The 111791-nt window shown below is 36.5% G+C and overlaps 21 protein-coding genes and 1 non-coding gene across 25 annotated transcripts in view; 8 read left to right on the top strand and 14 right to left on the bottom strand.

Moving 5' to 3' along the window:
- Positions 1-20603: 20603 nt before the first annotated feature.
- On the bottom strand, positions 20604-21295 carry LOC110759894 (stress-induced protein KIN2). The gene is made up of 2 exons (XM_021962038.2): positions 21135-21295; positions 20604-21022 (listed from the first exon to the last, which is right to left on the bottom strand). Exons 1-2 carry the CDS (start codon positions 21192-21194, stop codon positions 20876-20878), a joined length of 207 nt encoding a protein of 68 aa, XP_021817730.1. The 5' UTR covers positions 21195-21295; the 3' UTR covers positions 20604-20875.
- A 1034-nt stretch (positions 21296-22329) lies between these two features.
- Positions 22330-22941, bottom strand: LOC110759905 (uncharacterized). The gene is made up of 2 exons (XM_021962047.2): positions 22821-22941; positions 22330-22683 (listed from the first exon to the last, which is right to left on the bottom strand). The coding sequence occupies exons 1-2, from the start codon at positions 22878-22880 to the stop codon at positions 22540-22542; spliced, it is 204 nt and encodes a 67-aa protein (XP_021817739.1). The 5' UTR covers positions 22881-22941; the 3' UTR covers positions 22330-22539.
- A 1281-nt stretch (positions 22942-24222) lies between these two features.
- LOC110759914 (uncharacterized) lies at positions 24223-24746 on the bottom strand. Its single transcript, XM_021962058.2, has 2 exons — positions 24629-24746; positions 24223-24524 (listed from the first exon to the last, which is right to left on the bottom strand). The coding sequence occupies exons 1-2, from the start codon at positions 24686-24688 to the stop codon at positions 24381-24383; spliced, it is 204 nt and encodes a 67-aa protein (XP_021817750.1). The 5' UTR covers positions 24689-24746; the 3' UTR covers positions 24223-24380.
- A 1179-nt stretch (positions 24747-25925) lies between these two features.
- Positions 25926-26513, bottom strand: LOC110759923 (uncharacterized). The gene is made up of 2 exons (XM_021962070.2): positions 26392-26513; positions 25926-26287 (listed from the first exon to the last, which is right to left on the bottom strand). The coding sequence occupies exons 1-2, from the start codon at positions 26449-26451 to the stop codon at positions 26144-26146; spliced, it is 204 nt and encodes a 67-aa protein (XP_021817762.1). The 5' UTR covers positions 26452-26513; the 3' UTR covers positions 25926-26143.
- Positions 26514-27688: 1175 nt separating this feature from the next.
- LOC110759932 (uncharacterized) lies at positions 27689-28304 on the bottom strand. Its single transcript, XM_021962082.2, has 2 exons — positions 28185-28304; positions 27689-28080 (listed from the first exon to the last, which is right to left on the bottom strand). The coding sequence occupies exons 1-2, from the start codon at positions 28242-28244 to the stop codon at positions 27937-27939; spliced, it is 204 nt and encodes a 67-aa protein (XP_021817774.2). The 5' UTR covers positions 28245-28304; the 3' UTR covers positions 27689-27936.
- A 1073-nt stretch (positions 28305-29377) lies between these two features.
- Positions 29378-29999, bottom strand: LOC110759942 (uncharacterized). Its single transcript, XM_021962092.2, has 2 exons — positions 29879-29999; positions 29378-29774 (listed from the first exon to the last, which is right to left on the bottom strand). Exons 1-2 carry the CDS (start codon positions 29936-29938, stop codon positions 29631-29633), a joined length of 204 nt encoding a protein of 67 aa, XP_021817784.1. The 5' UTR covers positions 29939-29999; the 3' UTR covers positions 29378-29630.
- A 1487-nt stretch (positions 30000-31486) lies between these two features.
- On the bottom strand, positions 31487-32126 carry LOC110759952 (uncharacterized). Its single transcript, XM_021962102.2, has 2 exons — positions 32007-32126; positions 31487-31902 (listed from the first exon to the last, which is right to left on the bottom strand). Exons 1-2 carry the CDS (start codon positions 32064-32066, stop codon positions 31759-31761), a joined length of 204 nt encoding a protein of 67 aa, XP_021817794.2. The 5' UTR covers positions 32067-32126; the 3' UTR covers positions 31487-31758.
- A 1810-nt stretch (positions 32127-33936) lies between these two features.
- Positions 33937-34542, bottom strand: LOC110760108 (uncharacterized). Its single transcript, XM_021962296.2, has 2 exons — positions 34416-34542; positions 33937-34278 (listed from the first exon to the last, which is right to left on the bottom strand). The coding sequence occupies exons 1-2, from the start codon at positions 34473-34475 to the stop codon at positions 34135-34137; spliced, it is 204 nt and encodes a 67-aa protein (XP_021817988.1). The 5' UTR covers positions 34476-34542; the 3' UTR covers positions 33937-34134.
- Positions 34543-37366: 2824 nt separating this feature from the next.
- LOC110760097 (stress-induced protein KIN2-like) lies at positions 37367-38093 on the bottom strand. The gene is made up of 2 exons (XM_021962286.2): positions 37966-38093; positions 37367-37828 (listed from the first exon to the last, which is right to left on the bottom strand). The coding sequence occupies exons 1-2, from the start codon at positions 38023-38025 to the stop codon at positions 37685-37687; spliced, it is 204 nt and encodes a 67-aa protein (XP_021817978.1). The 5' UTR covers positions 38026-38093; the 3' UTR covers positions 37367-37684.
- Positions 38094-40835: 2742 nt separating this feature from the next.
- LOC110759838 (ribosomal RNA-processing 7 protein) lies at positions 40836-44602 on the top strand. Its single transcript, XM_021961981.2, has 9 exons — positions 40836-41283; positions 41603-41692; positions 41789-41935; positions 42278-42352; positions 42489-42605; positions 42709-42855; positions 43073-43170; positions 43697-43907; positions 44235-44602. Exons 1-9 carry the CDS (start codon positions 41208-41210, stop codon positions 44318-44320), a joined length of 1047 nt encoding a protein of 348 aa, XP_021817673.1. The 5' UTR covers positions 40836-41207; the 3' UTR covers positions 44321-44602.
- An 823-nt stretch (positions 44603-45425) lies between these two features.
- Positions 45426-46970, bottom strand: LOC148296065 (S-adenosylmethionine decarboxylase proenzyme-like). Its single transcript, XM_088250123.1, has one exon. It carries the CDS (start codon positions 46798-46800, stop codon positions 45676-45678), a length of 1125 nt encoding a protein of 374 aa, XP_088106249.1. The 5' UTR covers positions 46801-46970; the 3' UTR covers positions 45426-45675.
- A 118-nt stretch (positions 46971-47088) lies between these two features.
- Positions 47089-48079, bottom strand: LOC110759819 (uncharacterized). The gene is made up of 3 exons (XR_015834423.1): positions 47909-48079; positions 47740-47814; positions 47089-47233 (listed from the first exon to the last, which is right to left on the bottom strand). It is a non-coding gene; the product is annotated as an uncharacterized LOC110759819 (transcript).
- Positions 48080-50709: 2630 nt separating this feature from the next.
- On the bottom strand, positions 50710-55053 carry LOC110759850 (uncharacterized). Of its 2 annotated transcripts, none has more exons than XM_021961997.2 (9): positions 54696-55053; positions 53753-53978; positions 53407-53602; positions 52230-52400; positions 52032-52148; positions 51488-51685; positions 51336-51395; positions 51152-51250; positions 50710-51037 (listed from the first exon to the last, which is right to left on the bottom strand). In XM_021961997.2, the coding sequence occupies exons 2-9, from the start codon at positions 53887-53889 to the stop codon at positions 51008-51010; spliced, it is 1008 nt and encodes a 335-aa protein (XP_021817689.1). In that variant the 5' UTR covers positions 53890-53978; positions 54696-55053; the 3' UTR covers positions 50710-51007. The 2 variants fall into 2 exon arrangements, with proteins under 2 accessions (XP_021817689.1, XP_021817682.1); XM_021961990.2 differs by having other exon boundaries at positions 50710-51045; positions 54696-55048.
- Positions 55054-55528: 475 nt separating this feature from the next.
- LOC110759866 (cell division protein ftsH) lies at positions 55529-60089 on the top strand. Its single transcript, XM_021962006.2, has 4 exons — positions 55529-57014; positions 58268-58591; positions 59124-59424; positions 59806-60089. Exons 1-4 carry the CDS (start codon positions 55899-55901, stop codon positions 60003-60005), a joined length of 1941 nt encoding a protein of 646 aa, XP_021817698.2. The 5' UTR covers positions 55529-55898; the 3' UTR covers positions 60006-60089.
- A 1919-nt stretch (positions 60090-62008) lies between these two features.
- On the bottom strand, positions 62009-64929 carry LOC110759875 (proline dehydrogenase 2, mitochondrial). The gene is made up of 4 exons (XM_021962016.2): positions 64236-64929; positions 62759-63404; positions 62421-62661; positions 62009-62330 (listed from the first exon to the last, which is right to left on the bottom strand). The coding sequence occupies exons 1-4, from the start codon at positions 64791-64793 to the stop codon at positions 62291-62293; spliced, it is 1485 nt and encodes a 494-aa protein (XP_021817708.1). The 5' UTR covers positions 64794-64929; the 3' UTR covers positions 62009-62290.
- Positions 64930-66325: 1396 nt separating this feature from the next.
- On the top strand, positions 66326-67058 carry LOC110759884 (uncharacterized). The gene is made up of 3 exons (XM_021962028.2): positions 66326-66555; positions 66666-66734; positions 66840-67058. The coding sequence occupies exons 1-3, from the start codon at positions 66499-66501 to the stop codon at positions 66915-66917; spliced, it is 204 nt and encodes a 67-aa protein (XP_021817720.1). The 5' UTR covers positions 66326-66498; the 3' UTR covers positions 66918-67058.
- Positions 67059-78886: 11828 nt separating this feature from the next.
- Positions 78887-82407, top strand: LOC110759633 (uncharacterized). The gene is made up of 5 exons (XM_021961719.2): positions 78887-79634; positions 79941-80086; positions 80284-80560; positions 81155-81427; positions 81726-82407. The coding sequence occupies exons 1-5, from the start codon at positions 79326-79328 to the stop codon at positions 82203-82205; spliced, it is 1485 nt and encodes a 494-aa protein (XP_021817411.2). The 5' UTR covers positions 78887-79325; the 3' UTR covers positions 82206-82407.
- A 295-nt stretch (positions 82408-82702) lies between these two features.
- LOC110759641 (DUF1262 family protein (DUF1262)) lies at positions 82703-84130 on the top strand. Of its 2 annotated transcripts, XM_021961732.2 has the most exons (3): positions 82703-83118; positions 83219-83271; positions 83368-84130. In XM_021961732.2, the coding sequence occupies exons 1-3, from the start codon at positions 82802-82804 to the stop codon at positions 84072-84074; spliced, it is 1077 nt and encodes a 358-aa protein (XP_021817424.2). In that variant the 5' UTR covers positions 82703-82801; the 3' UTR covers positions 84075-84130. The 2 variants fall into 2 exon arrangements, with proteins under 2 accessions (XP_021817424.2, XP_021817419.2); XM_021961727.2 differs by having other exon boundaries at positions 83219-84130.
- A 73-nt stretch (positions 84131-84203) lies between these two features.
- Positions 84204-86288, bottom strand: LOC110759654 (protein translation factor SUI1 homolog 2-like). Its single transcript, XM_021961745.2, has 5 exons — positions 86116-86288; positions 85558-85642; positions 84764-84969; positions 84620-84673; positions 84204-84470 (listed from the first exon to the last, which is right to left on the bottom strand). Exons 2-5 carry the CDS (start codon positions 85592-85594, stop codon positions 84426-84428), a joined length of 342 nt encoding a protein of 113 aa, XP_021817437.1. The 5' UTR covers positions 85595-85642; positions 86116-86288; the 3' UTR covers positions 84204-84425.
- Positions 86289-86690: 402 nt separating this feature from the next.
- On the top strand, positions 86691-89620 carry TSBTYPE2 (tryptophan synthase beta type 2). Of its 2 annotated transcripts, XM_088249823.1 has the most exons (7): positions 86691-86955; positions 87092-87205; positions 87490-87817; positions 87909-88125; positions 88311-88848; positions 88930-89028; positions 89125-89620. In XM_088249823.1, the coding sequence occupies exons 1-7, from the start codon at positions 86886-86888 to the stop codon at positions 89379-89381; spliced, it is 1623 nt and encodes a 540-aa protein (XP_088105949.1). In that variant the 5' UTR covers positions 86691-86885; the 3' UTR covers positions 89382-89620. The 2 variants fall into 2 exon arrangements, with proteins under 2 accessions (XP_088105949.1, XP_021804398.2); XM_021948706.2 differs by lacking the exon at positions 87092-87205 and having other exon boundaries at positions 86693-86955.
- A 17973-nt stretch (positions 89621-107593) lies between these two features.
- On the top strand, positions 107594-109526 carry LOC110760061 (protein trichome birefringence-like 19). Its single transcript, XM_021962248.2, has 2 exons — positions 107594-108280; positions 108360-109526. The coding sequence occupies exons 1-2, from the start codon at positions 107807-107809 to the stop codon at positions 109140-109142; spliced, it is 1257 nt and encodes a 418-aa protein (XP_021817940.2). The 5' UTR covers positions 107594-107806; the 3' UTR covers positions 109143-109526.
- A 653-nt stretch (positions 109527-110179) lies between these two features.
- LOC110759723 (sarcolemmal membrane-associated protein) overlaps positions 110180-111791 on the top strand; it is a 3005-nt gene continuing 1393 nt past the window's right edge. The window contains exons 1-4 of the mRNA XM_021961834.2: positions 110180-110478; positions 110798-111386; positions 111514-111659; positions 111755-111791. The exon at positions 111755-111791 is cut by the window's right edge and continues 61 nt beyond it. Of these exons, the coding sequence (XP_021817526.1) occupies positions 110842-111386; positions 111514-111659; positions 111755-111791 (728 nt within the window). The 5' untranslated portion in view covers positions 110180-110478; positions 110798-110841. The remainder of the gene's footprint in view (positions 110479-110797; positions 111387-111513; positions 111660-111754) is intronic.

The raw sequence follows: 111791 nt of genomic DNA, 5'->3' as shown, positions 1-111791 counted from the left end.
CTTCATTAGATTCGTGCACTTGCGGGTATTTTTAATTGGTTGTTTGCACATAAATTTGTGTCCTTTTAGGAATGCAACACTAATCCATATAAGCTTCCTAGGTATGGCATCCCTTTAAAATGTGGCAATTGCGGTGAAGAAGGGCATAATCGAATTGGTTGTAAGGTATGTGTCATTATCCAAAATTGCTTTGCATTTAAATATATTTGATTTGGTTTCTGACTTGATGACTTTGCTTATTAGGAACCTAGAAATCCCAACATAAAGCCTACTAGGAAGAGGAATGTTGCCAAGGAAAAACTCATAGTAAGTGCCACGGTTTCAACTATGTTTTCACCATTCAAATTTTCATATCATGCCTACCTAATTATTATTTGTTTTAGGTAAGAAGGAGAGATGGTGGAGACCAAAGTAGCGGACAAAAAAGTATGCAACTAAGGCAAAGGAGACAAGCAAGTGCTTCCCAAGGGCCTTCTCAATATGAGGCATCTGAAGTAGTCGAGGCTTCTCAATCCCAACAATCTCAACCACCGCAGGCTTCTCAATCCCAACCATCACAAGCAGCTCATGCTTCTCAATCCCAACCATCTCAAGCAGCTCAAGCTTCTCAAATAAGTGATTCATCTCAATCTGAAAAACTATCTCGAGTACAACAACGTAGGAGGAGGATGAAAGATCAACATAGGAGCCATTTTGTCAAAGATCCTTTTTTTCATCCTTAGATGTGATGATGTTCAACTTTTGCAACCTGTTTTGGAATTAGGATAAACTCTTTTTGAATGGTTTGAATGGTTTGAATGTTGTGGAATTATAGATTCTGCAATTAGTTAGTTTTATAAGACTTTAATGGTTTGATTATGGTTGCAATTGAGTTGTTGGTTTGTGGGATTATTGATGTCTGTGATGGTTGGTTTTATTAGGCTTTCATGTCTGTCAAGGTTTTTGAGTCAGGTACATGGCATGTAATTGACCATTTGATATGTAATGTGATGGTTGAAACCTATTTTGGTGTTGTGCTTATATTGATATGACATTGAACAAAAAATGCTTATATTGATATGATGTTTTAATGTAACCATTTCATATGGCATTGAACAAAAAATGCTTATGAGTAACTTGTTTTTGTAACCTGTTTTTGGTATCCCATGAACAAGATATGCTTCTGAGTAACTTGTTTTTGTATCCAGAGGACTTTTTGGTATCCAATAAACAACATATGGTTGTAACCTAGTTTTGGTATGATGCTTATCAATATGTCACCATTTCTAACCTCTAAACAAGTTTCCATTCATATCATAGATCAAATAAAACTCTAAACTCTAAACAAATATTACAATGAACTAATGCTTACTCATAAAACTCAAAACAGATTACATTGTTTTCCCACCAAAATACATTATATTACACAAACTGAACTACTGCTACATTACATTAGCATTTGTTCTCAAATTACAGCCCACTGAACTACTGCTTCTCAATCACATTACACCCACCAAATTACAACACATATTACTCTTAATTCCTCCAAATTCATCCTAATTCATCACCATGGCAAACACCACCACCCAGGAAAGCAACATAGCAGCCCACAATATTTTTGACTTTGCTCGAATATTTGCATTTTCCTACTCCACCCTATCAATCTTCCTCAGCAAACCAGGTATCAAAGACTTTGAACGCTCACACATTTCTGCATCAAACCACTGAAAAAACCTACATCCTTTTTCACGACTTCCCTGTATCAACCAAGAACAATAACTGAAAATTTGATCCATTTGATCAATGACTGAATATTTCATCAATTTCATCAATGACTGAATATTTCATCAATAACAACTCTATCAATTTGTGATGCCCAAAACAATAACTGAAAATTTGACCTAAAACATTCTTACCTTTGACTTTGGGTAGACTAGAAATCTCAGCCCTGGGTTTGAACTGGTCCACGAAGTCTGCATCCGTGCTAACTTCCCACAATGACACCATTGGGCATGCCTTGCTTCTCCTGTTTCCATCTATTCTTCAATTCAGTGTGTATTCACAGAGAGAACAACCAGCTGAACCTCCAAAATCGTGCGACCCAGTTCTCCCTTTTCTCCCAAATTGTGCGACCCCCTTCCCCCTTTCCCAAATCCGAACTCCACTCAAAGATTCATAAACCCTAATCTTCTACTCCAAAATCTCCCAATTTCGAACTCCACCTCAGAGTTTTATCAACCCGTGATTTCTTCTCTACATTCTCCCAAATTTCGAACCCCACCACAGATTTTGGTAAGCCCTAGCCTCCTTCTCCAAATTCTCCCTTTTCACCCAAATACCCTATTTCCTCTCTTCATCTAAAAGTGAAAAAGTCCTTATTCGCAGAGGTTAAAGATTAAAACGAAGTGGGGCCCAAAGCTTGTAACGGAACGTCAATAATCCTGATGGAAAGGGTAACGTGAGACCATTTTTAAAAGGTTGGGGGGGTACTTTGAGACGTTTTAAAACCCGGATGGTAATCTGAGACAAGTTGCAAAGCACAGGGGGCATGTAGCTAAATAAGCCAAATAAAAAAGACAATCAGCCCCAAGTCCTTTGATACAGATTGTAAACTAAGGAGGGTGTATTCAATTAGGATTTTAATAGATTGTTTTGAAGCTTAAAAGTCCAGTGGTATTCAATTCAGATTTTTAAGTAATGAATAAGAGTCTGGTGGTATTCAATTAAGATTTTAAAATAGATTGTTTTGAAGTTTAAAAATCTAGTGGTATTCCATTAGGATTTTTAAGTACTAAGTACAAGTCTGGTGGTATTGAAAAGCTTATTGATTTTGAAGTATTTCATTAAATGGTGTATTCTATGAGACTTTTGAGTAGGTGATATAAATACCAAGCCTCATAAAAAATCTCATCATTCTATGCCTGATTCTCACTTCTTTCTATTTTTCTATTTTTCTATCTCTTCTCTGTTTTTCTTTTATGTGTGACCTTGCTACCTTTGCGTGGCTGCCACCCCCCAGCAATCCACTGCCAAACCCCATGAGAACCTTGATTACATTACTTGAATGAAAACAACAATAAGAAATAAGAATAATTATTGAATTACTTTGTGGAGCATAGAGAAAAAAGTGAACCTCCTATGGAAGGAGACGAAGAGGGTGATGTGGGTATCTGAGACAGTGGGGTATCATGCCCACCAAGTGTTCGACTTGAGGTGGTGGCTGAAGCTGTGTGGTGGGTACTTTGGCTTGGACTGGGTTGTTTTTTTTTTCTTCTTTGATTTTGCAGATTTGGGTGTTCCTTAGTTCTATCCTGGATCCATACATTTCCAGGGACAGTCAATTGGTTTGGTCGACTTGGGTGGTCTTGCTGGAACTTTTGTGGTTCTTGGAGTCGACAAGCTAGCTGTGCAGATTTGTTTTTCATTGTAGTTGCAGTTTCTTGTTGTATTATTTTGCTTGTGAGAGTTAATGGTAGTTTTGCATTTGTAGTTGAGTGCTCAGGTGATGTGTGGTGTTCTTGCATGTTATGTATAGGCTCTCAGTATCTTTAATGTATTCATTCTGACCATGTGTTCAAGCTTGTATAGAAATATAAGTAAAATCATGTAATTGTAATCTATTAAAATCATAAGTAAAATCCTAAGTGAATTAAAATCATAAGTAAAATCATGTAATTGCAATCTAGTAAAATCACGAGTAAAATCATATAATTACAAATCCGGCTGAAATCCATTACATTAAAATCATGTAATTATAATCTATTAAAATCTCAATTGAATACACCCCCCCTAAATTTCTAAATTAAAAGCATTTCTGAAGGTGTTTGAAAAAGAGTTTTAATTATGGGTTTTAAAAGCATTTTCAGCTAAGAGTTTCTTAATGAAGCACTTTAAGAACTTGGATCTTTAATAAACATTTCAACATGCTTATAATTTGAAAGCACTTATCATCTTGCAAAAATAAAAATAAAAGCGTTTATGAGCATAAATGATTCTCTATAAACAGTCCCAAAGCTGAGTGTCATTTTCCTTGTATAGGAAACTAGTTTTAAGCTTCTATGCTTCCTTAAACTACAAGGCATGCTATGAGTGCTTTTGGTTATTGTTTATATCTCAAGATTAATTGAGATCGACTTGAGTTGTATGTTGCAATAGATTAAGAAATTTATATTTTTATGATAACAATCTTTGTAAATATCACGTTTATCTTCATGTAATGATACATGAACAACAGGTGCTTGGGAGCATGTCATATTTAAAAAATAAGGGCTTCTTAGATCTAGGTCCAAAACGATTAGCTATTTTTGGGTTTAGTCCTCGCGGTTTTAGTTCTAGATGTAGGTCCTTTGACATTTATTACTTTTGTTGTTGTGTCAATTTTACCCTTTGAAGTAAATAAGGAAAACACATTGAAAATCTAAATTTAATACATTATTTCCTTGTAATTGAATTCCATAATTTAAATTTTGAATTCTTTCCTTGATAATATTCCTAATATATGGATAAAATACAATTTAATCAATACAAAGTAAAGACCCACAAATTATACCAATCGATCAGACAAGCACCCACATTAAATTATATAACTGACATACAGGTAAATAGTGTTATTATTAGTAACGAAAAATACTTAGTGATAAATCATGTTACCTATAAGTTAGGGACATAAATTAGAAGACTACCTATAAGTCAGATAAAAAAAATAGACAAAATTAAATTGTATGTTACCTAAAAGAAAGGTAGATAAAATACTATTACACATTGTCGAAAATATGAAAAAACATATATATACCTATGCAATAGGCAATAGATAATATGACATATTATACCTATGCAATGGACAATAGGACAATATATCTACATCGTAGGCTGAACAAACCACAAAACATCTTACCTATATGTAAGGTGGAAAAATAAACAAGGAGAATATTAAATTACCTATAACTTAGGTGCATAAAAACATAAGTTGGACAATATATGCTACCTATATCTCCGGTACATAAAAAAGATAAGTGGTAAATCGTATGTTACCTATAACTTAGATTCATAAACAAAAGGCAAAAAAGTGTGGTACCTATATCTCATGTATGTCAAAACACAAGTCAATTAATAACTTTTTATTTGTTAAAGGAATATATTACCTATAATATATATATATCAAAAAATGTATTACCTATGTCTCTGGTATACTATACATAAAAGAACAACTATAAAGAACAAAACTGAACCTGATTAAAAGTTGAGCATATATTCAACATAAAATAATAATAATAATAAAAGAAGAAGCTGAAGAAGAAGAAGAAGAAGTCGATACTATGACTGCATAGCAAATGGATATTAGACCATGCTTCAGCGAGTTATTTGTGCCTTGGGATGAACCCCAAGTTTGAATCTCCATTATTTTCTCATCTATTTTAACGAGTGTTTGGCTTCCTTTGAGCACTAAACTCACTCCATTATTTCTTTCTTATATATATGTCAATGTCCAACATTTAAAAAAGAAAAAAAAAAAAAGTCTTCCTAATTAGGTGCTTTACTTACCATAAATTTAGTAATTTATTATAAAACCACCATAAAATTTGTTGCAATTAATAACTTCATTATTCCTTACGTTTTATGTGCTCAAGGGTAAATTGGATAAGGAAAAAAATATAATATTGGCTAATTATCTCATTAAGGTAAGTAATCTAAGATAATGGGCAATATTGGAACAAAAAATGATTTTAAATATATAAAATAAAAAGATTGCATCAGACAATATTAAAAAAGGAATGTAATCCTATGTGGCACAAAAGTCAAAGGACTTGCATCAAAGTCACCAAATCCGAGGATTAAACCCAACTTCTAGATGAGAATTTGGATCTATATCAAATTTTCTAAAAAAATAATCGATATTCGATTGAAGCATAAGCAAGTCAGAGAAATTTCTTTTTACTAACTTCTCTTAGTTGTAAGCTTGAGTTAAATTTATTTTATTTTTTCGAATCTTTGGTTCAAAGTCTTCTTTGAATTCCTTGTCATAAGATTTGCGAAAGAGCAAGGTTGAGAAATTAGATGAATGATGTGGAACCGACTATGCAAAGTAAAGGTAGGAAATTAAGATCATCTTTGGCAACTTTTGTTTCCTCATATCATAAATTTACAGAGATGTGCTTATTTCGAAGTAGATCAACTATATATAGAACCAGGTCACAATGATAAAGTTTATGAATTATGAGAGCTACAAGTGGCAGAGCCCTCCTCCCTGGGGAGTATATATCATGATATGTTTACACGTCTGCCACACTGGTTAAAATCTCCTCCTTATGTGCTCTACACCTCTGCCACAAAATCAAGAAGCAGTGAAAACTCTTATAGGAAAAACCAACCACTTTAATGTAGCTGCCTTGTGGCCATCTTCATAGAGCATGAAGATAAAGAGCACAAATAAAAATCATGCATGAACATTCAAATTTCTGAAACGCCACCAATCAAAAGAGAACTACAGAGACTTAGGGTTCGATCAGTGCTCAGAATTGAATTGGATTGGATAAGTCACTAAGGTATACCATAAGCGAGCTGTAGAGTTAGAAGAATGAAAAGGTTTGCACTCCTATTTTACTGTTGATGCACAAATTAAAATAAGAGAATATTACTTGAAAAATACAATATGTAGCTTGGAAACGATTCTTGGGATAAGTCATGTACTAAGTCGCTTTTTTTAAGACGTTTCACGGCTCTACCCAATTTGTACAAACAATTCAAAAAAGGCCATTACGTCCCTAGGTTGCTCATAAATCTCAATACATAAAGTAAAAGAAAGAGAGAATTTCATAAGGATGAAGAGGAAGAAGGTGGTGGCTTTTCTATCTCTTTTCTTTTTCAAGCTATAGCTAATATATATACATAATATATATACCACCAAGAAAGACGTTAATGGACTTAAAACCAGCATAAAGCAGTAGAGAAAAATCTATCTATTAATGGAAATTTCACTCCCACTAATAAAGGTAATTTAATGTAATTATTGATTAATTTATTTTAAAATAAACATACCTAAGTTCATTGAGCAACATATCATAAGATTGTGCATAAGTAAAGGTGTTTTTCAACTTGAACCTCTACGTAGTGACAGAATCTCTAGAATATACAAGAATAACATGTAGTTTTGAACTTTTTCTCTTACAACACCACACAGCCCTACTAGGGTGAAGTTCAAAAGCAAGCATATTACGGTCATGTGCTTATATCTCGGTATAGTGAATGTTCTTAAAAATTTCCCCCAAATTTTCATAGAAAGTGGCCTCACTTCCACATTCACAGAGGTGATCATCAAGGATATTCCTGTAGCTAATTATCCCACTTAATATATAGCATAGATCTCATTAAGAGTTAAACTCAACCTTGTATCACTACATGACTTGTTATTACTCATTGAACCTTTTTCTTGGGATTTCCAGTCTATAGGTTGGTTACCATCACAAGTGACTTAACTTTCCCGGTGTTTTAGTTTCATTCCTTTTGAGGTTTTCCAAACCTTTTCTCATGCTAGTCATTTTGTCAAAGGATTAGCTAAATTCTCATCACATCGTACATAATCCACTATTACAGTGGATAAGAACAGCTAGTATTGATCTCTCCCACAAGGGGTAATTGTCAGTAAGTTTCTAAACCAACTTGCTTTCACTATCCATTGCTAGAGCTATCATCTCCGACTCCATTGTTGATTGAGCTAGAATAGTATATTTCTAAGACTTCTGGTAGCCTTTGAATCTTCTGACAGGGTATTCCAATGAGCATCGCTATATCCTTCTGGGATAGCGGCAAACTTCTCATAGAGTAATTCAAGGTTCATCATATTTTTAAGGTACCGCATGACCCTCAATAGCATACCAATGCTCCAAACTAGATCCACTTGTAAATTTGCATGTCCATCAAAAATATTTGCAAGAACATTGCATACAAATGATCAGTAAATTTCATTATCATTATAGATCACATGTGCATCACTATACATTAAAGTATAATAGAAATCTGATATATATCAATTCATATATATAATCAAAAATATATACCGGTACCTCTCAAATATCAGTACTCATTAAAATATATCAATTCTTTGAGTGCACCTGCTGAAGCTTCCTTTATTGCGCACTTCAAGTGGCTACATGGCATATCCAAATTGTCATTGTATCTTCTCAATTCTCAAAGAAATCTTGTAATACCAAAAATGCCATTAGTCACACTCACTTTCATATCAAAATAAAAGACAAATTAGGCTCAAAATAATGTTGCATGATATAAGCAAATTTCACATAGATATATTGGCGTCTTTGCCAAAATAAAGTACTGACTTATTAATTAGATAGGTCATTAATGAACCCTCACATTTTCAAGTATGTCAGATCAAACGTAACAGTCTCCATTTGGGTTTCTGGAGTGGCAAAGTAAACGGATCTTAAAACAATAACCCCCGAATCCTCAACCCGCACTAGTTAAGGAAATTCTCAACCTTTACAAAATAAGAAATGTATCGAAGTATATTAAAATGGTACTCACAAAGTTATTTTAAATTTCATAGGATATGCACAATCAAAAATCATCTTGATAACCATAACAAATATAATAATGAAATCATCACCTGACAGGCTAATCATGCCTCAAAGGATTTAAGGGTCGAAACCCTTACACCAAAATTCAAAATTAAATGTCATTTACAGTGATATAATTTATCATTTTATTTGGGATCCTGCTCTAAGTTATATAAACATGAAAATTAGGTCCAAAATCCTTGGCAATTCGTTCTTTCTACATTCCTGATCATCGATTGGTTTTGCATGACGAAGAGGGTTAGGTTGAAAGTGGGGTCATAGTCTTCAGTTTTGCATACTGCTGAGGGTTGGGAACCTTTTAATGATCACTACGAACTCAAAAAGGCTCTGTGATGGGTTCCATTGATTATTGTGTCTGTCATTGTTGGAAGGGAAGAACATGAAAAATTTTGCATCTTTTTTAGGCTTGATAAACAATTCCCTCGTGTATATTTGTATTGAGTCTGTGACATACATGAAAGAAAGCTTCCAGATATAGTTTCTCAAAAGAATGAAAGCATCAATTTCAAAAGATGGAGAAGGAGCAGTCAATTTAAGAAGTTTGGTTATTGAGTTTCAGACCAAATTGTACACTGAAGAAACTATAAAGAATTGGAGGGAGAGGTGTCGAACCTATTGCAAGAGATACTGGATGAACACTGTACTTCCCTGCAATATCAATGTATCCTGTGAATGGGAATACAACAGATTAGTAAATCAACATGGGACGGGAGACCAAATGCTGGAACTAGAGATAATTTTCAAAATAATTTTCCTTTTAGAACAAGGAGTACTGCAGACATTCATGAACTGCTATGGCACAGATGCAGAAGCCCAGGCTTGTATATACCCCCACACCCAAGAATGCATGCATACACTTAATCAAAAGTAATATATTGACTTTTAAAAAAATATTAATAACCACTGGGCATCATACCAATAAGACGTAAACATGACATTGAAACAAAACCAGTGAAAAGGTGTGACTATCATTTTCTCACCCAGAAGGGCAGATTCATGTCAATCTGCAAATTTGGAGTAATGTGAAAGCAAAATCCGAAAACACTTATCTACATACAAACCGATCAGGCCAATGATCAATGTACTCTGTCTGCAATCCGAAAACACTTAAGCTGCATCTAAACATTACATAACTCATCACTCAGCACAGCATAACACGAAGCGTTTAAACAGAAGCAAAATTACAAACTGTTTGCGCTGTACCAAACCTGCCGTCAATGGCCTCGGTGATATTCTTAGCATTCAAACACTTGGGGCCATCTCGTATCCAAGTCATCTTCCCAGACGGTACCTGTAATATCAGAACAAATTTTTACACATCAGAAGTGAAAACCAAGGCACACCATTGTTAGCATGAACTGATACTCACAGAGCTACTTTACAACCTTGGTGGCCAAAACGATGCTCCTCGCTCCTCGCCTAACCCTGAGTCTGGGCTCGCTGAACCACCGGATACATTTCTGTAGAGTCGAAGAAATTGATGCCGAACAGGAAAGCTTGGTCGAGGAGGCCGGCCTCCTCCAGAAACGTGTTTTGCTTGCCGAAAGTCATCGTCCCTGCGCGAAGAATGAATTTGTATTTGAGGATGAGAGGGAGGGCCAAAAAATCAGACTCAGAGTCGTTAAGATTGGGTGCGAGGTTGAAGAGAGGCACCGCCATTGCTTCGCCTGAAAAATCGTCCAACAAATATAAAAAATAAAAAAAATCCTCCTAGGCGGGCTAGGCGGGTTGGGTCCTTTTTTTTTTTTTTTTTTTTTTTTTTCCTGACTTTAAATAAAATCTAGTCTTGGAGGGATATGGAGAGGAGGAGGAAGAGTTAGATTTAGAGGCCTAGCTTTGAATCAATGCCTTTTGAAGCAGATGCATCAGTGTGGAGAGCCTTGCTCAATGCTTGTCGACTTCATTCTGCCACGAAGTTAGCTGGAACCATATTTGAAAAACTTGTTGAATTTCAACCGATGAATGCGGGGAATTATGTTCTGATATCTAATATATATGCTGCAGCAGGTCTATGGATGGAGGTCAGGCAGATAAGAACACGGCTCGGGGAAAAGGGTTAGAAAAGCCTTCTGGAGTAAGTTGGATTGTTGTTAAAAGCCAGGTCCATTGTTTCATTGCCGGAGACACATCACACCTTCAATCAGACATAATTTATGCAAAATTATCACTCCGCAAAGATAATTACTAAACCAAAATTATCATTACGATTCTATATTCAGCCAAAATTCTCAAAGTTTGTGTTTACAACGGTTCGTCCCCAAATTTCAATGAGCAACTCTAAAATTCTTGTGACGCAGATCAATTGTCTCCTTTCCCTTTACCAATCTTCTTCGGCAACAGGGTGACGAATGTTTCGCAAAACACCGCCATTACCAATAGTAACAGTCCCCAATTCAAGACTTGGATTTAGGGTTTGGAGGCTAAAATCCATTTTTAGAATACAAAAATAATTTTCTAGGATTTTTAAATAATTGAAACTAGTTTAATATTTCACAAAATTATTTAAGATAATTAAATATAATTAATTACTATTTATGAAGTAAATTAAATATTTAAATACTAATTATTCACTAAATAAATAATAATTAAAACATAATATATTAAAAGCGTATAGCCATACGGCTATACTCGAATATTTAAGTATTCCCACTGGCTGTACTCTTTAAATATATACAAATATATTAAACGTATAGCCGCGCGGCTACTCTTTAAATATATTGGAACATTTAAACGGTATTACCGAGCGGCTATACTCTTGAAATATATTGGAATATTTAAACGGTATAGCCGCGGCTATATTCTTTAAATATATTCAAATATTTAAAAGGTATAGCGGGCGGCTATACGCTTTAAATATATGGATGAACACTGTACTTCCCTGCAATATCAATGTATCCTGTGAATGGAAATACAAGCAGATTAGTAAATCAACATGGGACGGGAGACCAAATGCTGGAACTAGAGATAATTTCAAAATAATTTTCCTTTTAGAACATGGAGTACTGCAGACATTCATGAACTGCTACGGCACAGATGCAGAAACCCAAGCTTGTATATACCCACACACCCAAGCATGCATGCATACACTTAATCAAAAGTAATATATTGACTTTAAAAAAAAACATTAATAACCACTGGGCATCATACCAATAAGACGTAAACATGACATTGAAACAAAACCAGTGAAAAGGTATGACCATCATTTTCTCACCCAGTGGGGCAGATTCATGGCAATCTGCAAATTTAGAGAAATGTGAAAGCAAAATCCGAAAACACTTATCTAGATACAAACCAATCACACCAATGATCAATATAATGTAACCTGTCTGCAATCCGAAAACACTTAATCTGCATTTTGACATTACATAACTCATCACTCAGCACCAATGTTTTCAAAGGCGAGGCGTATAGGCGAGGCGTTTTTAGTAGTGCTACGTGAGGTGTAAGCCTTGAAGCATTGAGGCGTAAGCCTTTTGAACATTAATTTATTTTAGTAAGAAAAATTTATGAATAATACAATACAATTAAATTGTACAACTAATTCTTATTGAACCATAACAATCTTTTAAATATAATTAAATATAAGTACTAAATGTGCATCTCAAGTATTTTTTTCCCCCCTCTATTTCTTTTGCATACTTCCACGCAGGATTTTTTCGATTCATAGCTATAAAACAATTAATATTTCTAAGATACAAGTATGATGCATATACGTCAAATTTCTACTATATCATATAAACGAATAAGATAACTAATATATTTTTTAAAAATTGAAAAAAAATAATACGGAACTTCAAATTACAGTTGCGAAGAATTAGAGAGAAAAATAAATGACTTACTTGCAGTCGAAAAACGAAGAGAATTCTTGAAATTAATGGAGATTATCTAGTAAGGGTAGAAATTAGGGTTGTACTATATATATGTGTGTGTGTGTTAATATATTAATTTAGGGGAAAAAAAAAAAAAAAGTTAAGTAGAAAAGCTACAGTCGGCTGGAGATAGAAAAGGCAAGAAGATATTAATTTTCTTGCTTTAAGTTTATTACAAATTAAGGGAAGTTAAAAAAAAAACAGAAACTTGCGTGTTTTCTTTTTTTCAAAACACTCCAAGTGAAACGACGTCGTTTCACTTGGAGTTTTTTTTTTAACACTTCAATCGAAACGACGTCGTTTCATTACAATTAACCTAAAAAAAAAAACCACGCGAGTCGTCTTCCTCGCAGAGAGGCAGCCAATTTGCAGACTCCCAAAATTTCTTCCAGTTCTGAGTGTCCAGATTTGCTGGCGCCTTGCTCCGCCTCGTTGCGCCTTGCTCCGCCTCGCTGCGCCTTGAAACGCCTCCTCACGCCTTCCCAGCGCTAAACGTGCAACTCGCGAAACAACGACGCCTTTGTTGAGAGTATTTGTCCCACATTGAAATGTTAAGGGACCTAGCCTGGGTTTATAAGGAGTTGGGCTACTCCCTCCATTGCCAATTGGTTTTGGGGTGGAACCTCAACTTACTTCATGGTATCAGAGCAAGGCTTCACGTGTTGGGCCCAACGGCCACACGTGCTCTCACGTCACCCAATATGTGTTGTCCACGTGTTAGGCTTGAAAGTTCGCCACACGTGCGGGGGCGTGTTGAGAGTATTTGTCCCACATTGAAATGTTAAGGGACCTAGCCTGGGTTTATAAGGAGTTGGGCTACTCCCTCCATTGCCAATTGGTTTTGGGGTGGAACCTCAACTTCCTTCAGCCTTGAGGCGATTTGCTGCCGCCTCGCTCCGACGCGCGCGAAGGCATGCCTTTGAAAACACTGCTCAGCACAGCATAACATGATCAGCACAGCATAACACGAAGCATTTAAACAGAAGAAAAATTACAAACTGTTTGCTTTAGCAAACCTGCCGTCAATGGCCTCGGTGATATTCTTAGCATTCAAACACTTGGGGCCATCTAGTAACCAAGTCATCTGCCCAGACGGTACCTGTAACATCAGAACAAATTTTCACACATCAGAAGTGAAAACCAAGCTGGCACACCATTGTATTGGAAGAAGATCTAGTCTATGTTATCTATCATTTATCTAGCTGGTAAGTAGCATGGGTGTGTGCATGGGGTGCTGTCTAACAACTTGAGTACGACTGTCATTCTCACTAATTCAAGGGATTGCTGACCTTGCTTTAGTTGTTAGTCTAGTTGCTGCCCTTGCTTTAGTTGTTAGGCGTAAATCAAGGAAGGAAGATTGTTTTTTTGTTCCTTGTTTTTCTCTTCTTCCCACGCTCATATATATGAGCTATCTTTGTACTTTGTTTCTTCATATAGAAAATACACCTTCAAATTTCAACATGGTATCAGAGCAGTGATCCTAATCGACCTGCTTCTGAATAGTTTCTTGAGAGATTTGTTTTTTATTTCTTTCTGATTCTGTATCATGGCTGAAGAGAGTTCAGTGCATGGCAAAGAAATTAGCTCACATGCTGCGCCATCTTCACTTCATTTAGATGTTGATGTCAACCCAAATCAACGTCTCAGTTCTGTCTTACTAAATGAATTCAATTATCTTCCCTGGGAAAGAGCAGTCACTCTTGCCTTGGGAGGACGATCGAAACTTGGTTATGTTAATGGTGTTATTCCAGCGCCTGATGTGTCCTCATCAGATTACAATGATTGGTTGTGCAAGGACCAGTTGGTCATGTCATGGTTACTCAATTCTATGGATCGAAAGATTGCAGAAATTTTCAGCTATGCTGAATCCTCCTGCATCCTTTGGAAAAATCTCAAAGAAATGTATGGGAATCATAATAATGCAGCTCGAGTGTTCCAGTTAAAAAAGGATATTGCTGGTCTACAACAGGAAGGAAACTCATTTGTGCAGCACCTTGGGAAGTTAACCACCATGTGGAACGAGTTGAATGTCTATCGGCCACACACCATTTCAGCTGCTGTGCTGACCAAGAGAGCTGAGGAAGACAAAATATTTCAACTTCTTGCGAGTTTAAGTCCTGAATACGAAGATCTCAGGAGTCATGTCCTCATGAATCCTGATCTTCCTTCCTTCTCAAGTGTGTGTGCCACGGTTCAAAGGGAAGAAACTCGCAGAAAAATCATGACTGTGGAATTAAAGGCAAATATACCAGAAGCTAGGGTATATCTCTCTAACCACAGAACTAGTGAAGAGAGGGGCTACAAAGGAAAGAAACCTATTGTGAAATGTAGCTACTGTGATACTAGTGGACATACACGTGATCATTGCTGGATTCTTCACCCTGAACTAAGGCCCAAGTTTTCTAGGGACAACAACAAGGGTTTCCCTAAGGGTTCACACAACTCATCCTACAAGGCAAATCATACCGCCACCACACATTCTGAGGGAGCACAAAAGTTCACCTCCAATCCAGCTACCCTGATAAATGAATTTGCTGCCTTCCTCCACAAGAAACAAGGTCATGAAAACAATGAAGGATCAACTAGTCAAGATGACAACAAACAAGCTGCTCTACTTGGACAATTTGCTGGTTTTTTGGCTGAAAATGAAGGTGTGACACAACAAGATATTCCAGGTATCTTACATTCTTTTTCAACTGCTCTCAAAGTAGGTAATGTGCATGATTATTGGATTATAGATTCAGGAGCTACTGATCATATGACTAACAAGTCTACAAATCTGCATAATTTTGAAAAACTCTCATGTCCATCTCAAGTGTCAGTTGCTAATGGCAAGGGTGCTATGGTTGTAGGGAGAGGGAAAACACATTTTATTTCTAGTAATGTCGAGTCTGAGGCTCTTTATGTTCCCTCATTCCCTTTTCAGCTCTTATCTGTTGGAAAAATCACAAACTCATTGAACTGTCTTGTCATTTTTTCCCCAAAAACTGTGGTTTTTCAGGATATCACCACCAAGAAGACGATTGGTGAAGGTTTTTTGTTAAATGGCCTCTACTATCTTTCCAAGCATGTCCAAATTCCCAAGGTCTTCCAAGTCGCTTCAAGCCTGGTTCAAGAACAACAACTTTGGCACCAAAGACTTGCACATCCTTCTGATAAAGTTCTGTCTTTTTTGTTTCCAAACCTGTGCAAAGTTACAAGTTCCTGTGATGTTTGTCACTTCTCTAAGTCCACTAGATTACCTTTCACTTCCTCCTTGTCTAGGGCTAGTAATCCTTTTGAAATCGTGCATTCCGATGTTTGGGGACCAGTCCTTGAGTCCTTTGACGGATACAAATATTTTGTAACTTTTGTGGATGATTTCACAAGGATCACTTGGTTGTATCTTTTGAAATTTAAAAGTGAAGTGCTGGAAGTTTTTCAAGATTTTCATAGACTTGTAAACACACAATTTGCTTCAAATATTCATGTCTTACGATCAGATAATGGCTCCGAATATATGTCACATAACATGTCTCACTATCTAAGCACACATGGTATATTACATCAAACTAGTTGTGTTGGAACACCTCAACAAAACGGGGTAGCAGAAAGGAAGAATAGAGATCTACTTGAAAAAACTAGAGCTCTTATGTTTCACTCGAATGTGCCTAAAAAGTTTTGGTCCCAAGGTGTTCTTACTGCTGCATATCTCATCAATAGATTGCCTAGTAAGATATTGAACTTTAAATCACCTTATGAGATCTTGAAAGATAGACAGATCAATTTATCCCATTTGAGAGTTTTTGGATGTACATGCTTCGTTCACATTCAAGCACCAAATCGTGACAAACTAGATCCAAGGGCTGCCAAATGTGTTTTCCTAGGCTATTCATCCACTCAAAAGGGTTACAAATGCTACAATCCAACAACTAGGAAAATAGTTGTTTCAAGAGATGTGAAGTTTGAAGAAACCATGCCGTACTTTACTCAACCTCTGGACTATTCTAGAGAGGGGGAGAATTTGCTTGATTTATTCCCAATACCATATCCAAGTGAAGAGGATACAACATATATTTCAAGGGACCAGATATTGAATGAGGTTGATTCTCGAAATCTGCAGAATTCTCCACCTGTGGTCCTTGAAGAACCTATCTCATCAGAACCCTCAAGTAGTCCTTCCAACCAAGAAACTGCTCAATTGCCAGCAACTCAATCTCCCACAGTTCGTCGAAATCCTCCCCGTGAGAGGAAACTTCCATCCAAGTTACATGATTATGTAACTTACAATGCCAGGTATCCCTTGACTTCTGCTATTAATTACAGCAAGGTTTCATCCTCCTTTGCTACATTCCTCTGTGCAATTACTAAAACTTATGAACCACAAAGCTTTCAAGAAGCTAATCTACACAGTGAGTGGAGAGCTGCTATGGCAGAAGAGCTTCAAGCTCTTCATGAAAACAACACCTGGACTATAGTGAAACTTCCCAAAGGAAAGAAGGCTGTGGGAAGTCGTTGGGTATACAAGACCAAGTTCCATTCAGATGGCACGATTGAAAGGAACAAGGCTCGTTTGGTTGCTCGAGGATTTACACAAACCTATGGCGTGGATTACAAAGAGACATTTGCTCCCGTGGCAAAGATGAACACTGTGAGGGTGCTGTTATCTGTTGCCATTAACAATGCATGGCCTCTTTTTCAAATGGATGTTAAAAATGCTTTTCTGCATGGTGAGCTTGAAGAAGAAGTTTTCATGAAATTGCCTCCAGGTCATCCTCAATCAAACAATCCAGAAATGGTGTGCAAACTTCATAAATCCATTTATGGTCTCAAGCAAAGTCCACGTGCATGGTATGCCAAGCTCAGTCATGTTCTAGAAAGAGTTGGTTTCTGTCGGAGCAATGCTGATTCTTCCTTATTTGTGCGTTCAAGCACATCGGGTAAACTTGTGGTGCTTATTTACGTTGATGATCTCATTGTGACAGGTGATAATATGTCAGAGATTAGTGCTCTGAAACAATATCTCAATCACAAGTTTGCTATCAAAGATCTCGGCATTCTTAAATATTTTCTAGGGATCGAAATGGCATACTCTCACAAGGGCTGTTTTCTAAATCAGCGCAAGTATGTTATTGATCTCCTTCGTGAGGCCAACATGACAGATTGTAAACCTGCTCGCACACCTTTGAATAGTAACTTGAAGCTGCAATCTCACGATGATCTCATTCCCAATATAGAGTACTATCAAAGATTGGTCGGCAAACTCATTTATCTCACTATCACTCGCCCTGATATAGCATATGCCGTGAGTCTTATTAGCCAGTTTATGCATGCTCCAAGCATGGACCACATGAAGATTGTTCATCGTGTGCTTCGATATCTGAAGGGCTCCATTGGTAGAGGAATTCTCATGCGCAACAATAATCACACTCATATCTCAGGATATACAGATGCAGATTGGGCGGGGAACGCTCTCGATCGCAAGTCTATCACTGGCTTCTGCACCTTCGTAGGAGGTAACCTAGTTACCTGAGAAGCTCTTTTGAGTTTGTCAACTGTGAGTGGAACGGGAAGGAGAAAAATCCAAGTATCTGCTATATCGGGGCAAGTTTGGTGGATTTTCAGGGGTTGGTTAAGATAAAAACAGAACCGAGTTACTATCTATGTGTTCAAAAAAGCGTCCAACAAATAAAAAATATAAAAAATCCTCCTAGGCGGTCTAGGCGGGCTAGGCGGGTTTGTTTGTTTTTTTTTTTTTTTTTTGGCTGACTTTAAATAAAACCTAGTCTTGAAGGGATATGGAGAGGAGGAGGAAGAGTTATATTTAGAGGCCTACCGTTTCTTTTCAAGTATTTTTCTTTGTAGTAACTTTTTCCCATGTTTTATATCAATTATGATTTTTTATATTTTATATCGTTTTATTTTGCATAATTTTGGTATAAATTTATAATTTATAATATAAAATAATTATTTTTGTAAAAAAACGCCTAGGCCCGATTACTCTTCTAGCCAGTAGGACCTGGCCTACCACCTAGCTATTTTTCGAACATTGCTATCTACATCTATAAAATTCCTCATTGCACCACATAATTGATACAAAATATTTATTTACTAAAAACCACCCTCAAATCAAATTATTTTTACATTGACAACTACTTCCTCCTGATAATTGATACAAATATTTGTTTACTAGCATTACCATTTCCCACTTTTTTTTAATCAAATAAACAATCTTTATTACTTCTTCAGAAACAATCAAAATAACATTCAAGAAACAACAAGAAAAACTGGAGAAATGAGGTGTACTTAGGGTGACCTCATAAAACCTAGCCTAGAAAACTCCCAGTGGAGGAAAATTCGGTCAAGGAAAAAGAGTACCATGCACCTCCCTAAAAAACACTAAGCATCTTCTCTATTCGCCACCAACGTAAACCAGCCCAAAATAATCACCGCCGTTCACGTAAGCCGATGTGAGCCAAAAGGTGCACCGCTTCATTCCCTTTGCGAGGTTGATAAAACACTTCATGCACTTGCAAATGCACCAATAGATTCATAAGTTTCATGAGTTCATTTTATTTTTCATTTTCTGAGTATGACATCCGTTTATTTGAAGGGTTAAAATAAGATAATCGATGTCATATATCTTTATATTTTTAGTTTGATTTCTCAACCGATAAATGATCTTGCATAACATTACATGTAGAAATCTTCAGAAAACTTATGGCACATTGTTGTTGTACTATCGTGTCTATAAGTGAGTCCTTTCAAATTGCAGCATCCCAACATGTCCATGTGTATGTATTAAATGTTGAGATACATGTTAACACACCAAAGCGCTCTCCAAACTCCATTCCCAATCCAGGATGCCAATTGAGTCCCCACAATTTCTCAATTTAAATGAAAATTTATCTTCTTTTTTTTATAAAAAAAAGTATCATTAGATTCAATTACAACATGGTTCTTTAAGTCATAGAATCTATAAGCCTTATTATTCACTTCAATGGTAGATAAAAAGGTCTTAAAATTGTTTATGCACAAATTAAAATAAGATAACAATATTACACGAAAAATACAATATGTAGTTTGGAACGATTCTTGGGATGAGCAATGTACTAAGTCGCTTTCTTTAAGACATTTCACGACTCTGCGCCCAATTTGTGCAGAAAATGGCATTACATCCTAATATAAAACAGCCCCAAAATCTTCTCCATTTAGGTTCTTCCTTGCACTGAGGAAGGACCCGAATGCAAACACCTTTTTGACTATATTGCTTAGAAATCTCAATACATCAAGTAAAATAAAGAGAGAATTTCATAGGGATGAAGAGGAAGAGGATGTGGCTTTTCTCTCTCTTTTCTTTTTCAAGCTATAGCTAATATATATACATAATATACCACCAAGAAAGACGTTAATGGACTTAAAACCAGCATAAAGCAGTTGAGAAAAATCTGTCATATTAATGGAAATTTCACTCCCGCTAATAAAGGTAATTTAATGTAATTATTCATTTACAGAATGACAGCGGCCGACATGCTCAAGCTCCACCCACTTGGGCTTGTTTTGTTCATAACCACATATTTTCAGCCGAGCTGCTGCTACATTCCTAACCACAACTTTGTGGTCTCCACTAGTTTTTGTCGTATTATCAATCTAATAGTACCATCTTGGATATTTCGTACGACTGTTCTGGCACATGTAGACTTTAACTTGGTCGGTGATCTTATCTAGATTTTTTTAGATATTTCTAGACAAAAGTGTGCTTTAATTTTCAACAAATTATGGTAATTTAATTTCACAGAAGAAGGTCACAGAAATTTCTTTGATGTGGGAAAGCTACTTAGCTCCACATAGTCACGATATTGATCTATAGTTAAGTAGCTTCTCTTATGGGTACGGGGGTGCTACATGGGTAATTTGACAATCGCTCCGCTTTTATGTGTAGAGATGCTCGTCTAATCCTTTAGGATATAGCTTGATTTTTTTTTATTTATTTTCATTTTGCATTAACAATAAAATTCTATCGCCTTCGGATGCAAAAGTAGCTTCTCTTAATTATGAGTTGTCGCATTTGCTTTAATTAATTTATATCTTTTTTTTTTTTTTGGTAATGTTTTTTATTTTCAGAATCTCTTAGGTTGGATTTTGCTCGTCTGCATAAACAAAAGACCAATCTTGAACATATAGATGGGATTAAAAAAAGCTTATGATTCAATTAGGTGAGAACTACAATAGGCAGAGCCCACTTTCCTTGTTCAAAGGAGATAAACATGAACAAAAGCAAAAAAAAACAAAAACAAAGTGCGAACGAAAGTACACACCCAGGTGATGAGAACACCAGAAGACTTCGAGCTCCCTTGTTTAGAAGACAGAAATCAAAAGCAACTACTAAAAAGCTCCCAAAAAAAGGAAAAAAAACACTGCAAATGCTCATATTGAGATCATGATGAGCAGCTAGCTTCATTTCTTGTTCATGCCAGTGGCATTCTTGACTGCATCAACAGCTCCTACAGCCGCGGCCTGCACATTCTGGCCTGCCGCTTCCAATGTTTCCTTGGTAGATTTGGCTGCATTGTTTGCCATATCCATCACCCCACTCGCCTTCTCCTGTTAAATCCAAAATTACATCAATCTCAATGCACATTCACATATAAATTATGTAATATTCAACAACAAAAAATGCAGGAACAAATGGAGAATAATAGGTGAAGAAAATTACCTGAGTTTGGCCCTTGGCCTCACCAGCGTGGAAGCTCACCTTCTCAGAGTTGCTAGCCATTTTCTTCTTGCTTTGTTTTCTTGGAAATTGGAGGAAAGCACTTGAAATTCAGATGTAGTTTTTATAACTCGAATTTGATTTGCTGATGATGAATATCTCACATTTGGGTAGTGTTTATATAGAGTTTTGAACCAGCTGAATGCTCGACACGTGTGATGCCACGCGGAAGCCATTCACGCATTTCATGGCTTTGGACCATAACACGTGTCGCCTTATAACTTGAGATGAGCCTTTGGACCAGGAAAAGGCTGTTGAGTCTTATCTTCATCGACAGTTGCTATTCTTTGGGTTTTGACAGTTTTGAATATGGTAATTACTTTTTTCAGCATTATGGCGTTCTTATAATATTGGATTATATTTCCTTAATTACTAGGCCTAAAAATACATTAACAATTAATTACAATTCGCAAGACTGTTCCACACGATATTGTTATTTGATAGAAAGACCAGAACATCTTATCAGTAAATGCTAATAAACTTGTTGGCTTATCCTCCACATGAGTTAAAAGCGATATTGTCTCTAAGTTTATGGACAAGTGTGCATTTTACCTTTAATCGCAAAAAATCTTACTTGTAATGAGTTTTATACATCATCATGCATGCTATATTCTTTCGCGTGCTTAGCTATATGACCACTTATTACGAGAAAAATAATGCATACACCAACTCTTTTATGCACGTTACATTCTTTCACGTGTTTAGTTATGTGAATACTTATTACGAGGAAAATACTTGATAGTTACCCCAAGTTCATTCACATTCTGTATTTTTGTGTTGGTTTGGTTCTCTTGTATCTCTGGTTTTCGGAGTTTTGTTTCTTGACCTGAGTGCATTTTAATGTGTTTAGTAAACTTGTGGATATTTGAAAAAGCACTAAGGCACCCAAGCCCAAAACGATGCCTTTAGAAATCAGAGATGAAAAAGTCTCAAACCCAACGAATTGGGCCTCAATCTCAAGAGTCATAATTGATATTCATCAATCTCTACATGAATAATTATTTTGGTTATATAGATCGCATGAGTTAATTCATCATGATCAAAAGATAATATTAGAATTCGTTTAACACTGAAATTTAATTCGTTTTTCCCTGAAATTTATGTCATTTGCAAAATTTGACATACATAAATTCGAAAACTGAAATTATTAATTACCATAAATTAAAATGATGGAGATCTAAATTCCATCATTTTAGAATTCTATGCAATTTTCAGTTCCTTCATCCAAAAAGAGAGTAAAAAGAAAAAAAAAAATTACATAAAAGTCTATGAAACTCAATCAAAGTTTGCCATCATCTTAACTCTATAAAGTGATTAAAAGTCATGAAAATGATCATCATGAGCAGCTTCATTTGTTCATGCCAGTGGCATTCTTGACTGCATCAGCAGCTCCTTGAGCCTTGGCCTGCACATTCTGACCAGCATCTTGCATTGTCTCCTTGGCAGATTGGGCTGCATTGTTAGCCTTATCCATCATCCCACTGGCCTTCTCCTATTAAATCCAAAATCATTCAATACAAAACACCCCACATCAATCTCAATGCACACTCACATGTAATAATGTAATATTGAAAAGAAAATAAAAGAAAGAAGCAAAAACAAATGGAGAATTACATATGAGCTAATTACCTGAGCTTGGCCCTTGGCCTCACCAGCATGGTAGCTCATCTTCTGAGAGTTGTCAGCCATTTTCTTCTTGCTTTGTTTTCTTGAAAACACTTGAAATTCAGATGATGTTTTTATAACTTAAATTTGGTTTGCGGATGATGAATATCTCACAATTGGGTATTGTTTATATACGATTTTGGACCAGCTGAATGCTCGACATGTGTGATGCCATGCACACATTTCATCCTGGTCATGGTTTTTGACCATAACACGTGTTGCCCTATAACTTAGGGTGAGCCTTTTGACCAGGAAGGCTGTTGAGTCTTAAAAGTTGCTATTTTGAGGGTTTCTTAGACAGTTTTGTGAATGGAAATTACTTTTTTCAGCATTATGGAATTCTTGTAATTTTGGATTATATTATCAATTAATTACAATTCTCAAGACTATTCCATAATCCACTAGATACTATTATTTGATCGAAAGGCCAGAACATCTTATGAGTAAATGCTAATAAACTTGTTGGGTTATCCTCCACATGAGTTAAAAGTGATATTGTCCTTCAGTTTTTGGATAAGTGTGCATTTTATCTTTAACCGCAAAAAATCTTACGTGTAACGAGTTTTATACATCATCATGCAAGCCATATTCTTTCACGTGCTTAGTTATGTGGCCACTTATTACGAGAAAAATAATGCATACACTAGCTCTTTCATGCACGCCACATTCTTTCATGTGCTTAGTTATGTGAGCACTTATTACGAGGAAAATAGTGTATATATACCAGCTCTATATCAGTTTTTCTACTTGATAGTTACCCCAAGTTCATTCACTTTCTGTATTTTTGTGTTGATTTGGTTCTCTTGTATCTCTTATTTCTGGAGTTTTGTTTCTTGACCTGAGTGCATTTTAATGTGTTTAGTCAACTTGTGGATATTTCAAAAAGCACTCAAGCCAAAAACGATGCCTTTAGAAATCATAAATGAAAAAGTCTCAAACCCAACGAATTGGGCCTCAATCTCAAGAGTCGTAATTGATATTCATAGTCCCGACCTCTTGGACCACATGAGTCCAAGAGATTATGGTCACTCATCGTTAGATATTAATCTAATGGTTCAAAAAAGTTTCTTAAAAGGAGTGCAAGAGTAAGTGAACCGTTGAATTTATATCCAACGGTGAGTGACCACAAATCTCTTGGATCCCTATAGTCTAAGAGATCAGGACTGTTGATATTCATCAATCTCTGCATGAATAATTATTTTGCTTCTATAGACCTGATGAGTTAATTCTTAATGATCAAAAGATAGTATTAGAATTCACTTTTCCTAAAATTTCTGTCATTTGCAAAACTAGACATACATAAATTCGAATACTGAAATTATTAATTAACATAAATTAAAACGATTGAGATCTAAATTCCGTCATTTTAAAATTTTATGCAATTTTCAATTCCTTCATCCAAAAGGAGAGTAAGAAAGAAAAAAAAAATAGTACATAAAAGTCTATAAAACTCAATGACAGTTTGCCATCATCTTAACTCTATCAAGTGATTAAAAGTCATGAAAATGATCATCATGAGCAGCTTCATTTGTTCATGCCAGTGGCATTCTTGACTGCATCAGCGGCTCCTTGAGCCTTAGCCTGCACATTCTGACCAGCATCCTGCATTGTCTCCTTGGTAGATTGGGCTGCATTGTTAGCCATATCCATCATCCCACTGGCCTTCTCCTGTTAAATTCAAAATTATCCAATACAAAACATCCCACATCAATTTAAAAGAAAACTAAAGAAAGAAGCAAAAACAAATGGAGAATTAAAGGTGAGCAAATTACCTGAGCTTGCCCCTTGGCCTCACCAGCGTGGTAGCTCATCTTCTGAGAGTTGTCAGCCATTTTCTTCTTGCTTTGTTTTTTGGAAAACACTTGAAATTTAGATGATGTTTTTATAACTCAAATTTGGGTTGCTGATGATGAATACAATTGGGTATGGTTTATATACGATTTTGGACCAGCTGAATGCTCGACAAGTGTGATGCGATGCACGCATTTCATCCTGGTCATGGTTTTGGACCATAACACGTGTCGCCCTATAACTTAGGGTGAGCCTTTTGACCAGGAAGGCTGTTGAGTCTTAAAAGTTGCTATTATGAGGGTTTCTTAGACAGTTTTGTTAATAAAAATTACTTTTCTCAGCATTATGGAATTCTTGTAATATTGGATTATATTATCAATTAATTACAATTCACAAGACTGTTCCATAATCCACAAGATATTGTTATTTGATTGAAGGGCCAGAACATGTTATGAGTAAATGCTAATAAACTTGTTGGGTTATCCTCCACATGAGTTAAAAGCAATGTTGCCCCTCAGTTTCTGGACAAGTGTGCATTTTATCTTTAATCGCAAAAAATCTTACGTGTAACGCGTTTTATACATCATCATGCATGCTATATTCTTTCACGTGCTTAGTTATGTGACCACTTATTACGAGAAAAATAATGCATACACCAGCTCTTTCATGTACGTTACATTCTTTCACGTGCTTAGCTATGTGAACATTTATTACGAAAAAAATAATGCATACACCAGCTCTATATAAATTTTTCTGCCTGATAGTTACCCCAAGTTCATTCACATTCTGCATTTTTGTGTTAGTTTGGTTATCTTGTATTTCTGATTTATGGAGTCTTGTTTCTTGACCTGAGTGCATTTTAATGTATTTGACCAACTGGTGGATATTTCAAAAAGCCCCAAAGCACCCAGGCCGAAAATGAGACCTTTAGAAATCAGAGAAAAAAAAGTCTCAAACCCAACGAATTCATAATTTATATTCATCAATCTCTACATGAATAATTATTTTGGTTATATAGATCTCATGAGTTAATTCATCATGATCAAAAGATAATATTAGAATTCGTTTTCTTTTAGTCATGCTATTATTTAGCTAAAAGTTGGGAATTGAAGAATAGAATTTGATATTTTCATTGTTTGGCTACTTTAGCACGGAAGTTAAGCACTCAAGATTTCTGAGTTTAATTTCAATCAAAAGAGACATCATTTCACAATTTCTATTGAGTGAAGGAATTCGTTTTACCCTGAAATTCCATTTGCAAAATTCGACATACATAAATTTTTAACACTGAAGTTATTAATTGCCATAACTTAAAACGATGGAGATCTAAATTCCATCATTTTAAAATTCTTTACAATTTTCAAATCCTTCATTCAAAGAAGGGTAAGAATGAAAAAAAAAATTACATAGAAGTCTATAAAACTCAATGAAAGTTTGCCATCATCTTAACTCTATAAAGTGATTAAAAGTCATGAAAATGATCATCATGCGCAGCTTCATTTGTTCATGCCGGTGGCATTCTTGACTGCATCAACAGCTCCTTGAGCCTTAGCCTGCACATTCTGACCAGCATCCTGCATTGTCTCCTTGGTAGATTGGGCTGCATTGTTAGCCATATCCATCATCCCACTGGCCTTCTCCTGTTAAATCCAAAATTATCCAATACAAAACATCCCACATCAATCTAAAAGAAAACTAAAGAAAGAAGCAAAAACAAATGGAGAATTAAAGGTGAGCTAATTACCTGAGCTTGCCCCTTGGCCTCACCAGCGTGGTAGCTCATCTTTTGAGAGTTGTCAGCCATTTTCTTCTTGCTTTGTTTTCTTGAAAACACTTGAAATTCAGATGATGTTTTTATGACTCAAATTTGGGTTGCTGATGATGAATATCTCACAATTGGGTATGGTTTATATAGGATTTTGGACCAGCTGAATGCTCGGCACGTGTGATTCCATGCACACATTTCATCCTGGTCATGATTTTGGACCATAACACGTGTCGCCCTATAACTTAGGGTGAGCCTTTTGACCAGGAAGGCTGTTGAATCTTAAAAGTTGCTAGTCTGAGGGTTTCTTAGACAGTTTTGTGAATGGAAATTACTTTTTTCAGCATTATGGAATTCTTGTAATATTGGATTATATTATCAATTAATTACAATTCACAAGACTGTTCCATAATCCACAAGATATTGTTATTTGATTGAAGGGCCAGAACATGTTATGAGTAAATGCTAATAAACTTGTTGGGTTATCCTCCACATAAGTTAAAAGCGATGTTGTCCCTTAGTTTCTGGACAAGTGTGCATTTTATCTTTAATCGCAAAAAATCTTACGTGTAACGCGTTTTATACATCATCATGCACGCTATATTCTTTCACGTGCTTAGTTATGTGACCACTCATTACGAGAAAAATAATACATACACCAGCTCTTTCATGTACGCTACATTCTTTCACGTGCTTAATTATGTGAACACTTATTACAAAGAAAATAATGCATACACGAGCTCTATATAAATATTTCTGCCTGATAGTTACCCCAAGTTCATTCACATTCTGCATTTTTGTTTTAGTTTGCTTCTCTTGTATTTCTGATTTATGGAGTCTTGTTTCTTGACCTGAGTGCATTTTAATGTATTTGACCAACTGGTGGATATTTCAAAAAGCCCTAAAGCACCCAGGCCCAAAATGTGGCCTTTAGAAATCAGACATGAAAAAATCTCAAACCCAACGAATTCGTAATTGATATTCATCAATCTCTACATGAATAATTATTTTGGTTATATAGATCTCATGAGTTAATTCATCATGATCAAAAGATAATATTAGAATTCGTTTTCTTTTGGTCATACTACATACTGCTATTACCCTACGTTAATTAATTAGCTAAAAGTTGGGAATTGAAGAGTAGAATTTCATATTTTCATTATTTGGCTACTTTAGCACGAAAGTTAAGCACTCGAGATTTCTGAGTTTAATTTCAATCAAAAGAGACATCATTTCACAATTTCTATTGAGTGAAGGAATTTGATTTTCCCGGAACTTTCATTTGCAAAATTCGACATACATAAATTTTTAACATTGAAATTATTAATTGCCATAACTTAAAACGATGGAGGTCTAAATTCCATCATTTTAGAATTCTATACAATTTTCAATTCCTTCATTCAAAAGAAGGATAAGAAAGAAAAAAAAAATTACATAGAAGTCTATAAAACTCAATGAAAGTTTGCCATCATCTTAACTCTATAAAGTGATTAAAAGTCATGAAAATGATCATCATGAACAGCCTCAATTGTTCATGCCAGTGGCTTTCTTGACTGCATCAGCAGCTCCTTGAGCCTTAGCCTGCACATTCTGACCAGCATCTTGCATTGTCTCCTTGGTAGATTGGGCTGCATTGTTAGCCATATCCATCATCCCACTGGCCTTCTCCTGTTAAATCCAGAATTATCCAATACAAAACATCCCACATCAATCGAAAAGAAAACATAAGAAAGAAGCAAAAACAAATGGAGAATTAAATTTGAGCTAATTACCTGAGCTTGGCCCTTGGCCTCACCAGCGTGGTAGCTCATCTTCTGAGAGTTGTCAGACATTTTCTTCTTGCTTTGTTTTCTTGAAAACACTTGAAATTCAGATGATGTTTTTATAACTCAAATTTGGGTTGTTGATGATGAATATCTCACAATTCGGTATTGTTTATATACGATTTTGGACCAGCTGAATGCTCGACATGTGTGATTCCATGCACACATTTCATCCTGGTCATGGTTTTGGACCACAACACGTGTCGCCCTTTAACTTAGGGTGAGCCTTTTGACCAGGAAGGCTTTTGAGTCTTAAAAGTTGCTATTTTGAGGGTTTCTTAGACAGTTTTGTGAATGGAAATTACTTTTTTAAGCATTATGGAATTCTTGTAATATTGGATTATATTATCAATTAATTACAATTCACAAGACTGTTCCATAATCCACAAGATATTGTTATTTGATTGAAGGGCCAGAACATCTTATGAGTAAATGCTAATAAACTTGTTGGGTTATCCTCCACATGAGTTAAAAGCGATGTTGTCTCTCAGTTTCTAGGCAAGTGGGCATTTTATCTTTAATCGCAAAAATCTTACGTGTAACGAGTTTTATACATCATCATGCATGTTATATTATTTCATGTGCTTGGTTATGTGACCACTTATTACAAGAAAAATAATGCATACACCATTTCTTTCATGTTACCCCAAGTTCATTCACATTCTGTATTTTTGTGTTAGTTTGGTTCTCTTGTATTTCTGATTTATGGAGTCTTGTTTCTTGACCTGAGTGCATTTTAATGTGTTTGACCAACTGGTGGATATTTCAAAAAGCCCCAAAGCACCCAGGCCCAAAATAGACCTTTAGAAATCAGACATGAAAAAGGCTCAAACCCAACGAATTCATAATTGATATTCATCAATCTCTACATGAATAATTATTTTGGTTATATAGATCTCACGAGTTAATTCATCATGATCAAAAGATAATATTAGAATTCGTTTTCTTTTGGTCATACTACATACTGCTATTACCCTACGTTAATTTTTTAGCTAAAAGTTTGGAATTGAAGAGTAGAATTTCATATTTTCATTGTTTGGCTACTTTAGCACGAAAGTTAAGCACTCAAGATTTCTTAGTTTAATTTCAATCAAAAGAGACATCATTTCACAATTTCTATTGAGTGAAGGAATTCATTTTTCCCTTAAATTTCATTTGCAAAATTCGACATACATAAATTTTTAACACTGAAATTGTTAATTGTCATAACTTAAAACGATGGAGATCTAAATTCCATCATTTTAAAATTCTATGCAATTTTCAATTCCTTCATTCAAAAGAAGGGTAAGAAAGAAAAAAAATTACATAGAAGTCTATAAAACTCAATGAAAGTTTGCCATCATCTTAACTCTATAAAGTGATTAAAAGTCATGAAAATGATCATCATGAGAAGCTTCATTTGTTCATGCCGGTGGCATTCTTGACTGCATCAGCAGCTCCTTGAGCCTTAGCCTGCACATTCTGACCAGCATCTTGCATTGTCTCCTTGGTGGATTGGGCTGCATTGTTAGCCATATCCATCATCCCACTGGCCTTCTCCTGTTAAATCCAAAATTATCCAATACAAAACTTCCCACATCAATCTAAAAGAAAACATAAGAAAGAAGCAAAAACAAATGGAGAATTAAAGGTGAGATAATTACCTGAGCTTGGCCCTTGGCCTCACCAGCGTGGTAGCTCATCTTCTGAGAGTTGTCAGCCATTTTCTTCTTGCTTTGTTTTCTTGAAAACACTTGAAATTCAGATGATGATTTTATAACTCAAATTTGGTTTGCTGATAATGAATATCTCACAATTGGGTATGGTTTATATAGGATTTTGGACCAGCTGAATGCTCGACACGTGTGATGCCATGCACACATTTCATTCTGGTCATGGTTTTGGAGCATAACACATGTCGCCCTATAACTTAGGGTGAGCCTTTTGACCAGGAAGGCTTTTGAGTCTGAAAAGTTGCTATTCTGAGGGTTTCTTAGACAGTTTTGTGAATGAAATTACTTTTTTCAACATTATGGAATTCTTGTAATATTTGATTATATTATCAATTAATTACAATTCGCAAGACTGTTCCACAAGATATTGTTATTTGATTGAAAGGCCAAAACATCTTATGAGTAAATACTAATAAAATTGTTGGGTTATCCTTCACATGAGTTAAAAGCGATGTTGTCCCTCAGTTTTTGGACAAGTGTGCATTTTATCTTTAAGAGCATCTCCAAGTGAGATGTCAATTACCAAACATCAAATTTAAATTTGAAGGCTGATGTGGTAATTTGACATCTTACACAGCTTTACACTTCACCCGATATGTCAAATTAAATTATTATTTTATTACATTTTAGTGTTGATTTATTTTTAAAAAACAAGAAAAGAAAAGAAAAAATAATAAAATATTCATTTGACATCTTGCTTTTGGGATGTCAAAAATAACATCTCAACCTCCAGCCTTCATTCCACATCAGCTTTGACATATCGGTTGGAGCGATGTGAGACATTATTTCTAGCCGTTAAATGTCTATGTGGCACTTTTGACACATTGGTCGGAGATGCTCTAATCGCAAAAAATCTTACGTGTAACGAGTTTTATACAACATCATGCATGCTATATTATTTCACGTGCTTAGTTATGTGACCACTTATTACGAGAAAAATAATGCATACACCAGCTCTTTCATGCACGCTACATTCTTTCATGTGCTTAGTTATGTGAACACTTATTACGAGGAAAATAATGCATACACTAGCTCTATATAAATTTTTCTACTTGATAGTTACCCCAAGTTCATTCACATTATGTATTTTTGTGTTAGTTTGGTTCTCTTGTATTTCTGATTTCTGGAGTCTTGTTTCTTGACCTGAGTGCGTTTTAATGTGTTTGATCAACTGGTGGATATTTCAAAAAGCCCTAAGGCACCCAGGCCAGAATGAGACCTTTAGAAATCATAGATGAAAAAGTCTCAAACCCAACGAATTCATAATTGATATTCAACAATCTCCACATGAATAATTATTTTGGTTATATAGATCTCATGAGTTAATTCATCATGATCAAAAGATAATATTAGAATTCGTTTTTTTTTTGTCATGCTACATACTGCTATTACCCTACGTTAATTATTTAGCTAAAAATTGGGAATTGAAGAGTAGAATTTGATATTTTCATTGTTTGGCTACTTTAGCACGAAAGTTAAGCACTCAAGATTTCTGATTTTAATTTCAATCAAAAGAGTCATCATTTCACAATTTCTATTGAGTGAAGGAATTCGTTTTTCCCTGAAATTTCATTTGCAAAATTCGACATACATAAATTTTTAACACTGAAATTATTAATTTCCATAACTTAAAACGATGGAGATCTAAATTCCATCATTTTAAAATTCTATGCAATTTTCAATTCCTTCATTCGAAAGAAGGGTAAGAAAAAAAAAATTACATAGAAGTCTATAAAACTCAATGAAAGTTTGCCATCATCTTAACTCTATAAAGTGATTAAAAGTCATGAAAATGATCATCATGAGCAGCTTCATTTGTTCATGCCAGTGGCATTCTTGACTGCATCAGCAGCTCCTTGAGCCTTAGCCTGCACATTCTGACCAGCATCTTGCATTGTCTCCTTGGTGGATTGGGCTGCATTGTTAGCCATATCCATCATCCCACTGGCCTTCTCCTGTTAAATCCAAAAGTATCCAATACAAAACATCCCACATCAATCTAAAAGAAAACAGAAGAAAGAAGCAAAAACAAATGGAGAATTAAAGGTGAGTTAATTACCTGAGCTTGGCCCTTGGCCTCACCAGCGTGGTAGCTCATCTTCTGAGAGTTGTCAGCCATTTTCTTCTTGCTTTGTCTTCTTGAAAACACTTGAAATTCAGATGAAGTTGTTATAACTCAAATTTGATTTGTTGATGATGAATACCTTACAATTGGGTAGGGTTTATATAGGATTTTTGACCAGCTGAATGCTCGACACGTGTGATGCCATGCACGCATTTCATCTTGGTCATGGTTTTGGACCATAACACGTGTCGCCCTATAACTTGGGGTGAGCCTTTTTTCCTGGAAGGCTGTTGAGTCTTATCTTCATGTCGACAATTGCTATTCTGAGGGTTTTTGAGACAGTTATGTTGAGTCTTGTAATATTGGATTATATTATCAACTAATTACAATTCACAAGACTGTTCCATAATCCATAAGATATTGTTATTTAATCAAAAGGCTAGAACATCTTATGAGTAAGTTCTATAAACTTGTTGGGTTATCCTCGATATGAGTTAAAAGCGATATTGTCCCTCAATTTCTTTGACAAGTGCATTTTATGTTTAACAAATTTTATACAGCATCGTGCACGTTATATTCTTTCACGTGCTTAGTTATGTGACCACTTATAACGATAAAAATAGTGCATATACCAGCTCTTTCATGCACTCTATTTTCTTTCACGTGTTTAGTTATGTGACCACTTATTATGAGAAAAATAGTGCATACACCAGTTTTAAATGAGTTTTTCTACTTGAAAGTTACCCCAAGTTCATTCACATTCTGTATTTTTTGTGTTGGTTTGATTATCTTGTATCTCTGAATTTTGGAGTCTTGTTTCTTGACGTGACTGCATTTTAATGTGTTTGGTCAACTGGTGGATATTTCAAAAATTTCGAAGGCACCCAGGCCCAGAACAAGGCCTTTAGAAATCAGAGATGAAAGAGTCTGAAATCCAACGAATTGGGTCTCAATCTCACGAGTAAATATATTCAATTGTAACTTTTAAAATGTCATTAATGTTTGGTTGTATTAAAAAAAGTTAATGACTTTTAACGACTTTTTTAAATGATAAATTTTTATAAACTTTTGTGGGTAAAAATGTCTGTTAACTCACTAAAGACTCATAATGACTTTATAATATTAACTCTGGGAAGCTATATAGGCTGTTGGCGAATGCTATTTGTGGTTCTGGCGTCCATATCGAACCAACATCCTTCTTCTTCATAACTTACCATTCCATTCATCTCTATCTTTTTGTACTCTTTTTTTTTTTTTTTTTTTGTGTGGTTAGATGTTTTTAATTTTTGGATGTTGGTCAGGCCATCTTTACATGTTTTAATTTAACCGCCTTTAAAGACCTTAATTAGGGCAAGGGTGATACTTGGATCTCAACACTTTTGGTTATAATAGATATGTTACCAGTTTGAATAAACACTGCCATGATTAGAATTTATTTATGAAGTCCACTAGAACAACAAAGAGACCATGTTAGAAGAAACCAATGCAATTACTTTGGCATTTTCATAATTGATATTCATCAATCTCTACATGAATAATTATTTTGGTTATATAGATCTCATGACTTAATTCATCATGATCAAACGATACTATTAGAAGTCGTTTTCTTTTGGTCATACTACATACCCTCTAGTCATATTAGATACTACTCTATTATCCTCCGTTTGGATGGACGAAAATAACTCGTGGTTTAGCTAAAAGTCAAGAGTTGAGAGTATGATTTGATATTTCCATTGTTTGACAACTTAAGTACGAAACTTAAACACTCAAGATTTCCGAGTTTAATTTCAACCAAAAGAGACGTTTCACAATTTCTATTGAGCGGATGGAATCCGTTTTTCCTTGAAATTTCTGTATTGCAAAATTCGACATACATAAATTCGAACACTGAAATTATTAATTGACATAAATTAAAACAATTGAAATCTAAATTCGGTTATTTTAGAATTCTATGAAATTTTCAATTCCTTCGTCCAAACGGAAGGTAAGAAAGAAAAACAAATTACATAAAAGTCTATAAAACTCAATCAAAGTTCGACCAAAAAAAAAACTCAATCAAAGTTTCATCATCTTAACTCTATAAAGTCATTAAAAGTCATGAAAATGATCATCATGAGCAGCTTCATTTGTTCATGCCAGTGGCATTCTTGACTGCATCAGCAGCACCCTGAGCCTTGGCCTGCACATTCTGACCAGCATCTTGCATTGTCTCCTTGGTAGATTGGGCTGCATTGTTAGCCATATCCATCATCCCACTGGCCTTCTCCTGTTAAATCCAAAATTTTCCAATACAAAACACCCCACATCAATTTCAATGCACATTCACATATAAATGTAATATATTTAATAGAAAACAAAAGAAAGAAGCAAAAACAAATGGAGAATAATAGGTGAGCTAATTACTTGAGCTTGGCCCTTGGCCTCTCCAGCGTGGTAGCTCATCTTCTGAGAGTTGTCAGCCATTTTCTTCTTGCTTTGTTTTCTTGAAAACACTTGAAATTCAGATGAAGTTTTTATAACTCGAATTTGGTTTGCTGATGATGAATATCTCACAATTGGATAGGGTTTTTTTTATAGTACTTTGGACTAGCTGAATGCTCAACACGTGTGGTGCCACGCGGAAGCCATGCACACATTTCATCCTGATCATGGTTTTGGGCCATAACACGTGTCGCCCTATAACTTGGGATGAGCCTTTTGACCAGGAAGGCTGTCAAGTCTTATCTTCATGTTGTTATTCTGAGAATGAAAATTCTACTTTTTCAGCATTATGGAATTCCTGTATTTATTTGGATTATATTTCCTCAGTTGTAGTAGGCCTAAAAATCTTTAATTACAATCATATTGTCCTCCCATATATATATATATTAGTAAATTGAGCTTGGACCTATAAAATTCATTTTAAATCACCTACAACCCTTCCCTTTATTTTTCTATTTAAAATACCCAATTTTTTCAAATAATACCCAATAACTAGGATCCAACTAAGCAAGTTACCTAATATAACTTAAAATCTGATTTATTGTATTTTTCGGACTCCAAAACTACCCCTATTTTTAAGTTAATTTGTAATGAAGTGGTGTAACTAATGACACACGTTCAATTTGGAAAGATCCCCAAATTGTTGTAATGGATGTAGGAATTAATTTAGAAACTTATTTGAAATTAAATATTAAATTCAACATTAACGTATTAGTAATCTATATGTGATTAACGTTTTGGTTTATTTAATAAAAAAATTATGTTGTTTTCCTTTTATGAATTATACGACTAGTAATCTATTTTATTATAATTTTATGAATAATAGTGTACATTCTAATTATGTTGAAAAATAATTTGATAATCTTTTTATTGTTTGTTTTATGAAAACAATTTTTTTTTATAAATGAACTTATTTTTTCTCTACAAATAATGTACCTATTTTTTTTTCTCTAATAATGTACCTAGTAAAAAAATTTACCTAGTATAATGAACCTATTTTTTAGCTAAATTTTGTATCTATTTTTTTTCTCTAAATAATGTACCTATTACTTGTTTTATGAAAAATAATTTGATAATCTATTTATTTTTTATTTTATGATTTTTTTTTAAATGAACCCATTTTTTTTTTCTCTAATAATGTATACCTAGTAAAACAATTTACCTAGTATAATGAACTTATTTTTCTCTTCTAAATAATGTACCTATTTTTAATTTATAAAAAAATGTACATAAATTTCAATTATACAACGTACCTATTTTCTATAAATTATTGTGTACCTATTTTTAATTTATGAAAAATGTACTGAAATTTCAATTACAAAGTAATTGACCTAGTTTTTTAAAAAAAATTTGGTAAATAATATACCTATATTTTTATACGTATATATTTCTATTTATATTTTTCATATGTACATTATTGGATATGTAATTTACATTTTTTTTTTTGGTTTGCAATTTTAGGGGGCAATATGTTAGAGGGAATGGCAACCAAAAGAAATAGGGTGATTGATATGCTATTAATAGGGAGTTTTAATTACAATTATGGCAATTAATGAAATGCTTGGAATAAATTATAAATAAAATATGAAGTCTGATGGCAACGATGTAAAAACATAGGAATACTATGACCTCTTATATCCTACTGGTCATTTAAGTTTGAAATTGAGTTTTACACATAAATTTATAGAATGATGAGTATATGTCTAGGAAATAGAAATTGTAGGGACCTATATATATAGAATCAACAATTATATGACATACGCTTTTGAGCATAGACATTGATAAGTTGGGTTGAAGTTATTATATGATCAAAAGATAAACTGTCACTAAGATGTTGTTATCTGATCAAAAGGCCACAACATCGTATGAATAAATGCCACAAACTTTTTTTTTTGTTTTGGTAACAAGGGGGACTAAAAGCCCAGCACAACAACACCTAAGCAACAACAAAACGATGCCCGGACACACCCAGGGCATCAGCACACAAAATATCCTTCAGGAAGTCAGGAATCGTCGTCTCTCATAGTGATGAGTCCCAGGACCAAAATCAATGATCCTAGCAAATAAAGCATCAGCAACAAAATTCTGCTCACGACAGATATGGTTTATAGAACAACGCCAATCCTTCTTGATCTTTGACTTGCAACAAACTATGATGCTGAAGAGGGGATGTGCTACAAACTTTTTGGGTTCTCGTCAACATGAGTCTAAAGCAACGTTGTCTCTCATTTAGTGGACAAGTGGATTTTACATTCAAGCGAGGAAAATTTATACATAACATGTTCATATATCGTCTTGTATATAATCTCTTTATGTGTGATTAGTAATGTGACTATTTATTTATTTATTTATTAATACAAGCGATAATCTACTTTAAATTAATCTAATTATGAAGGAGGGGATTCAAACCTGAGTGTGAGGAGTCGGGCTCAACGTCATGGCCAACTGTTCTGACTAGGCCTGATTTTCGGATGGAACAAATTGAAATTAGGGGATTCCAATTCCAATCCGAAAAATTTCAGAATGAAAGTTATCTTCAAATTCCGATCCAAAAAAGTTCAGAATTTAAACATCCTTTCCAATTCGGAATTTTCGAAAGTTTTGTAAAATTTCAAAAACAAATGCAAAATTTTAAACATGCTCAACAATTGGAAATGTTAAACTTGGCTCATAATTGAAAACTCACACAAAAATCTCGAAAAATTATTATACATTAGTATTTAGATGTTATTCATTAAAGAACAACTTGTCTATGTCTATTTGGCCAATAAATAATGTTTAATTCAACATGAAATTAGCCATTGGGTGTAGTCTAACCCGAATATATTTTGGAATGCGGAATTTTTGGCATCTTGAGATACATTCCAATCCAAATTTTTAAAGAATTTTTTGATTTTGGAACTTTCGGAATTGATTTGAACTTGCCAAAATCGGAAATTTTCGGATTTGAATAAGTCAGAATCGAAATTTTCAATCCAACTTGCACCCCTAGGTCTTCCGTTCTTTTAGAATTCAATGCAATTTTCAATTCCTTCATCCAAACGGAAGGTAAGAAAGAAAAACAAATTACATAAAAGTCTATAAAACTCAATCAAAGTTCGACAAAAAAAAAAACTCAATCAAAGTTTGTCATCATCTTATTAACTCTATAAAGTCATTAAAAGTCATGAAAATGATCATCATGAGCAACTTCATTTGTTCATGCCAGTGGCATTCTTGACTGCATCAACAGCTCCTTGAGCTTTGGCCTGCACATTCTGACCCGCATCTTGCATTGTCTCCTTGGTAGATTGGGCTGCATTGTTAGCCTTATCTATCATCCCACTGGCCTTCTCCTGTTAAATCCAAAATTATACAATACAAAACACCCCACATCAATCTCAATGCACATTCACATATAAATGTAATATATTTAATAGAAAACAGAAGAAAGAAGCAAAAACAAATGGAGAATAATAGGTGAGCTAATTGCCTGAGCTTGGCCCTTGGCCTCTCCAGCGTGGTAGCTCATCTTCTGAGAGTTGTCAGCCATTTTCTTTTTTGCTTTGTTTTCTTGAAAACACTTGAAATTCTGATGAAGTTTTTATAACTCGAATTTTGTTTGCTGATGATGAATATCTCACAATTGGGTAGGGTTTTTATAGGACTTTGGACCAGCTGAATGCTCGACACGTGTGATGCCACGCGGAAGCCATACACACATTTCATCCTGATCATGGTTTTGGGCCATAACACGTGTCGCCCTATAACTTGGGGTGAGCCTTTTGACCAGGAAGGCTATCGAGTCTTATCTTCATGTTGCTATTCTGACAATGGAAATTCTACTTTTTCAGCATTATGGAATTCCTGTATTTATTTGGATTATATTTCCTCAGTTGTAGTAGGCCTAAAAACCTTTAATTACAATCATATTGTCCTTATATATATATATATATATAGAATCAACAGTTATATGACATACGCTTTTAAGCATAGACATTTATAAGTTTGGTTGAAGTTATTATATGATCAAAAGATAAACTGTCACTAAGATGTTGTTATCTGATCAAAAGGCCACAACATCGTATGAGTAAATGCTACAAACTTTTTGGGTTCTTGTCAACATGATGAGTCTAAAGCAACGTTGTCTCTCATTTAGTGGACAAGTGGATTTTACATTCAAGCGAGGAAAATTTATATATAACATGTTCATATATCGTCTTGTATATAATCTCTTTATGTGATTAGTAATGTGACTACTTAATTTTTTTTTTATTTTTTAATACAAGCTATAATCTACTTTAAATTAGTCTAATTATGAACGAGGGGATTCGAACCTGAGTGATAGGGTTCAGGCTTAATGTCATGGCCAACTGGTCTAACTAGGCCTGATTTTCGGACGTAATGGATTGAAATTAGAGGATTCCAATTCCAATCCAAAAAATTTCAGAATGAAAGTTATCTTCAAATTCCATTCCAAAAAAGTTCAGAATTTAAACATCCATTCCAATTCGGAATTTTCGAAAGTTTTGTAAAAGAAACAAATGCAAAATGTTAAACATGCTCAACTATTGGAAATGTTAAACTTGGCTAATAATTGAAAACTCACACAAAAATCTCGAAAAATTATTATATTTTAGTAATTAGATGTTGTTATTCATTAAAGAACAACATGCCTATGTCTATTTGGCCAATAAATAATGTTTAATTCAACATGAAATTAGCCATTGGGTGTAGTCTAACCCAACATATTTTGTAATGCGGAAGTTTCGGCATCTTGAGATACATTTGAATCCAAATTTTTAAAGAATCTTTTGATTTTGGAACTTTCAGATGTCGGAATTGATTTGAACTTGCTAAAATCAGAAATTTTCGAATCTGAATCAGTCAAAATCAAAATTTCCAATCCAACTTGCACCCCTAGGTCTAACCCACATTTATATGTGACCACTTATTTGGAAAGAAATAGTGCATACACGAACTCAGTGCCAATTTTTCTACTTTAATGACAACCAAGTTCACGTTCTATCTTCTTACGTTGGTTTCCTTTTGCATCTCTGATTTTTTCAGTCCTGTATTTGGACTTCAGTGCCTTTCGTATGGTTTCGCAAGATCAAATAAGAGCATGTCCACCCCAAGCATCAAACTGGGCAGCAGGCCCCCCTAGCGAGCCCAAAAGCCCTCCAGCGCAAGAGAAGCAGCTCGGGCAAGCTGAGGGCCCCACCAACCTAGGCAAGCCCACGGGCAAATCCTGCCTAGGCTGAAGCTCGAAGGTGCTGACGTCATTGTGATGTCAGCGACCGTAAAATCAAATTTTTCAACGGAAATTTTTTTTTGACTTCCTGCCAACTGATGTCGTCATGATGTCAGCGCCTGACAGGGCCCAACAAAAAAATGCCACGTGGCGCTTCTTGGGCGCTGCGATGGCTTTTTTCCCAGAAATCTGACGGCCCTAATTTTTTTGGTACAAAATAATCCAAAAAAATACTGGATTTTTTCCCTATAAATACCTATAAATTTTATTCACTTCCACACCAAATCTTCGTACCAACTCTTCTCCTTCCAATATTTTTTACTTTCCACTCACATTTTTCTATTACAAAATTCCATTTGTGCAAAAATATAAATGGCCTCTTCAATCAAAGCCGGAGGGTCGTGGACAAACGTTCGAAGAGGTCAAAATCTTGGCGACGAGGTAAAAAAAAATAATTGCCATTTTTTAATAGATTATTCAAAGCAAAAAAAAAAAAGAAAAAAAAAGAGGGAAAACCATTACACATGGCTCCTCAAATGAGCAATGCCCGCAATCAGTTCCAGTGGTGCGTTCCATGTTGGAAATAATGGCACTATTACGTCCTCCGAAGAAAAATACTTCCACACGTCGTGATCCGGTGGAACCGCCTCCGCCAATGATTGAGTCGTCCTTGTACTTGATTATGTCAGACTATGAGGATTGAGAGTATTTCAATTGTATGATGAGTGAGTAGGTATTTCAATTGTATGATGAGTGAGATGTGAATTTTATAATAAAAATGGACACGTGGCAACCAAAAATTTTATCCGAAAATCTTATCTGAGAAAATGTTATCTCAAATTTTAGGTGAGAATTTTATAATAAATAGTGACACGTGGCAACCGAAAATATTATCTGAAAAATTTATCAAAATTAATAGTTTAAAGTATAAAAAAATTCAGACAAAAAAATAGAAAATAAAGTACAATAAATAGTATTTCCATTGCCTTAGCCTTTTGGGATGGACATGATGCTCTGGATATTTCAAAAAGCGAAGCCAGCCAAGCCCGAAAACTTCACCAGAGATTCTTAAACCCAATGAATTGGGCCTCAGTCTATGACTCAATGTTAAACCAAGCCATTCATATTATCAAATTTTGCCGGCGCCCCCTTCAACATACCCTAAGCTCAAGGACTCAAAACCCCTTTCTCCCCGCCGCAGCACCTCTTCTCCCTCTTCATTCCATTACAGCCATCATCGAAGTTCTAAAGTTTAGAACTTTTTATAATCTTTTGGGTCATTTTCTCAGCTTAAAAAACCCTTTACTTCTTCTCCTTCTTCTTCATCTTCTGGATTGGTTTCAATTAAATCTACAGATAAGAAGACAGGGCAGTCTGAGTAGTAGGAAATTCGGGTGCTTTAACTCATTGTAAGTCACGTACGGACGGTACAATCCGAAACGAGTCCAGCTATCTATCTCGATATTCAGAGTCACAGAAAGATGGGAATGAAGGACAAGAAGAAGACCAATAAGAATAAAAAGCTTGCCCAGACAAATTTGGAGCTTATTGAAAAGGGTAATTATATTCTTTCTTTTTTATCTGTTTTAGTTTGGCTGTAAATTTGTTTTCGAAATTTTTGTCTGCTTAAATTTATTTTGAAATTTCTGAGGTGGTCTTGTTTATCTCTCCAACCTTGTTGTTGAGCAAATCTATTTTAGATTATAAAAAATGAAATCAAACAGATGCTACATGCTTTAGAAAATTGTAGAACTTTTTGGACAAAAACCAATTGGATAATTGGAACTTGTCTTATAGAATTTTTGCTTTATCTGTTTATATAGTTATTGCGAAGAGTATAAACAAGTTGTTATTCTGTAATTTTATTTGTTTTCAGATAAAAGGTCACCTATAGAGATGAAAAAGAGAAAAAGGGAGAAGGAAGTCAATAGTGACTCTCGAAAGGTTGTTCATGTTTCCATTGAAGGTACATTAGGTTTCTGATTCGTATGTGTTAAATAAATTGTTAGAGCTTTAAATTTGAAATGAACTCTCTTTTCTCTGTTTGCTTTTCTTGTTTCAGATAATTCAGCCAAAGCAGCCAAAGATAAGAAAAAGACTAAATCACCAAAGAAAGTGAAGACAAAGAAAGTGAAGAACTATAAAGCTTTGGAAAGCAAGCATGATCACCCAAATACTGAGACTGATGATGATTTTGATGTAACGAATGGTAAGTTGCTACTATTTATGTAGCATTGTACTTTAAATGTTTGGTACTTGCTGAGGAACTTTAAGTTGATGTAATTTGTTATCGGTGTCCTAGTACATAAAATTACCTCTTTTGGGGGTGAATATTGAGAAATTTCGAATTGCTAATGCTCTTGCCTGTTTGTGCGTTATTTTGCTTTATACATATTGGAGTGTATTATTGTTTTCTTTTTCTCTAAGCTAAGGTCAGTGCTTTCCAATTTTTTTTATCAAGCTGTATGAATTTGTATTGATTCCATTGAAGTGTCCACAATAGAAACCTTTCCTGCTTTTGACTTGTTTAAGATAATCTTCTCTTTCTTAGATGATGGAGTTGCAGATCTGAGCCAATTTGAAACTCAGGAAGAGGATGAAAGTGCTGAAGTTTTCATTGAGGCTGGTATGGGAACTGAAATTCAAAAGTATGAATAAGTGACAAATTTTGTTTCATCCGAGCGAAGAGTCACCGGATGGAGCTTTTATTGCAGTTATACTTAAAAGGTCAGGTGCTCATTGAGGCTTTTATTTTATTGTAGGCAAGTCAAAGAAAACTAAGAAAAAGAAAAAGAGGGAACATGTTTCATCAGAGTGCGGGAAGTCACTTGAAGAGGGAGTAGAGGATCATCTGGTTAACTGCTCAAAAGGAATATCAAGTATGATTCTTGAATTTGAAACATTGCTCTTATCCAAGTTGACACAATTTCGTGGCAATTAGTACTTTTCTGCTTGTAATAATAATCAAAATTGTTGATGTAGGCATATCCAAGAAAGCTTCGAAAAAGAAAAAGAGGGATGTTGATTCATCAAAGTCTAAGAAGACACTGGAGAGGCAAGTAGAAGCTGATCAGGATGACGTTTACCTTATTTCTTCTGGGGATGAGGACTGTGAGAGAGGAATGAAAAGTATGAATTACTCATTTCAAAATATTTGTTGGTGTCTGCAACTGTTCATAATCTAAAGCCAACTATCACCTAGAACCTATGGATAATAACTATAATTTTTTTTATTAAAGACAACATGTGTAATATTAGTTTTCCATTCAAGGATTGTCTTCTTAAATTGAAGCAATAAGAATGCTTTATATTTTATTTTTCTTATTGAGAGTTTCTGAATCCACAGAATGGGTTACGGAATACCATCAAAGTAGACCTGGATTGAAGGTACTGCAGCAAAGAATTGATGACTTTATCACTGCACATGATGAAAAATTGGAACAGGTAATTTTCCTCTTCCATGCTACAACAACTCTGGAGTATCTTCATTCAAACCAGCTGTTTGAACCTTTGCTCTTAATAACTATTGTTCATACACTAACTTCAATTAGATGTATGTGTACATACTTGAAGATTTAGATATGAAAAAAAAAAACACTTTCATGTGTATTGACTTGTATATATACACTGAATGTATAGCTGCCATGTGTATGTCGCTGTGTTTACTTGTTTTGAATTTTGCCCCACATCTGTACTTCTTCATGGAAGTTTGTCTCATACTCCTGCCTATGATCTCTCTTCATATATGCTCATGTAGTCTGAAAATGTATTTCTATGTTTCATTGGCCAGTGGTGTATGTCCATCTGTTTAAATTCATTGGTATCTACATTGGAACTGTCCAATTGATCAAATGTGTATAAGTTCACGTATATGTGTATTACACGTTCTTAAACTAGTCAATCTTTTTTTGTTCCTGTGTCATTTGGCTACCTGTTTAATTCTCATTGACTTTTTTTGTGGCACATACAGGAAAGAAAAGAAAAAGAAGCCCGTGCTGCAGAAGGAGGATGGACAGTTGTAGTACATCATAAAGGAAGGAAGAAGACCACGGATGTTGAGAGTGGAATTACAGTAGGGTCTGTCGCCCAGGCTGTTGTGGAGGACAAGGTGGCCAAGAAGAAGCGCACAGAAGTCGGGCTAGATTTTTACCGGTTCCAAAGGAAAGAAGCTCAGAGGAATGGTATGTTAATCTTACGTATAAAGTTGATCTTTTGTTAACCTGAAAACCACACCAGTTTTGGTGCAAATGCTGCATAGTTCCCCACCTCCAAACTGAAAATGAAAGAAAAAAAAGATAGAAGTAGTTATATGAAGAAATAATATGATCCCATTATGAACATGCAGTGGCATTTTTCATGTGCTTCTGGTCTTAGTTTCCAATAAACTTTCTCGGCATAGTTTTCACAACAAAATTTTTTATATTCAAGAATCAGATATATTTATTCTTGTTGGTTAAAAGTAGTGCAAATACTGAAGCAAAGCACTAATTAATAATCTGTCCTTGCAGAAATTATGATGCTGCAGAGCAAATTTGAGCAAGATAAAAAACGGATACAGCAGTTAAGAGCGGCTAGGAAGTTTCGACCATACTGAATGCCTGATGGTTCGGATGAAGAAGAGCCAGGAATCAAATTGCTCTTTTCTGAATGCTAAGCCATGAATAGTATAATGCGTATTGCATAACAATTTTTCTCCCAATACTGTTTTCCCGCTTGGTTACAACAAGTGTAATTGATACATCCGTTATTCTTTTTGAGAGAACGCCCAACTTTCATACAGTGAGATACGAACTCATTGACTGGAAATGCAGAAACGATTGGCACCTCTTTAGGTCACTGTTTTCAATTTGAATGCCATCTTTCTTAATAGTCAAAATTGCCGCCAAAAGAAATTGACTGGAACGAGCACCCTTATTTTGGGGGAAGGCTGCTTCTCTGCAAAGACAATTAAGCACGTGCAATGAATTGACCCATTCCATCATCATAAGCTTGATGCTTTCTAGTTCAAACTTGGCAGGGTTGATCTTTCCTACTTCATTTGAAATTTCTTTTCTTTGGAATGGTTGACCTCTTCCATCATATGCCTAACAAATTTCTACAACCCCCCCAAAGAAAAAGCATAAGAGACCATCAGTAGCGAAATTACAGAGGCAAGAACATTGGACAGTGACATATGCTGACTACGAATCTGAGCAAAATGACAGAAATCCACACATGAAAGTGAGATATGCTGACTTAAGAGCATATTCGATCGGCCAGAAGGTTGTAGGCACCAGTCAATGCTAAGAATAAAACTTTCTTCATTTGTTGAATAAAATGAACTTCTTTCCTCATTTGTTGAATGAAACACTGCATTGTGACTGAAAGAAACCACAACATACTGCATATGATTCATATCATTAAGCTGCAGATTTTTTCTTTTGATAGCAAGAAATGAATATATGCTAAGGAGCCCTTGAATGTGTACGAGAGAGAGAGAGCATAAACGTATAACACAAGAAATTAGGGTTTGCGACTCAAATGGTCCCTCAACACGTACACGAGTTGCATTTTGATTTTCGTTCAAATGGTCCGCACTAACTTTCATCTCATAAAAGAACTTGAACAAGACTTCCTGGAGCAAGAAATGAATATATGCTAAGGAGCCCTTGAATGTACGAGAGAGAGAGAGAGAGAGAGAGAGAGAGTAAACGGACGGATAACACACGAAATTATATAGATTAACTTTCATCTCATAAAATTAGTACTTCAACAAGACTTCCTGCATCCAGGAAGTCAAGGATCAAGGATCTCTTTCACCAGAGATCCTCTTTATTCCAAATCGCAGAGACTAAAATGCAGCAACACAAATACTGCATAACATACTATTACCCTACTATATATATAGAGAAACATAACCCCACGTCACATTTTGTTTATTCATTACTACTAAACACAAACAATTGAACACTAGATCTTGTCCATAACTATCTCTTCAACTTCCTCGTCCTTCTCGTCCTCGCTCCAGCAACCTTTCAGAATTGACCTTGGAGACTGACAACCTGCATCCTTGACAAAGCTGTGGTAGACGACAGCACCACCCAAACCCAGCATCTCATAGTTGCTTTCTCCGCAACAGTATCCCCTCAAGTCGTCCAGGGGGAACTTAGCGTTGAGTTGTTCTCCCGCGGTACTGGTGGTATGCAAAGCTACAGAGAACTCAGCCGGTTTGAAACAATCCAAAACCCTGTCAATCAGCTGGGTCAAGTTCACATTTTTGAAGTCGTATCCCATTGTTTCAAAGCTCGCGTAGCTGAAACCGTCTTCTGGTGTCACATGGATGGTAGAAATTGCATTCTCTTCAATCGAATTCATGGAGTAACCACAAGGATCAAACTCAAAGTCACATATTTCGGACTGTGGGAGGATCTTCCTAATGCCAGATTCTTCAGTCATACCAGCAGCTGAACTTGCGTTTGATTTGTAAAACACAGATGCCTTCTTCCTGTCCAAACCAGTCATGCACATCTCCAATGTGTATGTGGGTCCTGATTGGCGTGCGCCCCAAAGTAAGCTTGCCAACTCTGCCGATGCAGAGTAAATATGCCATTTCTGTGTTTTGTCAGAGCTACCCATAACATATGCTCTGCTTGCCAAACCAAGCTTGCCAAAATGGCCATCAAGGACAGCTACTTCCTCTGAAAAGCTACGATGTGGAGAGGGCTGAGCACCAGGAAATATAAAGCTCCCACGTGAGTACCTCACTGATTTTACAGCCAAGGAGAGAGTCTCAGCCAACTTGAGGATGGCAGGGATTGATCGAAGCAATTTTGTTGTTCCACAGGTTTTGATGATCACTTTGTATGGGTACACAAAGAAGCTCGATTCCGAAAGGACATAAGAGTCCAGATCATCATTAGAGAGTGAGGAAACAATGGTGCACTCAGCTGGTTTCAGAATCTTATCCAATTGATCTTTAGACAGAGAACGGAGACCCATGCCGGCAGGGTCAGCAAACAGTCCAGGCTCGAAGAATGAGACCTCGAGCCTCTTTTCATAGCCTTCAAATCCAATTGCAGACACCGGTACAGCCATCTCGAATTAAGGAAGGAAATAACGTTGCAACAGCAGATAAAAGGAGAACTAGCGAGGGAACAAGTGCGAGAGAGAACGAGAGAAGTAGGAAAGAGAAACAGACTAGAGCTAAAGTAAAATTGCAGTATTAACGATCGCACGGGGTTATGTCTAGACTTAGCAGAACTCAGGATGGCTTGCGGACGCACTGCATAGAGAACAGTATAAGGTAATATTAGAAGGCCATTCATACAAAACAAACCAGAAATTACATGCACCCAGAAACAAACAGTAAAACTTACGTTAGAGTAAGCAGCTGATCTGAATTTCTTGATTCCACCGTGAGGCCTGACGTCTTCAATGCTGTAACCGAGGGGAGCTTCGTAAAATGACTTACTACTGCTAGACTTCTTTTTGCCACCCTTCGACTCCATTAGCTCATTCAGTTTTTTTCCTGGAAAAAACAAAAAAGGACCAAGGGCGTTAGCACCAAATAACCTTACAAATCCAGGTAAAGGAGACAGCTTTGCAAATGACATGAAAAGGTAGTTGCGATATAACAGCAAAGAATAGTAACCAGATACCTCAGAATCTAATTTCAACAAAACCAATACATCCAAGCATACAACTCTATAAATAATTTTATGGAATTATCCAGAAAAACAAAATCAGTGTTCAACAAGTTAGAAACAACCAAGCATTGTGATTTGTTGAACAGGGAAAAGGGGACCATGCATCAAAAGCGAAGAATTGCTTACAGTCCTAACAAAATCTTCATTCTTTCCTTACAATAATAAATTAAAAAGCCTCATTTCAGCATATTTCAATAACAAAAGCAAAACCTTGACATAAATCTTTTTCATGTAAATAAAAAAGAAACCTTCTTTCTTCCCGATAACATCAAACCAATAGGCAAAACTATCCACGAAATAATAACCAGGGCCAAGGAAGCACACTTACAAATTGTTTTGAAGTATCTGAATTGAACCTACAATCTCCTTCGAGAATCCCTTTTTAAATCTCTAAATCAATTACCTGAAACCGAAAGAAATCAAAGATCATAATTAGACAAAAACACAGAATGGAATGAACAAAATCCACAAAACTAAGAACCAGAGGAGAATCATACCACGACCTTCAGATTCGAAAACTTGGGACCAAGACGAAGATCTGAAGGAAGAGGCTGAAGAAACCCTAATTATACCTAGAGTCCGCACAAACACCTAAAAAAAACCTGAGGTTCACGAAAAAAATGGGAGAGCAAAATTCGGGGCTTCGTTGTTTTCGTGAAGGTTGAGAACCATAGGGAACGTTGTTTATATAGCATCCCTGAGCCGTGTTTGCCACGGGAATTGCGTTTAATTACGGTCATGTACATTCGTTTCCATCCGGATTTGCTCTACAACTCACAACCTCCTGTATTTGTTTTGTTCTGACGATACTACCCCTCCGTGTTTCCGCGGATGGGAAGTTCAGACTGCGCTTGGGGGCATCATAGACATTTCGTCATGGAATAAATGTTTCGAAAGACCTGAGAGAGAGAGAGAGAGAGAGACGACGTCGTACGGAAGACTCACCGGTTTTTAAGCTACGATTGGATGCGGACGATCATGGATTTAGCATCACACGTGGCGGTACGATAAGAAGGTGTGGCTGTGAATCAACTACACGTAGAGAGAGGGACGAGACTGATGCTGTGAGCTGGTTCTTTTTGTCATTTTCCTTTTCTCGATCCTTTTCACGCTTGTCTTACATGGCTGCGTGGGCCCACATGTCAATATTCTCCACTTTTATATCAAATTCAATTACTATTCTATACTATATGTACTTGGACCCCCCGAAAAGAATAATCATGAATTTGATTTTTTTTCTTTTCCTTTTCCTTTTTATCTTACTGGCCTATCCGCAAGCGCTTCCGCACCTGCAAGAGGTTTTTTTTATAAAAAATTTAAAAATATTTTAGAATTAAAAAAGATAATGGGTAGTTGTGTTCCATAAACATAGGATCCATTATCTGATTTTTCTTTTAATTTTAATTTTTTTAAATATAAAAAAGTGTGAATTTACCATATTATCCTCACTTAATTAATAATTTCAATTCTTAATATTTGCATTAACCAATGGCATTTTTTGGTATTTTGAATGTTTCACCGTTCTCTGCCTTTTGCTTTATATATATAGATTAATTATCTTCTCTAAAAGGGCATGATTCAAATCTATAAAGTTATTTTATTTCTTTTTAAAAAACATATATTATTTAGTTTGTGTTTATCACATACAATGCACCTGCCGTGTTATGGAAGTCAAAGCATAATATAGAAACTAAAAAGAGAGAAATAAAGAAATAATTAGGATTGAGATTCATCATATGCAAAAGGAAATAACATCATATGCCAACTCAAAAGTTGCGTTACCAGATATGGTTTGAACTTTGAATAGATAATAGGTGATACCTAACAATTGTTGTTTTGAGGGTCACTACCTTCTCTCAATAACCTAACTTAAGTTATGTGGTTCATCAACTTTTCATATTTTTTGGAATAAAAAAATTAGAACTCAAGTGGGAAAGGGAGGGTGGGGGCATTGACCCTAATGAAGTCAATTTATATTCCATTAATTATTAGTCTTGGGCTCGTTTAGAAGTGATTCTGAGTAAGTCAAAAATCACTTTTATGGTGAATCACTTATTCATATAATCACTTTAAGGGCCAGTTTGACATTGTTGTACTATGAAAATAATTGCTGTGAGAGAAAGCAGTTTGGCGTTTGGTAAACTTTTTGTTAAAAGTGTTGGTATTGATTCCCGCATAATCAGAAAATTATTACCCCATAATCATTAAACCCAACGCCTCTTCGAAATTGATTCATGCATAATCAGAAAATGAAAGCACCTCATTAGCTGTTTTCCCTTATAACTTTCTCTCACAACAATTTTTAACAATAAGTGATTTTCTAATAATTTACCAAACGAGCTGGGCTTCCCAAAATTTTAAAAAAATCACTTATCACCTCAAATAAGCAATGACAAATGAGAACTAAGTGGTAGTAAGTGATTTTATAGAGAAGCACATGAAAGATGTTTTTTTTTTTTTTTTCTATAATCACTTAAACTCACTTAAAGTAGAGAAGCACGTGGGTGAGAGGTGCTTTACCCCAAACGTAATTATGGTCTATTCAAAATCACTTTCAAACAAGTCATTGATCTCAAAAGAAAATCATACACGCAAAAAAGGGGCCTTTGTTCATTAAAAAAATGGGAAACTTAACAGCAAATTAAAGCCAAAAAATACCTACTCAATTACGTATCAAATTAGAGGTGGCTGCTTTGCATGCGAGACAGTTGTGTGAGTATTATTGATTGGTGCTGTTTTTGGGTTCGAAAATTGACCCCAACACTCCCCCACCACCTAAAACCATAACAAATCAAAAGCACCGAATGCATGTCAATCAATTGCCGTGGTCTTGTGGGTTTCTTTCTTGCTCATGACTATTTTGGTATCAACTTTTCTTATGGCCAAAAAGAAAAGCAAATTCCTGTTTTAGCATCTTGGAATTGGAATTGACAAGAGTTTTTATTTGGTGGAGAATATTTATGTTTGCTAGAGGGAAAAAACACTTATGCTATGGCAAATCACACGGGCATTAGTGATTTATGACTATAAATTTTAAAAAATGATTCAAAATCACCTACGCGTGACTTTAACAAAAATCCTCGCTAGAAAATATAAACAGGGCTTCCATTTGTTCTTATGGACGTGAATAGCAGCCCCCAAGTGACAGAGTCTAAGGGCCCGTTTGATGACATGGATTGGATTACATTGGACCACATTGGACTGGAGTATATTATACTAATCCAATCCTATGTTTGGTTTAGGCTCCCAAAAGAAGGTACCGGAACATAAATAGTAAATGAAGGACACCACAGCGAAATTCAACAGTTTAGGAGGATGTTAAGGGGCTCCTATTTCAGAATTTGGCAACTTTAGCAATATTAATATATATTCACATCTACGATTTTGGGTTTGTAACAGGGAATAGAGGAGTTCATAAACATCTAATATGATGACAAATGTTATTAGTGCTATTCTTTTGGTTATTGCTGCGATGTCCTAAAACTAAAGAATGACAAGTTAATCAGAATCTGCATAGCCTCCCATCAGATGAGCAGAACCTTCATTGCAACTGTTTCTCATTCTCTGTAGACTGATTGATCTTTCCATTCTTCTTCTCATACTCCTGCCTTGTTTCCTCCAAACCCCTGGATACCTTGAGATCAACCAAAAGACATACATACACATGAATGATGAGAAAATTACAACATTCGCACCTCAACCATCATCATTCATGAAAAATAATTATGCAGAAGAAAAACCTTGATTGAGTAAGCCATTGGAAGTAACGTATCAGGATTCATTGCATCATCAGGGAAGTTACGCAAAGCATGAATAAGTTTTTCAAAGGGTAATTTTATCTGTCGAAAAGAATAAAAATTTCTATGAGCAAATAATATTTTAGTTATCAAGATTTGGAGCAGAAAGGCATCCTGATATACTCACCAAGTCGTCATGACAATACTTTAATAGGGCTAAACCAACTTTGAAAACAATTCTAACACCCTGTAAAAATAAAAAATAATAGATCAAGTTTAAGTTAAAATCCAAACCATAGTACTTCCAAAGAGAGATATAACACATTAGAAATCGCTAACCTCATAGAGAAAGACATCCCAAATTCGAAGAGCCAAATGGAATGGGAAAGAATAGGAGAAAACGGTTATGAACCACTGGCTTGCATACATGCTAGGATTTATCATCTCTTGGGTAAAATGCTCTCCCATCTTTGGCAAGTGCTCCTTTACTAACTGGTCAAACTGAAAAAGGTATTGTTGTACTAGTGGTAGCCCTACCTACATGACAAGCATAAACTAACAATTATCAAAGCATGAAGCCATTTTCTCCATTTCTATTCCCCACTTTTAAAAAAAAAAAACAATAAATCAGGCTTTGAATATAATAAATGAACAAACTACGCATAACCTGAATAGATAAAAATGAATGTGAATGAACTCCTCAAGGCATTATCTGATGTCATTGGATTTTTTGTTTTCCTCTTGATTCTAGGAAATGTACCATATGACAAAAGTAGCGGACTACTTTCTTCTTTTTCGATAAATATGGCACACATGATTACACTTAATTAGTCTACAAACCCCAAAAGATAAGATCAAGACATTCATATAACGAAAGGGCTACCTGATATAAACCTTCCATTGGTGCATGGACTGCTCCTTTGAGTAATGCGACTAATAACCAAAATGCATCCTCTTCACTCATATAAAGAAGCAATAGACCAGCCAGAAACCCCATTCCCTGCATTCTTTTAACCATTTAAAATTATCCAGTGTATGGCATAAATTAAGTGCAACAGCGAACAAACAGAAAGTCTCAAACCTGAACATATCCAACTTCTGTGTCAAAGACAGAGTATGCCTTCAAAACATTGTAGAGGGACCTTTGACCAGGACCATGTCTCTGCTGGAAGAAAACATGCGAAGGGAAGGTACGGGATATATCTCGAATTATATCCAGCTCTGAAGCTGATGTCTCATAAATTACTAATTGCTGCAAAAACCATACCACTTCTTAGTTTAATACTATGAGTGTGCATGCACAAAGAAAGATGAACATTAGATGAAATATCAACTCATGATGTGAAATGAATAATATCACAAATAAGGAAGAGCAGTGTAATTAAATTTGTCCAGCCACCATCCAGCCGACCTAAAATAATCCCACACCACTTAGTTATCCACTTTCTCAACAAAAGACTCAAATTCAACTAACATGAACCTAGCTAAGGCATAAAGTACTCAAGATAGGAGGATATCTTAAGCTTATTGCTTGAATGTTGACTTTTGGCATTAATTTTCAGCTCTGATCAACCTAAGACCGTGTCAAAGATTGGCAGCACCAATTCGAACATCACAAGATTGGAAAGATAATTACGCTAATAAGGCAACTTGATTGAGTCTTTCTACAAGCCTTCCTAATGTTGACTAGATTAGGCATACATGCAGTTTCTAGTAACACCACCAGGTATGCACCGAGGCAACACAGTTTCATAATCTAAACCAACAAATTTTATTTCCAAAAAATGTGATTCTTCAACTGGAGCCCGCTTAGAAAAAGGTTTAACATAGGGTTGGGTTCAGAGCTCATTTTACGATGAATCTGCATAAGATATTTTTGTTAACCAAAATGGCTTGTAAAAAATCTGTAGATTTGCAAGGATTTTGGCAGGGGTAGTTCTCATGCCAATCTGCTAAAGTATTTAGGTTTTTCTTGAAAGGTCATCTCAATAGATTTTCCAGCCACACATTATTTATTTTGAGTTTCAAATGATTGACCATGTCATCCTTGTGAACCACCTGATTTGGTACCCAGTGCCCTCTTTCATTGATTAATAAATATTGAAGAGTATTAATCCTACTGTTCCAAAGAAATTGTTAACAAAGACAGGGGAACCTTCCCCTATGAACAACATCTAAAATCCTTAAATACAAACTCATAAAGCAATGGCATATAAGATGTAGCAAACTTCACATAAGAAACCAGGAATCATGTGTACCTCATAAACTCCAGGGTTCATCAGCAGAAGGTCTCGACTGCCAGAGATCAACTGCCACACCAGACCCCTTAAACAATCAGGGATTCCTTTCCTTATTCTCCTTTTAACAACATGAGGTTTTCTCCTAATATAGTGTTTCCAATCACTCCCTCCCACACCAATCATTTTCCTCCATTTTCTAACCCTTCTTTCCTCTCTGAAAAAGGTGATCAGATGTAGTAAATAATCATATAAATATCTGATTAGCATAGATAAAATATTCATTTGCTCAAGTCATATGCATTAAATCTTTTATGGCAAAATATTAAAGAATGTTAAAATGGTACATTAAAAAGGAAAGGCTTACCTCTCATATTCATAGGCTGACCTGCCCTTGGTTAAACCTTGAGGAGAAAGTTCCTGCTTTAAAAAACCAAATCTGTCCAATCTCAGTGCAGGAACTGGACCTGCCTCATGGTCATCTTCTTCCAGTTTCTTTTCCATTCTACTATCCTAAAGAATCTCTTGCACACCACATTGTAGAAGGACTTGTTTTCCTTCACCAATCTCGTGGATCAAATAGGCAGCAAAATCTAAAAGAGGTGAAAGAAAAGAAAAATGATACTGCTTGCAATCACAGATCAACAAAAATTACAAGAAAGCAAATAACCCCACTTCCAGAAACACTCAAAATCAGATCAATGACAACTTGTAGTAGCCATTAATATGACAACAACCTATTGCTGCCAAAATGATAATAAGACTTGCCAGTTACAATGCTAGGAAAGTATCGACTTAAAATAATCTATTGAAGCATATAGTAGACAACTTCCATTAGTCAATGAATATGGCACACGGATTTAAAAATGATTGATACAGCTACGAGATCAAACAATGAATATGGTCAACCAATGGTATGCATATCAGGAGAAACTACAAACACGGACATAAGAAGATGCTCTAGCAATGATACCGCAATACAACAAAAATAATATTACACCTTAAAGAATCACTACATAGCTTTGTTCCAAACCTATAATTCACATATAATCCAAAAACAGCCATTTCTGATTTGGACAAACAAACGGATATCCAGTAACAGGGCAATGAACCACAACATTCCATTCCAGATTTACAACCAAAAAAACATAATAATCAGATGGGCAAAGAGGAGCTTTGAAATGATAAGCAGAAAATTAACATCCACAACACAAATCCTAATGAAACCATGAATTACTTGATGTATTGAGGCAAAAATTGAAAAGCCAAATGGAAATCATGGTTAAGGAAAGGAAGAAATGAAAACCAACCTGGGTATTGGAGAATTTAAGCCAGTGAATGATGGGTTTTCCTCTGTTTCTTCCTCTGATGTGAGATATGATCGTTAAAGCTCATATCTCAATGGTTTCTGCTTCTATCAATAAGATTCAGACAGAGGAGGTCCTAAGAATGGTGGTTTCTATCCTCCACCAAACCAAAAGGAGCTTTACGCGTGTTTGTAGTGTCAAAGTAAAGTGCGTCCTCTCAGTAGGATCAAAATTTCATGGGATATGATTATTTCTGAAGTGCCTTAAATTCGGGAGATATTGGTGTCTCAACATCAACGGACTGTGACGCATAAACGGACCTTTAACGATGTCGTTTCACCGAGATGACGGAACGAATGGACAAAAGCCATTTCAGTTTTAGAGAGAGAGAGAGAGAGAGAGAGAGAGTAAAGGGAGGCAACGGGGTAAGGGGTTGGGTTTGGTGGGTGGCTTCTGGCGTCTTTTCTGTCCTTTTTGGTCTTTTTAATTTCTCTAGGGTTTAGTTTTATTCTGAATGTGAAAAATAGGTTTTAAATCCAGCTGTAAAGAAAAATATATTTGTTTTTATTAAAAATTAACACATGGCAAATTTTGAATGGAAGTATCACCAGCTGACGTGGTGCTACAGTACCATTCTATAATTTCTCCTCCCCGAGTACCTGAAGCTCCTGTTAGAGATGGCGTTCGAGTCGTTGCTCAATGGCAACTAACGACAACAATACGCGTGGTTTGTTGGGTAAAGACGACATCAAAGGTTACGTCGTTGATAGCTGCGTCGTCTCTCCACTTAAAAGGTCCGGGCTTTCCCCACGAAGAAGGGCTTGACACCTCTAACAAAAAAAAAAGGCGTAATCTTCTGCAACCACACCCATGACAGAGGAACAAAAGGACCAATCAGAGCTGAACATATGGATATCTGTTATTAAGGCTTGGAGATAATTTCTGAGTCCACAGGAACTGCTTTCTTCTTCCCAAACTCACTAGCTAACACTCTTCTTGCTCCCACAAGATGTTCCAGGTTTTATGGTTGTGCTTGTGAAACAGTTCTGACAGGTTTTTCTTCTTCTTCTTCTTCTTCTTCTGGTTTGTTGTTTTGCCAAATTCCACCTATTTATGAGGTTTCTGTATTAATGTTGCTATGGTCCTGTTACAGTTAGTAGGTTTTCTTCTTGTATTTCAATAGATAAGTATTGTTGTAGAGGTGGCATGGCTTGTTTTTCTGTTGTTTGCAATACTGGGTTCTTATCTATTCCAAACAAATTGGAAGTTCATGGCGGAAAGTCCAAGTCTTTGGGGAGATATAGAGGTTTTTGTTGTCGTTCATTTGCTTTTCGTTCGTTGGGATATCATAAATATTGCAACTTTCAACATGGGTTGCTCTGGAACAATGAGCTTAGGCCACTGAGTAATGGAAAAAGTGGAGTTTTCTTAAAGGGATTCAATAATCGTTGTAAATCTAAACAGGGGTTGTGTTGTTACAACAAAATTGAGCCACTGACAAATGCAAACAGTGCAAATAAGGAGATGCATTTGGGAAAAAAAGGAAACACCAAGTTAAGGTCTTTGAGGAAGAGATTTTCTTTAAGATTACGCCCAAGGTTGCGGTTATTAACTATAAGATTGAAAACAGTTACAATTCGATCAGTGTTAAATGGTATTGGGACCTTCTTGAGAAAGAATGTAAGAAGAGTGACTCTTTTTTCTTCAATTTCTGCAACATTGGGGCTGTGCTATCTGTTTTTGAAGTTAACAGCAGTGCCTTCTCCAAAAATGGTTCCATATTCAGAATTGATAACAAGCCTTCGAAATGAGTCTGTTACGAAAGTTCTACTTGAAGAGGGATCTCGTCGGATATATTATAACACAAACTCTCGCATTGCTGGGGATACTCATTTGTCTGATGAAGAATTGTCAAACGTACAAGGAGAGAAAATGGCCAATAAGGTCACAAGTGATGATGGTTCTCGATCTGATCAAGCACTGAATACGAATGTATTGAAAAAATTATCAGTCACTCAAGCTTCAACCCCTGACTGGCAGTATTCCACTAGAAAAATAGATCATGATGAGAAATTTTTACTTAGTTTGATGAGAGAGAAAGGAATTACCTATAGCTCGGCTCCTCAATCAGTGTTGATGTCAATGAGGACTACTTTGATAACTATAATATCTCTGTGGATTCCTTTGCTGCCATTGATGTGGCTTCTTTATCGTCAACTTACTGCTGGTAATAGCCCAGCCAAAAAGCGGAGACCTGATAATCAGTCAGTTGGATTTGATGATGTTGAGGGAGTTGATTCTGCCAAATTGGAGCTTATGGAGGTAAGCATCTCTTCTCTTGAATAAATTAAATATGCCGTGTATTATTCTTAATTTCTCTTTGTTGATACTTTATTGCATTGCTAAGTTGTCAATAGAGTTGAGAATGAGGTAATTTAGTTACTTTTCTTGTTATGGAACTGTGGATATCCTTCACTCTGTTTGTTATAGTTATGTACTCCAAGAAAGCTAGAAAGCTCTTGGTTTAAGCTCCTGAGGATACAAGTTAGGAAGACTAGGAAGATGAATCTATCTGTTCTTAGGTATAAACGTAGAACTTGAATCAAAGCCAAAAAAATGCATAGTTTGTTTGTTCTTGGAATCTGAATTTGGAGAGCTTCAAACACCAAAGGCGTGAATGAAATATATATATATATATATATATATATATATATATATATATATATATATATATATATATATATATATATATATAGGACGGCTGGAACTCATGGATATGATGATAAACAGCTAGATAAGTGATACTTAAATTTTCGAACTGTTGCAGAAATAAAGAAGCAAGAGCATCCTGTCATTTGTTTATGAAAGCTAGACAAAAAACAACTTCAGCCATTTGCATCTCACCTCTCCTCTTGAGGTTCATATTCAATGACTCCTCCACATCCAAAGACATTCTAAGTCTGGAATTCAGGAGTTTTCAATCAATCTATAATTTTCTTAGCTTTTAAACAAAACTCTGGCTGCTAGCTAGTGGTGTCAATGAGCTAAAATAAGATTGCTCCTTAGGGTAGTACAACAGTTTAACAACTGCTTCGCTATTGTATATAGTACCCTTTGCCCATGTCACACCGTTTTCCAACAATATCCTCATGAAACTAGGTGTGCAGTTCTTTTAATTACAAAATTTTGTCACATCATGAATCAAAAATTTTATCCAGCTCAGGTGCTGGGAAGATTTCCCAAGGCTTGCAGCAAGCCTCTTTACACGTGGTGCTGGCTCGTGCAGCTTGCATATCTGTTTATTTAGATATAATCTTGTGGATGTTTCTCATTTTTTGAAAATTGGTTGAAAAACAAATGAAATGAACAACATATGTCAGGTATCTGCGCATTTCTTTAAGTTGTATGTCGTTCTAAGTTTTGGTCCCACCTGTGTGTTTTTTTCAATTTTTTTTTCAAGAGCTATGATGTTTTTGCCTTAGTGAATTTTACTGCCTTCTTTGCATATGTGGTTATCTGCTGACTAGTTATACAATTTTCTTCATTCATTTAGTTGATATAGTTCTTTCTTGTAGATAGTTTTATGCTTGCAAGGAGCTATTAACTATAACAAACTGGGAGCAAAGTTACCTAGAGGTGTATTGCTGGTGGGTCCTCCAGGAACAGGGAAAACATTACTTGCCCGTGCAGTGGCTGGAGAAGCAGGTGTACCATTTTTCACCGTTTCTGCCAGTGAATTTGTGGAGATGTTTGTTGGAAGAGGGGCAGCTCGCATTAGAGACCTTTTTAATATGGCAAGGAAATATTCACCATCGATCATATTCATTGATGAGCTTGACGCGGTTGGAACAAAGCGTGGCAGAAGTTTCAATGATGAGCGTGACCAAACGCTGAATCAGGTAATCTGAGTTCAATTCTGGCCTGCATCCTGCATCCCTCGCACCCATCAATATCCAAATTCACTATATTGTGATCATTCCTAATGTCTTCTGGAATTGTTAATGTGTAATTTGATTCATAGACCATTATTTATATTTTCAAACAGTTTTAATAATTGTCAAAATCACTGCAGTACTTGGGAAATTCTTTTTGTTCTCATGTTTGATTTTATTTTGATTTCAGAGAATCAAATTGATCCCCTTAAAAGGCTTGTCAACGTTTTTTACTTATTTATTGTGAATTTATCATTTTTGCCTTATTTTTGTCTTCAGTTCTCAAGTCTAAATAGCAATCGACACTCTAAATTAGTTTACTGTTTCTATCCTTGCTGTTATGCAGAACAGTATAAGGCAGTAATAACCATATTATTGTGCTTTTTGGTATTCTTTTTTTAGATCTCAGATTTGGATTTCAGTGGAAAAATACGTTTTTACTTTCTATTACTTTCAATAAAGGTATTTTTCTCATAAAAAACTGTTCCTGTCCTTGTAGTTGCTGACAGAAATGGATGGATTTGAGTCAGACTCGAAGGTGATTGTTGTTGCTGCAACAAACAGGCCTGAAGTATTGGATTCTGCCCTCTGTAGGCCAGGCCGCTTCTCAAGGAAAATAGTTGTAGGAGAACCGGACGAAGAAGGAAGGAGAAAGATTTTGGCTGTACATTTGAGAGGAATTCCTTTGGAGGAAGACAGTAATCTTATTTGCAGCCTCATTGCTTCTCTGACACCAGGTTTTGTGGGTGCTGATCTTGCAAACATTGTCAATGAAGCTGCTTTACTTGCTGCTCGTAGAGGTAGGTTGAAGTATATTTCACATCCAAATTATCACTTGGTTTTTGCTATCTGAAAATTTTCATTTGTCTTGCTTGTAAGATCGGAGACTTTGCTTTTAAAAATGTGGCTGGGGTTTCCATTAAGTTTTTGTTTCATTTCTTTTCCTTTTTGGGTCCAATGATTAAATTTTGGTTACCATGAATAAGAGTCATTTTATCTGGCATCACCTTCTCTCCTACTCGCACCGGCTCTCCCAGAGCCTAGACCGGCCCTTCTTTCTTTCCTCTTTGTTCCCCTGCCATTTTATTTGTGCCTTTCTTACTGTATAATGCACTGTTTATGCTAAAGATACTTATAGAAGAGTACTGCGGTAACCAATAATTCCATATTAATCTTTCTAGGTGGTGAAACTGTGGCCAGAGAAGATGTCATGGAAGCAATTGAAAGAGCAAAGTTTGGAATCAATGATAAGCAACTTAGACCTAGTACTATTAGCAAGGAGCTTGGGAAAATGTTCCCATGGATGCCTTCTCTGATGGGAAAGAATAGCACAAGACAAGATGGATTGCCAGGGCCACTAGGATATCAAGCTCTGAGTTAAGTATGTGCATACGTTTTTGTAGTAGTTATATGGTACAATATGATTGAGATTAATAAATTTTTCATGAGTTAGAAATTTGATTTATACTTGTCATCATTTGCTGAGATATATCTGGTGAAATAATTGAGAATGATTAATTTTAGTATCCATATGAATGCTGGAATTAGCATCTAGATGCATGCTCTAAACTTGCCTGCATGTTCCGTCATGAACTACTTTCACTGGCCCATCCTGGGCTTTCGCTCACATGGTAAGGATGGAGTGGGATGGGCAGTAAGAAAAGCGAAAAACCAAAACAAGGTAATTGGTATTTAGTGATTCATAGACGTATGAGTGAATGTTCATAGTTATAGTTGTCCATCAGTCTGTAGCCGCTCAAGTTCATCCAAGTTTCAAAAGAAAAAACTGCTGTTCCCGTGCAGCGATATAATACTGAAAATCAGTTTACCGGAGCTATTATCAACTTCAGGTTAATATTGAATCGACACTGCTAAAAATGTCCCGAATGTTAGCTTATGAAAACTAGTTGACAACTAAGTTTTGTGCAAGTTCACAAGGCTTGCTTTACTGATGTGATCAGCTTTTGACATCTAAGTTTTGGGCAACAAGAAGATGTTTGACCGTAGTGCTCACTGAATCAAATCGTCAACCATATTGTTTGATCCTTTACTGGTCATGTTGAAGGCCAAATAAGTAATACTAATGGTAGCTTGTTTCACAATCTCTGCGGTTCCTTCTCGTCATATCAAGAACCCTCGGCTGTCTTGATTTACAATTTGACATCCTATGTTACTTTTAAATCTGGCTTACATTCGTAGTATTCTTTTTCCACTTTTTTGTGGAATTTTCCCTGTCAATAGTAACGTAGAAGTGGTTATCAGCAATTGCAGAAGGTAGTCATGATGCAATTGAATTTACAATCAGAGTTTATCTTGTCCACGAAAAGATGTTTGGTTCACGTCTGGTTTGATGTCAGTTTCCAAGTGGGTTGTGTTATGCAATTCCAGTCATCAGCAACCTAAGGTATGATTAAGACCTATAGTTTCCCAGTTTATTGGAATATTATGTGTGATTTTGACACCCACTAATATTCCATTTAGCCATAGTTTCAAAGATTCCCTTTGATTCTTTCAACATGCCATAGTTTCAAAGATTCCCTTTGATTCTTTCAACATAAGCTTCTCATGTCAGACAGTTCAATGCTATTCAGGTCTTTCAGTCAATTTTGCCTTCTTTTTTTATTTTTCAATTTTGTTTCTATGTGACACCATGACCTCCTAATCTTCCTGCTATGAGCTGGAAAGCCAATCAACTAGGATCACTATTTGCACACTGTCATAAAAATTTCAATGCTGAGGAAACTTCAGAGTGGCAATCAGGTATCAAGTAGATGCAAATGCCAAGATAATGCACAGCATACCATGTGACTCAAATGGGAAATTGGCATGCTTTACATACACATGAACTATTTTCCAGCTAGAATTTGCATTATGGTCTTATTAAATTATGAACACGAGCATCAACTGGGACGTTAACTTGCCAATATGACAGAATAAACTATGATATCTTCAGGATTCTTCCATGATAATTGTTGGCAATAAATGGGAAGCGTGATTGTCTAGGACTTTTTTAACCTTATCTTGTGTGATTAAATATATAAATTTAAAAACAAAAATTGTAGGGTTGAAAATTGAAGCCCCACCGCGCATGCATAAAACATGCCTGTCAACTTTTGCCCATATGAGAAAAAGACGTTCGATCACCGAGAGCCACTCCTAATTGTCCTTGACAGCAAGGTTCCATGTTTTTGGGAATTTGAGTCATGGATGGATGCGTTTTAATTTTGTAGTCTTCTGCAGACGCCAGTTAGGCCAGTCGGCAAGGACTCCCTTTTACTTAAATTCGAATTCCCCTTCCCGTAGTTTAGACTATCGTTTTTAATATTGAAGTCAGACTCCTAGTCAATCAAACATCAGCCACACCAATCCAGGTAATTTGGAAGCAACACAAATTCATTTTTTTATTCCGTTTGCTGAAGGAAGCAGCATGCTTTTACACACACAATCAATAGGGCAGCGCGCTGGTGGATTGCCATTGAAGTAGCTAGCTAGGAAGCAAATTTGGACCTGTTGCCGGGGAGTACAACCTAATGTAATGAGGAAAACAGAGCCCAAATTTCCTATTTCCTATATGCACATATTCATTCCATTAACTCTCAGCAATTCACCACAATTACAAATTACCCTATATTTACAAGATTGGTGGAGCCAAATGGTTTTTTTGCCTTAGAAGATTGCTGCTTTTAGTCTCCTTTTCAACACCTCCCTGAATTCAAAAGAAGTTCAAACCGAATTAGAATAAAACCAACCTTTTAAGCTACAAGTTCAGAAGTTTTTTTACCCAAACTTAAATTACCTTGTGCGTTGTCTGTCTTGAGTTGAAGCAGATAAAAGTCCCCTGTTCTCTTCAGCCCTCCTCAGAAGGTAAGGCAGCACCAACTCTATTGGCCCAAATGGCATGTACTTGCTCACTTGAAACCCTGCATTTCTCAGACCAAAGGAAAGCGATTCCGCCATTCCATAGAGCTGTGCAAATTCAAGCTTCTGGCGTACCTTCCCAATCCCGATTTCATGTGCTTTTGCCACTGCCAGTTTCCCTATTTGTGTTCAACGTTTTACATCAGACATATTAGCTCAAGAATGCAGTTTGGCCTTTTTCTGCAAGTTTTAACACAAGTGTTTGATTTTCTTTACCTGATTCAACATTATGGCTTGCAAGAACAACTCCACCAGAGCCATTGGCAATCTTCTCAAGCATGAACGAAGCGCAATCGTTGTAGCACGCATGAGTGTCCTCGATGCTATCGTGAATAGGAGACTTATACCCCAAGGAAGAAGCTACTTTGGCTTCACTTGACATATAAGCACCCCTCACCACTTTGAACCCCATTGGAATTCCCATGTCGTCTGCAGCCTTTGTTGCCAGCAGCAGTCTTTCCTTTGCATCCTTCAAGTAAGCCTGTATAGTCCCATAAACGATCGGGTTGTCATCTTTGTTGTAGATGATCGCAGAAGAGTACGTCAGGTAATCGATGGCCGGTTGAACCGACGAGTACTCCGCATCAACGGATAAAGGGACATTGGCTTCGGAGCACTTCTGGGACAGTTTGAGTAGTCTCTGGTGGACTAATTCGAGATCCCGCTCCTCATCTGGAGTTAAAGGCTCTGGCTTTTCAAGGGTGTGGTAGAGAGGGCTGTTATCAGAGAAAATGGGGAGGGTATCGAGCTTCCATGGGAGCTTGAAAGAAGGGTCTTTGTGTTGCCATCTCAGCAAGTCACTGACACGCTCAAGCACCCTCATGGGACAAATTGCTGTGATTTTCATAATAATAAAGCTCACCTGTTACAAGCCAAAAACATCGTTTTCAGCCACCATGCATCAAATCAAACCAAACCAAACCAAACCAAACTTCACAAGGAATTGGTGTGAACTAAGATGTTGACAGAAAAACCAAACATCTAGCGTTTTGTTTTTTTTGAACTTCTAGTGTTTGTTCCATTTGTGATTGTGAAAATCATGGCAGTCTTAACAACTGGTAACACGAAAGACACAGTCAGCTGGGTCCAGATTTTTCTCATCTTGAATTCTCTCTGTAACCAGCCAGGTAATATTTAGTTGGTAAATCAAGTGGCAACCGACAACTAGCAGACCTACAAAACCAGGTCCAGTGACAAACAGCCCAGATACAACATAGGTGTGGTCCATGTCACAACCACGTGGCATAAGTAAACAAAGTAGGATCTGCGATCCTACGTGGCACCCTCTACTTCGTCTTTGTAACACCATCCAGTTGTACCATCTTAAATCTCGTCTTTATCTTAAATTGAAAATCGCAAAAGTAGGTCTTACCTCTTGTTACAGAGATTTTGCATGGTTAGTTAAAATATTATTTAATTTTTTTAAAAAGCGATATTACCGTAAATTAATCTCTATCTACAAGGAGAATTTGAACTTGGTTACAGGAAGGCAGACTTTCTGGCTCGCCTGAACCAATTGACCTAATTCATCTCCGAATAGTTACTTAAAAGTTAAAAACAGTAAAAATCCTTAAACTGGAAATTTACCATTTGAATTCTTGAGATGATAAAAAACAAAAACAAAAACAAAAATAAAGAAAAATAAATCTTGTAAACATGATTTTTGGATTGATTGGTGATGTGAAGAACTTACGGAAGAAGGAGGGAGGGACTTGGTGGCTTCAACGGTGTCCAAGAACCCCTGCAAGTTCCGATCACAAGAGTCGTTATCGCCGGCGTACTCCAGAGCGTAAACAAGCATCCCTCGGAGCCCGGCCTCGTTCAGCTCGAGCACCGACCTCCCGGCAGCCACGGCGTTCTCACCGGCGCAAAAGTGCTCGTAAAACGTGTACCGTATGATCCCCATGATCACGTCCCGAATCAACGGCGTGTCCATGAGCCTGGACTTCATGACCCACATTCCCATGTCCACCAATGGCTCGAAGGCCACCGCGTGGAGGTTCAGCGCGGCCCTCAGCAGCGTCGGCGTGGAGACAGAGGCGAATAGCTTGTCCGCGTCATCGAGGTTGAATATGTTGTCGGTGATGGTGTCGGCGGCGGTGATGGCGTGACCACTGGGAGATTGTAGCGGTTTTTCGGCGTAGCCGATTGGCGGTGATATGGCGGAGATGGTGGTGGAGGAGGCGGCGGAGTTGAGTGGCCTGAGAGTTTTCAGGAGTTTTGATGCTGCTGGGATTACCCGGTTTGCCATTCAATGGTGGGTGCCTTGATTAATTCTCTTGGTTTTACTTTCTCCTCTCTCTCTCTCTCTCTCTCTCTAGAAAAGTGGGTTGCTATTTGTGTATGTGATGGAGCTAATGCTTTGGTGTTGGCTTGGAGTGTATGAATGGGGTTTGGTTTTATAGACAGTTTTGGAGTTTTGTTACAGGTTGGATTTGGTAAAAACTATTCGGTAAAAACTGTCTGGTAAAAACCATTTGGTAAAACAGAAGTGGGTTAAACTGATCTGGTTGACTATTGACCAGTTTTAGAGGTTTTGATTGGATCGTTTGCGCATAGTAACAAGTGGAGCTGACTCAGCTGCAACGCAGTGGATCAGGGCGCTAGTTGGCGGAACAGACTAGATGCTAAAACGGATCTTTGCTTCCTTTACGCGGTGGTTTCGCGAGTGGTATGCACGCGGTGTACATTTGACGTCATGCGATGAACGGTGGGATTCCGCGGGAACTTTGGCGGGTGTGAGTTGGTCTGAAATCAGATGCTGTAAGATTGGATCTTACGTGGCTCCACGGAATCTTCGTCCAGCTTATACGATTACCTTTTGCCGACGTCAAATCAATTTGTTTTTGTTTTTTTATTTTTTAATTATATTAAAATATAAAAAATTAGGATATTGGTTTCTCTGATTGGGCGTGGGCCTAAAAAGGATTAGTGCCAAACTTTCCAAATTAATTGTAGCTTAACCAATGAACTAATCTCTTTTTAGGGTAATTTTTTTTTAATTTTATGATCACATACCTTTTTTTTGTGGTCAAAATATACAGAGTACAGATGAAAAACCTAACTTCGTTATTATCCAAAAACAGATAAGGAAAAAAACCTAAAAAACCTGAGCTTGTTGGGCAACATTTTTCGGTTTGATGTTACAGAAAGCTGATAAGGGAAATTGTGTTTTTGTTTTTCTGGGAAGAGAAAAACTAAAAACGGAAAACTCATTTCCTAACAATTTATTTCTAACAACAAAAACTAAGGCAATAGATCCTTAATGTCTTTCACTACAAGAGCCAGGAACTTCTACTGAGTTTGGATTTTGTTTATTTTTTTTTCCCAAATGGGCAAACATACAACCAAACAATGGGGACTTAACACACATTGTATTAAGGCTGAACACAGTTACGAACAGGGAAAAAAATCGTTAAACTAAAACCCTAGAGGCGTCGGTACACTAGATTCCATCACCGCCGCTAGATATCTACTACTGCCGCCGGGCGGCCAACATAGGGGAGGATAAGATATCTTGAAAGGCGGGGTCATAAGAAGATGACTGTGAGACACCTGAGAATCGGACTTATGTTTTTTTTTATGTCATGACTATTATTAGGCTTTAATTTTCCATGCATATATGAGGTCTATTTCTATACACCTTTTAAGTTTAATCTGAAAGCGAACTGTTCAAAGTCTATAAATCCCTCAAAATATTCGAATTTATCCTCTCCTATTGATAAAAACAGAGAACCCTTTTTTCCATGAGCAAATTACTCAAACTTAATCAAAAGCAGCCCTGGTCTACAGGCTTAACTTATCCGTGGCTTCACACTTGTCAAGCAATGGATTGGTTTGAAAAGGCTATAAATCTCCCTCACTAGCATGAACATTTCATCCAACAATTGAGTTTTCAGCCTCAAAGTGATATTGTGTGTTTGTGCAGAGAAAAAAAAGCAAATTTACTTATCAATATGAACCAATCCCAGAATATCAGCCACCAAGCCGGCCAGGCCAAGGGCCAGGCTGAGGTCAGTCTTGAAGAACCCCCTTTTTTTTAATACAAGCGATAGTCTTGAAAAACCCTTAGCTTTAATCCTATATATATATAGGGTGGTTGATGATTACAATTTTGATGCAGGAGAAGGCTAGTGGCATGATGGACCAGATGAGCAATGCTGCCCAATCTGCCAAGGAATCATGCCAAGGGGTTAGAAATTTGTTTTTTTTTAAATTAAGAATTTTTATATTAATTAATATATGCACCACATTTGTTTGTGCATGTTGTTAATAGCTTGCGTGTTTTGCTTTGCAGGCTGGTCAGCAGATGAAGGACAAGGCACAGGGAGCAGCTGATTCTGTCAAGGATGCAGTTGGAGCCAACAAAAATTAAGCTGATCTCATCCCAAACTAGTTTTGGTGTTCCTGTTTTCTGTTTTTGTTTGGTTGATCTTTCTTGGCTTGTCATTTGGAGCAAGAACAAAGTTTGATCATGTAATCACTTCAGAGAACATTAAGCTAATAATTTCGTTGATTTTTGTCTACTGTTACTTCAGAATATTTGATTTTGCAATCACAGTTGGATTGTTACCAACCAATTGAACAATCCATCCCAACTCACAGAGGCAAATCATGTTTGCACACATAACATCAACATGAAGTTTTTTTTATACATTTTTTTAATGCCAAATGAAATTGAAAAACACCACCCAGAAATAGATAGCAATATGAATGGGAGCTAATTGAACAAGAGCTTCAACCAGAGTAAAAGAAGAAAAAAGAAAAACAAGGAAAGACACAAATACTCCATCAATAGGGATGGTAATTTTCCCCACCGGTAAGGTCTTCGTGGGAATTCGACCCTAATCGATCGGCTATGAAGGATAAGAAACGAGTATGGAGACGGATTCATGGAATTTTCCGAGTATGGTGTTTCAAGAATGTGGCTAGGAGGCACATGAAAAGGCTGATTTAAAGGGGCAATAACTAGAAAGTTTTAATTTAAAGCATTCCATCAATCAGAAACAAATATCCTCAAAATCAATATCAAGAATATCTCAATCAAGGTCTAAAATATCGAGAGTTTCAGAAATATCGGTGGTCCAAAAACACGGATATATCGATGGAAATATCGATATCAATAAAAATTGAATAAAAATCACGGAAATTGTGAGAAAAACTTGGAAATTTTTATTAAAACTTTAGAGGCTATTTACTTAGTCAATTGTCTATTATTTTATCACAAAAAATTGGAAGGAAATGCATGACATGGTGGGTTTGAGTGATTTAAGTTGATTATGTAGAGACATGACAAACACTGTGACTTTAGAAAATATGTAGTAATTAGTGAAAGAAAATTAAACACACCATAATTTTTTTGTTATTATAATTTACTACAATATATCACACTAGATACATATGATAAGATATATGAGCTTGACCAAAAAAACAAAGATAAAATGTATGAGTAAATAAAATGTATGAGTAACTTAGTACCACATAAAAAGAATTCCTATTAAAGTTCAAACTTAATATCACATATAATGAACAATATTAAAACTCAAAGTGAATAATAATACAACTCCATAATTTATAACAACAACAAAATACAACTTCATAATAAAATAATAAATAACATTAAATATATGCCTAATTTTATCCTAAAGGAATTTTTTTTATATGGAAATTTATCCTAGATAATATTAGCTTGCAGACATTTTAAAGACCTTATAAATATTACACGCTGAAGATAAAATCACAAAGTGATCCGTAACAGGTTGGATAAGGCTCAGTGTGTGGTTGAGAAAGGGAGGGGTTCGAATCCCTCTGTGCGCAAGAGCGAGTTTTCTCAACATTTTTAATGTATTTTTCGGTTTCATATTGCAATATTATCGATATATTGCCCAAATAATGTATGAACGTATAGGAAATTATCGTCCTTTATATATTGACGATAATTAAGTGGATATGTGCTAAAATATCTCCACCTAAAAAAAACGATATATCACCGATATAATATCAATATTTAATACCCTGATCTCAATTAACTTTAACAGAGGGATTGAGTTGAAAATGTGATCTCCAATCAATCATGACTAGACACGAAATACTTGAGATGTGAAGAAAAAGCAAAACCAACTTGGAACAAGAAACTTTCTTAAACAAAATCCAAATTCATAAAAACTATGTTATCACACATAAACTTGATTGAAAGGACTCTAAACGAATATCCTAAAATGAATGCATGATTATGCCATGATTTACCTTGGATAAGATGCCTCATATAGATCAAATTACAAGTTTGCAAATATAAGTTTATTAGAGTTGAGTCAATCCTGCCTTTAAATGATATTCACAGCTGTCACATCCCGGATCGACTTCGCCGTATCATGATATTGTCCGCTTTGGGCTCTGCCCTCACAGTTTTGTTTCTGGGAACTCACGATTCGGCGATAAGATTCCCTAGTAGATAGCTAAGCCCTTGCATCATGGGAACTCCTCCATCCTGGGATTGCTCTAGCCCAAACTCGTTTAACTTCAGAGTTTCCATGGAATCCGAAGTCAGTGAGCTCCCAAAAGGCCTCGTGCTAGATAGAGGTGGGCATGTACATATAAGGCACATCACCCCCTTTCCGTTGGTCGATGTGGGATGTTACAATCCACCCCCCTTAGGAGTCCGAGGTCCTCGTCGGCACACTCGCACCACATGGCAGAGTGGCTCTGATACCATTCTGTCACATCCTGGATCGACTTTGCTGTAGCACGATATTGTTCGCTTTGGGCTTTGCCCTCACGGACATCATCATTGTGAAGTTGGATGTGTCTTGCATGAGTCGTGTTGTAAGAAGAAAAGCTATATCATCTAGGAAATTTGATCAAACATAAGAATTTTACCTCATAGCCAAGAAAACTAAAATTCAATGGAAAAATTTATTATCCCAATGTGTCTTAAACTAATGAAGCCATATTTCCCAAGCACTGCGCCTAGTATTATGAAACAATTTGATTTTCCCCTGCTGGGGGGTTTAACCAAAGCAACTTTAAGCCAACCATATCATGAAGAAACCCTAGTTAAGTTTTGAAAAGAAAAAAAAAAACTTAGTTATGTTAGTTATTATGTTGTATTCATGGTAGCCAACCTACCTCCTTTAGTCCACTTGATTTGGAGCTTAAATTGTGACAACCATTATTCATCCTAAGATTTCAAACCACTAAGCTATTATTATTTTTGTATAGTAACTAATATGTGTACATTGAGGAGATCAAGACTCTTCTCTTCATTTGATTTATTTGAATTGATTTTAGTTTCTAAGTTTCGTTTTTTACTTTCGTAACTTCCTGAAGCAAGATCAGATGTACAAATTGCCAACCACTCGTTGGAGCTTGGAATTTTGCTTGCATATACTGCAATGGTTCAACAACAGAAGGGACAAAAATGTATTTGTAAAGTTTTTTTATTTACTTTTAAATTTATTTAGGGTACTTCTACTTTAAGTTTTTAAAGATTACGTTATTCTCCCAACCTTTTACATTGCATTTCTGATTCTCTTCCTATCTTTTGTAATCTTGTAAATTCATAGCTCCCTATTATAATTTCTAAGCACAAAAAAAATACATGGGAACAAGGGTAGAAATTATATTCAATTACTATAATCAATATTTTCAAGTACTATGATAGAGTCATTCATTCGTATCACATACAAAAGGGATAAGGATACAAGAATAAAATTGATTAATGGTTTGTAAAAACATATTGATTAAATAGATTGAATTAATACAGTTCTTTTGAAGAAACGAAATAATAATGCATCTATTTATATGATTAGCATAGTAAACTTTAACTAAAAGCTTTTGTTAGTTTATCCTTATGATAATAATATGCTAGTTGTATATTTATACATATTTAAGCTAATTCTTTCAAGAAAGAGCCATCCTTTGCTTGTTGTATGGATTTAAATATAAGAAAATTATTAATATATTTTTCTTATGAGATTGAATAACAATTACATTAGGGGCTTTTATATGAACCGAGCCAACATCTACGACTAGTATAACACTAGCACATGATAGACTCTTATTTACGTCTTAAGTTGATAACTAGATAGATACTAAGGAGGAGATTACAATACTCATCAACTTAGAATTAAAGAATCATGCATGCACAAGACAGAGCCCATTCTCGAGCAGCAGGATTCCTCTAAGCTTCAATCTCCTGCCTAACACTACGTTGAATTTTTTTCGAGTTAATCGTACCAATTGAGGGTTGTAGACGCTTCCTTAATTCCAGAAATTCTGCTTGGAGAGTATTAACAACATAGAACAATCCCATTAAAATAAGAAAACTGAAAATCATAATTAATAACAAAGCATCACTTACCTATCCAATTTAGGGATGAAAATGGTGTTCCAACACTTCAAACTCAACTTTCACCACTCGGAAGCTATCCAATACCATGATAGATGTGTTAATCATTTCCAACAATTACTGATAAGCAAAGGCGAGTTTCCTGAAAGCATATTGGACATGGATCAACTCATACAATAGGACATCACCAACAGATTTGTTGGTGCAAAAACTAGACAGATAGTTGTAGGGCCAACTTAAAGATGAGTTGGATGTTAAAGGTGATGACCCTCAGTATGTGAGAGCATTCGGTAGGCAAACAGACATGCATGCAGAAGACAGATGTATGTGGTTCACTCGAATAATGGACTACGTCCACAGAGAAATATGTTCTCATTATGATAATGTGTGTATATATTGTACATGGGATTAGACCCAAAGAGAAGAGGAAAGATGCCGAAGGCTGAAGGCTGAGGATCTAGCTAAAGGCCAAGGATCTGTGGGCCTACAAATGGGCTCATGGATCAGCTCATGGGGCCTAGTGAGCCATATGAAGCCCAGTAGCCCTCCCAACTCTCTCCCTTTCTTGAAGGAGCTCAGTCTCCTTTTATAAGTGAGGAGGAGTCCCTTCTTCTTGTATTTTGTCGATGTGGGACTCTTTTCCCCTTGCTTGGATTGGCTTGGGAGTGTTTGGCCAGATATTGTTCAAACAATATATATAATGGATTCCTGTTAATTTAGTGCCTAGAGAATTACATACTACTACACAAAAACCCTTCGATGACGTCTGATTTGCGTCATAGAAGGCATTTAATGGCGCGGATCAAGCGTCATTACCCACGTCGTCGAAGGGGGGGGTCATGGAAACTTTTTCAAAACACGACGTCTATTTCGCGTCATGGAATAGGGTTTCAATGACGCGGATAGCGCGTCATAGAATCTTTTTTAAAACACAACATTTGTGCCGCGTCATGGAATAGGGTTTCAATGATGCGGATAGCGCGTCATGGAAACTTTTTTAAAACACGACGTCTGTGCCGCGTCATGGAATGAGATTTCAATGACGTGGATGGCATGTCGTGGAAACTTTTTCAAAACACGACATCTGTTCCACGTCATGGAATGAGGTTTCAATGACGCGGATATCGTGTCGTGGAAACGTTTCCATAACACGACGTCTTCTCCGCGTCATGGAGTGTGGTTTCAATGACACGGTTTAGACGTCGTTGAAATTCTTTAAATTTTTTTTTAATAAAAATTCTTAATATATATATATATATACTCTTGATTATATTTAGAAACTGTTATTATCATTAGTAAAGTCACAGACAACATAAGTAGAAAATAAATAAATTCATCTTGACCTCCCTTGCATACAACCAAAACCAATATTTCAAACTTAAGCATAGATTGATGAGTCAAAATTTCACAAATTGGCAATCAAAACGAAATCAATGAGACAATCAAATTGACAATATTCCACATGTCTAACAAATCACACCCAAACAGAAACCCAAATTCAATATGCTACAAGACTGCCCGCTTCAGAGTTAGAAGAATCCCCATTCAGATTGTACTCTTGTGCAATTTCTTTCAACTCTAAGCCTGCCCTCTCCTAAGGGAACACTCTCAGCTGAAATTGAGTGGCAAAACAAATTATGTTAATACACAAGTCTGCAGAAATGGATTAGCTCTGGATTTTAAAAAAATCTAATGCTTTAGGACAATGCAATGAATAAACTACTCTTCAACTATCTACATGCATCAGTTCAGGTACTTTAATCAAATCAATGAGGAAAAATTCACCAATATGATACACACACACATATATATTTATTTCACCAATCCAAAGGAAGATTACTTAGACTATTTAGTATTGAATAGTTCTCTTCTTTGTGACATTTATACAATCAGTTAAAGCACGTATTTCATCTAATTAGAAGGACAAAGTAACAAGATTTTGTTGATCTACAAGCTACGAGAGAACTTTTTTTTTTTTTGAGAGGCTACATAAGAACATAATACCTCACAATATGCTAAATGCACTGGAAGCACGATTTCTTGACATTCACTGGCTGTAGAGTTACCCCTTTACTCATATTAAGGAGTAGACGCATAGATACATCTGGTAGCCTTTTCATATCACGATTCCAGGGATACTTCCACATGAAGCAAGCTAAAATCATCAGAATAACAAATTATGATCAGCCCTCCAACATGTTGATGGAAATTATAACCTAACAACAAAATATATGATGGTAATTACTTCTTGCTCTTTACTCCTTTTTTTTCTCTCTAAGAATATCAGTTTAAAACTTTAGTTTGTGATTCTTAGCTTTCTGCCATCAATGGTTAGATAATTTAGTTTGTGATTCTTACTGATTGCTCGCTCTTTACTCCTTTCCTTTTCTTGTTTTCCTCTCCCTTTGTTATTGCCTTTTATAATAAACTTTTTCACTGTCATTCTTTACTCTAACTGGTGGTGACAGAGGCATTGCTCATAGAAGAGTTTACAGGACACAATGACAGTGAAAATGATGCATATAGAAGAATGCATAAACAAATCAAAGAATGCATCATAGGATAAATAAATCAAAGAATGCAACATAGGATAAATAAACTGACCTAAAATAGAAATTCATGCAGACAATGTTCTAATCTAAATACTGTGGTGCAGATTGGGAGAAAAAAAAAATTTAGCACTAGAAATATAATTGTATGGGAGGAAAACATAGAACCGGCTACGCAAGCACTCACGTCACAAAATAAAATAATCATTTCAATAGGAGATATGAATGAGCTTACCATTTTCCCAAACAAAGTTGCAAATCTTTAACTCAGTAGAAAATGTTGAATAAGTAAAGCCCCTAACTTGAACAAATAGCCCACCAGAGAAAATCAATACAAGCTACACATACAAAACTAACTCAATAATTTTGGAACAATACAGTTGCAGTTGTCAAACACAACTATGAACAACAAGCCTTGATAGGTATGTCCTGCTCATTTTTACATATCTGAAAAAGGAAAAGAATTGCATCGAGAAATAAAAGTTCAAAACTTGACAAATGTGCAACAATGGATGAATAGGATACCGATTCCAAAATACAAAAACGCTTACAGTTATTAGAAACCATGTTTTTTATGTCACTTTAACTACAACCACAACAAAAATATTCATATCTACCATTCTATATAACATATACGCAAACTAAACATAAATACACATTTACAAACCAACTGAATATACATGCAAGATTTCCTTTATCCAGAAATGCAACATTTAAATCAATATCCACACATTTATAGTATTAACATATATGAATTTATATTCCAAAGGCCTAAAAAAAATCGAGAATAATATGAATAATTGCACAAGGAGCCTAAAAACGAAAGCAAGAAACTCTACCTTGTCTCATCATCAGCCATACCCTGCTCACTCCTATAATCTTCAACATCACTCCCAGACCCCACACTGCCACTCCCAGCACTTTGTTCGGACCACTTTGTAAAACCCAAGGGAGGTGTCGTATAGCAGTGTAGCTTGGAAGTCCGAGTGTCGTATCCACAGAGAGCGGTGTAAAGATAACAGAGCTGAAAAAGAACAATTATGATTGAAAAGTATATTTATGCAAGATTTGATTTCAAGAAAAATCAATTGATTAAAACACTAAGGCATTGGGTTTCCACTTTTAACATAAGCATGCAACTCTTAATAATTTGATCCACAAAATATTTTCCTTTGTAGTTGTTCAAAATAATTAAAGCCCTTTTTAATTTCCTTTAGAAGTATTCTAAGCATAATTTGTACCATTGGCAACAAACTATCAAAAAATAATCTTCATCAAAATTCTATTAATCTTTAGTAATTCTCTTCTCTTTTAAAAGCATGAAAGTTTTTACTACACAATGGGAAAAACATGATTGAACCCATGAAATAGAATATCAAACATTCATCAATTAATTAAAAAGAAAACTACAAATTCCATTTGAACAAAAACTACAAAATCACATTAAAGCTTAAGTTTGGATCAAACTAATAAAAATTACACACTTATATTAAAAGCTTTCTCCCTAGCCTTAGCTAGGGAGTTAGTTCCCCATAAAAACTAAAACATAAATTAAGACTATAAAAGAAATGGAGGAAGGAGAGAGCTCATAGAGTTTGAGGAGCTTGGTGTCTCATTTGAAGCTGCATCAATGATCTATTTATAGGAATGGGGGCTGCTTATGTTGTAAACCGATTGCAACATGCTTGATTAAACTATTATCCCATCATTCCACTGCCGTAGCCTTCCTCTTCTTTAATTTTTTAATTGACACTCCACTTTCATTGTCTATCTGGTGCTGGCTGCGTAGCATCCTTCATGCCTTTTGTTTTATCTTACTGGAGCTATCTTTCCTTTGGTGGCTGACTTCCTTTGGTTTCTTCACGTGCTGGCTGCATTCTCTTCTTTTCCTTTCTTTTATGTGTTGGTGTCCCACTTCATTCTTCCTTTTCTATCTTTGGCTGATGCAATTCTTCATTCTTTTACTAAAGTTCCACTGAATTGTAAACAATACATCTGTCGCCACACCCAACAACCAATTGTCTAGCTTTTTCTTCCTCAAGCCATTATTATCTTTTCTCTATTTCTTATCTCCAGCTTTTGTTTTCAATATCTATTAGTAAATGCTGCACTTATTTATCAACTTGCTGCCAATCCCACTGTTCGTACCACTTTGCAATGCATGGCTGGCTCCCCACACTTTGCAAACATCAAAGTGCAATATTACAAACCAAAAAGTGGTGTAGAAAATAGTAAGCAAGTAAATAAGTGAAAACACACCTAATTAACTAAAATTGTAAGAAAAACAATTACTAGCAAATATATTTAGGGATAATAAATGTGATAGTTTATGTGCTCATCACACTTCCCCAACCTACCTCACCAAAACCCACCTCACGAAGCCTCATTCGGCTCCCGTTGGCACATCAAAGGAGCCAAGTCGTGCCTCACAGTGGTGGCGGGGCGTGGCGCACGAGTTGGAGGTCATTGGCCATTGAGTACCCGAGGAGTGGTGAAGTGTCCATGGCCTACTCGAAAATTCTTTTGAATTGGGTTGGATTTTCTGGGAATCGAGTTGTATTTGGGTTTGTGATTTTTGAATGATCAGAGTGGAATTTATGTGGTTGCTGTGATTCACTTGAAACAGAGAATTGAAGGTTGAAGATGAATCATTTTGGGCAAAAATTGGGTTTTTGGAATTGAAATTGGGGGAAGAATAGAAATTTTTTAAGGTTTAAATTGAAACATTTGAGGTGAGAGAGAAGATTTGAAAGGTAAGCTGGTGTTGAGTGTTGAGAGCTTTCTGAATTTGGGTTTGGAATTTTTCAGAGTAATTTGAGAGAGAGGTTTGCAATCTGAGATAGAAGAGATGAGAGAGGATTTGGGTTTAGGGGTCGGAGAGAGAATAACACGCACCAAAGTTAAATTTGGTGAAAAAAAGAGCGGCACACGAAAAAGAAATTGCGGGAAAAAAAAAATTAGAAATCTATGACGCAGCATAGACGTCGTCAACACTATGACGCAGAATCCACGTCGTCTTAATTGTTTCAATGACGCTTACTTGACGCCGTCAATTCAATGACACATATAATGCGTCGTCAAATCCTAAGACTTTTTATGATGCCACAGATGCGTCGTCTTAAGGTTATTGAAGATATTTATATACCTGTGAAAAAATAGCACGAAGCAAAAAAATTGGGGGTAGAATTCCCAACTCTATGACGCAGAATCTGCGTCGTCTTAATTGTTTCTATGACGCGTCTAGCACGTCATGGATTTTATGACGCATGTCCTGCGTCGTTGTATAAGTATTTCATGACGTGTAGAAGACGTCATTAATTTAAGAAAAATCTAGGATGCACGTCCTGCGTCATCGTATATGGTATATCTATGACGCAGCTCCAGCGTCATCGTATAAGTATTTCATGACGTGTAGAAGACGTCGTTAAATTCACAATGTTAATGACGTATGATAAGCGTCGTCTAAACGTACTCAAATCAATGACACACATCCCGCGTCATTGAAAATGATTTTAATGACTCATCAAGCAAATGTCGTGATAATAGTGTCATAAACTCATTTCAATGACGCATTTTAAAAACACATCATAGTTTATCACATTTAATGACGTGTATTTTCGATGCGTCATTAAATCTGCGTCATAAAAAGACACATTTTTTGTAGTGGTAATCTTTTCTTTTGAGCATAACCCTTCTCATGCTGAATCTCATCCATAGCAATATTTCCCAAGTCATCTATCAGTATTAACAACACAGAACAATCCCATTAAGTTAAGAAAACTAAAATCATAATTAATAACAAAGCATCACTTACCTGACCAACTAGGGGATGAAAATGGTGTTCCAACACTTCAAACTCAGCTTTCACCAACCAAAAGCTATCCCACACCATGATAGATGTGTTATTCATTTCCAACAATTACTCATACGCAAATACGAGTTTCCTGAAAGCATACTAGACATGGAGGCCGATAGGGAGCTTGAATGGCCTCAACTTTCATTTGCAAGTCCTTAGTTGTTTCCTTAATATCAAGAGACACACTTTGCAGTTCAACTTTAATCTTAGTTAAGTGCTCCACACCGGCTCCCAGCACCTTCTATTGCTCCTTATCTTTCTTCCCCCTAAGCAAGTCACCAAGAAGCCTTGCAAAGTTTCATCCTGAAGTTACACTATCCGATGGTACTCAAGCCCACACTTGTTTGATCCCTTACCAAATAACTCGAGCGCTTCGTTACCTCGTTACAACTTGGAATGGGAGGGTTACGATGATATTGTCCCCATATCCTTACAAATAAGAGATAGTTTGTATGAAAACATGTAGGGATACTCATTCCCACGAGTATCAACTCATACAATAGAACATTGCTATTGTGAAGTTGGATGTGTTGTCTTTTATGGATCGCATTGTAAGAAGCAAGGTCGATAGATTCATATTGTTTCTCATGGGGATGTTCCTTTAGCTCCACCAAGGAATGATACGGCTGACAAAAGTACAAAAGTCACGATGAAACTATTTCCCATTTGTATATGATCTATATACTGAATTCCTTTTAGAACAACATATATATACTAGATTCCCATTAATTTAGGGCCTAGAGCATTGCACATCTAGATGGAATCTTTTTCTCTTGAGCATACTCCTCCTCATGATGAACCTCATCAATATCAGTATTTCCTAAGTCTTTTATCAGTATTAACAACACAGAACAATTCCATTAAGATAAGAAAACTGAAATCATAATTAATAACAAAGCATGACTTACCTGACCAACTAGGGAATGAAAATGGAGTTCCAACACTTCAAACTCAGCTTTCACCACCCAAAAGCTGTCGCACAACATGATAAATGTGTTATTCAATTCCAACAATTGTTGATAAGCAAATGCAGGTTTCCTGAAATTGTATTGGACTAATCCCCAACCCGAACCCTCCTCGTTTATACCATATTTAATGTAACTTCGGAATATCTTTAAAATTAAAACCATATTTGATGTAACGTACAATGTGGACACAATATAATTAGTGTTCATGAGATCTTCAAGGATCACAACCCTAATTAAGGAAATGAGTCTTCTCCCAGAATGGTTTGCATTCCAGTTACAAATGTTTTCTGTGTAGTGCACTAAGCTAAAAATATTTAAATTAAAAATAAAAGATAAAGTCAACGGAGTCTAGTACATGACTTTGACTTTCAAATTACATGTAGTCTCAGGTTCGAACCTTCATGACACCTTAGTAGTGTTTGTGAGAAACCCCCCTCCCCTTAAAGTTTAGACTATATCTTATATTTATATAATAATTGCAAAGATATAGAACAAATCAAACAGAATTGCTAAGAAGATCGCTCACGGGTATTTTTCTACCTTAAAGATTTGATTTTAAACACAAATATAATAAAATAAGCACTTGGATTGGATGTTCCATAATCCACACAGGAAAATCATAGCCCGCGGGTAGAATAAGAATTTCCAGGTAGCCATACACACCCTTTGTCTGACTGAGAATCTCATCCCTTGCTTTCAAGTTCGAACCTTTACACAAATGGAGAATAAAGTGGCAGAGAGAAGGGGGGCTTTTGCCTGGGCTGGGCTCTTGGAATCCATTCGTCCAAAAAAATCCTCTCCGAACCCAATATCTTCCTTCCCCTTATTCCAAAGAGACCAAGAATCAAACGTGGGCTTATCAGCTATAGCATTCTCCCTAGTCCCTCATGTGCCCTCGATTGCTCGTCTACTGTCGGAGGTCAGGTACTGTTCTGTAGCAGCGACGTCGTCTATCAGGTACTGTTCTAGCCTCTGGAGCTGAGTCGTTAAATCTTTCGTTCCAGATCGAAATTCGGTGGGGGGTGAGCGAATTAGGCAACTATGTTCTAGGATATTATCATACATGGGTAATCCTCAGCAGCCAAAAAGAAGAGTGGCCTTTTTGTTGATTGATGGTGTGGGTGATGTGTCAATACCGAAGTTTGGATTTAAGACTCCTCTTCAGGCGGCCAAAGTACCCAATTTGGATGCCATAGCATCCGCTGGAGTTAATGGTCTAATGGACCCTGTTGAAGTTGGTTTGGGTTGTGGAAGTGACACAGCTCACCTTTCTCTATTGGGTTATGACCCTAGGGTATATTACCGCGGCCGAGGCGCATTTGAGTCCATGGGTGCTGGATTGGCAATGTCACCTGGTGATATTGCATTTAAGGTGAGTTTTTGTTTATTTCTTTGTAAAATGGTTTCTCTGTTATAACTATTATCCTGGATGAGCAGTTTCAATTGTTGCACTGCCATAAGATGCAATTATTTCGTTCTTATATGCAGAAACTTGGGAGTTAATGGTTATTGGCCCCGATTCAGTTGAAGAAAATTTAGCTGACATATTAGCATTAAGGACGACTATATCATTTTGACTTTATGTTACTTGCTATTGATGCTCTATCCTTCAGGTTATGCTTGTTCTAGTAGAGGACGCTGTTCCATATAATAATATTTGCTAACTTTTGATCTTTAGTCTAATTTTGCAACCTTGGATGAAAAAACTGGAATAGTCATCAGTAGGAGGGCTGACAGGCATTTTGAAGAAGAAGGGCCCATACTGTGTGCAGCACTTGATGGAATGAAACTGCCATCTTTTCCTGAATATGAAGTCAGAGTCAGGTGCAGATGTTTATTATAACTGCTGTGTGGCTTCTTATTTGATGTCCTTGTATGTATCTCTTTTGCTGGGCGATGAGATATTTTAAAACACAACCTCCCTTATGCAAGAAAGTTCACTAGTCATCAAAATTAATGCTTAAGCCTTGTAATTTTTATAATGAAGTAGAGTAAAACTAATGAAGAATTATTTGCTACAGGTATGCAACAGAACATAGATGTGGAGTGGTTGTTAAAGGACCAAATCTAAGTGGAAATATATCAGGAACAGACCCGTTGAAGGACAACCGTTTACTTTTGCAAGCTGAAGCTCTAGACGGCACTGATGAGGCGAGGCACACAGCTAAAGTTGTTAATGAGTTATCCAAGGAAATATCATGTATTCTCGTTGCTCATCCACTGAATGCAAAACGAGCTGCTGAAGGGAAGAACATAGCTAATCTTGTCCTTTTACGAGGATGTGGTATTCGAATTGAGGTCTGTTGTCTCAAACCTTACTTGATGTTCATATTGCATCATGTAGAACTTTTACTTAGCGAACCATATGCAAGCAAGCATCTAACCTGTTGGCTGTTGCATACACCTTTCTCTGCTGTTATTAGTCGGTCAGACAGCCACTAAGTGCAGGAATAGCCCCCCTTTAGAATTTTTACTGTTTATATTCATAATCCTGATTTTGTTCTGGGGTTGGTTTTTTAGCTTTACCCTTCTGATACTTCAGTATTTTTCTATGGTAAACTTCTTATATTTGTTCTTTTGAGCAAAACAAAAACTGGTGGACATTGGGGGTTAAAAAAGGTCGCAGGCAATTCTTAAACTTCTCAAAACTTGTTGTTTTAGTAATGTATCCTGAAAGTTACTGCACATATCATTGTAGGGATGTCTGTTTTTGATAGGATATTGAAGGCCTAAGAGATCTCCAACCAAAAAGAATAACCTTGGGCCTAAGCCAAATGTTGGTCTTACAAGACCTCAACCCTTTTTCTTATGTTTGTTTGGGAATTAGGCAACAAATGGTTCTGAATATACATTTATGTCTATAGTTTTTCTTTTCTCAATTACATATTTCAGGTTCCTCCATTTGAAAAGAAACATGGGTTATGGCCTTGTATGGTAGCTCCCACAAAAATCATTGCTGGACTGGGCCTATCTCTTGGCATTGATATCCTAGAAGCGCCTGGAGCAACAGGAGACTATCGAACACTTCTAACTTCCAAAGCAACTGCAATAGCTAAAGCACTTTCAGCTCCTCTACAGTCTTGCCCCAATGTGTTTGTACCAGGGGAAGATGAGCACAAACCAGGTCGATCAGATGGCTATGATTTTGGGTTCCTTCATGTTAAGGTCAGTGATGTCCTCAGATTCTACATCTCTTCATTTTTCTACCTTGTCACATGCAACCTCTATTCCTGCCTACTGAAGCAGTCACATCATTATTAATTCATTTAACTGAAGTTACAGGGTAAACTGATGGCAACAAAATAATTGCTTGTCTGTAGTTTTCTAAAGTTGGATGCTGTGCTTCCTTAATTTTTATGTCCCAGCTAGACTTGCTTACTGATTTTATTGAGACATCAAAACTTCGGTCAAGTAGTTCCCTTCATAATCGGTAAATGAATCTCTGTTTTGTTTTGCATTACAGGCTATAGATGATGCAGGTCACGACAAGGCAACCATCTTCAAAGTCAAAGCATTAGAAGCTGTAGATCGAGCTATTGGTCAGCTGGCCAGGCTCCTTTGGGAGAATGAGTCAATAGGAAATTTCGAGTATTTCCTTTGTGTCACTGGAGACCACTCTACCCCAGTTGAATATGGAGACCACAGCTTTGAGCCAGTTCCATTCACTATATGTTCGTTGAAAGATTTTGTGGATGCGGTAGGCGTGGAAACCATCTTGGGAGGTTCTCTTGATCCATTTCCTCTTCCAACTGTAAAAGATGGTGAACATCTAGCTGAAGATGTGAAGATTGAACAAGGGGAGAGAAGCAAACAGCCTCGAGCTTTCAGCGGTGATTCAGTTTATGAGTTCAATGAGATTGCAGCAGCAAGGGGATGCCTTGGGCGCTTTCCTGGTGGGGAGATGATGGGTGTAATAAAGAACTTCCTTAAGCTAGATGCATGAGCTGCTCTAGTCTGAAAGTTGTTGGTGCTGCCATTTTACTTTTGGGTATGCCCAAATAAGGTTTATCTTAATTGGCAAATGGCTACAACTCGAATTTTGATAGCCTCCTCCAGTGATGTTTAGGGAAATAAGTCACTCTGTACAAGTTTGAATAAGCTGGCCCTAAAGGTTTTTATTTATTTGTTTCTTTTGTTGTGGCGCTTTTTATCTCTTGCATGGATCTCTTGGGATATGCTTCTTTTCTGGTATATGGTAATTACTGGTCACTTTTGTAGGGTTGGTGTAAGGATGGGATAATTTTAATTCTCTTATAAACATATCCACATCTCCTTTAAAGGACTAGAACTTATAAAGAACTAAATTTTAAAGTGAGTTGCATGTAAAATATGGCACAAAAGAAAGTGGATCATAAAGTTTCTTTATTTACTTTATTTTCTTTACTTGCATTATGAAATAATTTTAGACACCTCCACTTCTTTTCTTAATTCATAAGAATTTTTTTTTGATGAAAGCTTAAAAAACCCCCTTCTCCGCTGCTCTCGCCCAACCCGCATCCACACCACACCAAGACCAATAACACACACACCAACACAAAGATGTATGTAACAAGGCCTCTTTCCATGTACCGGAAATCTCCGAGCACCCTTTCCATAAAGCCACCTGATGCTCCACATTCAGGTTATATGGTGATCACAGATGAAGAGGCAGAGTCAAAAGACACATCTTGTTGGGGCCTTTGCAAGCGTGGGAAAGTGAAAAAACTACCCTTCCCACAGGACAAGATTCTGACCATTGTTTATACATCCGAGTACCAAGAGGCAACCACGACGAAGGTCTGGTTCATCCCAGTTCTTGATCAACCTCTGTCTTCTAACTGCTACTATGTTATCAGAGCAAATGGCAGGCACAAAGGGTAAGCTCTTCTCTTATAGCCCTTCTCAAAAAGTTTAACTTTACTTTGGCCTCTGCTTAATTTATAATCCAAGATGAATTCTGTTGTGTAATCTTTGCAGGAAAGCATGCAGATGTTCTAGAGAGAGGGACATGACCAACTGCTGCATTAGAGGTTTCTTGAGAGACAAAAAACCTAAGGTTTTAAATTTTAGAGACATATACCAACAAGTTAAGATTCATCGTTATCAAGGTGGTGGTTTTTTTGCAGAGTCTCTAGCTCCTGATGGTGTTCCACCAAAATTCCTAAAGAAAAAGGGATGGAAAGTGCGTAGCTCAAGTATGTACCGGAATCAATTAACTGATGCTTTAGGCCTTGACGCCTCCCTCCGGTCTCGTCTTCCGGACTTCAATTTTCCCATCTTTAAAAAGCGTTCGGCTTCTAGTGTTGTGGGGAGATGGTACTGTCCATTTGCATTTGTGAGAGAGAAAGCAACCATAAGACACCAGATGAAGAAGTCCAAGTTTTACAGAATAACTCTTGAGCAATGGTGGGAAGAGATTTACTCTCGTGGGAATGTTAATAATGAAGGAAATGTTGTGAATGTGAGTGTAGATGTGCAAAGGGAAGTGGCTTTGGTATCTGCCACAGAAGCCGTGAAGGACGACAGGAATGGCCGTACTGGGTTCACCTGGTTCAAAGCTTATAACCCACATAGCAAGAAAGTGGTGAGTGTAGGTTTGAGTTCAGCAATTGTTCAGAATATGAGATGGGTTTTAGAGGCAGGAGGATGGGTTAATGGGGATGAAATGGACGTCAGAGTGGAGAGGGTAGAAGAGATTACAGGTGAGAATAGGTGGAGGAAGTTTGGCTGTTATGTTATGGTGGAGAGTTTCTCCTTGAGAAGAATGGATGGAAGTTTGGCTTGGAGATCTGATTTTAGGCACACTGATAAGATTCGATGTAAATGGGAATAAGGTTTTGTGATAGATTGATGTCAAGGTACCAAAAACACAGATCATTTTTGCGTGTACTCTCTTTATTGTGTATTAAATATCTGACGACTCTTAAAGTTTCACAAGTTTAGTGGAATTCAAGTCATCAAATGGAGAAACGAACTTTAATATATTTTCAAATTCAATACCAACATAAGAACAATTAAAGACAGATTTTGTCAAACATTCCATAGTGACGACACATCACACAATTTCTTGAAAATTATAACACTCCTAAAATACAGTGCACATAGCAAACTTAGGTGATATAACATTCAGATAACTAGATCTCAACCGGTAGACGGTATTGTGCAGAGATTTAAATGCTGCAGCTCAGAAACCATGAATTTTGATATTGTCCTTCTTCACAATGCCAGCCTGTAGAAAAAATAAAAATAAAATCAGGAACTTGATTCAACCAGATTGTTGGCAGCTAACATCATCTGATAGATAAGGAAACACATCCACAATTTATCAACCCCACCAACAGAACATTTAACATCATTATAATGCGGTGGATAGTTTACCTGGACTAGGAAACTAGATACATTCTTTCTTTGATCACCTTGAAGTTGAATGACCTGCACGTGAATAACAATGCGAAAATTAGTGATCAGTTAGAGAAGGCCATGAAGAAAATTACATTAACCTTTTAAGAATTAAACACGCACCTGCCCTTGCTCTGGGTCCTGGACAACTGTACCATTGCAGCAAAATTCCTTCTTAAGGTCTTTGAGTATTTTGTTGTAGCTAAATTCCTTTTTCAGTCCCTGCACGGTTGTCAGGCTTTTCCTACCATTTCGTTGCTGTATCCGAATGTGCACATACTCTTTTGTTCCAGCACCTGAATCCTCAGCATTTGCCTCAGCAAACGGATCTACACACAAGCATCAGCATTTTTTTATCAGATTTTATAGTGCATAAACCATGCACCTGAACAATGTCCAGTGGCTTCAGTCATTAAAATAGTAACCAAACCAAATATTTAGTTTCTCAAGCGTGCCCATTTTAGGTCAGTCTGACTCTGTTTGTTCAGGGGGATGAGGTTAGTTGGGCTGCTGAACAGCCCTAGTACTTAGGCGCTGATATGCTTAAAAAAAACCAGTGAATTGGCACAAGCATTTAAATCACATTTTATAGTGCATAAACCAGACACCTGAACTGACGTCTGATGGCTTCGTGTTCATAACTAAACCATTTAGTTTCTCAAAACTATCCATTTCAGTTGGTTTGGCTTGGTTTCCTCAGGTGGATACTAAATGTTGACATGCAAAAAATAACCATTTGCTTAAAGTGTACCAAGCACAGAAATCTTGAACATTGGCATCGTAAAATGATTCATTATGCATCTATGTATCAAAGTCTTCAAACACACACTCTGAACAAACTCGCATACAGAGTCACACAAGTGCTGCACAAATACAAACATACACGAATAAATTATAGAAATAAAGTATAAACATACCAAAGGCAGTAGGAATTTGGACGTCGAGCTCAGACATGAACCTTGGCTATTGACTAAGAGGGCCTTGCAACCAGAATGCTTAGACCTGGATCACATAAAAGAAAAATCTAAATCAGCATACTCCCTGAAAAAAGTATCTCAAGAAGATCACATAGCACAATCACATCGTTTATAAAACTGAAGTACTCATCTAATCTTTATGTCAACTGTCCCTAGGGTAGTAAATGCAGAACCGATCTAAAAGAAGTACTCTTTTTCACATTAAGGACCCAAAAACATTCGCCCCTAAATGAAAATCTCATATATTTAGATAATTTGAGAAAGAAAAAGAAAAAAAGATGTCTCCTTTTTCAGCTTAATCTGGAAAGTTTATAAGTAGATCTCCTGAATAACAAATAACGGTTTCCATTCGAGAATAAACAAGATCTCTAACTTGTATACAAAAAAAGCCCTAAGATTTGGATGAGAAATATTAAAAATTGCGAATTAACCATCAAAACCCTAAAACAGAGACATCAACAAATCCCTAGAAATCGTCGAAGTCAAAGGGCAAATTACCTGAGCAGATGATTATTATTTGGAATTAGGCAGGCGTTGAGTCAAACTGCTAACCCTCAAAGTCAGATAAGGCTGATCTCTCTCCGCCTCTCTCTCTCTCTCTCGCTCTTATTAGAAAGCTGTTTGGGAAGAGAGAAAAGCGAATAGAAAATCGGTTATAGAACGAAAATTGAGATGCCAAATAAAATAATAAATAGGGTAGAGGCGTGGATGGACAAATTTGGGTTAGGTCGGTTGCACAAACTATCACGTAGAGAGAGAATAGACAGTTACGTGCGTATTCGTACTCGCAAACACTACTCTCTGATCTGAAGGTGGTTGGGCTCTGGTTTGACACGCGTCAATCGAACAGGGCGAGTATAAAATCCTTCTTCTACTAAGCGAGTGCATGCATAAGGATATAAATGTAAATACACATAAATGAAGAATTAAGAATTCAGACCAAAAATAAATTCCTCATTTGGGCTTGGGCTTGGGCCTGGACCGGAATATAATTGCAAGACGGAGCTGGACCGTGTTTTACTACATAAATGACGTGTCCAACGGTCAAATTTAATTCCTGTCCCAATGCACCTTCATTTCAACAAGAACCAATACTATATAGTATATCCTTGCACATTTCCAATACCTGGAAAAACTGGAAATATTGTACTGCAGCTTGTGTGAATTTCTGAGTCAAAACCCTAATTAATTTCATCCTATAGTTCTCCATTTTTTTATTATCAGTTCATATTAGGTAGGAGCTTGAGTCTCCAAGAAAGCATCGAGGCATGGCCACCCACAGTCTCTTCTCTGCAAATTCACTTCACACAAAACCTTCATCAGGCACACACATCAAAGGTAGCTTCTTTCCCTAATTTTTTCATGTTGGAGAACTTTTGGTTCTGGGTTTCAGCTGATTTTGAATTTCTTGGTTGCTCATAAAAAATATGGTGGAACCTGGGATTTGTTTCTGTTTTTTGTATTTTTGGATCAGTGGTTGGAATGTACGAGTACTTGTCAGATTCAGAGGAAATGGGGAAGAGTGGACTGGATAAAGATCTTTGTTTACTCTACCAAAGGAGAGAGAAAATTTCTAAGTATTATAGAGGTTGTTGTTGATATTTCCTTAAGAAAACAACTCATCCTGCAACATTTGCAAAATTTATTCCAAAACCCATTATTTGGGTTGTAACCTATTGTGATATGCTACCAAAAGTTGAATCATATACTTATGACTTTTGAGTCTGGAATTTTTTTTATTGTTCTGCATCAACATTTTAAAACTCAATGTGAAGTCATTTTCAGCCCATGCTCTAGCAGTTTATTGTGTTATTAACAATGTTTTAGTGTTGCTTTCTTGTTATGTCGTCTTAACTACTTATGTTTGGCCAGTTCAGGAGAAATGGCTTGGATTTACTGCACTTGATAGAAAGCCAACGCATCTGAAACTTTCAAATGGATGTAGAGCAAGAGCAGCTCTCAATGCTGATCCAAGATCAATTGAAATCCCTCGTCAATGGTACAACCTGATTACAGATCTTCCTGTAAAACCTCCTCCTCCATTGCATCCCAAGACCTTTGAACCGGTAAAACCTGAGGATTTGTCTCCTCTCTTTCCTGATGAGTTGATTAAGCAGGAGGCAAGCAACGAAAGATTCATAGATATTCCAGATGAAGTTCGTGATGTATACAGGCTCTGGCGCCCGTCCCCTCTCATTAGGTTTGTGGTGCTAGTATGCGTTGCATTGTTTCTGCTGTAACGTTGTCCTATAAAATTGTTAGGATCTTCTTATCTTTTCAGTTGTATATAGGGCCAAGAGGTTGGAGAAGCTTCTTGACACGCCTGCAAGAATTTACTACAAATATGAAGGTGTCAGCCCTGCTGGATCACACAAGCCCAACACTGCAGTTCCACAAGCGTGGTATAATGCACAGCAAGGCATCAAGAAGGTTGTGACAGAAACAGGAGCTGGTCAATGGGGAAGTGCATTGGCTTTTGCATGCAGCTTATTTGGTCTTGAGTGTGAGGTAACAGAAACCTAAATTTGTAATTGGCTTCACATATTGACAAATTGAAGCACACATATGAACTTCATGAAATGATTGCCTACTCACTTTATGTCCTATTAACTGTATGAATATCTAATTTGACCCGTCCTTTAGTTTTCCTCATTATAAATCCTAGATATTTTACTCATTCTGATTATTCATAGGTGTGGCAAGTGCGTGCTTCTTATGATCAAAAACCATATCGCAGATTGATGATGCAAACTTGGGGTGCAAAGGTACACCCATCTCCATCTAACTTAACCGAAGCAGGTAGAAAAATACTACAAATGGATCCATCCAGCCCAGGAAGTTTAGGAATAGCTATATCTGAAGCCGTTGAGATTGCAGCCATGAATGCTGATACTAAATACTGTCTCGGAAGTGTTCTCAATCATGTTTTGCATCACCAAACAGTGATAGGTGAGGAGTGCCTAAAACAAATGGAGGCGATAGGTGAAACCCCAGACTTTATCATAGGATGTACTGGCGGAGGATCCAATTTTGCAGGGCTAAGTTTCCCATTCATCAGGGAGAAGCTGAAAGGGAAAATGAACCCTGTAATAAGAGCAGTTGAACCTGCAGCATGCCCTTCACTAACTAAAGGGGTATACACATATGATTATGGTGATACAGCAGGGATGACCCCACTAATGAAGATGCATACGCTCGGGCATGACTTCATCCCTGACCCAATTCATGCTGGTAATGAAAGTTAATGTCTTTGAGAGCTTGATTTCATGAAATTTACTTGTTCTTGTTTACAATTCACTGTTTGTTCAACAGGAGGATTGCGCTACCATGGCATGGCACCGTTGATTTCACATGTGTACGAACTGGGTTACATGGAAGCAATTGCAATTCCCCAGACTGAGTGCTTTAAAGGTAATTTAACTTTACTTTCCATAGTGTGGGAGCTAACTGTGGGTTAGTGAAGCGATAGAGTTGGACTATGATTCTGACTTCTTGGTTGTATTGCAGGTGCTATACAATTTGCTAGATCAGAAGGATTGATACCAGCGCCGGAGCCTACTCATGCCATAGCTGCTACCATTAGGGAAGCTCTGAATTGTAGAGAGACTGGAGAAGCCAAAGTCATTCTCACAGCAATGTGTGGACATGGCCATTTTGATTTGCCAGCTTATGATAACTATCTGCAAGGAAAGCTGGTTGACTTGTCATTTGAGGAGGAGAAGATACGAGCATCATTGGCCAGAGTTCCCAAAGTAGGGGGTTGAGGTTGGGCCAACAAGTACAATGATGCATTGGATGTAATTTGGCATGCATGGAATGTTGTTACTCAGTTGATCATGGATTGATGACAAGTCAGAAATTACAAATTAGGAAATTTGAATTATTCAAGATAAAAAATAATTAGTGACACTAAGGAACACCAATTTTTTATATTTTATTTTAGTAACAATGCAAGGACTATCCAATGGTCATTAGAGAATAAAATCATGCAGTTTAACATAACTATGTAGATATCTCTCTAGCACTAAATTACTTGGTTTATATTTGATGACTGTTTATCTTTATAGTTGATGTCAAAGGAATTTGAATTCTTAAAATCTGCACAATATTGAAAATTCATAAGATTACAATCTTGCAAACTTTTAAAAAAAAAATACAAGTGATAATTTAATTTACTAGGGAAGGGGAGTTATTCACACACAGTGGCGGAGGTATTTGAAGGCCTGAAGGGGCCTAGGCCCCCTTAAAAGTTTGATAATATTTGATGTTTGGTCCTCTATTCCTACAGATTTTAGGAATTATATATAATAATTTTGCTTGTGACCCCCTCAAGATGTGTTTCTCTTTCCAAATTAAGTATATATAATATTCACCACTTGACTGAAGGGTGTGAATCCATATGCCAGTTTTGGTTTTTTAAATGTCCCATCAATATATTAATAAAAAAAATAAAAACAGCCAAACAAATAAAGTTTCAAAAGTTTAGCACTGACTCAATTATAGATGGTTTTCGAGATATGAAAGAACACGAATGTTATTTTGATACCTAATTGAATAAACAATTATTTTCTGCCTTTAATTTTTCCAAACATTGTTAAAGTTGAAAAAGTGAAATTTTTTAATGTCTTGTTTGGAATATATGTTGGCCCCCCAACACATAAATTCCTGGCTCCGCCATTGTTCACACATGCTACCAAAGTGTTATAGGGGTTCGAACTTCGAACTTAAGACAACTGGTTTGCAAATTGGATTGGCAACTGTGCAAACTTTTATAAGTGTAAAGTTGAAATTTCGGAATTCCAAATTGTATTTTACAAATGTGGTATATATTTTTTTAAGTGATATTTTTAATTTTAAAAAGAAAAATAATTGGAAGCCCACTGAAATGTGGGCTACAGCTTTTGGGGAAGCATAACTGGGCCCTCTCTTGAATGTCCCGAATTTAGGGCAGGATGGATTATGTTGATCAATTTTTCGAAAAAAATACGCAAGTAAGCTCTCTTCTTCTTCTTCTTGATGTCATTGCTTCACATCATCATCTCTCTCTACTCTTTCACTAAGGGTAGAGCAGAGAGTAGAGAACAAAGGCACTTCAAATTGGGGACGTGGGGGCAGAGAAAAAGGAAAGAGAGGCGTATTTAATTTAGATTTTAAAAGATTTTAAAGAAGTTTAAAAGTTTAGGTGTATTCAATCACGATTTTATAGAAGTCTATTTAATTCTAGGTGTATTCAATTCAGACTTTTTAAACTCTATTCAAATTTGGATGTATTCAATCACGACTTTAAAAGACTTTATAAAAGTTTTGGTGTATTCAAAAACTCATTGATTTAAAAGGAAATACAAAAAGTGGTGGATTTCGTTTGATAATAGACTAATTTTAGGCCATAAAAAATCTTTGCTTCCTCTTAGAGATTTTGATAGATATATTATTTTTATTCTCAAGATATGATTTCACCACTTCTACTACCACCATCTTATCATGACTATCACCATAACCACCTCTGCCACCTCCACCACCACCCACTAACCTCTCCTTGCAAATAAGAAATAATGTGTATTAGCAGAGAATCAACCATTTCTCTTGAGCGGCCATCATTGAGAGCAAGGATCATCATTTGGCCTAAAGCCCATTTGCTGAAGTAGGTAACCTGAGGCCTGATTGGCAAAAGCCCGGCCCAACCTTTTCTTTAGGCCCACCAAGCCCATCAAGGCCCGGGCCAAAATAAAGGGAGGAAGAAAGGAGGAGGGGAGAGAGAGAGGCCACTATAACATTCCGGATTATCTGTCCATTGCTGCCACAAAAGTCCTCCAAAAACCAAAATAGTGAAAAATAATTCAAGACTCCATCTCTTGGAACTACGATTGCTGCTCACGTATTGTAAAGTTGTAAAGCTTTAAATTCCACATTGCCTTGTAAAATCTGTAAAGTCTGTCTAGAAAGTATTTTATTTAAACTCTTTTAGATTCTCGTTAATTTAGTGTCTAGAGAATCACCTAACTATATGAAATCTTTTCTTTTGAGCATACTCATCCTCATGCTCAACCTCATCTATAGCCGTATTTTTCAAGTTATCTATCAATATTAACAACACTAAACAATCCTTTTAAGATAAGAAAACTGAAATCATAATTAATCACAAATCATCATTTACTTGCTAACTAGGGGATGAAAATGGTGCTTCAACAGCTAAAACTCATATTTCATCACCCGAAAGCTTTCCTACACTATAATAGATGTGTAATTCATTTCCAACAATAGTTGTGATAAGCAAATGCGAATTCATGAAACCATACTGGACATATACCTCTTTAAGGAATGTGACCTTGATTATAACATTTTCCTTTATTCGGTGGTTTGGATAGCCTTTTAGATTGAAACACTCCTTAATCATTACTAGGCCTTTACAAGATCATGACCTTCTTTATCAAGTTGCATGTTGATGTTGCAAATTATAATTTTCTGCAAGAAAAGAAAACTCATTAATTTTCTTCAAGTTCCAACCAAATTAAGGAAAAAAAAAACGAGAATAAGGATATTTGAACTAACATCTCCTTGCAAATAAGAGATATTGTGTATTATCAAAGGATCAACCATTTTCTTGAGCGGCCATCGTTGAGAGCAAGGATCATCATTTGGCCTAGAGCCCATTTGCTGAAGTAGGTAGCCCAAGGCTTGATGGGCAAAAGCCTAACCCAACCTTTTCTTTAGGCCCGCCAAGCCCGTCTAGGCTCGGGCCAAAAGAAAGGGAGAGAGAGGCCACTATACCATTCCAGGGTATTTGTCCATTGCCGCCACACAAGTCCTCTAGAAACCAAAATGGTGAAAAATATTCAAGACTCCATCTCTTGGAATTGTGTTTGCTGCTCATGTATGGTAAAGTTGTAAAGCTTTGAATTCTACATTGCCTTGTAAAAGCTGTAAGGTTTGTCTAGAAAGTATTTTATTTAAACTATTTTAGATTTTCATTAATTTAGTGCCTAGAGGATCACCCAACTATATGGAATCTTTTCTCTTGAGCATACTCATCCTCATGCTCAACCTCATCTATAACTGTATTTTTCAAGTCCTTTATCAATATTAACAACACTAAACAATCCTATTAAGATAAGAAAATTGAAATCATAATTAATCAAAAATCATCATTTACTTGACTAACGACGGGATGGAAATGGTGCTTCAACATTTCAAACTCAGATGTCACCACTCGAAAGCTATCCTACACAATGATAAGGAAATGCAAGTCTCGTGAAATCGTACTAGACATATACCTCTTTAAGGAATGTGGAAAAGAAGACGTTCAAAAAGGGAAACAATTCAGCAAGGATAAGAAGAAGCTTAAAAGAGTTCTCGGTCCGAAGAAACCTTCATTTCTTGATTCTAATTCTAATGAATCGTGGGTGCCTCTTGAAGGTAAAGCTATTTTGCTTCCATGTTATGTGTTATTACCTTCAATACTTGCTTTTGCGAGGTGGGGAGGAGAAGAGTACTGATTGTTGATTTGTTTTGTCTTTTTGAAAGCCCTCGTTTCGTGTTGGTGCTTATCTTTATGTTTCGTGTAGGACAATATGGCGACAAACAAACTTCCTTGAACAGTCGTTATGGCTACTAGATTAGATTAACCCCGAATGGCCCAGTGGTCACCAAGAAGCGACAATTTATTGCTTGAACGATCGCTTATGTACTTGTAATGTCATTGATGGAGCAACAACTGAGAGACACACTAAGGCAGTTTTTTGGGAGCTCTCATATTTTGTATAGAGATATGAAGACACAAACAGATCTCTGAATCACTGTTGCAAACTCAAATGTAAAACTTAATCCTATAATGTACCTTCATACTTTCAAGTTTCAACCATTGCTTGTATCACTATTGTATTAACAGGGTTTGATAATACAATGACAACAAGAAGTACAATACATGTATGTATATATTTTAATTTCCAGTTGTTTTTATCTACATCGTTAGATCATCATATAATATTTGATCGTACGATTGTGAATCCTAATCATCCATCTTATGCCAAACCTAAGATTAACAATGAAAATTAAACCAGAAAAAAAAAAACAATGAAAAGGTTCGAGTAAAATTGGTACGTGCGCCGTACTGAAAAGGATCAATGGGCAAATATTTTCGAATAAGACAATAGAGCCTTGTGTCAATTCGCGAATAGTGGAAAATAGACAATGTCGCTTCTAACCCAGTAGGTCACAAAAGAAGCATGGGCATTATTGACTTTTGTGGTTTTAGTTGTGTGTTCAACCAATCACTCGATTTCATATTATCTTGCAAATTTTCAGTTTAAAACCATAATAGGCAACTGGCTTGTCAAACTGAAGCTGAAAAGGAAGTGCACGTTTGCCTACAAAAACAGTGCGGTTTAGAGAAGAAGGTTAAAAGCAAAAAAATAGAAGAAAAAAACGGAAGATTTGCTGGTGATCGAATCTGACTGAGACAATCTCTCTTAACCCCACTGTTGCATCACGGCTCCTTGGAATATTTTTGTTTCGTTTAATATATATCTATCCTTGTGTTATTCTGGTCCATTTTTTTGGTCCTTATATAAACCCTGTCCGCGTTTCTTCGTGCCCTAGCATTTCATGTCCGCCTCTTTTCTTCGTGCATCCTTCCTCCCAACCGTAACCACCGCCTCCTTCCCCCAACCGTAACCACCGCCTCCTCCTCACCCCAATCTCCTTTCCACCATTATCTTCCCTTCACCACCACAACGAGCCAAGGAGACAGTGGAGTTTTACGAGGGTGTCTTTGGAGCCCAAACCATTCAGCACAGCTCTTGTCCGGTGGCGGTGGAGGGGTGTGGGGAAATAAGAGTCTGATCTGGCTGAGCAGCTATTGCATTTTTGTGGGTTCGACCCGCATAAACGTGATTGACCGGTAAGTGAACTATCTTAATTACAAACAGAGAGTGTACTTCGGGTTTAGGGTTTAGGTCCTGAAGAGTGTACTCGGTAAAATTAAAGAAATGAAGAAAAATAGTAGATTAAGCATAAGTACTAGACGAGGAGTAGTACTATCAGTAGATTATGTCAAAGTTAAAAGACATAATATATTTGTATAATTGAGAGAGAGTGATTTGAGAGTGTGGACAATGAAAGGAAAGCAAGAGGAAGGCATCAAAAGTTGTTAGTTAGTTTGTCATTTTGATATGAAAATTCCCTTGATGAGATACTTGTTGTTGCATTGCATCCATCGAAACACACATACTGCTTGCTCTCTCTCTCTCTCTCCCTCTTCATGTTTTCTAATAATCTATTTTCAACTTGGTTCCAATCTCAGGTTGGAAGATCTTCATGTTGCGGCTGTTGCTTCTGTTCCTCATATTTGTCCATCCCTTGTCACCACTGACATTTATGATATGGTTGCAAAATCTGTGGCCAACGGATGCGTGTTGATGGGATCCATAAAGGAGGACTCTTATCGTCCCGGTGTTCTTGTTGGCACCCTAAGGGACCCATTTGGAGTGACATGGAGTTTCTGCAATAGGTCAATTGGTAATTTAAAAGAAAAGTGAATATCTTCTATTGTTTATTTTCTATTTTAATATAATAATGTTTATGTTTGTGTAGGAGTTCTGTCTTCTTCTCAATCCTTGTTAGTGCTTCTGGTTTCTACCCTAAAACCAATGAAGAATTTACCGCATAAAACTGCTAAATTGTTATTGTTGGGCCTTAATCATTGCTAGGTATTTACAAGATCGTGGCCTTCTTCATCAAGCTGCATGTTGATGTTGCAAGTTATAATTTTCCGCAATAAAAGAAAACTAATTAATTTTCTCCAAGTTCCAACCAAATTGAGGAAAAAAAAAAAATGAGGATATTTGAACTAACATCTTCTTGCAAATAAGGGATAGTGTATATTAGGTATTTGAACTAATCTCTCCTTGCAAATAAGATATATTTGAACAAACCTCTAATTGCTAGGTATTTAGAAGATCGTGGCTTTCTTGATCAAGCTACATGTTGATGTTGCAAGTTATAATTTTCCGCAAGAAACAAAGAGCCAAGAGAGTAAGAGAGCGCGAGAAACTAGGGTTGCGTCGCAAAATGAAATGCTAGGCTTAGTAAAACGCAATCTTGGTTTATATTTTGACCACAAAAAAAAATCCAATAATGAAACAAAGATATATATTTAAACGAAACGATAATTTCACAAGAAGTCGTGTTGCCACAGTGGTGTTAGGCAGGATTGCATCAGTGAAGTTTGAGGGTAAATTAAGTGATTGTTGGTTTCCAAAGCTCTCCAGTGAAAAACGGGCAAGATCATTTTGCATGCATTCACATAGATTGATATAACTAGTTAATGCATTAATTATCTTAGAACTAGAGAATCACATATAAACAAGATGAAGTATTTTCCATACTAAAACCAGAAGAGGTCAAGGACGTAAAACATGAGGACGGTTCTTTCGATCATAACGCCTCAACCTGAACTGTCGCCTCCACCTTACTTACAATTTCTCGCAATTTCTTATAAATATTGTCTTAAGCAAAACAATGATATAGCAATACAATAGTAAGTTATAATTTTCCACAAAAAAAGAAAACTCATTAATTTTCTCCAAGTTCCAACCAAATTGAGGAAAAAAAAAAACGAAAATGAGGATATTTGAATTAACCTCTCCTTGAAAACTCATTAACACTTCCCTTATTTGCTTTCATGCAAATTCTAGTCGTATGTCTCATTTTAATTAAGTCAGGTAACATGCAAATGCTGTAGAGTGTTCATATGTCATGGTTGTTTAGTTTTATTCTCAATATTTAAATCCTCAATTACAAATGAGATAAAAATAATTTGAGTTCGGACAATTGGATTGGCTTAAGTAAGTAATTTTACTAAACCCAACATTTACATTTTCATTCAGCCAAATTATAAAATAAATTAAAATAATTCACTTACTTATGATCACCATCGTCACTCACGATTATGTGGGTCGAAGGCCCCAAAATACAAAAGTTGCACGACCAAGTGAGATTCTTAATTTCTTCCACTGCCACTAGACAAGAATTGTAATGAATGATTTGTGCTTCGAAGACACGCTCATAAAACGCCGCTGCCTTGGTGGTGGTGATATGATGATGATTGCGGAAATGAGGTTAGGGGGGGGGGGGGAGGGGGAAGGAGGCGGCGGTTACGGGATGATGTTGGCGAACATGATTGGGAGAAAGAGGCGGTGGCGGCACGAATATATGAAACAAGGAGGCAAGAGAGAGAGGAATCACGATAAATTAGGGTTGCTTCGCAAAATGAAATGCTAGGGTTAGTAAAACGCTGACATGGTTTATATTTAGACAAAAAAAAAAACCCATAATGAAACAAAGATATATATTAAATGAAATAATAATTTTACAAGAAGGCGTGTTGCGACAGTGATGTTAGGTGGGATTGCGTAAGTGAAGTTCGAGGGTAGATTAAGTGGTTGTTAGTTTCCAAACCTCTCTGGTGAAAAACATGTAAGATCCTTTTGCGTGCATTCACATGGATTGATATAAATAGTTAACCCATTAATTATTTTAGAACTGCAGAATCACATATAAACATGATGAAGTATTTTCCATACTAAAACCAGAAGAGGTCAAGGACGTAAAATATGAGGACGGTTCTTTCGACCATAATGCCTCAACCTGAACTTTCGCCTCCACCTTACTTACAATTTCTCGCAATTTGTTATAAATATTATCTTAAGTAAGATGATGATATAGCAATACAATAGTAAGTTATAATTTTCCACAAGAAAAGAAAACTCATTAGTTTTCTCCAAGTTCTAACCAAATTGAGGAGAAAAAACAAAAACAAAAATGAGGATATTTGAACTAACCTCTCCTTGAAAACTCATTAATATTTCCCCTATTTGCTTTCATGCACATTCTAGTTGTAGGTCTCATTTTAATTAAGTAAGGGCGACATGCAGATGCAGTAGAGTGTTCATATGTCATGGTTATCTAGTGTTATTCTCAATATTTAAATTCTCAATTACAAATGAGATTAAAATAATTTCACTAAACCCAACATTAACATTTTCATTCATCCAAATTATAATATAAATTAAAATAATTCACTTATAGATGATCATCATCGTCACTCACGATTATGTGGGTCGAATGTAACAAAATACAAAAGTTGCACGACCAAGTAAGATTCCTAGTTCCTTACACCGCCTCTAGATAAGAATTGTGATGAATGATTTATGCTTCGAAGACACGCTCATAAAACACCACTGCCTCCTTAGCTGGTGGTGGTGGTGATGTGATGATGATGTCAGAAATGAGATTGGGGGGAGAAAAAAGTGGCGATGACGGGATAATGTTGGCGGACATGAGATTGTGGGAAGGAGAAATGCTCCCCTCTAAATGGACGCAACTGCAAAATGCTCGTAAGTGAAGGGATCCAAGAGAAAATAGCAAACGGTTGGACAACACTTTGGAGATCCAAAGTGTTGTCGGCTCCCTCATCGGCAGATGTCTATTTAAATCACGTCTCGGTTAAGTTGAGGAGTACATTGCATTTCTTCATGAAAACTCAGAGAAAAACATCAAAAAATCAAGAAACACAATGACATTCTCATCCACTCCTCTTGATGATCACAATCTTGAGTTATCCCTTGCACCACCAAATGCCCAGATAAAGGCTTCTCCAAACTCCTCTTATCATCATGGTACGGCCTCAACCTTTGCTGAGGCAATGCCGAACAGAGCAGTACTCATTGGAGACATGACTGTCAGTAGACTCACACCGATAGATCATCTGCATCTGGCACAAAGGTCTAATAAGGTTGCGATAGAGGAGTCCCACACTTTAACCGTGCTCCACGAGGTCTCGACTACAAATGTAGGCATGCGCCTACTAGCGAGGACGCGAGAATGTGCAGCGCTGACGGAGGAAGTGGCTGCCTTGAAGGCTCAGGTGGCAGACTTGCAGAGAAGGCTCTACTGTTCCAAACAGCATATAGAAACACTACAAAAGAGAAATGAGGACCATGTAGAGCTATTGCAGATTCTACAAGCAAGAGCAAACAGAGGCAATTAGCATGATGCATCAGGTGGCTCAAAATGCAAAAGAAACATGTGATCCAGAAATCTATGTATGCATTTTAAAGCTTATGTTTGTAATCACATGTTATAAAATGAATAAGCATTTGAGCTAAGTTTCTGAGTGTGCAATCTAGGGAAATGTCTAGCTCTGCAAAGGACATATGCAAATCGTGCCTGTAAGAAAAAGAAACAAAAACAAAAAATAAAAAAAAGAAACAACAATCAATAAACAAAAATGAACTAAGTACTCCAAACATACTCAAACAAAACAGATAAGCAGCCGTGCCAGTTCCCCGGCAATGACGCCAAAAATTGTTGTATTAATAATTAACACAAATTAATGTGATAATCATCCAATTAAAAATACCCGCAAGTGCATGAATCCATTGGGGTATAGATTCTCTAAGTAAGGGATCGATCCCACGAAGAACTGTCGGCTTATTAAAAGTTCTAAATTGAGTACGTAAAGAATACTTATTTAACACACCACAAATGTAAAATACAAATTGGAAGCTAAGAATGAGTAAAGAAAGGTAAAAAGAAATGAAACAAAACAAGAAACCAAAGATAAACACAAATAGCAATTTCTATAACTCTTTTATTACCATTGTATCACCTGTTTCACCTATTTATCACCATTTGGACAGATTCGTTTCTCTGTTTTTTCAGCTTCGACCTCTGTTCAGTGTTTGGCCTATAACTTTCCAACCGTTTGTCCAAATTTCATGTTCTTTATATGGTTGGATTCAGCACAGAAAAACAAAATACTCAACAAGGACCAAATGGTAAAAACAGTTATGAAAATAAGCAGAATTCAGTAAAGAAAATACACAACGTTTCAAACACACACACAACAAATTTTTTTGGGGGGGAGGGGGGGTGGTGGTGGTGGGGTTTGATTTTATTTGAGTGACCTAATTCTAATGTTTGAAAGTAATTGAACTCTAATTTTAACAAGAATGACACAGATGAAAAATCAAAGTGTGAAATTAATACGTAACAAACACTAGGGTTTCGGAATCCACCCTAAACAATCCTACCCATGTTTATGGATACTCAAGTGATGAACTCTAAATATGTTGATGAAGATGTTCGCAATCAAGACCAGGTCTAGTGGCTCAAGATGCATTGATTCTCTCTAATATAAGTAGAGTGCAGGGCTAGTGCTACAATACTTGTGTCTTCCTTATAATCAATCTAGGTGTGCTTAGTACTTTGATTTGATTACAAGAAAACCTCATTAAGTTCAAAGAGAATATGAACGTCACAAGAACCTTAATAGTATGATGTTTACATTAGGCATTCAAGAAACCAATTCACATAGATGATTCTTACTTCATCCATTTGTTTCTTGGGAAAACATGAGAATACACATAATCCCAACAACCTCAAAAAGCATGATTTCAAAGGTGATCAATCAAAGAAAAACATACATCAAGGATAGATTAATTTAGTGAATGGGAATTCATCAACAACATCTAGAAATTCATACACTCAAGCATCAAAACAATGGAGTATTCATATTTAGGGCTTCAACCTAAGCCCTAGAAAAATATGAAGTTACATTGAAACCAAGAAAATACAATAAATAAATAAAATGAAAGAAACTAAGAACAAAGAGGAGAAAGAGAATTGCATCTTCAACCCCTTGGATCCTAAGCTTGCCTCAAGGCTTCCCAAGGTTCTCTCCAATTGTTATGTCATTCTCCCCTCTCTTGCTCTCCAAATACCTGCTCTCAAGTCTCTGCTCTCTTCCTATGCAAGATCTGATTTCAACTCTGCCCAAAAATGAATTGTGATTCCATCCCACGTTGAATGGCTGATGCCTTTCGTCTTTTGCTCTCATCTATCTCCTCCTTTCCAACTCACATTTTAGTCTTTGTCTCCTCCTTTGTCCCATTGCCATGATGAGTTTTTTTGGGATTTGTCTTCACAAAGATGCTCTTTGTCTCAGAAAATTGCACTCCATCAAAGTAAATTCTTGTTACCAAATGGTATGGTAACAAGAAGAATCAAGATGACACAATGGAGGTAAAAATTGGCCCAAGACAAATCTCTAGAGCTGTTGTAACATGCAGGATCAGTTGAATAGGCTATATTTTTCCAATGGAGCTCAAATTCGGATATGTTGTAGTCAACATCCATTGGAACAAGTTTCATGAAGATCTTCACCTCATCCGAGCACCGGAGCATATTGATCCAAGGCCAAGAAGTTGACCTACGAAAATGAACAAAAACAGAATTTATAATCAATAATGCATTTTTAGCTCATTTTCATTCTAACCAAGATAAAGTCTATGAAAACACAAAAAGAAAGCAAAAAGCTATAAAATGTCAAGAACTAACTCAAAATATTGGGTGAATAACATGATAAATCATGGGTAAAAATGAACCTAACAATGTCTTACATGGATCACATTATAAGCAGCAAAGTCAATAAATTCATATTGTTTCTCATGAGGGACGTTTTTCTAGCTCTACCATGTGATGAAGTTATATATATATATCATCACCGTAATAACGTCCGGACGCATAGGAGAGAAACTGGATATATATAGGGGAATGCTCATCGAACGACAGTGGAATCAACCTACTCCATTAATATAATTATTCTCATGAAATTCAAACCATTCTTATTCTAAAGATTAATAATAAAATTAACATTTGGTTACTAATTATTTAATATTCGGATCGGGCTTCTCGGGTTTTTTATTTATTTTTGGGGTCGTGCCTTTGAAAAAAATTTGATATTTTAACTCACCTCTTTTTGCAAAGAAGATATATCATCAAGCATATCATTCTTTTGATAATCCATTTCAAAGAGATATTTGATGATTTAGAAAGGCCTTTCTTGGTTGGACCAACCAGATTTTCGACAAGTATTTCTGTTAGTGCAACAAGCGAAACTACAAGTGAATCTTAATAGATGATGATCTAGGAAGGCATATGGAGGCTGGCTTTATAGTAGGCCTAGGCCTCCCTTCTTACTGACTTTGTATAGTAGGACTCCCCACTGGTTGGCCTTGTAGTAAGAGGTTGAGTATGGAAGAGGCACATGGAGGTTTGAATTGCTTTCTCCATTTTGGTTTATGGAAGAGGAGTGTTGCAGCTAGGGTTTGTCATTGGGCCCCGAGTTGGACTTCTTGGGCTTTCTTTATTTTTAGGGTCGGACTTTTTTAATTTGGGTTTTCATTTCTTACAGAAGCTTATAACATACAACATCGAGCTTCTACTTGTTCACGTAGGAGGCTATAGTTTTATAAGAACAGAGCTCAACAAATACTTTATGGAAACACACTTGGATATTGCAAGAATCGAAGCATAGGTATGTCTTACTGATTACCAAAATGAGCAAATAAAGGAAAAACTTGCAAGAATCAAAGCACATATGGGTATTAATTGTTGTTTCATACAATTTGGACGACTTGGAAGGAAAAACTTGCAAGGATAAACAACTTGGACGAAATGGTAAATCTGGCTGTATCTGAGGTTAAGGCTGAGGCACCATTGGACGTCAATGGAATCAACCCACCCTTTTCATCCCCATTACCATTTCTTACTTCACTCTCTTATCCCTTTCTCTGCTAGCTCTTTAATAATCAAATTTACATTTCTAATTGACCTTTGGCTCTTCAATATCTTTAAAGTATCTGGCTTATAGTTTTTTGAGTATCTTTCTATTGAGAATGACGATAATATACTCAATTCACACACTATATGGATGCTAGGACTCGAACCAAGTACTTTTTATGGGAAGGAGTATTTCCTCCAAACTAGGGGTGTACAAGATCCAATCCAATCCACCTAAACCGACCAATCTAATTTTAATCAGTTTCGAAGATTTGTTAGATTGGATTGGATCCGTAATTTTCAAAACCGACATGATTGGATTGGATGACAGATTTGCTTATGAGAACCCAATCCACTCCAATCTGGTTAGTTTTATGCTTATTTTGTTGTTGTTGTCGTTGAAAAGGTTATGAATATTTTAAGTTTTTTAATGGAGTTATGGTTAATATATTATATAATCAAAACAATTTTCTCTAATATTTTATTTATATTTTACATTTATGTCTATTAATATGTTTGATTATATTAAATACAATGATAAATGTTTAATATTCTATTATTGTTTTTTTCTATTATCAAAATTGATAATCTAATCCAATCCAATCCAATATCAATTGGATCGGATCAGATTGAAAAAATTACAATCCAATTTATATTGGATTGGATTCGGATTGATTAAATTGTATTGGTTTCAAACCGACGTACACCCCTACTCCAAACCACTACACTAGAGGATTATTTATCTCATTTTATTTATTTTTTAAAAAGGAAAACAATCATATTTGTATATTTTTTTTATTGTGTCCCTTTCAGTCTTGGCAAGGGCGACTGCATTTCATCGAATGCGATCCCATTTCCCCATTTCCCTATTTATCTATGAGCATTGAGCAATATGTATGATAATTTTGAATATAATTCCAGAAAACATAAAAGGGAAAATTTCTATCTTCCAAGAAATATATAAATTGGATTTGCTAGTCAGTTACTAAATAATAATTAGGAAATGTTGAAATTACCATAAATAAATAAAAATGGAAAATAGAATTCATATGAAACATCTTTTGTTGGCCAAACAACACAAAATGGAGGGGTTTGCGTCAGTCCTTAAAGAATGAGAAACAAGCTGATTGTGATTGCCCACTTAGCCAATGGGATGGTGACAATAAGTGTGAGAGAAATAACCTACAAGTATGAACCTCAAATTTTGAGATGGCCATGCAGCCACGCACACACATGGATATTAGCCATGCATATCTATCTATCTCCATCGAATCCAACTAAGCCACTTTCCAAGAATTGCTTTTTGGAAAATCTCCCTTTGAAAAGCATTATAGTTAACAAGAGAGTTTTTCTTGACTACCCGGGAAATTTAATATCAAATGACAGATGTCAACAATCGATCATCAACTGATGTAATGTGTACGTGGAGACAAATTATACGTGTCTTTTATTTTATTTTTTTGTATCCAATTTCTCAATCATTTTGCTGAATTCAATGAATGTACACATAATTTTTCAAATATTGAATTTGTGACTCAATTATTATGTTAATTCTGAACTTAGGGATCGCGTAAAATGAAATTATAGCAGTTTTCTTTTTCCTGAAGCTTTATGATCATCTCGAGCAGGCCAGGCGGTCAATTAATTATAGTATTTGTGTCAAAAGGTCATGCATTTGGAATTTGGAACTTTGAGAGAGGTAGCTGTTGCATTCCTAAGAGGACACAAATTAATGTGCAAACAACCAATTAAAAATACCCGCAAGTGCACGAATTTAATGAGGTATAGATTGTGTAAGTACGGGGTCGATCCCACGAAGAACTTGTCGGCTTCCTATAAGTTTTAGTTTGAGTACGTAAAGAACACTAATTTAACACACCACAAATGCACAAATGCAAATTGGAAACTAAAAATAAGTAAAGAAATGTAAAAGAAATGAAACAACAAAAGAAACCAAAGAAAAACAGAAACAGCACTTTTTATCACCCTTTTATCACCTGTGAACAGTGACGACCGGTCGTGAACAGTGACGACCGGTCGTTTTTGGGTAGATTCATGTGCGACCGGTCGCTGAACAGTAACGACCGGTCGTTTTTGGGCAGATTCGTTTCTCTGTTTTTCCAGTTTCGACCTCTGTCCAGTGTTTTGCCTATAACTTTCCAACCGTTTATCCAAATTTCACGTTCTTTATACGGTTGGAATCAGCACAGAAAATGGAAGAACACAACGCGAACCAAAAGTCCAAAACAATTACGGAAACAAATAAAATTCAGTAACAAAGACACACCACGTGTCGAACACACAACTCACACACACATTGGGGGGGGGGGGGGGTTTGATTTGTTTCAAGTGACCTATTTATATTGCATGAAAGTAAATGGACTTTGAATTTAAATGAGAAAGGCAGAGATGAATTATCAAATTGTGAAATTAAAATGTAACAAACACTAGGGTTTCGGAATCCACCCTAAACAATTCTACCTATGTTCATGAATACTCAAATGATGAACTCTAAACATGTTGATGAAAATGTTCACAATCAAGACCATGGGTCGTGGCTCAAGACGCATTGATCCTCTCTAATATACGTAAAGTGCATGGTTCGTGCTACAATACTTGTGCCCTCCCCATAACCGAACCTAGGTATGGTTCGTACTTCGATTCAATTACAAGGAGAACCCATTAAGTTCAAAGAGAATATGAACATCACAAGAATCCTAATAGCATGGTGTTTACATTAGGTATTCAAGAAACCAATTCACATGGATGATTCTTACTTCATCCATTTATTGCTTAGGATAACATGAAGATACACATAATCCCAACAATCTCAAGAAGCATGCTTTCAAAGATGGCCAACCAAGGAAAAACACACATCAAGGATAGATTAATTTGGTGAATTGGAATTCATCAACAATATCTAGAAATTCATACACTCAAGCATCAAAACAATAAGGTAATCATGTTTAGGGCTTCAACCTAAGCCCTAGCTATGGAGTTTAGTTGCTCATACTTATTCCAAATACAAATTCAAAATAAAATTAGAAAGAGTTTACAGATTTTGAGAAAATGATGAAAGCTTCAAGGTCATCAATGGTGGAAGCTTTCTTCTCCACTTTGCTTGGCTGCACCTTGGCTTCTCCTAGCTCCAAGCTCTCCAAAATCTGCTCTCAATTGTGTAGAATCATAGAATGAATTGGCTTCCCACGTTCAAAACCTCTCCCACTTCAGATTGCACTTCCCTTTGCTCCTTTGCCCATCATTTCCAGCTCACACTTTTAATATAAAACTCATTCTTTCCTCTAAAGGCTTTGCCCATTGTCCCCTTGCCATGATGAAGCTTTGACTTCACAAAGATGCCAAAAGCTTCAGAAAATATCTCATTTACAAAGGTAATTCCTTGTTACCAAGAGTTATGGTAACAAGAAATTAAGATGACACAAAGGAGGTAAAAGCTGGCCAAATCCGGATTTCCAGAGCTGTGGTAACATGCTGGATTGGTTGGATAGGCAATACTTGTCCAATGGAGCTCAAATTTGGATATGTTGTAGTTAACATCCATTGGAACAAGTCTCATGAAGATCATGACCTCATCCGAGCACCAGAGCATGTTGATCCCAGGCCAAGAAGTTGACCTACGAAAATGAACAAAAACAGAATTTATAACTAATAATGCACTTTTAGCTCATTTTCATCACAACCAAGGTAAAATCTAAGAAAACACAAAAAGGAAGTAAAAAGCTATAAAATGTCAAGAACTAACTCAAAATAGTGGGTGAATAACATGAAAAATCATGTGTAAAAATGAACCGAACAGTAGCATTATGCACATTGCAACACAACCACAAAACCATATAATATAATATAATTATTTATGATAATCACTAATCACCCTCCCTCCTTGTGATCTTTCAAACTTACCACACCCATATGTTTCAGCCTATCTACCTAGCTGCCTCACTCTCTTATTATTTCCCATTGCCTTTAGAAAATCTCTCTCTCTCTCTCTCTGTCTCTCTCTGTGAATGAAGCACCAAGCCATTGAGCTTCCCTTTGGGAAAACATGCCAAGCACCACTAAAGGCACCAAAAAAAGGGGAGAAATCAAATGCAGTCCTTGATAGCCTCCTTTCTAGGGTACGTATTATTTAATGTCACGATAATATTAACCAACAAAAATCTTGCATGTTATGATGACTTGTTTTTATTTGGACCCTCTACTTATAATTTTGTTTTTATTTTTATTTTATAAAGAAAAAAGCGATAGTAATTATTGATGAAACAAAATAAATTTGTATGACAATGCTAACTTATAACACAAGATCATTACATAAATATAAATTTATTTTGTTGTATGATCTAATGATTGCATAAACCTAATTATTATTAGTTGTGATAAAAGCTTTTTGTGGCCCCTGCCATGAACACGCATGGATGGTAATTAATTATTGACTTGAAAATCTGGAAACTAAAAGTGAAAATTTTAAAATTGTGGATTGGATCTCATCGGAACATATCATTTCCCGTTTAGTAAACTAGTTTTGTCCTAATTAATAGGCATGAGATTCAGATCTTCACAAGATTAGTTGACCTAAGCCTTTATAATTGAAGGATAAAGGGGATTATACTTTCTGCAGGCCATTGGTTCTTCCGTTCGATGGTTTACTATGAAAATCAGAAGATTTCAAGGTGCCACTACTGCCTCCTAGACAATGTGCCTAATGTAGGCATATGTTCTATGGATACAGATGGTGGCGAATCCACATTGGGTCAAAGGGGTCAACCTGCAAACCAGAAACCATGGCTTTTGGAGAAGAAATGTGATCCCTGCAATGGCTGGATGGTTGGCCAAAGAAACAGAGGGAGAGAGGAAGAAAAATAAGAAGGAAAATCTTCTTTTCTATCCCTATCTCTATGTATATGCCATTGCACCTTTTGGTCATAGTAGGTATTTTCTGACCATCCTTGACAAAATTCCTGACTTTGCCAATAAAAAGAGAGAGAGAGAGAGAGAGATTTGATAACTGGTGTCTTTTGTCCTTCAACCACACTTTATTCTCAAGTTATCTTTCTCATTAGTTTGTAATTTAGTACAGACATATATTGTTCAGTTCAAAGTTATAGATTGTAATCTTTGTAACTTGGAAAGCACCAAATGACTGTCATTTTCCAAAGTACTATGATAGCAACCAAGCAACTGCTTGGAAATGGTGGCAATTACTCAATCTTTAAAGTCATCTCTTTCGGTCATTGAAGACTGAGAGTTACCACCTTTTTCTTTCTTTTCTTTTTTCTCTTTTCTATTGGCATTAGTTCTGCTTTATTATTCCAGACATTTAGACAAACTGCATTAATTCATTCCACTATCAAAGCAAAGATGGACAGTGTTAACAGTGAAGGGCATGAACATGATGCCTCGCCAACTAGTCGCTTTGAAAAAATATGACTGTTAGTTTTGCTAAATTATCCAAAGCCATAAGCTTCAACTAATCACATTATTATTGGACCCATATATACGTATATATGTATATTGCTTGAATCTATCTTGCTTCACAGTTCTCTTCTCCACCATGAAATTTCATGCCATTGATCTCCCTAATGGAAAATACACACAACCCAACAACCCCCACAAAAATCTTTTTCTACTTGCCCTTACCTTAGTTTTGCTGATTACAATCCCTTTCTGTCTAAACAACATCTCAAATTCCCCATTGCCGTCTCCTAAGAGCAATGCCGGCAGTTCGAAAAGCATGGAAAAAGAAGATCAATGCCAGATATTTAGTGGGAACTGGGTTCCATATCCTGATGGACCTGCATATTACACAAATGAAACTTGCAATCTGATCATTGATCAGCAAAACTGCATGAAGTTTGGGAGACCTGATACGGAGTTCATGAAATGGAGGTGGAAGCCTGATGCTTGTGAGTTGCCCTTGTTTGATGCAGCTCAGTTCTTGGAGCTTGTTAGAGGCAAGTCATTGGCTTTCCTTGGTGACTCCGTGGGAAGAAATCAAATGCAGTCATTGCTTTGCCTCTTAGCCACTGTAAGCATTCAAACTAGCCTACAAAGATTTGAAACAATTCAAGATTTACAAGATTGTGTGTTTTTTATTTTTCTTTCAGGTGACTTATCCTGAGGACATTTCTCACAAATATTCTTCAGACACAGATTACTTCAAGCGCTATGTCTACAATGATCACAATTTCACCATAGCAAATCTCTGGTCCCCCTACTTTGTTAAATCTAGAGATGTAGATCCCAGTGGACATGACTTTAACAGCCTCATGAGCCTGTACTTAGATGAGCCGGACGAGGCATGGCTAACTCAGGTCGAACAATTCGACTATGTGATCGTCTCAGCAGGACAATGGTTCTTCCGGCCACTGATATACCACGAAAATGGTCGCGTTATCGGGTGTCACAAGTGCGGCCAAGACAACATGACGTCATTTGTCACCTCCTACGGATACGGAAAGGCCTTTCGAACGGTGTTTAGAACTCTTCGGAGCCTTAAAAACTACAAGGGGGTGACATTTCTGAGGACGTTTTCTCCATCACACTTTGAAAATGGGGCATGGAATGAGGGAGGGAACTGTGTGAGGACAAAGCCTTTTACCAAAGAAGAAACGAAGCTAGATGAGTATGTTTTGGAAATGTACTTGACTCAAGTGGAGGAGCTAAAAGCAGCAGAAGAGCAAGGCCTGCAGAGAGGCCTGCAGTTTAGGTTGATGGACACAACAGAAGCTATGTTGCTGAGGCCTGATGGACACCCAAACTTCTATGGACACTCACCTCATAGGAACATGACTCTTGCCGACTGTGTTCACTGGTGCTTGCCAGGCCCCGTTGATACGTGGAATGAGATCTTGCTGTATATGTTGAAGACAGGGTACAGGCCACCTTGATGAGAAGAAGCTATGGAGAAATGCTTGATCAAGCAAACGTCATATACATTATACACACATTATTAATTTTTATTATTTGCATCATACCAAAAAAAAAGAATATATCATTGTAAATGAGTAATTTCATTATATACTCGCAGAGTTAAATTTATACTAAGGAAACACTCAGTAGAGCAAGTACACAATTTAAAGATTTTGGGGAAATTTCCTTTGAGTGCGGCATAACTCAGAGATCAAACTATACAATTTTATGTAAGAAAGTTTCAGTGGATAAAAGGATCGGTTGTTGGGAATCTTGGTCAAGAGGAACTAGTGTCGGTTTAACTGACGAGACTATTGTGGAGAAACTTCTCAGCCCTAGGTTTGGAAGTTTGACTTTTGGGAGACTTAAATACGTACAGTTGTCACTACTTCTCAGGGACTTGTTTGAAATTTCGGGGATGAAATTTCCTAAGCGGGGAAGGTTGTAACATCCGGTTCTAAAATCGATATTTTTAAAAAAATTTATAAGGGTGGAATTACAAATTTGCCTTTGGGCATAGGAACATATTGGTCACTTTTTTGTTTGGGAATTTGAGTGGCACCGTTGCTTAGAGCTCGACGACATGAGTTCGTGGACAGGCGGTACGCTCAATTCCGAGTTAAAACAAGAGAGTTGTAGTCTAAAAACGAAAAGGACACAAAAGATAATTTTGTAAAATTATTTATCTATATATCTATCTATATATATAAAACAAAAAGTAGAGAATTGAAATTATTAATTAAATAAAAATAATATGATAAATTCATATTTTTTATACTAAGTTTTTTAAATTAAAAATAAAATTAGATAATAAATCTTTTTTTTTTTTGGAGTTCTATCAATATACAAACCTACTAATTGGGCCAGGGGGGAACATCAGCCCTTTGGGCTGGAGGCCAACCACCTTACCATCACGGTAAAGACCCATTGGCAATAAATCCTATTTATTTCATAAACACAACTATTCATTATCTTTTTTAATTTTAAAATAAAATATTAAAAAAAGAAAAAAACTAATTGGCACAAGGGGCTAGTTACATCTAGCTCTCTCTTCAGACGCAACTCTCTCTCTCATCTCTCTCTCTCTACCCGCGCTGTCTCACTTTCAGACTGGCGATTCATCGCCGTCCGGTCACGGGGACCGGCGCCATCACCCCAACCTCTTCCTCTCTTCCTCCTCTACCTAACGCACCCATTGATCGACGTCAACAACTCGATATCGTGCCGGATTTTTGACTGGAAAACTGCCCAGCCACTGTCACCATCGCCGGCGCCGATTCAGGTCACCTCAGGCCGCGCCACCACTTGGAAAAGGTAGCCCTATCCTCCATATATCTTCCCCCTATCTTAATCGACGCAGTTGACGGCTATAGCCGCCGGCCTGAGCGCGGGAAGCTCCGGCCAAAACCCTCACGGGTTGGCCTTGATTAAGCCCACTCCGGCCACTTTTTGGCCGGGGTCCAAGAACCAAAAACACTCCTCTCATTGTGCTTGACATGTTGGTATAAAGTTTGCCCGTCGATTCGAAGACACCCACGCGCTGTGATTCTAGAAAGCAATCCAATTTTAGAAATCCAAAGAAAAATGTTTATAAGATTGCTGTGATTCTTATAGTGTAGTTTTGATTATGCAGGAAAATTTGTCAATTGTTAGGAGGGTTTGAGTGAATTGGTGAAAATGGGAAGCAAAGGTCGAATTCCACCTGCTCATCTTCGTCGACCACTTCCCGGACCCGACCCGTTTGGTCCGGGCATACGCCCGCCCCATGGTGCCTATCCTCCATTTGATATGTTGCCTCCTCCACAAGTTATGGAGCAGAAGTTGGCTGCACAACATGTCGAGATGGAAAGGCTCGTAACTGAGAACCAGAGACTTGCTGCCACCCATGGAACCTTGAGACAAGAACTGGCAGGTGCTCAACATGAGTTGCAGATATTGCATGCCCAGATAGGTGCTATCAAGTCCGAGAGAGAACAGCAGATGAGGGGCCTTGTGGATAAAATAGCAAAGATGGAAGCTGAGCTGAAGTCAGCGGAGCCTGTAAAGGTGGAGCTACAGCAGGCTGGAGCTGAAGCCCAAAACTTGGTTGTGTCAAGGCAAGAACTCATTGCCAAAGTGCAACAACTCAGTCAGGATCTTCAGAGGGCTCATACAGATGTGCAGCAGATTCCTGCTTTGGTATCACAACTTGATAGCCTGAGGCAGGAATATCAGCATTGCAGGTTTGTGTTTTATGTTCTATTTTTCATATCTTCAACCTTCAACGCCTGTATGCTTTTTACCTGGGTCAGTTTGGTTTTTCACTTATGCAAAACCTATCGTCATTTTCTATTGTTTTGAACTGTGCAGGGCGACTTATGACTACGAAAAGAAATTATACAATGACCACCTTGAATCGCTTCAGGTCATGGAGAAGAACTATGTTACCATGGCTAGGGAGGTAGAAAAGCTCCGAGCAGAGTTGCTGAATAATTCTAATGTTGATAGAAGAACTGGTAAACTTAATTCGTTTTATTGGAGGTCGTTTGGATACTCTTTACCTTGATCTTTAATACATTGTGGATGGCTTCTCTTGGGCAATGAAATGTAGGCGCTCCTTATTATGGAACTCCTGGAAATAATGAAAA

Source organism: Prunus avium, chromosome 3 (genome assembly GCF_965620075.1).
Source record: "Prunus avium chromosome 3, drPruAviu1.hap1.1, whole genome shotgun sequence".
In the NCBI taxonomy this organism is placed as follows: Eukaryota; Viridiplantae; Streptophyta; class Magnoliopsida; order Rosales; family Rosaceae; genus Prunus; species Prunus avium.
The sequence above is the reverse complement of the archived record's forward strand: the minus strand, read 5'-3'. Positions and strand labels throughout refer to the sequence as shown.

Bases quoted from the DNA above. Each gene is read 5' to 3' on its own strand.
- LOC110759894 (XM_021962038.2), bottom strand. From the start codon at position 21,194: ATGGCTAGCAACTCTGAGAAGGTGAGCTTCCACGCTGGTGAGGCCAAG. The intron at 21,023-21,134 runs GTAATTTTCTTC...TGGATTTAACAG, and splicing joins AGGCCAAGGGCCAAACTCAG to GAGAAGGCGAGTGGGGTGAT.
- LOC110759905 (XM_021962047.2), bottom strand. From the start codon at position 22,880: ATGGCTGACAACTCTCAGAAGATGAGCTACCATGCTGGTGAGGCCAAG. The intron at 22,684-22,820 runs GTAATTAGCTCA...TGGATTTAATAG, and splicing joins AGGCCAAGGGCCAAGCTCAG to GAGAAGGCCAGTGGGATGAT.
- LOC110759914 (XM_021962058.2), bottom strand. From the start codon at position 24,688: ATGGCTGACAACTCTCAGAAGATGAGCTACCACGCTGGTGAGGCCAAG. The intron at 24,525-24,628 runs GTAATTTGCTCA...TGAATTTAACAG, and splicing joins AGGCCAAGGGGCAAGCTCAG to GAGAAGGCCAGTGGGATGAT.
- LOC110759923 (XM_021962070.2), bottom strand. From the start codon at position 26,451: ATGGCTGACAACTCTCAAAAGATGAGCTACCACGCTGGTGAGGCCAAG. The intron at 26,288-26,391 runs GTAATTAGCTCA...TGGATTTAACAG, and splicing joins AGGCCAAGGGGCAAGCTCAG to GAGAAGGCCAGTGGGATGAT.
- LOC110759932 (XM_021962082.2), bottom strand. From the start codon at position 28,244: ATGTCTGACAACTCTCAGAAGATGAGCTACCACGCTGGTGAGGCCAAG. The intron at 28,081-28,184 runs GTAATTAGCTCA...TGGATTTAACAG, and splicing joins AGGCCAAGGGCCAAGCTCAG to GAGAAGGCCAGTGGGATGAT.
- LOC110759942 (XM_021962092.2), bottom strand. From the start codon at position 29,938: ATGGCTGACAACTCTCAGAAGATGAGCTACCACGCTGGTGAGGCCAAG. The intron at 29,775-29,878 runs GTAATTATCTCA...TGGATTTAACAG, and splicing joins AGGCCAAGGGCCAAGCTCAG to GAGAAGGCCAGTGGGATGAT.
- LOC110759952 (XM_021962102.2), bottom strand. From the start codon at position 32,066: ATGGCTGACAACTCTCAGAAGATGAGCTACCACGCTGGTGAGGCCAAG. The intron at 31,903-32,006 runs GTAATTAACTCA...TGGATTTAACAG, and splicing joins AGGCCAAGGGCCAAGCTCAG to GAGAAGGCCAGTGGGATGAT.
- LOC110760108 (XM_021962296.2), bottom strand. From the start codon at position 34,475: ATGGCTGACAACTCTCAGAAGATGAGCTACCACGCTGGAGAGGCCAAG. The intron at 34,279-34,415 runs GTAATTAGCTCA...TGGATTTAACAG, and splicing joins AGGCCAAGGGCCAAGCTCAA to GAGAAGGCCAGTGGGATGAT.
- LOC110760097 (XM_021962286.2), bottom strand. From the start codon at position 38,025: ATGGCTGACAACTCTCAGAAGATGAGCTACCACGCTGGAGAGGCCAAG. The intron at 37,829-37,965 runs GCAATTAGCTCA...TGGATTTAACAG, and splicing joins AGGCCAAGGGCCAAGCTCAG to GAGAAGGCCAGTGGGATGAT.
- LOC110759838 (XM_021961981.2), top strand. From the start codon at position 41,208: ATGGGAATGAAGGACAAGAAGAAGACCAATAAGAATAAAAAGCTTGCC. The intron at 42,856-43,072 runs GTATGAATTACT...CTGAATCCACAG, and splicing joins CTGTGAGAGAGGAATGAAAA to AATGGGTTACGGAATACCAT. The intron at 43,171-43,696 runs GTAATTTTCCTC...TGGCACATACAG, and splicing joins ATGATGAAAAATTGGAACAG to GAAAGAAAAGAAAAAGAAGC.
- LOC148296065 (XM_088250123.1), bottom strand. From the start codon at position 46,800: ATGGCTGTACCGGTGTCTGCAATTGGATTTGAAGGCTATGAAAAGAGG.
- LOC110759850 (XM_021961990.2), bottom strand. From the start codon at position 53,889: ATGGAAAAGAAACTGGAAGAAGATGACCATGAGGCAGGTCCAGTTCCT. The intron at 52,401-53,406 runs GTACACATGATT...TGGTTTTTGCAG, and splicing joins TGAACCCTGGAGTTTATGAG to CAATTAGTAATTTATGAGAC. The intron at 51,046-51,151 runs GTTTTTCTTCTG...GTTGATCTCAAG, and splicing joins CAATGGCTTACTCAATCAAG to GTATCCAGGGGTTTGGAGGA.
- LOC110759866 (XM_021962006.2), top strand. From the start codon at position 55,899: ATGGCTTGTTTTTCTGTTGTTTGCAATACTGGGTTCTTATCTATTCCA. The intron at 58,592-59,123 runs GTAATCTGAGTT...CTGTCCTTGTAG, and splicing joins GTGACCAAACGCTGAATCAG to TTGCTGACAGAAATGGATGG. The intron at 59,425-59,805 runs GTAGGTTGAAGT...TAATCTTTCTAG, and splicing joins TTTACTTGCTGCTCGTAGAG to GTGGTGAAACTGTGGCCAGA.
- LOC110759875 (XM_021962016.2), bottom strand. From the start codon at position 64,793: ATGGCAAACCGGGTAATCCCAGCAGCATCAAAACTCCTGAAAACTCTC. The intron at 62,662-62,758 runs GTAAAGAAAATC...GAACACAAATAG, and splicing joins AAGCCATAATGTTGAATCAG to GGAAACTGGCAGTGGCAAAA. The intron at 62,331-62,420 runs GTAATTTAAGTT...TTTTGAATTCAG, and splicing joins CAAGACAGACAACGCACAAG to GGAGGTGTTGAAAAGGAGAC.
- LOC110759884 (XM_021962028.2), top strand. From the start codon at position 66,499: ATGAACCAATCCCAGAATATCAGCCACCAAGCCGGCCAGGCCAAGGGC. The intron at 66,556-66,665 runs GTCAGTCTTGAA...ATTTTGATGCAG, and splicing joins AGGCCAAGGGCCAGGCTGAG to GAGAAGGCTAGTGGCATGAT. The intron at 66,735-66,839 runs GTTAGAAATTTG...TTTGCTTTGCAG, and splicing joins CCAAGGAATCATGCCAAGGG to GCTGGTCAGCAGATGAAGGA.
- LOC110759633 (XM_021961719.2), top strand. From the start codon at position 79,326: ATGGGTAATCCTCAGCAGCCAAAAAGAAGAGTGGCCTTTTTGTTGATT. The intron at 80,087-80,283 runs GTGCAGATGTTT...TATTTGCTACAG, and splicing joins GAATATGAAGTCAGAGTCAG to GTATGCAACAGAACATAGAT. The intron at 80,561-81,154 runs GTCTGTTGTCTC...TACATATTTCAG, and splicing joins GATGTGGTATTCGAATTGAG to GTTCCTCCATTTGAAAAGAA.
- LOC110759641 (XM_021961727.2), top strand. From the start codon at position 82,802: ATGTATGTAACAAGGCCTCTTTCCATGTACCGGAAATCTCCGAGCACC. The intron at 83,119-83,218 runs GTAAGCTCTTCT...TAATCTTTGCAG, and splicing joins GCAAATGGCAGGCACAAAGG to GAAAGCATGCAGATGTTCTA.
- LOC110759654 (XM_021961745.2), bottom strand. From the start codon at position 85,594: ATGTCTGAGCTCGACGTCCAAATTCCTACTGCCTTTG. The intron at 84,674-84,763 runs GTGCGTGTTTAA...ATTCACGTGCAG, and splicing joins AGGACCCAGAGCAAGGGCAG to GTCATTCAACTTCAAGGTGA. The intron at 84,471-84,619 runs GTAAACTATCCA...TTTTTTCTACAG, and splicing joins TATCTAGTTTCCTAGTCCAG to GCTGGCATTGTGAAGAAGGA.
- TSBTYPE2 (XM_088249823.1), top strand. From the start codon at position 86,886: ATGGCCACCCACAGTCTCTTCTCTGCAAATTCACTTCACACAAAACCT. The intron at 87,818-87,908 runs GTTTGTGGTGCT...AGTTGTATATAG, and splicing joins CGCCCGTCCCCTCTCATTAG to GGCCAAGAGGTTGGAGAAGC. The intron at 88,126-88,310 runs GTAACAGAAACC...GATTATTCATAG, and splicing joins TATTTGGTCTTGAGTGTGAG to GTGTGGCAAGTGCGTGCTTC.
- LOC110760061 (XM_021962248.2), top strand. From the start codon at position 107,807: ATGAAATTTCATGCCATTGATCTCCCTAATGGAAAATACACACAACCC. The intron at 108,281-108,359 runs GTAAGCATTCAA...TTTTTCTTTCAG, and splicing joins TGCTTTGCCTCTTAGCCACT to GTGACTTATCCTGAGGACAT.